The 144,179-nt window shown below is 38.6% G+C and overlaps 3 long non-coding RNA genes across 3 annotated transcripts; all 3 read right to left on the reverse strand.

The window, feature by feature from the left end:
* Positions 1-21,895: 21,895 nt before the first annotated feature.
* On the reverse strand, positions 21,896-25,300 carry LOC134757464 (uncharacterized). Its single transcript, XR_010131455.1, has 3 exons — positions 25,229-25,300; positions 24,858-24,916; positions 21,896-23,004 (listed from the first exon to the last, which is right to left on the reverse strand). It is a non-coding gene; the product is annotated as an uncharacterized lncRNA (long non-coding RNA).
* A 7,419-nt stretch (positions 25,301-32,719) lies between these two features.
* Positions 32,720-76,374, reverse strand: LINC02911 (long intergenic non-protein coding RNA 2911). Its single transcript, XR_010131456.1, has 4 exons — positions 76,271-76,374; positions 72,768-72,886; positions 56,229-56,289; positions 32,720-32,765 (listed from the first exon to the last, which is right to left on the reverse strand). It is a non-coding gene; the product is annotated as a long intergenic non-protein coding RNA 2911 (long non-coding RNA).
* Positions 76,375-80,967: 4,593 nt separating this feature from the next.
* On the reverse strand, positions 80,968-83,054 carry LOC101134680 (uncharacterized). Its single transcript, XR_176522.5, has 2 exons — positions 82,961-83,054; positions 80,968-82,462 (listed from the first exon to the last, which is right to left on the reverse strand). It is a non-coding gene; the product is annotated as an uncharacterized lncRNA (long non-coding RNA).
* Between the last annotated feature and the right edge of the window lie 61,125 nt (positions 83,055-144,179).

A 144,179-nucleotide genomic window follows, 5' to 3' on the forward strand; every position in this document is an offset into this window, starting at 1 on the left:
ACTTATTAAGATAAGAGGCCGGATGAGGCGAACAGGAGGTGGCTTGCTTACTTAAACACACTTGACTCAACTGCAGAGGAATCAAGCTATCTAGAGAGTCACAAGACGGAACGGCTTCTAGGGCCCTTCCCCTCTTTATTGGACAGATGGAGAAACTGAGGCCTAGAGAGGGGAAGGGCTTGCCCAAGGCCATACAGAAATTTTATGGCAGAGATGGAAACAGAACCCAGGTAACTTAAGCTCTCAGTCCAGACCCTCCACCACCATTATTACTACATTCTCCTGTGTGCACACATTTTAAAAAGAGGAACAACTTTCCAGCTATTATGTCTTTGAACATCAGGGTCAACCAAAATAGCAATTAAGACAGTGTTTTTTTCAATACTTGAAAAAAAATTTATTTTCAATACTTGAAAATTAGTTTTTCAAGTATATATTTCAACCCCTAATGATATTTAAGATGATTTAAGATGTCAGACACATAAACTTTTAAAATCAAATATTTTTATTTTATTGCATCACAAAACATACATCAAAGTTATGATTGAGGGGGATGTGCATCAAACCCATGAATTTGTAAGTATTATTGCTGAAGTCAAAGCCAAGGCATAAATAGGGATTTAATTTAAAATCAATTTCAATATCATTATTACACAACACATATTTTCAGTAACATACATATGCATCTTTTTAAAATTACTTTATATCATCAACTTCAGTATTTTAAAGATAGGTGGGCTGGGCGCAGTGGTTCACACCTGTAATCCCAGCACTTTGGGGAGGCCGAGGCGGGTGGATTGCCTGAGGTCAGGATTTTGAGACCAGTCTGGCCAACATGGTGAAACCCTGTCTCTACTAAAAATACAAAAAATAATTAGTCAGATGTGGTGGTGTGTGCCTGTAATCCCAGCTACTCAGGAGGCTGAGGCAGGGGAATTGCTTGAACCAGGGAGGTGAAGGTTGCAGTCAGCCGAGATGGTGCCACACTGCACTCCAGCACGGGTGACAGAGTGAGACTCTGTCTCAGAAAAGAAAAAAAAAAGTGTTAGCATTCAGGAACTAAAATTAAAACACTCGCACAACTCATGATAGCACAGGTGTTTACAGACAGCAAGAGTAATAAAGGTGATATTGGAAGAACCAATGTTTAAGGAAACCTTAAGTTATAATATTTAATTAAAATTATTAACATAAACTTCAGCAATACTTAAAAATTTATAATGTAAAAGGGTGTAGTTATAAGTTATAACTGTAAGTTAAAATATAATACCTAAGCATACTATCACACATGAAAAAGAGAAAGTCCTAGAATATAAACTATTAAAATGGTCCGTGTTTAGGCCCAATGCCTCAGCCTTTGCTTTAACTCCCCATTTCTGAGGTTCCAGTGTTCACATTCTCACCGATTCCCTGTGACATAGCTTACTCTTAGAGAATTCAAACTAAGGTGTTCAGACTGTCTTGTATCAATATACTCACCATTCCTGAAACAACTGCTTTCATATTGGAGGCCCATGGGCCTTCTCCACTCAAGCCAATGAAATGAAGCATTAATGGTGGAAATTCCAGGCCTCATCTAGAAATGGGAAGAGCTACTGGAAGGTTCAGCAGGCCTGCAATATCTGCCTAGATTCCTTTTTGTCAAACCAGTCAACACAAGGCCAACCAATAGAATCTCAGTGTATTATATTTTGGTCAGAAGAGTGATATCTGATAGAGGCCACTTCAGAATCCTAATGTTTTCTTTATAGAAACCTCAAGACCAAGAAAAAGAGTAAGGACTAGTTCTTTGCAGATACAGCAATAATGGATGGTTTGAGGTTACATGGAAACAAGATCATTGGAGACTTCCTTACCACAGCCACAGTTTTGCTCAATTTAAGCCTACACAGAGCCTACTTGTGCAGGATGTGCTGCAATTCTTGTATGCTCTGTGAGGAAAACAACATCATCTATCTTATTCCCCATTGTATGCCCAGCCTAAGAGCACAAAGAGGGCATGCAACAAAAATGTGTTCAATGAATAAATGAATGTTGAATGCTTGCTAATGCATTTTTTAATTAATTAACTCCTTAGTTAATTTGTTAATTGAACAAACCTATTCTCAAAGTGTGGGTCAAGTTCGCTCACTCCATCCACAGCTATTACATGCCTGCTCAAGCCAAGCTAGGGGTGTGTTGAAATAATAAAGGCCTCCAGGCTCTTCCTTTGGGGCTCATTGAATATTTCCCGGCACTTGACAGTTTATCAAGCGCTTTCCTGTGGATCATCTCATGGGGCTCATGTCTACAAAGCAAGCATGACTGCCATTTGACATTGGTGACAGTGAATGTCTGATAAATCAGGGATCTTGTTTCAGGTCACTCAGCTAGCAAGTGATATGGGCAAAATGAGGACTTAAGTCTTTGTACTCTAAATCCTGTTCTTTCTTCAGAAACCAGTGCCGCTCACCTTTAACTTCCTTATGAAACACTCGTAGATCTTGTTAACCTGAAGACACTGCTCCAGCAGGTCTGGGGGAAGGGGCCTGAGAATCAGAATTTCTAACAAGCTCCAAGCACTGCTGCTGCAGCTGATCTGTGGACCACACTTTAAGCATCAGGGCTCTTAACTAGACCATTGCTGTCTCACCTGACTCCAGTCATCCCATATCTTACAGCTACTGGGGCCCAGAGGAAATAAGTATGTTAGGTTTGGCCCTTAATCTTGTTAGAGATAAAATTCAAAATAAATGCACAAAAACCTAGCTGAGCTCAGCCATACACACTGGATCACCTAGGGTCCTGACCTTTAAGATTTCTACCTCTAGAAACCGAGACCATTGTAACTAAAATAGTATGGCATTAGATCATCGGGTTCAAAGTGCAGCATTGCCAATTCCAGCCATGCAACTTTGATAAAGTTATTTACCCTCTCTGAGGCTGGGAAAGGTTCATTTGGAAAATGGAGGATGTGTTAATACCACTAGAAGAGATGGTAGAAAAGTTTAATGAGGTGAGATCTGCTTATTCCTAAAATGGGTCTTTTCGAGGCAGTTAATGCGATCTGCTCTCACTTAAGCTAAAACAGGGTCACCCCTAAGGGGTGCACAGCACCAGATAAATATTTCCTGCAGGGTCTCTGCCTATACAATGAACTTCTTTTTTAAAAAATGTTTTACAAAATTCATAGGCTCATGTGAAATATAGTTACTTATTAATGAAGATTGAGAATAATAGGTGGAAAAGAGGTATTTACGTAGTTGTTTTTTAATCAAATCAATGCAGAAGATTCTTCCTAGTGTCCAGGCACGATCTCCTCCTATTCAGATTCAAGAACCATCTCTCCATGTTCCTTTTCATCAGGTGAACAATTCCTTGTTAATTTCACATTTCTGCTGCAAGAAAAAAAAAATAGCAACAATTATTCCTTACACTGCCATGGCTCCTTCTTAACCTGTTTGCTTTGAAACAATATAGATCTTCACCCAGCTGCTATCTCCTAACTCTTATCTATTAATGCTGATTACAGCATTACTTACACAGCTGCATCATCCTTGTGCCCTCTGCAAATACCAGCTTCCAATGACTCCAAGAGGTTGCCACTGAGCTTTGTTAATAATGACCACAAATCCAAGTCTTACCCAATGTATGCAGAACAAGACTATGATGATTAATGTTCTCTGTGTGTTAAATTTACTGTTCCAAATTGAATGGGTTAAAAAGTAGAACAACACATCTTCCCACCGTGTCTTCTTTTGAACTCTATAGATTGCAATTGCTGCATTTATAGAATGTGATTGCTTTTAGTGTTGATTGGCCTCTGCCTTCCACGTAACTACCACAGGGAGCATAGGTGAGTTTCTATGGCCAGAGGAAGACAAATGAGATGTCCCTTTAGTGCAAGCCATGTTCATCCCTTGCCTCGTGTGCCATAGGACTGACCTGGGAGGGCAAGACTATCACATCTCCTGAGGCAGGAGAGGACATGTGAGTCCCTGTGGTGATATAGAGCCGTGGTCTAGGGAGCCCGTGAAGAAGACATGTGTGACCGCTCCTGACACCTGATGTGGAACCTATGGAGGGGATGGGGTAGCCAACCCAGGAGTCGGAGTTGGGGGCCCACCATTCTTAGGAACTGATTGTCTACATGAATTGTAGAGAATACTTGCATGGCTTACATGTGTCGCTAAGCCCAGGGTCTGCAGGGGACTCTCTGTAGCCAGAGCTACACTGTCCTATGTCTGCTGTGAGAATTACCCCAAATCAAGGTGTCAGCACCATTCTGGCTGCAGAACCTCATACAGTTATACCAATAGTGGGAGCAGTCAACTTCTTGGCCACTTTCCTGGAAGCTAGGTGGCAGATTGACCCCACATGTGAATATTTGCAATTAGACATTCAGAAAGTGCCCTGAACAGGAGGAACCTGGACCGGGTCCATGGGAATTCCCACTTGGCTCAAACACCCCACCAGACTCATCCCAGGCACAGATGAAGGTACTTAAAATTTTTCTAGCATGTTGTTCCAAAGCAATGGGGCTTCTGAAGGCAAGGCCAGGGCAGGGATTCCCTTCTCCGACTCTAATGATTTTAGGGCTGTGTAATGGCAGGAATGGGTTAGAGAGGACAGAGGCTTAGCTCTAGACTTCTCCTAGCATCCTAGGGCAGACTTGGCACCACCTGGGGGTGGTGGGAAGCCCCTCTCCTCTGAATGTCTGTTCTCTGCAAATAGCAAAGTGGACACTTAGAGACCAAAGGGACATGGGCCCCCTTTTAACAGCCTGCTGGGGTCAGGAGTGAGGCAGGCTCTGGGCAGTGATGGATTGATTAGGAAGGGACTTTAGCCTCTGCACAGCCCAGGTGATGGGTGATTCCCTGCACAGGATAGGCTGATGGGAAACCCTTAGCTAGGCCTGCCACACCCAGAAACCACCCCTGGGAGGTGAGCGAGGGCCCACAGACTGCAGGGAAGTAGAATTTCTCCTTAAGCAGAATAAACTTCCTGTCCATTTAGAAACCATCTGATGAACAAGAAGACAGCTTCCATTCTTGAGGAGCTTCAAATTAGATGGGAGTGGCGGAGGGGAGGGAGGGAAAATTTTTAACAACAACGACAATAATAAACCAATGGAATAGAGAGGGAGGGGAGAACTAAGCAAATATTATTTGGCCGCCACTATTGCCAAGCTTTATGCGACCTCAGTCCTTCATTTAATTCTCCCAATAACCCTGGAGGTGCTTTCACTAGTCCCATTTTGCAGATGAGAAAATTGAGCTCAGCAAAATTTCAGCAACTTCCCCAAAGCCACACAGCTAATAAACGATACAGTCAAAATGAGAACGCAGCTTTGTTTCTTAATCCCTGTCTGTTTACATCTCTTTTTTTTTTTTTATTATTATCGTACTTTAAGTTTTAGGGTACATGTGCACAACGTGCAGATTTGTTACATATGTATACCTATGCCATGTTGGTGTGCTGCACCCATTAACTTGTCATTTAACATTCGGTATATCTCCTAATGCTATCCGTCCCCGCTCCCCCCACCCAACAACAGGCCCCGGTGTGTGATATTCCCCTTCCTGTGTCCATGTGTTCTCATTGTTCAATTCCCACCTATGAGTAAGAACATGCGGTGTTTGGTTTTTCGTCCTTGCAATAGTTTGCTGAGAATGATGGTTTCTAGCTTCATCCATGTCCCTACAAAGGACATGAACTCATCACTTTTATGGCTGCACAGTATTCCATGGTGTATATGTGCCACATTTTCTTAATCCAGTCTATCATTGTTGGACATTTGGGTTGGTTCCAAGTCTTTGCTATTGTGAATAGTGCCACCATAAACATACGTGTGCATGTGTCTTTATAGCAGCATGATTTATAATCCTTTGGGCATATACCCAGTAATGGGATGGCTGGGTCAAATGGTATTTCTAGTTCCAGATCCCTGAGGAATCGCCACACTGACTTCCATAATGGTTGAACTAGTTTACAGACCCAACAACAGTGTAAAAGTGTTCCTATTTCTCCACATCCTCTCCAGCACCAGTTGTTTCCTGACTTTTTAATGAGCACCATTCTAACTGGTGTGAGATGGTATCTCATTGTGGTTTTGATTTGCATTTCTCTGATGGCCAGTGATGATGAACATTTTTTCATGTGTCTTTTGGCTGCATAAATGTCTTCTTTTGAGAAGTGTCTGTTCATATCCTTTGCCCACTTTTTGATGGGGTTGTTTGTTTTTTTCTTGTAAATTTGTTGGAGTTCATTGTAGATGCTGGTTATTAGCCCTTTGTCAGATGAGTAGATTGCAAAAATTTTCTCCCATTCTGTAGGTTGCCTTTTCACTCTGATGGTGGTTTCTTCTGCTGTGCAGAAGCTCTTTAGTTTAATTAGATCCCATTTGTCAATTTTGGCTTTTGTTGCCATTGCTTTTGGTGTTTTAGACATGAAGTCCTTGCCCATGCCTATGTCCTGAATGGTATTGCCTAGGTTTTCTTCTAGGGTTTTTATGGTTTTAGGTCTAACATTCAAGTCTTTAATCCATATTAAATTAATTTTTGTATAAGGTAAAAGGAAGGGATCCAGTTTCAGCTTTCTATATATGGCTAGCCAGTTTTCCCAGCACTATTTATTAAATAGGGAATCCTTTCCCCATTGCTTGTTTTTGTCAGGTTTGTCAAAGATCTGATAGTTGTAGATATGCAGCATTATTTCTGAGGGCTCTGTTCTGTTCCATTGGTCTATATCTCTGTTTTGGTACAAGCACCATGCTGTTTTGGTTACTGTAGCCTTGTAGTATAGTGTGAAGTCAGGTAGCATGATGCCTCCAGCTTTGTTCTTTTGGCTTAGGATTGACTTTGCAATGTGGGCTCTTTTTTGGTTCCATATGAACTTTAAAGTAGTTTTTTCCAATTCTGTGAAGAAAGTCATTAGTAGCTTGATGGGGATGGTATTGAATCTATAAATTACCTTGGGCAGTATGGCCATTTTCACGATATTGATTCTTCCTACCCATGAGCATGGAATGTTCTTCCGTTTGTTTGTATCCTCTTTTATTTCATTGAGCAGTGGTTTGTAGTTCTCCTTGAAGAGGTCCTTCAAGTCCCTTATAAGTTGGATTCCTAGGTATTTTATTCTCTTTGAAGCAATTGTGAGTGGGAGTTCACTCATGATTTGGCTCTCTGTTTGTCTGTTATTGGTGTATAGGAATGCTTGTGATTTTTGCACATTGATTTTGTATCCTGAGACTTTGCTGAAGTTGCCTATCAGCTTAAGGAGATTTTAGGTTGAGACAATGGGGTTTTCTAGATATACAATCATGTCAGCTGCAAACAGGGACACTTTGACTTCCTCTTTTCCTAATTGAATACCCTTTATTTCCTTCTTTTGCCTGATTGCCCTGGCCAGAACTTCCAACACTATGTTGAATAGTTGTGGTGAGAGAGGGCATCCCTGTCTTGTGCCAGTTTTCAAAGGGAATGCATCCAGTTTTTGTCCATTCAGTATGATATTGGCTGTGGGTTTGTCATAGATAGCTCTTATTATTTTGAGATATGTCCCATCAATATCTAATTTATTGAGAGCTTTTATCATGAAGAGTTGTTGAATTTTGTCAAAGGCCTTTTCTGCATCTATTGAGATAATCATGTGGTTTTTGTCATTAGTTCTGTCTATATGCTGGATTAGGTTTATTGATTTTCATATGTTGAACCAGCCTTGCATCCCAGAGATGAAGCCCACTTTATCATGGTGGATAAGCTTTTTGATGTGCTGCTGGATTCAGTTTGCCAGTATTTTATTGAGGATTTTTGCATCAATGTTCATCAGGTATATTGGTCTAAAATTCTCTTTTTTTGTTGTGTCTCTGCCAGGCTTTGGTATCAGGATGATGCCGGCCTCATAAAATGAGTTAGGGAGGATTCCCTCTTTTTCTATTGATTGGAATAGTTTCAGAAGGAATAGTACCAGCTCCTCCTTGTACCTCTGGTAGAATTCGGCTGTGAATCCATCTGGTCCTGGACTTTTTTTGGTTGGTAAACTATTAATTATTGCCTCAATTTCAGAGCCTGTTATTGGTCTATTCAGAGATTCAACTTCTTCCTGGTTTACTCTCGGGAGAGTGTATGTGTCAAGGAATTTATCCATTTCTTCTAGATTTTCTAGTTTATTTGCATAGACGTGTTTATAGTATTCTCTGATGGTAGTTTGTATTTCTGTGGGATCGGTGGTGATATCCCCTTTATCATTTTTTATTGCGTCTATTTGATTCTTCTCTCTTTTCTTCTTTATTAGTCTTGCTTGCTAGTGGTCTATCAATTTTGTTGATCTTTTCAAAAAACCAGCTTCTGGATTCATTGATTTTTTGAAGGGTTTTTTGTGTCTCTATTTCCTTCAGTTCTGCTCTGATCTTAGTTATTTCTTGCCTTCTGCTAGCTTTTGAATGTGTTTGCTCTTGCTTCTCCAGTTGTTTTAATTGTGATGTTAGGGTGTCAATTTTAGATCTTTCCTGCTTTCTCTTGTGGGCATTTAGTGCTATAAATTTCCCTCTACACACTGCTTTGAATGTGTCCCAGAGATTTTGGTATGTTGTGTCTTTGTTCTCTTTGGTTTCAAAGAACATCTTTATTTCTGCCTTCATTTCATTATGTACCCAGTAGTCATTCAGGAGCAGGTTGTTCAGTTTCCATGTAGTTGAGTGATTTTGAGTGAGTTTCTTAATCCTGTGGTCTAGTTTGATTGCACTGTGGTCTGACAGACAGTTTGTTATAATTTCTGTTCTTTTACATTTGCTAAGGAGTGCTTTACTTCCAACTATGTGGCCAAGTGGCCAATTTTGGAATAGGTGTGGTGTGGTGCTGAGAAGAATGTATATTCTGTTGATTTGGGGTGGAGAGTTCTGTAGATGTCTATTAGGTCCACTTGGTGCAGAGCTGAGTTCAATTCCTGCATATCCTTGTTAACTTTCTGTCTCGTTGATCTGTCTAATGTTGACAGTGGGGTGTTAAAGTCTCCCATTATTATAGTGCGGGAGTCTAAGTCTATTTGTGGGCCTCTAAGGACTTGCTTTATGAATCTGGGTGCTTCTGTATTGGGTGCATATATATTTAGGATAGTTAGCTCTTCTTGTTGAATTGATCCCTTTACCATTATGTAATGGCCTTCTTTTTCTCTTTTGATCTTTGTTGCTTTAAAGTCTGTTTTATCAGAGACTAGAATTGCAACCCCTGCCTTTTCTTGTTTTCCATTTGCTTGGTAGATCTTCCTCCATCCCTTTATTTTGAGCCTATGTGTGTCTCTGCACGTGAGATGGGTTTCCTGAATACAACACTGTGATGGGTCTTGACTCTTTATCCAATTTGCCAGTCTGTGTCTTTTAATTGGAGCATTTAGCCCATTTACATTTAAGGTTAATATTGTTATGTGTCAATTTGATCCTGTCATTTTGATGTTAGCTGGTTATTTTGCTCGTTAGTTGATGCAGTTTCTTCCTAACCTCTATGGTCTTTACAACTCGGCATGTTTTTCCAGTGGCTGGTACTGGTTTTTCCTTTCCATGTTTAGTGCTTCCTTCAGGAGCTCTTTTAGGGCAGGCCTGGTGGTGACAAAATCTCTCAGCATTTGCTTGTCTGTAAACAATTTTATTTCTCCTTCACTTATGAAGCTTAGTTTGGCTGGATATGAAATTCTGGGTTGAAAATTCTTTTCTTTAAGAATGTTGAATATTGGCCCCCACTCTCTTCTGGCTTGTAGAGTTTCTGCCAAGAGATCCGCTGTTAGTCTAATGGGCTTCCCTTTGTGGGTAACCCGACCTTTCTCTCTGGCTGCCCTTAACATTTTTTCCTTCATTTCAACTCTGGTGAATCTGACAATTACGTGTCTTGGATTTGCTCTTCTCAAGGAGTATCTTTGTGGCATTCTCTGTATTTCCTGAATTTCAATGTTGGCCTGCCTTGCTAGATTGGGGACATTCTCCTGGATAATATGCTGCAGAGTGTTTTCCATCTTGGTTCCATTCTCCCCATCACTTTCAGGTACACCAATCAGATGTAGATTTGGTCTTTTCCCATAGTCTGGTCTTTTCACATAGTCCCATATTTCTTGGAGGCTTTGTTTCTTTTTATTCTTTTTCTCTAAACTTCTCTTCTCACTTCACTTCATTCATTTGTTCTTCCATCACTGATACCCTTTCTTCCAAATGATTGAGTCAGCTACTGAGGCTTGTGCATTGGTCATGTAGTTCTCATTCCATGGTTTTCAGCTCCATCAGGTCCTTTAAGGACTTCTCTGCATTGGTTATTCTAGTTAGCCATTCATCTAATTTTTTTTCAAGATTTTTAACTTCTTTGCCATGGGTGCAAACTTCCTCCTTTAGCTCAGAGTAGTTTGATCATCTGAAACCTTCTCTCAACTTGTCAAAGTCATTCTCCAACCAGCTTTCTTCCATTGCTGGTGAGGAGCTGCATTCTTTTGGAGGAGGAGAGGTGCTCTGATTTTTAGAGTTTCCAGTTTTTCTGCTCTGTTTTTTCCCCATGTTTGTGGTTTTATCTACCTTTGATCTTTGATGATGGTGACGTACAGACGGGGTTTTGGTGTGGATGTCCTTTCTGTTTGTTAGTTTTCCTTCTAACTGTCAGGACCCTCATCTGCAGGTCTGTTGGAGTTTGCTGGAGGTCCACTCCAGACCTGTTTGCCTGGGTATCAGCAGCAGAGGCTGCAGAACAGTGGATATTGGTGAACAGCAAATGTTGCTGCCTGATCGTTCCTCTGGAAGTTTTGTCTCAGAGGAGTACCCAGCCGTGTGAGGTGTCAGTCTACCCCTACTAGGGAGGGCCTCCCAGTTAGGCTACTCAGGGTTCAGGGACCCACTTGAGGAGACAGTCTGTCCATTCTCAGATCTCAAGCTGCGTGCTGGGAGAACCACTGCTCTCTTCAAAACTGTCAGACAGGGACATTTAAGTCTGCAGAGGTTTCTGCTGCCTTTTGTTTGGCTATGCCCTGCCCCCAGAGTTGGAGTCTACAGAGACAGGCAGGCCTCCTTTAGCTGCGGTGCGCTCCACGCAGTTCGAGCTTCCCAGCTGCTTTGTTTACCTATTCAAGCCTTGGCAATGGCACGCGCCCCTCCCCCAGCCTCGCTGCTGTCTTGCAGTTTGATCTCAGACTGCTGTGCTAGCAATGAGTGAGGCTCCGTGGGTGTAGGACCCTCCGAGCCATGCGTGTGATATAATCTCCTGGTGTGCAGTTTGCTAAGACTGTTGGAAAAGGGCAGTATTAGGGTGGGAGTGACCCAATTTTCCAGGTGCCATCTGTCACCCCTTTCTTTGACTAGGAAAGGGAATTCCCTGACCCCTTGCACTTCCTGGGTGAGGCGATGCCTCACCCTGCTTTGGCTCATGCTCACTGCGCTGCACCCACTGTCCTGCACCCATTGTCTGACACTCCCCAGTGAGATGAACCCAGTACCTCAGTTGGAAATGAAGAAATCACCCAACTTCTGCGTCACTAACATTGGGAGCTGTAGACTGGAGCTGTTCCTATTCGGCCATCTTGGCTCCACCCCCCTGTTTACATTTCTTATTTGGTTTTGTTTTGTTTTGTTTTTTCCATGCTCCATTGCCTCCCTTACTATACCTGGCCCACCAGAAACATATATTTGGAATGCAATGTTAGTAGAGATTGTATGTATAAGGTAGGAAGAAAAAAGAGGAAGAAAAATAGAAACACATCCAGAAGACAGGGAAGTTGAGCTGTGAGAGAAGGTTGGGGTTTTGGCAAGAAAATATTGGGGAATATTTATAAGAACAAAAATAAGATGTTTGTCAACCTGTTTGTTTTTTAATGGGTAGTTTCTTTTGCAAAGAAAAAAAGACTTTGCATTGCTTCATCAGTTTAGATTATTAGAGGTCTATAAAACATGGACCACATGTGGCAAAATACAAAAGAATAGTGGACATAAAGTCAGAAAGCCAAGCCCAGCCCTCCTTACCTTGGGGAAGTCACTTTACCTCCATTCATTTATAAAATGAGAATAAAAATTATCTGTGTAACTTACATAAAGTTAAGTTGCCTCATGGGGCATAACATCACGTTATTTAAGTGTCAATCTGGCCAGGTGTTGTGGCTCACACCTGTAATCCCAGCACTTTAGGAGATGGAGGTGGGTGGGTCACGAGGTCAGGAGTTAGAGAACAGCCTGGCCAACATGGTGAAACCCCATCTCCACTAAAAATACAAAATTAGCCGGGTGTGGTGGCACACACCTGTAGTCTTAGCTACTTGGGAGGCTGAGGCAGGATAATTGCTTGTGCCCAGGAGGCAGAGGTTGCAGTGAGATGAGATTGTGGCACTGCACTCCAGCCTGGGTGACAGAGTGCAACTCTGTCTCAAAAAAAAAAAAAAAAGTCAATCTAACAGCCTAAATATGCTGAAAGGCAACTTTGTTCTTTACTGAAGTTTCATTAAAAGATAAAGAATCCCACTCATACCTTATAAAACTTATAAACTTCTTTCCCAATTTATCTGTTATTATCCCCACCAAAGAGTAGCTGCCTTCAATCTCTAGTCTTTCCTCCTTCAAAATTCCAACGCTCTCTCAAAACAACCTCCTCTCCTCTCCTCTCCTCTCCTCCCCTCTGCTTCTCTTCTCTCCTCTTCTTTCCTCTCCTGTCCCCTTCTCTGGTTATTCTTCTTTCCTTCCTCCTTCCTTCCCTCCCTCCTACACTTCTCTCCTCCCATCTTACACACATTGTCTGCTAAAACAACCTAGGCTGCCAGATTTCTCCAGTTCTCTGCCTCACCTATAATCACAGACATCATAAGAAAAGGGTCAGGCACTGGGCAAGCTAATGGAGACCTCTTTTCAAAAGACCAAGCATAGAGAAGATAGTGAATATATACATGTCACTGTGTTTTATCCCTGTCACATGGTTATCATGCTAGGCTGTTATGAAGGTCAGATGACATTATGCTACCAAATGCTCCCACCAGGAAAGGATATTGATTATTCTTTTCTCCTATGTGATGACCCCTCAGCACACTTTTCTCCATTGTGCTTTAAGAGTTCCATACTTCAATTTGTATTTGGAAAGATGCCTATAACTACTATATCCGAGAGGAAAAATATCTTTTCCTCTATCTTCCTATATTCAGTATCTGCAGGTCAGTGAATTAAACTGAAAACAGGCAGATTAGCAGGATAAAAATTTATTGATGTAGCTATATTCATACACATGAGGTGCTCAGGGATTAGTAAGTCAAAGGGGTGGTTAAAATTTGGGGGGGATACACCTAACTTAGTAGGGAAAAGGAAGGAGGGGGAAAGGCTCCAATGGGAAGGATATGAGGGTTTCTTTAGGAAAGACAAATGGGTTTTTAAAAGAACAAATGAGAGATAAGAAAGTTTGTGATAATGTTTGCCTATGCAGATACCATTGGTCTTTCTATCCACTTTAGGGCCATAACACTGCTCCAGGAAGAGAACTGGGGTAAGTTTTATTTGCATTTTTCATTCTGAGAGTGGATTCAGTCTGAAGTGGCAATTTATACAAGCTTCATTTTCCAAAAGTTGCTGCTTTTAGTCAAAGAAGGGAAACTCCAAGAAGGCTTCTTTCTGCATCTGTCTTCAAATCTCAGATGTCTTCAGCTTAAAATAATCATTATATTAATGATATCAAGAGACAGAGTAAAAAGATATTTCTCAACTTATCCTTTTTTTAAAAAAGTTTGAGTAAGTGATAGTACAAGAATATAAAGATGTCAAAATCATGATGATGGTTCGTGAGTTACCAAGTGAGAAATGTCATCCCCAGCCTGTTATGAAACAATGCATTGATAGAACAATCTGAATTAACATCTCGACTCCTGACTGGGGCTGCACCTGAGACAGATGGTGAAGCCTGAGCTGTCGCTCCTTTGCTCTTAAAGAAGAAAAGGCAATCACGAGTCTTCTCTCTAGCAAGCACAACACCCAAGACTACCCTTTTTAGATCCTATGAAACTTTCAAGTCTTGCAGCCTCCAGCGTCCCTTCCTCTGAATTAACACAATAACATTTTGGCCTTTATTAGCTTTTCTGACACATTAACTCCCACATCTGAATTACTGGATAGGTAGAATCTGCCATACGTAAGCCAACCATACTGGGTGATTATAAAGCTGTGGGAGATTAGAATTCACCCTGGGATTCTTTGAAGAGGTCTCAATGTTGATGAGCCATAAACATCCTCCTTTTCTTTCCAGCTAATTACTGAAGTGCTATCACCTCTCTGATAAGATACTAACAGTGATCGTGGCTGTGGACCTAATTAGGAAGCTCCTCAAATATTTCATGTTGTCCAGGGATGCCATAGTATTCTTCTAGACTGTGTCAACACAGCTGGGTATAAAAAGCAATGCTACTACTTCCAAACTCCCTGTTGATGGGGACATCTTGGTTTCATCATCAATAAGAATACAGAAATTGTTCAGTCCTCAATTCTTAAGACCATAACTGTCTTTTAAATGAAACTATCACATCACCTCTTAGGATTTCTAGGTTTCTTGTTTTCTTTTTTCTTTTGCTGCCTCTGGAAATTTTGCTGAGAGGTTTGTAATTTCTTAAACACAGAGGCCGCAGCAATAAGGACTTTAAGCTCATGATAAAAAAATACATTTAAAATACACACATACTGCCAGATTGTTTTTATTTGTTTGTTTGTTTTGAGACAGTGCCTCACTCTGTCACCCAGGCTGGAGTGCAGTGTCATAATCATGACTCACTGCAGCCTTGGACTTCTGGGCTGAAGCCATCCTGCCTCCTCAGGCTCCTGAGTAACTGGGGGTTACAGTCATGTGCCACCATGCCTGGCTATTTTTAAAAAAAAATTGTAGAGATGGGGTTCCACTATGTTGCCCAGGCTAGTCTCAAACTCCTGGGGTCAATCAATCTTCCCTCCTCAGCTTTCCAAAGTGCTGGGATTACAGGTGAGAGCTGTGCTGTGCCTGCCTTTTTTCTTTTTTCTAATCTTACTTTGGTTTATTTAGAAAACTGATTGTTTTCCAGGCAACAGAAAATATTTTTTTTTCATCATCTTTGACTTAGGGCATTGTCTTTACTTACCTGTACATTTTTTAGAAAAGTTGCAAGGTTTTATGGTTGACCTAGTTCTTCATAAATACCTTTCAGGAAAAATTCAGAAGTATTAATGAAATACCAAACACTCCATTATCTGAAATTTGGGAAAAAGGATAAAATACATACATTTCTGGGCAACATTTTTGGAAAAGTTTCTCTTGGTGACTGAATTTTAATCACCTGTTTGGAGATTTCAGTTTTCCCATCCCAGTCCTGAAGACCCAGAAAGTATTCCTAGCAAGCTGCACTGCCTCACATTTTTCTGAGTCTTTGTATTTTCTAAAGGACTTCCACATGTATTATAATGTTTAGGTGTCACATAGGCTGACCAAGGTACCAGTTTGTCCAGGACTGTCCTGGTTTTAGCACTGAAAGTCTTGTGATCCAGGAAACCCTTCAGTCCTGGGCAAATTGGGATGGTTTTTACTGTAGCACAGCCACCTCATGAGTTAGAGAGGGAAGAGTTAATGACCATTTTAGACTGCTAGCAAGACTAATAAAGAAGAAAAGAGAGAAGAATCAAATAGACGCAATAAAAAATGACAAAGGGGATATCACCACCAATCCCACAGAAATACAAACTACCATCAGAGAATACTATAAACACCTCTACGCAAATAAACTAGAAAATCTAGAAGAAATGGGTAAATTTCTCAACACCTACACTCTCCCAAGAGTAAACCAGGAAGAAGTTGAATCTCTGAATAGACCAATAACAGGCTCTGAAATTGAGGCAATAATTAATAGCTTACTAACCAAACAAAAGTCCAGGATCAGATGGATTCACAGCCGAATTCTACCAGAGGTACAAAGAGGAGCTGGTACTATTCCTTCTGAAACTATTCCAATCAATAGAAAAAGAGGGAATCCTCACTAACTCATTTTATGAGGCCAGCATCATCCTGATACCAAAGCCTTGCAGAGACACAATAAAAAAAGAGAATTTTATACCAATATACCTGATGTACATCGATGCAAAAATCCTCAATAAAATACTGGCAAACCAAATCCAGCAACACATCAAAAAGCTTATCCACCATGATAAAGTGGGCTTCAACCCTGGGATGCAAGGCTGGTTCAACATATGAAAATCAATAAACATAATCCAGCATATAAACAGAACCAAAGACAAAAACCACATGATTATCTCAATAGATGCAGAAAAGGCCTTTGACAAAATTCAACAACTCTTCATGATAAAAGCTCTCAATAAATTAGTTATTGATGGGACGTATCTCAAAATAATAAGAGCTATCTATGACAAACCCACAGCCAATATCATACTGAATGGACAAAAACTGGAAGCATTCCCTTTGAAAACTGGCACAAGACAGGGATGCCCTCTCTCACCACAACTATTCAACATAGTGTTGGAAGTTCTGGCCAGGGCAATCAGGCAAAAGAAGGAAATAAAGGGTATTCAATTAGGAAAAGAGGAAGTCAAATTGTCTCTGTTTGCAGATGACATGATTGTATATTTAGAAAATCCCATTGTCTCTGCCCAAAATCTCCTTAAGCTGATAAGCAACTTCAGCAAAGTCTCAGGATACAAAATCAATGTGCAAAAATCACAAGCATTCTTATACACCGATAACAGACAAACAGAGAGCCAAATCATGAGTGAACTCCCACTCACAATTGCTTCAAAGAGAATAAAATACCTAGGAATCCAACTTACAAGGGACTTGAAGGACCTCTTCAAGGAGAACTACAAACCACTGCTCAATGAAATAAAAGAGGATACAAACAAACGGAAGAACATCCCATGCTCATGGGTAGGAAGAATCAATATCGTGAAAATGGCCATACTGCCCAAGGTAATTTATAGATTCAATGCCATCCCCATCAAGCTACCAATGACTTTCTTCACAGAATTGGAAAAAACTACTTTAAAGTTCATATGCAACCAAAAAAGAGCCCACATTGCAAAGTCAATCCTAAGCCAAAAGAACAAAACTGGAGGCATCAAGCTACCTGACTTCACACTATACTACAAGGCTACAGTAACCAAAACAGCATGGTGCTTGTACCAAAACAGAGATATAGACCAATGGAACAGAACAGAGCCCTCAGAAATAATGCTGCATATCTACAACTATCTGATCTTTGACAAACCTGACAAAAACAAGCAATGGGGAAAGGATTCCCTATTTAATAAATGGTGCTGGGAAAACTGGCTAGCCATATATAGAAAGCTGAAACTGGATCCCTTCCTTACACCTTATACAAAAATTAATTTAATATGGATTAAAGACTTACATGTTAGACCAAAAACCATAGAAACCCTAGAAGAAAACCTAGGCAATACCATTCAGGACATAGGCATGGGCAAGGACTTCATGTCTAAAACACCAAAAGCAATGGCAACAAAAGCCAAAATTGACAAATGGGATCTAATTAAACTAAAGAGCTTCTGCACAGCAGAAGAAACCACCATCAGAGTGAAAAGGCAACCTACAGAATGGGAGAAAATTTTTGCAATCTACTCATCTGACAAACGGCTAATATCCAGAATCTACAATGAACTCCAACAAATTTACAAGAAAAAAACAAACAACCCCATCAAAAAGTGGGCAAAGGATATGAACAGACACTTCTCAAAAGAAGACATTTATGCAGCCAAAAGATACATGAAAAAATGCTCATCATCACTGGCCATCAGAGAAATGCAAATCAAAACCACAATGAGATACCATCTCACACCAGTTACAATGGCGATCATTAAAAGTCAGGAAACAACAGGTGCTGGAGGGGATGTGGAGAAATAGTAACACTTTTCCACTGTTGGTGGGACTGTAAACTAGTTCAACCATTGTAGAAGTCAGTGTGGTGATTCCTCAGGGATCTAGAACTAGAAATACCATTTGACCCTGTCATCCCATTACTGGGTATATACCCAAAGGAATATAAATCAAGCTGCTATAAAGACACATGCACACGTATGTTTATGGCGGCACTATTCACAATAGCAAAGACTTGGAACCAACCCAAATGTCCAACAATGATAGACTGGATTAAGAAAATTTGGCACATATACACCATGGAATTCTATGCAGCCATAAAAAATGACAAGTTCATGTCCTTTGTAGGGACATGGATGAAGCTGGAAACCATTATTCTCAGCAAACTATTGCAAGGACAAAAAACCAAACACTCATAGGTGGGAATTGAACAATGAGAACACATGGACACAGGAAGGGGAACATCACACACCAGGGCCTGTTGTGGGGTGGGGGGAGGGGGGAGGGGGGAGGGATAGCATTAGGATATATACCTAATGCTAAATGAGGAGTTAATGGGTGCAGCACACCAACATGGCACATATATACATATGTAACAAACCTGCACGTTGTGCACATGTACCCTAAAACTTGAAGTATAACAATAATAATAATAATTAAAAAGAAAAAAAATGAAGTAAAGTAGTATTATATCACTTCCCCAAAGTCACAGAATATGTCTTTTTACTATGGTCCAGTTCTTTCTCTACTGAAATCTACACTATTAATCTTTCTTTGGGGCTCTGGGTTCTTCATGGGCAGTAATTTTATTATTTATCTCTGTATTCCTGCCTGGGACAGCTCCAGGGTCTGAGGAGGCTCTCCACAAATGTGTCCACATGTTTGTTGAAAGAAACACACTGTTAAAATATTGGGGATGATGGTTTTTCTTTTTAAGGGCTACAGTATAATTAATGGAGATCAAAGTGAAACACTACAAAAAAACTGAAATGAAGGGAAAAGCTGTCATCCAGTTTGGTCTTCATCTCGCCTCTCCTACCAGAGTGCTCCACCATCTGGCTGCTACATTTCTTACAAGAGTTATCATCAACCTCTTCTAGATGTTGTTTTTATAATTATCCATGTTAAATATATCAAATCCAGTCACCTGTATCTGGAGAACTTCTCTCATTTCACATCCACATCTCCATTCTTACTGCTGAATTCTTATATGAGACCTTACTTCCCACCCTCCCTCCATTTCTGCCTTCATTTCCTCTCCTTTCCAGACTCATCTTCCTAAAATCTTCCTCTGCTATGTCACTCTCCTACTCATGAACTCACAATGGCTCCCTATTGCTTACCAACCAGTTGACATTGTCTTCTTATCACCCAAACTCCCTAGAAATCTCTTCCTGACCTACTTGATCTTATTTCTCACTCCTCTTGAAGTAAGCCTTCTATCTAAATCAAGAATCTTCCTCTCAATACTCTTATCCTGCCTCTGAGCTTGAAATATTTATGAAGCATCTGACAGATAGTTGGAAAAATAGATATAAGACCAGAGAGAGTAGGAGCTGGCTCTATTCTGAGTGGTGAGTACTTGGGGTCATTGGAGTAGATGAGGTCACCCAGGTCACGTATCTAAACCACAGCTCACAAAGAGGTGGCCTTCGTTCTGAGTTCAATTTTTATTAGGCCCCCCAGATAATTTTAAAAAGAAACATTGAAGTAGTTGGTAATATTTTCAAACATGGCCTTTTATATAAAAAAACACATTTCCAACTTCGTTTGAAAGGGTTTTACATCTGGTCACCTGCGGCCAGTCCCCTCACCTGGCCACAATTAGCTGGACATGGTTTGTATTTGAAGTGAAATCCATGATCATCGAGTTCACACGAAGTCTCCTTTCCCCTTCATCTTCTCTACTTGGAATCTGTGACCCTTTGTGTAAAAGAAGTAGAAGAGAGAAGAAAGGTGGAAAGAGAAGTCAAAGAAAAAGGGGAAGGAAGAGAGAGAAAAGGAGAAAATGGGAATGGAGAAGCACAGAAAGAAGTGAAGAAACCCAAGAAAAGTGGGGTGTACAGGCTTTACTGCAAAGCTCAGAGTCTGAAGGAAGGAATCAGATGCTTAAGCTGGGCCAGGAGTAAAATTCCACCAAAAAAGAAAGAATGATCACATCCAAGATGACATTGAAACACATGGTCAAAGACTGAGAGGCTATGAAATCAGAGCCCATCTGAAATACACACTTCCCATTACCTTTGTCTGTCTCCACCTGTGAAGGCTTCAGGCATGTCAGGCATCAATTTGCATGTAAGTGCCTGCCATTAGCAGTATGCTTTGTCTTTCATTTCTGTACATAACGCTCACTCACTGTCAAAACTAACACCTTCACACCAGGCGTTTCCCTTTGTCCACATGCTGGCCTGCTGTGACCACAGCCAGAAAATCAGATCTGCTTAGATGAGGGTAAAAATCACATCTGCAATGGAAATATTGTCCCCTCCACTATCCACTCAGGTGGCTCATCCAATTATGTCGGTATCTTTCCTTCCCAGGAGGTGACCTTCAGAGCATCATGGCTGCCATAGCCATGTCCACACATACAATGCAATATTTCAAGATGCTCACAGCCTCCAAATCTAGGTTTTCTGTAACACTGCAGGCTGTTTGGAAGTTTCAGAAAAGTGTCAAGAAGGCGAGTGATTTGGACTATAGAATGTACAGGTGCAACAAGGCGATGCTATCAGACAAGCCAAGAGTTAAGACATAAAATAAATCCTGCTTCAAGATAAAGTGGAAGAGTGGCTGGGCTCTCTAACTCGTGTTTCTCAGCACAAGGCCTTCATTAAATAAATCCCGATGAAGTGATGGATTGGATGAGTAGAATTGCAAAGTGGATACGCTGCCTACTGTTGAAGAGATAAACAGAGTTTTCATCACCTATTTTATCCTCTAAATGTTATAGTTCGCCATTTCCGACAACCTCTGACAAGCTCTCTTATTAGCCTAACAGGAAAAATCTTGATAAACAAGTAAATATGGTTAGATCCTTTTGGGCTGTTTGCCTAAAATCTGGATTCTTTGATCCATGCTCACGCTTAGATGGGAGGCACTGACTGTTGTAATCTACATGTAATAGGCATTATGAGATTTAAGAAAAATAGCTCAGCTGCAGTTGAGTCAGTTTAGGACACATCATTATAAAATTCCATTATCGCTGCTACAAGTTGGACTATTTGTCATCACAGAAGAGATGACAAGCTCAGAAATACTACATTTGTTATTATCAGATGATAAATGATATTCCATTAAAGCTGCAATACATCATCAGCAAAACTGCAAAGAAGATATCAAACCTATCAGGACTTGACTTATCATTTAATTTTCAAAAGCTGTCAACTAAAATTCCAAAGGCTAAGCATTTTCATTTTTAAAGTTCATCTTATTTATTTTCCTCATCTGTTAGTCTAATTTCTGTGATATGGCAAAAATAACTGATTATGTGCAATGTATAATTCTCTTCTTTTGATTAGGTAATATATCAGGTGTCACTTAGGTATTAAAAATTAAATGACAGATAATAAAACAAGAGAGTTCCATAAAACACATCTTATTTTGATTTACTCACGTTTTGAAATATAACAGCAAAGGACAGGTCAATATTTGTTAAAGGCACACACATGCGGCAAAAAAGCATATTTACCCATTATTAAGCACTCTTTCATGCCATCTATAGGCGAGCTGAACATGCTTTTCTATTTGGTGTTTATAAAATCTTTTCCCAGATGGACAACTATTCTTTAGTTCAATTCTATAAATCATAATCACATATTTCTTCTATATGTGCAAGTGCTCATATTTTTTCTCTTATTTTCATCACTACCAACATTAAGCACTCAAATGCTGACTGGGACAGGAACAATTCTTATCAATTTTTACTGGCATGAACATAAAGACACAACCTTTCAATTTATGTGTGTCTTGCTCACACCCACAGCCTTGTAGACATATTAGAAAATATTTCTGGACCACCTGAGACTAGCTATAAGAATAGAATCAGCACATTTGGGAGCTGGAGGGCAACTTTGAGATCACCTGAAAGGCTGAGAGAAGGGAAGGAACTTGCCCGAAGTCACACAGTGAGTAAATAAAAATGATTGAAGAAGCCATGATCTTGGAAGCCTATTCTAAATTATTTGCTATAACACCATGCTGATTTTCAGAGTCCTATAAAAAATGTGATGCTTATTACTCAGTTTTTGGCTAAAAGTCTGGCTTATAGTTGGTACTCCTTAAAGATTTTTTAATAAAGTGTTCATACAAATGGATGGATGGACGGATGGATGGATAAGTAGATGGACGGGAATGGATGGATAGATAGATGGATGGATGGGTGGGTGGATGGATGGATGAATGAATAATTGCCTACTTCTCTAATCCACCATATGAAGGTCTCGTTCATGTAAATAAAACCTCCAGAACCTAACCCAATCTCACCTTTTAAAAATATAGAATGTAAGATATTTTCCACAAAGACTGTGCCCATGACCTCTCAGGTCTTGTAGAGCACTCCAAGGTACTCTAAAAAAGAATTTCTTTGCCCAACACTGAGCCAATCACAAGTATATGGCTTCACACCACACAGGGAAGCAAAGGAGCTGGTGCTCAGAGGCACCTTCCACTACTCAGGGATAGTGACACAACCACATGTCCAAATAGGTAAAGCTGCAGTTACATCTCACTGGCCCCGTGAGGCACTGGGGATGCCACACCTCTGTGACACAACAACGTACAGGCAAAAGGAGAAAAAGAAGGGAAATAGAGTGAGTTTCCCAAAAACCAAATGAATTCATCCTCCTCCTCCACTACTTTTTCTTCCTCTTCTTCTTCTTCTTCTTCTTCTTCTTCTTCTTCTTCTTCTTCTTCTTCTTCTTCTTCTTCTTCTTCTTCTTCTTTCTTCTTCTTCTTCTTCTTCTTTCTTCTTCTTCTTCTTCTTTCTTCTTCTTCTTCCTTCTTCTTCTTCTTCTTCTTCTTCTTCTTCTTCTTCTTCTTCTTCTTCTTCTTCTTCTTCTTCTTCCTCTTCTTCCTCTTGTTCTTCTTCTCCTCCTCCTCTTCTTCTTTCTTCTTTCTTTCTTCTTGCTGTTCTTCTCCTTCTTTTCCTCCTCCTCCTGCTCCTTCTCATTCTTTTCTATGGTACAATATACATAATATAAGATTCACTATTTTAACCATTTTTTAAGAATTCAGTAACATTAATTACATTTTCAGTGCTGTGCAACCATTGTCACTATTTTCAAAACATTTCATCATGCCAAGCAGAAATTCTGCACCTATTAAGCATTAACTCCTAATTTCCCCCCTCCCAAGTCCCTGAGAACCTTGAATCTATTTTCTGTCTCTATGAATCTGCCTATTTTATATATTTCATATAGGTGAGATTATATATTCGCTCTTTTGTGAAAAGGACTGTCTTTTTAACTATTAAACTGATATACATTTGTTGCAAATACATGAAGTAATATATTAATTTAGAGTAAGAAATAAATGTCTCAAACTTATCTTTCCAGCCCATCCCTTATCTTCAGATGTAACCTCTGACAAGAGTGGTGTGTGCTCTTCCCTGTGTTTTTCTAGGTTTGGACACCTAAGTTGTATCATGACTTCTAGAACAGGCTCTGGAATCAGACTACCTGAATGTATGATGCTGGGAAAGTTATTTAACCTCTTTAAAACTCAATTTTTGCATTTATAAAATGGCACGGACAACAATACCACTCTCTCAGCATTGTGAGCATGAAAGGAGATAAGGGTTTTATTTTTTTTTTTTAACATTTTTTGTTGTGTTTTTTTTTTGTGAGACGGAGTCTTGCTCTATCATCTAGGTTGGAGTGCTGTGGTGCCATCTCGGGTCACTGCAACCTCCGTCTCCCAGGTTCAAGCGATTCTCCTGCCTCAGCCTCCTGAGCAGCTGGAACTACAGGCACATGCCACTACACCGGCTAATTTTTTGTATTTTTATTTTTAGTAGAGACAAGGTTTCACCATGTTGGCCAGGCTGGTCTCAAACTCCTGACTTCAGGTGATCCATCTGCCTCAGACTCCCAAAGTACTGGGATTACAGGCATGAGCCATCATACCCAGCCAAGATAAGGGGTTTAAAAGCACTTTGCACAGTGCCAGGTAAACACTAATAACTTATCAAATGGTAGCTGTGTATAACATGGAACTTTGGTTTTTAAAAGCAAAAATGTGATCACATTATTCATGTTGTTCTCCATCCTGCTTTTTAAACTCCTCCTTACTGGCACATGTACGCCCACCTCATACTTTCTTAACTGCTGTATAATCTTAAAGCTCTATAGTTTGTTTGCAAATACATCCTTCTGGTATTTTAATTTTATTTTATACAATTACTGGAGCTTGGCATTCTGGAACCAGCAGTGTTCCCAGGTGGGTCAACACAATTTGAGGATTCTAAAAATAATGATAAAAAGGAGATGATGAATCATTTAATGAATTTCAACTGTGTTCCAAGTATTGTGTTGGTGACTTTATAAGTCTTGTTCCTGGCCCTCACCACACTGTTCTGCCTCCGTGGAAATGATCTCAAAGGTGAAGGGCCCTGTCTCCTGCCTGCAAGCTGGTGGATGCTTCTGGCACTTGGAGAATTCCACCATCCAACAGCCTTTCACTGGGCCGTGAACCAGTCCTCAGTGGAACTCATCAGTCTTAGTTTGCTTTGTGTGTGTGTGTGTGTGTGTGTGTGTGTGTGTGTGTGTGTGTGTGTGTGTGTGTGTGTGAAGTTTTGGTCCTGGTCCAAGGAGTGGAGAGGAGAGGGTGGTGGAAGATGGCCAGTGAACAGGAATTTGAGAAATGTGAGTGAAGAGATACTCAGTGGGGAAACGGTGGGGTCAGGACCTCCTGAAGATGTGTTTCAGAGAAAGATAGGAGATCACTTTTTTCTTTCACTAGTTTACCTTCTAGTTTCAACGGGGAAGCTGAGAAGCAGGGTCTTTTCTTATTAAATGAGTGAGATCTTACCCAGAAGGGTAGGCGAAAGACAGGCAAGCTTTAAAGCCTACTGCTGTATTCCCAAGCTCCTGTGTGGAAAAAATAAAGGGTCCCTGTTAAGAGGAAAGTTCAGGCTATAGTTCCCCAGTACTCTTGCCAGGAAGCTGCTCATGTTGAATGCAAAGAAGTTGGAGCAATCGCCATCCAATAGCCCACAGGGTCCCAAGGCGGCCCTGTCTAGCAAGGGAGAGAAAAAGCGCATCTACCATACCATACCATGAAGGTGCGGCAGCGAGGATGGAGTTCCTACCCCATTGTCCTACCGCCCCCAAAGAGCAGGTTGTTAGGCTCTTAGGTCAGCTGAGTATGAGGGTCCTTACTATAGTTAAGAATGGTTTTACCTTCTGGGACTGGGCTGTCCACACAGAAATAACTTGCTGGTCCTTATAAAAAATAGACATAGACAAAAAACAATTACCCTCTTACTTTTTAAATATTAGATATTGAATTTAGATATTATATTATTTATATGAATATCAGTTTTGAATTTTTATGTTGAAACATAGTATTATTATTTAGTATTATACTTAGTACTATTATGATCACTATATATTAATTAATAATTAATATATAGTAATATTAGTACTATATTACACAGCATATATTATTATATACTACTATTTATTATAATATAAGATATAAAAATATCATTATAAATAGTTATAGTAATTATTTATAATACCAATTTATTATATACTAATCCTAGTATTATATAGTATAATTAATTAATACATATTAAAACACAGTAACTATATATTAATTAATATATAGTAATTATAATAATTAATATCTTAATATCAAATACCTATTAATATCTAAATTCAAACTCCTGACATATAGTTTAGTTGCATCAGTCAGCTTTATATTTAAAGTTTCCAAGCTTCTTCTACTTCTGATGAAAGTCTGGTGAACAAAGATACTCTTCATATACAGGAACATTTTCCGGGAATAGCTCAGGCCCAGGAAAAAAAAATTTCCCAGAGGCCGCTTGTCAAGAGTTAGTTTTTTAATTGCCTGGGGCTCCATTTATCCTCTTATCTTCTAAAAATTCTTCCCAATTTTCCCAGCCATATTTAAGTCCCACTAACTCCATGAAATCTTCCCACATCTTCTCCAATCCACGGATTTCTTCTTTTGATTAATTCTCACAAATGCCATATTCTAGGCAACATTGTTGGAGCATTTACCGTTTCTCTATTAATATTAGTTTTGCTGGACTGTAAGTGCAGCAAAAACAGTGACGGTTTATGATTTTCTGTCGACATCCATTACACGACCTAGAATCATCTCGAGTGTATACACAGGACTCAGTAAATATTTGTGGGTTCTAATCTCAAGTCAATAAGAACAACAAAAATCCCTACTTGTAAAAAAAAATGCCCATTTTTTTCTTTATCTTTCTTAACCCAATAATGAAATCCTTGGGAAAATATTTTTACATAGGAATCTTAATCTTGCCTTGTCAGTTTGAGAAAAGGATATTCTTTATTTGGTGTGTCACTGGATTTGTGACAGTTCTTATGACCCATGACGAAATGAGATAGGTTAGTAAACATTTACGAGTTTTTCTATGGTCTCTAAACAGAGCCCTTTGAAAAGAGCAAACTCAGATTCTGGCAAACTTTAGATAACTTCAGACAGAGAGAGAAAAGCTCTGTCCAAAGCAGTATTTACCAAATTTAGTTGGAGTTATTTGTAAAAGAAAAGGTTTTGATGGACACAGAAGGCTTGAGAAATCATGATTAAACAAAGTTATTTGTGTTTCTTCATCACAAAATTTCTCAGTACTTTTAATATGCTAATAACTTCTAAGAAGGAAAGCATTTCCAAAACTTAATGAAATCCTCTTCACCTGAGCCCTCTCCATGGAGTGTCTATGGGTCGATTATTTTGCGAGTCATTTGTTTTTACCTCTGCTCACTCATCTGTCACTCACTTGGTACACAGCCCTCCATAGAGGCCTTTTGACTAAGCACAAGGGTGCCCTGATTTCCATCAAGACACAAGTCATGCTAGTTCCCATCCACTCCATCCCCATCCCCTATTTTTGTAGAATCCTCTTTTGTAATAATGACAGTGTGTTTAGGAGACCTTTGTTTAGCTAGAGTATTTTTTTTTACTAAGCTTATTTTGCAAATTAATATTTTTCTTTCTTCTTTTTTTTTTTTTTAAACAGACGTGGTCTTACTCTGTCACCCAGGCTGCAGTGCAGTAGCATGATCATAGCTCACTGCAGCTTCAAACACCTGGGCTTGAGCGATCCTCCCACCTCAGCGTCCCAAGTAGCTGGGACTACAGGCATGTGCCACCGTGGGTGGCTCTGTAGGTTGATTTTTTGATGGCATAGCAAATCCTATTTCTCAATTGTCATGATGGTATTTATGTGTAGTAAATATGTCAATATGAAGTTATTATACAATAATCCATCCAGTTGGCATATAAGACATGTGTTCAGGCCTGCCAAAAATGTAACTGCTGCTCTCAGAACCAGCTGCCCAAGTACAGAATGGGGAAAAGGGGTGATTAGGAGTTGACAACAAAACAGTAAAAGCCTACAGTTCTCCACTGAGTTTAAGGTAAATTTGTGCCACTATGATATTACTAAAAACAAATACAAATGATGATTCGAGGCTAAATTAACATGTTTGTATGTAGAAATTAAAGTACTTTTGCAGATCACTCAGGTACCAAGCAAGAGGAGGGACTGCCCACTCTATGCTGGTCAGACCACTGATGCAGAGTTCTGTAATCAATTATGAGTCCTATATTCTAAGAAGCCAAGTGACAATTGTCAAAGTATAAAGAGGAAAATGAGGGCAATCAAAAGGCAGTTGCACAAGGAGCATTAGATCTGGTACAATGTGGACATTTGTAAGGCTGTCAAGGGAGCTGCCTTCGGATCTCAGTGCTAAGTACAAAGTCAGAGGGTAGATGTTACAGACAGACAGCTTCTGACTGCACACAGGAAGATATGGTCAGAGGCATAAAAAAAAGAAGGTATGGCCTCTCACATTCCTAAACATCTCATCATGAAGGATATTTAAACAACTCCTTGGCCTCTACATTTGAAAGTAGATTTAATCATAAGGTAAAGATGGAACCAAGGCCACTAGCAATGTATTTAATGTAAAACTCTTTGCAGCTCCTCTAGCAAAGGCAGATGTGCCAAAAATGTTCGCCCAGGCCCTGTTCTGGCAGGGTGGGAAATGTGTACTTGGTTCCCCCACCTCCTGTGTGCCCTGGATCAAAGGAACTTGCTCCAAGGTTCTGTCCCAGCTCTGAGGTCTTTTAACAAATATATGATAGACTCCTACCAGCTTGTCATGAGGTCACCTAGTCATGACCTCGAGGAAGTCCCATCTTGTCTCTGAGCCCTGATTTACAACTCTGTGAACCGAAGACATTGAATTAGATGAGCCTAAGATTCCCTCCTGTTCTGACATTTTGTGATTTTATAGACATGCATGAAGCAGAGCAGGAGAAGACCTTAGAAACCCACTTACTTTAGCTAAAACAATTTAGCTTTAAGAATCCTCCACTGAAAAATATACCATTTTCATCCATTCTCAGTTCAAAGCAACAGAGTACAGATTAGGGTTTTTTTGTAGTAAACAGGGATTCAAGGAAATAAAACATATTCGGGAAGTTTTATTTTACTTTATTTTTATTTTTTTGGTTTGTTTTTTGAGACAGGGTCTCACTCTCTTGCCCAGGCTGGAGTGCAGTGGTGCCATCACAGCTTACTGCAGCCTCAACTTTCTGGGCTCAAGTGATCCTCCCACCTCAGCCTCCAAAGTAACTGTGACTACAGGCTTGGCCCTCCATGCCTGGCTAATTTTTGTAATTTTTTTTCTTTTTGGAGATAGGGTTTCGTCATATTGCCCAGGCTGGTGGTTGAGCTCCAAAGCGCAAGTGTTCTGCCCACCTCAGCCTCCAAAAGTGCTGTGATTACAGGCATGAGCCACCACACTCTGCCTCAGAAAAGTTTTACAAAGCAAGATGGGAAAGATGGGTCAGGGGCCTGGAGAGCAGGATATGAGCTCTTTGAGGAACAAAGGATTTGGGAATGGGAGGGGGGCTTGGAGGGAGAACATTTCCCAGTCAGTCCCAGCAAGGATCGGAGTCCACCAAACATAACCCAAAGGAAGTGAATAGAAGAAGCGGCATTCCAAAGCCATTTCTGGGCTGCCTCTTAACCACAGCAGGAAGCCTTCTCTGATAACCATTCCTCCTCTGGCTGAGTGCCATTGTGTGATGTCTCTGTTGCTGACACTGTTTCAATTTCCCTAGCTGGACTAGACTGTCACTTGTGACCAGTTCCTACTCTCTACAACTCTTGGATGTGATGGGGAAGGCAAACCTGGAGTTTGGAGTTCCAAAAGATACATGGTGAGCTGGATTTTCTCTACCATCCACCTCAACAAACAAACCCTAGTCTTCACACCCACCCCCTGTAGCTGAGCTGAATGGGTCCTGCCCATTCTCAGGGACTTACCCAGGAGCTAACATGTCCATAACTCCCACCTGTAGATCCTGATGGGTCTACCCAGGCCTGAGCTCAGGGCTAGCTGGAAATGGGAGCCAGTATCCTTCCATGAGCAGCACTCTACCAATTTAGGAAAAGAGTTGCTGGAAGATGGATCAAGGTTTGCTGGCCCCTTAGGTCCCCTTGCAGTGGTTTCTTAAAGGGTTCCAAGTGGGTTTGGGCCTACCTATCCACAGCAATACCTCATGTGTGACACTCTTCATTGGCCCTTTTCCTTTCCTATCATGTGAGACTCCCTAACAGTGTTCCCTGGAATCAGCTTCCAAATAAATTACCTGTTCGCAAGTCCCCATCAAGGGGGCTACTTTTAGGACCACAGGCTAGATGCCCGTTAAACTCCACAAAGGCCATTTTGGATCCTGCTGGATGCAGCTATATTGCTAAGTCCCGTTTCATGGGACTTACAAGGGAAAACAATGGCAGGGCCCCAGTGGAAGTTGCTGTGAAAACTATAGCCCTGGGCACCATGTTCATCCCCCCACCCCCATCCCATGCATTCATCTCTGTCTTCTTTTTCAAATTTGATTTTAAATATTTACAGCATCATACATCTTCCCCCACCAGATATTACTAACGAACTGTTATTGTCTGCAAAATCTCCCAGATGAGTGATGGCCAACTTAAAAAGAGCATCAATGTTTTATTCGTAAAATAGAAGCTGGAAACAGAAAATGCTTATGCGCTTTTAGGCCTTTGATCATTATTATTATTGATACTTCAGTACAAAGAAGGCACTTGGGCAATTAGCAAAATCAAACAGAACTGAAGATTCTATATAGCAGCAATAAAAATTATATAAATATGTAAATGCTTACAAATGTTTAAATCAATAAGTAGGGCACATTTCAAGAAAATGTAAATGTTCAACCTGTACATTTCAAGAAAAATGTGGAATGCGAAATGCCTTTTCTGAGGGTGAATATCTCAATGGCAAAGAAGAAACTCCAGATACTGCACTATCCTGCCAGAGAGAGGGCTGTGCCACTGTGAATTTGTATTTCTGGATTGCAATGAAATTTCAGAGACCCTCATGGCCATTAACATCAGCCTTCTGGAGTTGACTTGCATTCTGTCCCCATCTGCCCTGCCTTTCTTCTCTTACTGCTTGTTCACAATGTGAACCCCAGATGGAGGTTCCTCTTCTGATTCTGACAGGCAGCCTGGTTTAGCAGACAGCAGAGGGTGCTGGATTCTGGGAGCCACAGAAATTAGAGTGCAAATCTTAGCTGGCCTTTCCAGCTGTGTGACTTGGAGCACACTAGTTAGTCTCTCTGAATCTCAGTTTCTTTATCTTTTAGGTAGAGATAGGAATACCAACCTAATGCAGACCACATGCTTAGTGTGGTGACTGGTGCCTCGTAAGTGCTCAGTATGAGTGGCTATTCCCTGCCCAGCATACAGTAAATGAGCACAATTTCTACAGACTCTGCAGGCTCTGCTTATGGGAGGACCTGCATTTTTAAATGGTTTGTCTTTGCCCAGTGAATCTGTGATCCCAGGTATCCCAGCCTAGATGAGATCACGGCATTCAAGTAAGCTAGAAAATTCTCATCACCACAGATTTAAGGCTTTTACTGGGAATAGTTTCCTTCTAGGTTGATAGGCAGTGGCTGAGAGCCCATGCCCACCACTCAGCCTCCTTGAAGTGGCAGCCAGCACAACTTCTCCAGATGTCATTTTGCTAAGTAGGAATTCAGGAGGATGAAGACCGTACTGGGAAAATGAAGCAATGGAGAAATACTAGAGGGTGGGAATCAAACACTTGGGTTCCCCTCCCAGACCCACCACTCATGGCTATGTGACCTTAGGATATAATAAGATAGCCAGGGTCTCTAAAGAGTGAACCTGGCGTCTAAAAGTCCTGGTCTAGAAATTCGGCTTTACTACATCGTTATCTGTGTGTCTTAGGGAAAAAGGCCTATCCTTTCTTGGCCTCAGTTTCCTCATCTGTAAAAGTTCAAAATGCCTGGTATATGGAGAGCGCCCCGGGCAGCAGCAGACTCATAGAAGTGTTCATAGCCATTATTGCTCGAGTCTTGTTTCCTCATCTGTATGATAGGATGGTCATCTCTTGCCCTGCCTACCTCAGAGGCCTCCAGAGAAACTCTTCATAGGCTAGCTCTTCACAGGATGAAATCATCTGCAGCCTCAAATGATGATTGATGTTCTTACTGTTTCTGCAGCAGATTCTGGATTACCACTTGAAAGATCATGCTTCAAATTAGCACTCACCAATAACAATAATGAAAGAACACACATATGTGATTTCATTTAACTGTGTCCTAGTTGAGGTCATTGACCAAGTTATGGAAACCAATCATCTTCTGCCCTCATGACAAGTTCATACCTCTCTATTCTTCCATTTTGCTGCAATTTTCTGAAACAAGAGGCCCAGTCCTCTCCAGAGGGAAGAATCTTCAGCTAGACCTTGGGAACAGTAAAGCAGAAATACAGGCATCCTGGGAAATGGTCAGCTTTCTGCTGGGATGGGGTAGGAAAGGAAGGTGGTGATATTCCCAGTGCTACTGTGCCCTTCCTTCCGGGTTAGGCTGATTATAAAGCAGCTAGATTCAGTCACCAAGCTTAACAGTGTGGGTGACAGAATAATTTAATATCTTCTCCAGGAGGGCTAAGTAAGCCCCAGCATAGACTTTTCACAATCACTGTGCAGACAGAGCCTGAATGCCCCTAGCTGTTGAGCATGTCATGGGACACAAGAGGTTGGCTATTTGCTAGATGCTCTCAGCAACTAAGAAATTTCCACCCTTCTCTGATTTTTTCTAGGTCTACCTTGAGACTGAGTCACTTGTCTCTGTGTCCCCTAAAACAGAGCACAGTATGTGGCACATATGCATAAAACAAGTGTTTGTTGGTTGAAGAAATAAATTCATGTACTGGTGGGGGATGAGTATGGCAGAAAGGATGAATGGATTGATGACTCCTAGGCAGAAAGCAACAAAAATAAAAAAAGAATATACTGAAATGTCTTGGAATGTAGTCTAGAGGCAGTGCTCCTGGATTGCAGATCATGTACTAAGCTAACTGCAAGGAACCCTGCAGTATTTGGCTTCACAAGAGGACCAATTCTATCGAAGCTCCAGCAACCAGGATATAAATGCTGCCATGCCCCCTCTGGTCCATCTATGTGCCAAGAATCTGAGGCAGAATGAGACGTTGGGAGTAGGATGAGGGGCACAGGATGCATTGCTGACTATCACTTTCCAGCCCCAAGCACCAGGCTCCTTCTCTTCTGCCCTCCTGTCCTTACTGCTGCACAAGTGACTCACCTGTATTGGACCTCCAGGGCAAGGCAGAAGTCATAGAAGCCCACTCTGTCACAAAGATAGAAAATTGAAATAATAAATGGGGGCTTTGAAGGGAGAACATAAAGAGGATGAGAAGAATTGTAGCCTCCACATGACTTCCCTGTTCCAGCTGTACCTCCAAGGAGCCCCAGGACCCACTTCCTCTTTCCACTATTCTCACCAGGCTTTGGCTCAGTCAATTCCCATTTGCAGCAAAGGATGCTTGAGTACCACAAGGCACAGTGTTCCCCTTTTAATCTGTGTAATTCTCAGGGTTCAAAGCAATCTTTAACAAGCTAGCTATTGGTGCTCTTTTCTCCTTGGAGAGAAAATAAGTAAATCTCATAAAGATATTTGCCTTCTAAACACCTGATCTACTCCTTTCTCTGGAAGTATTTAACCAAAACCTATTATATGTCTTCTCCTTTCTCAGCGAGCTGGATAAATGGACTTTGCTAAGGACCTGGATGCCAGGAGAGAGAATTATGGAGGTGACGATTAGCATGCTTCCTCATCCATGAGGCACTCTGTGCCTCCAAGTGATGGGTAACAGACATCTAGATCTCCACAGTGGGTTGGGAAATCAAAGGTTCTCAACCATCACCACCACATACCCCAGTGAACCAGCTACCCTGGTAACTAGATACAAATTCTGTCACAGTCCCTTTGGGGTTTAATTTTCATGGGTCTCTGGTTACAAATCATCAAAATTTGAAGCAGTGGCAGTGCACATACAGTTAATTGAGTCATTTTTTCCCAGGATGTCAGCTTTTGTTACTATTTCTATTCTGAAACACTGACTCACACTGTTAATTTAAACTGTGTGTATAACCGTGGAGATTTCATTACCTTTGGCATTCTTTTTTTTTCTGTCCTAGAAAATCTAATTTCAGAAAAGAGAGAAGGTAAAAGTCACTTCCATACCCTGCACTCAAATCTTTCATATACACAAAAGTTTCCATTGGTCTACTGGAAGAAATCCCCACTGGTGCCATTTTCTACTTTATTGCCTAATGAAATAAGAAAGGTGTGGCTCTGAGAGATGCCAGCCGATGTGCCATTCCTGCCAAACGAGATAGAAGAGCCAACTCTGCAGCAACCTTAACTCTGAGCTGTGGCTTACCAGTCCATAAGAGAAGAAAGTTGAACCAGGTGATCTCTAAGGAAATTTCCTGCTTGGACATTCCAGAAAAATCACCCCATGGTAGCCTTTTCCTGAGTGTGCGTCACAGAATACTGGTCTAGTCCTTCATTGGGCCATTCAAAAGGTATTTACTGAACACCTCTTTTGGCACCATGGGGTGTCTAGACGCTTGTAAACTGCAATGGTCAAGAGCATGATTCTGGTGTCAGAGGTTTATGTCTGAGCCCTGGCTTCACATCACTTACTAGCTGCATGAACCTGGACAAGTTCTGTGCCTCAATTTTCTTATCTACAAAATACAGTAATCATCATATCTGCCTCATAGGGTTATTGCAAATATGAATGAGTTAGCTCATTTATTATAAATATGAAAGAGTCACGTGTCAAACTACTTAGAACTATGCCTGGCCTGTAATAGGTGTTGTTTTTTGTTGTTGTTATAACACTGGTGAGCAAAAGCCAATGCAGTCACTCTCTTCATAGAGCTTACAGTCTTATATGGGAGACAGATATTTATCACACATTCATTCAAACAAAGATAAAATTGCAATTATGGCAAGTTTTATACATGTATATTTTGCTATAAGAGCTTATACTATGGATATTTTGACCCAGGGAGGGAAGGTTTCCCTAAGCTTGAGCTTAGATGCAGAGAATAATACAGGAGTTACTTCAAGGAATGGAGGGTGTATTTTAAATATGGGCAATATTGAAAAAAAATAAAAGAATAAAAGGAAAGGCATTTCAGGCAGAAGAATCAGCTTGTTTAAAGGCCTGTGGAAGAAGGAAGCAGGTGCAATGTCCTGATGTGGATTCTCTGTCCTCCTGGGTACCTAGGTACCTGCTGGTATTGCATGTCCCTGACTCTGTGAATGTGGATGTGGACATGTGACTTTTTCTGCCCAATGCAGTGGGAACATACATGTGTGTGTATGCACACCATGCCTGCATGGAAGCCTCAAGAGCTAGCGTGCAATTGGCTGTGCTTTCTTCTAGTGCACACACACTCCTGCAGGGTGCCACTGCTAATACATACTGGATACGTACTGTGAGCAATAAATGAGCCTTAGTGCTTTTAAGATGCTGTAATTTGGGGGTTGCTTGTTGCTGCAGCTTAACCTATCATACCCTGATTCATAGAGAAGGTAAATAAAACTGGCAATAAGAAAGTAAAGAGGATGAAGACGTAAGGTAAGATAGGACAGTGTTTAGGGTCAATAGTCAAGAACTTTGTTTGTCAAGTTAAGGAGAGGTGATGCCATCCTAAGAGCAAAGGCAAGTTACTGAAGGATCTGAAATGTGGAGAAATGATGGGAAAAAGGGCAAAGAGTAAGGAAGCAGGAATAAATAGACCTGGGGAGTCAACTGCATGGCCCAGGCAAGAGACCATGATAGTTTTGCTATAGCGGTGGTAGCAGACAGGAAGTAGTGGATATCTTTGAGATCTATTTGGGAGGTTGGAATTGATGGGACTTTGGTGATGGACTGACTAAGAGCAGTGAAACAGGAGGAGGCTTCCATATTGCTGGCTTGTCCAACTGGACAAATGATGGGGCCACTTACTGAAATGGCTTATAATAAAAGAGGAGCCAAAAGCAGGGTTTCAATTAGAAAACTTTCTTGTGTCCAAGAACAGTTTCTAGCAGAAGGCTTATACCAACATTAATTCATCAGCAAGAAAAAAGTTAACTCTAACTGACAGTGCAGGTATTTCTAAAAATAATTCCAAGTACTCTATCATGCAAGCAAAGAATGTGCTTCATAAAAAATATTTCTCCCCCAACGACCCAAAGGAAAACATCCAGAAAAAATATTATTCCTGTCATTTTTGTAGAGGGGGGGATTTTTCCTCATGATATATTATGATAAATATATCATGCCTATTAAGAGTCCAAAAAGGGAAGTAAAATTTGTTTGTTCTATTTGACTTTATTGAAAGTAGTAGAATCAACACGAAACTTTCAGTCAGAGGAGCCTGTGTTTGAACCCAAGATTTTCCACGTATTAGCTGGGTGAACTTGGGTCAATTATGACATTTCTATACATCCCAATTCACTCATCTGTACTACTAATACAGAGAATTAATGTCCATATCTCAGCTGATTTTATCAGATAGGATAGTATATATGACTCGCTGAGTACCTATGTCCTTAGGATACAGAGGCACTCATTAAATGTTAACCTCTTACTGGAGGGATTATGTGATAGAGTTATTAACAGGGGGTTTGTAATAGAGGTGTGAGACCTGGATAAGACCATTCACTTCTCTTTCCCTATGAAGATCTTGTTCAAAGAATTCTAAATAGAAGATACAGTAGCTAATTGGGATTATGACTTCTGCTTCAATTCCTTCATATAGAGGTTAAAGCTGGGTTGAACCACATTGCTTAAGCCAAAAAACTAAAGTAGGGCTCTGGCTTTCTGCTTTTGCTTTGAATCTGAGGTGGCTAGTAGTCACAGACAGCAGAGAGGAATAGGAAGAGAGAGAGGGTGGCCAGTCCTGATTGGGAGGCTGGCTCTTTCCAGATGTTCCTGCTTTGTGCAGACAGAGCATGCAAGAGGAAAGTTGTATTTCCCTTTGATCCCTTGCCTAAGTGAGTCTGTTACCAGTAACACACAGGCCACTAACATTAATAAGATCTACTGGTTAATCTAATAGCTACTATGATTGTGAAATGCCATTGAGCATAAATAATTTTTCTCAAATCCCTGAGGTAACTGTAATATAAAATGAAAATATCAGGGATTTCTACTGGTGAACACAATCACATGTACCATTAGTACCATTGCAGTTTGTTATGTACATTCATAATAGAAGATTACAATTCTAATAGGTAGAAGTTAGCAGAGGTATTTTTTTCCTCATCCAAGTTTATTCCCGTACCCTACTGGGATTCTACCCAGGTACTTACCCGCTTCCCCACCCCACCACAGTGTTCAGTGCCTGCAGAAGACTTTTTTTTTCTTTTTTTCTTTTTTTTTTTGAGACGGAGTCTCACTCTGTCACCCAGGCTGGAGTGCAGTGGTACCATCTTGGCTCACTGCAGCCTCTGCCTCCCGGGTTCAAGGGATTCTCCTGACTCAGCCTCCCGAGTAGCTGGGATTACAGGCACCCACCACTATAACCAGCTAATTTTTTGTATTTTTAGTTGAGACGGGGTTTCACCATGTTGGCCAGGCTGGTCTTGAACTCCTGACCTCGTGATTCACCCGCCTCAGCCTCCCAAAGTGCTGGTATTACAGGTGTGAGCCACTGCGCCCGGCCCATTTTTTTAATGTAATAGTTTTATTCAGGTGTAATTAACATACCACACAATTCATCCATTTAAAGTATATAACTCAGAGGTTTTAGTGCCTTTCAGAGAGGTGTGCAACTGTCACCACGATTTTAGAACAGCTTTATCATCCCCAAATGAAACCCCATACCTGTAGTAGTCACTTCCTCCCCACTTTCACCCAGACCTAGGCAACAACTAATCTACTCTACAATTTTGCTATTCTGGACATTTTATATAAATAAAATCATACAGGCTGGGCACGGTGGCTCACACCTGTAATCCCAGCACTTTGGGAGGCTGAGGTGGGCAAATCGCTGGAGGTCATGAGTTTGAGACCAGCCTGGCCAACATGGTGAAACCCTGTCTCTACTAAAATACAAAAATTAGCCAGGCATGGTGGCAGGCACCTGTAATCCCAGCTACTCAGGAGGCTGAGGCAGGAGAATCACTTGAACCTGCGAGGTGGAGCTAAGATGGCGCCATTGCACTCCAGCCTGGGTGACAGTGAGACACCATCTCAAAAAAAAAAAAAAAAATTGTACAATATGTGGTCTTCTATAACTGGCTTTTTACACATAGCGTGTTTTCAGGCTTCATTCATGTTGTAGCATATATGAGTACTTCATTTCTCTTTTTTTGCTGAATAATATTCTGTTATATAAATACAACAATGTGGTTTATTCATTCGTCAGTTGCTAGACATCTGAGATGTTTCTGGTTTTGGCTATTATGAATAATGCTGTTATAAATATTTGTGTACAAGTTTTTGTGTGGACATAAGTTTCTCTTGGGTCTGTATCTAAGAGTGGGATTTCTGGATCATGTGGTAACTCCATGTTTAACTTTTGAACAGTCATTCAAATATTTAAAGTGACTGTACCATTAGTTATTCAAATATTCAAATAAAGTGACTGCGCCATTTTACATTTCCACCAGCAGTATATGAGAGCTTCAATTCTCCACAACTAATCTAAGATTTGTTTTACCTATCTTTTTATTATAGCCGTCTTAGTGGGTGTGAAGTGATATCTTATTATGGTTTTGAAGAGCATTTCTCTGATAACTAATGATCCTGCACATCTTTTTATGCACTTATTGGCCATTTGTTTGTCTTCTTTGGAGAAGTATACATTCAAGTTCTTTGCCCATTCTTAAATTGGACTGTCTTTTTATTATGGACTTGTGTATGTTCTGTATATATTCTAACATAATTTTTTTATCAGATATTTGATTTTCAACTATTCTCCCATTCTGTGGATGTCTTTTCATTTTTGATAGTGTGCTTCAAAGAGCAGGATTTAATTTTGATGAGGTCTAATGTATCTATTTTCTCTTTTGTTCCTTGTGCTTTTAATACCATAGCTAAGAAAGCTTTGCCTAATCACAGATCATGAAGATTTACTGCTATATTTTCTTCTAGTAGTTTTATAATTTTCACTCTTATGTTTAGATATTGAGTTACTTTGGGTATATAGTATGAGTAAGGGTCGAACTTTATTCTTTTATCTGTGAATATCCAGTTTTCCCAGCACCTTTCCCTGAAAATACTGTTTTTCCCCATTAAGTTATCTTGGTACCCTGATCAAAAATCAATTGACTATAAATGTAAAGGTTTACTTCTTTATTTAAGACTTTGTTTTTTTCTAGCTTTATTGAAGTTTGATTGACAAATAAAATTGTATGTATTTAAGGTATCCAATACAATATTTTGATATATGTATACATTATGTAATGAATATAAAAATCAAGCTAATTAGGATACCCACCATCCCACAATCTCACATATTTTTATAGTAATCTCATTATTTTTATAGTAAGAACACTTAAGATCTACTCTCTTATCAAATGTCCAGTGTACAATAGGTATATATTAATTATAGTCATCATGGTGTGCATTAGGTATCTAGAACTTTTTCATCTTGTAACTGAAAATTTGTACCCTTTGAACAGCATTTCCTCATTTCTCCCACTCCTTTGCCCTTGATAACTATCATTCTACTCCCTTCCTATGGGCTCATTTAAAAAAAAATTCAACATATAAGTGAGATCATGCAGTGTCTTTCTGTGTCTGGCTTATTTCATTTACCATAACGTCCTCCAGCTTCATCATGTTGCAAATGGCAAGGTTTCCTTCGTTTTCAAGACTGAGTAATATACCACATTTTCTTTATCTGTTTTTGCAATGAGAGATACCTAGGTTGCTTCCATATTGTAGTTATTGTGAATAAAACTGTAATGAACATGGAAGTGCAAATGCCTCTTTGACATACTGATTTCCGTTCCTTTGGGTATATACCCAGACACAAATAAATTATTGCTGGATCATACGGTATTCTATTTTTAGTTTTCTGAGAATCCTCCATCCTGTTTTCCATGATGGCTGTACTAATTTACATTTCCACCAACAGTACGTAAGGGCTCCTTTTTCTTTTCATCGTAACCAACACATTACCTTTTGACTTTCTGATAATAGTCATCCTAACAGATATGAGATGATGTCTCAGTGAGATTTTACTTTGCATTTCCCTGATGATTAGTGATGTTGAGCACCTTTTCATATACCTACTAGTCATTTGCATGTCTGCTTAGGAAAAATGTCTCTCCATGTTCTTTCTCATTTTTAAATTGAGTTATCTGGAATTTTGCTGTTTAATTGCTTGAATCTCTTATATATTTTGGATATTAACTCTTATTGGATATACAGTTTGTAATCCATTTTCATCCATTACACAGGTTACCTTTTCATTTTGTTTATTGTTTTCTTGGCTGTGCAGAAACTTTTTAATTTCATGTAGTCTCTCTTGTTTTTGTTTCCTGTGATTTTTGTGTCATATCCAAAAAATATCATTGCCAAGACCAATATCAAGGAGATTTGCCCCGTGTTTTCTTCTAAGAGTCTTACATTTAAGTCTTTAATTTATTTTGAGTTGAATTTTGTTTATGATGTCAGATAATGGTCCAATTTCATTCTTCTGCATGTGGATGTCTAGTTTTCCCAACAACATTCATTGAACAGACTATCCCTTTCCCACTGTGTGTTCTCGGTGCTTTCTCAAAGATTAATTGACTATATATGCCTGGGTTTATTTTTAGGTTCTCTATTTTGTTCTATTGATCTATGTGTCCATTTTTATGCCAGTATCATACTGTTTTGATTACCATAGGTTTGTAATATAATTTGAAATCATTATGTGTGATGACTCCAGCTTTGTTCTTTATGCACAAGATTGCTTTAGCTATTCAGGGTCTTTGTGGTTCGATACAAATTTTAGAATCTTTTGTATTTTTTCTATTTCTGTAAACAGGGATTGCATTGAATCCATAGACCACTTCAGGTAGCATGGACATTTTGACAATATCAATTCTTCAAATCCATGAACACAGAATATCTTTCCATTTATTTGTGTCTTCTTCAACTTCCTGCATCAATGTTTTATAGTTTCCAGTGCATAGATTTTTCACTTGTTAAATTTATTATTTTATTCTTTTTGATGCTATCATAAATGGGATTGTTTTCTTAGTTTCTTTTTCAGATCTTTGTCTTGTTCCTGATCTTAGAGAAGTTTTCAGGTTTTCACTGTTGACTATGATGTTGGCTGTGGCCTTGTCACATATAGCCTTTATTATGTTGGTGTTCACTCCTTCTATACCTAAATTATTGGGAGTTTTTACATATGTAGGTTGAACCATCCTTGTATCCCAGGAATAGATCCCACTTGATCATGGAATGTGATCCTTTTAATATGCTGTTGAATACGGTTTGCTACTATTTTGATTAGGATGTTTTGCATCTATGCTCATCAGGGATATTGGCCTATAATTTTTTTTGCAGTGCCCCCGTTTAGATTTGTTGTTAGGGAAATGCTAGCCTGATAACATAAATTTGAAAATATTCCCTCCTCTTCAATTTTTTTGGAAGAATTTGAGAAGAATTGGTAGTAGTTCTTGTTCAAATGTTTGGTTGAATTTATCAGGAAGACATCTGGTCCTGAGATTTTCTTTGTTGGGAGATTTTTGATTATTGATTCAATTTTCTTACTCATTATTGATCTGTTCAAATATTCTGTTTCTTCATGCTTCTGTCTCTGTAGGTTGTATGTTTCTAGAAATTTATTCATTTCTTCTAGCTTATTCGATTTGATGGCATATAACTGTTCATAGTAATCTCTTATTATCCATTGCATTTCTGTGGTATCAGTTGTAATATCTCCTCTTTTCTTTATAATTTTATTTATTTGAGTCTTTCTTTTTTCTTGGTAAGTTAAATAAAATCTTGTTGGTTTTGTTCATATTTTCAAAAACACAACTCTTAGTTTCATTGATCTTTTCTATTGTTTTTCTATTTTCTATTCCATTTATTTCTGCTCTGATCTTGTTATTTACTTCATTCTTATCTAGTTCTTTGGGGTTTAAAGTTAGATTTTAAAAAAATATTCCTTTATTCTTAATGTATGCATTTGTTGCTACAAACTTCTTTTTTGAACTGCTTTTTCTGCCTCTTATGTTTTGGTAAGTTGTGTTTCCATTTTTGTTTCTCTCAAGATAGTTTTAAATTCCCTTTTGGTTTCTTCTTTGACCCATTGGTTGTTTGAGAGCATGTTGTTTGATATCCACATATTTGTTAATTTTTCAGTTTTCCTCCTGTTATTGATTTATAGCTTCTTACTACTTTGGTCAGAAAAGATACTTGATATGATTTCAATATTCTTAATTTTTTGAGACTTATCTTGTGGCTTACATGTGATAGATCCTGGAGAATGTTCCCAGTATACTTGAGAAGAATGTATATTCTGTTTCTGGTGGTTGTCATGTGTGTATGTCTGCTAGGGCCATTTGGCCTAAAGTGCCATTCAAATCTAATACTTCCTTATTGATTTGCTGTCTGGATGATCCACCCATCATTGAAACTGGGATATTGAAGTCTCCTACTGTTATTGTATTGCTATTTATTTATCCCTTTATATCCGTTAATATTTGCTTTATGTAGTTATATGTTCCCATGTTTGGTACACATACATGCATAATTATTATATCATCCTGATAAATTGACCTCTTTATTATTGTTATATAATGACCTTCTTTTGTCTCCTTTTACAGTTTTTACTTAAATACTATTTTGTCTGATATAGGTATCCCACTCTCTGTTTCCATTGGCATAGATATAATTTTCCATCCCTTCACTTTCAGCCTATTGTGTCCTTAAAGCTGCAGTAAGTTGCTGAGACAGCTTATATTTGGGCCTTGTTTTTCTTATCTACTTAGCCTTTTTATATCTTTTGATTAGAGAATTTAATCCATTTATATTTAAAGTAGTTGTTGATAGTTAAAGACTTACTATTCTAATTTTGTTCATTGTTTTCTGGCTATTTTGTAGTTTCTTCATTTCTTTCTTCTTCTTTTACTATATTCTTTTGTAATTTGATGATTTTCATGTCACAGTATGCTTTTTTTCCATTATGTTTTATGTATCTACTATAGGTTTATGATTTATGGCTATCATAAGGCTTACATAAAACATCTAACAGTTATAACAGTCTATTTTATGCTTAAAACAAGCTAACTTTGATCATATACAAAACTCTATACTTTTACTTCCCTTTCCACATTTTATGCTTTTGATGTCATAAATTTCACATTTCTAAATTGTGTATTCATTAACAAATTATTGTAACTATAGGTTTTTTAAAATAATATTGTCCTTTCACTTTTTATTTTTTGATACAAGGTCTCAGTCTGTCTCCTGGGCTGGAGTGCAGTGGCACAATCATAGCTCACTGCAGCCTCAAACTCCTGTGCTCAGCCACCCATCCTTTAACTTTTATACTAGTTTAAAAGCAATTTACATACTGGTATTACAGTATTAGAGTATTCTGATTTTGACTACATACATACCTTTACCAGTGAGTTTTATATTTTCTTATGTATTCATATTACTAATTGGTATACTTTCAGTTCAGCTTGAAGAACTCCCTTTTAGTGTTTCGGGTCTAGTGGTGATAAACCCTCTGAGATATTGTCTGTGAAAGTTTTAATTTCTCCTTCATTTCTGACATCTTTTCTGGGTAAAGCATTCATCCTTGACAGGTTTTTTTTTTCTCTTTCAGCACTTTGAATATATCATCCAACTCCCTCTTGGCCTGCAAGGTTTGTACTGACAAATCTGACGCTAGCCTGTTGGAGAGTTCCTTGCATGTGACAAGCCTCTTTGCTCTTACTGTTTTCAAAATTAATTGTTTTTTGTTTTTTGATAGTGTGATTATAATGTGTTCTCTTTACAGTTAACCTGTTTAGAAATCTTTAAGCTTCATATAACTAAATGTATATATTTCATCCCCAAATTAGAAAAGTTTTGTCATCATTTTTTCAAATAAATGTCTGCTTCTTTCTCTTTCTCTTTTCCATCTAGAACTCACATAATATATATTAGTTCTTTTTATGGTATTCCATTATCCTATAGACTATTTTTTTATTCTTCTTTGTTCTTTTTAATTTTTTTTCCCCTCTGACTGGATAATTTTAAGTGAACTGTCTTCAACTTCACAGATTCCTTTTTTGTAGCTTGATCAAGCCTGCTCTTTATGCTATTTATTGCATTTTTTATTTTATTCATTGTATTCTTCTGCTCCAGTATTTCTGTTAAGTCCTTTTTGCTTTATAACTTCTATCTCTTTGTTGAACTTATAATTTTGTTCATGTAGTTTCTTTATTTCCTTCAGTTTTTTATAAAAACTATTATTTTTAAGTCTTTATTAGGCTATTTGCAGATCTCCCTTTCTTTGGGGTCAGCCACTGATTATTGCATTCCTTTTGTGATGCCATGGTTCCTTGATTTTTTTCATGTTTCTATTTTTTTTTTTTTTTTGATGGAGTCTCACTCTTGTCACCCAGGCTGGGGTGCAGTGTCATGATCTTGGCTCACTGCAACCTCCTCTTCCCAGGTTCAAGAGCTTCTCCTACCTCAGCCTCCCAAGTAGCTGGGATTACAGGAGCCCACCACCATGCCCAGCTAATTTTTGTATTTTTAGTAGAGACGGGGTTTCACCATGTCGGGCAGGCTGGTCTTGAACTCCTGACCTCAGGTGATCCACCCACGTCAGTCTCCCAAAGTGCTGGGATTACAGGTGTGAGCCACTGCACCCGGCCACTTTTTTTCATAATTCTTAAAGTCTTGTATTGCTGTATGCTCATTTAAAGAAGCAGTCATCTCCTCCAGTCTCTATTGACTAGGTTTTAGAAGAGAAACAACTTCCTCAGCCAATCTGGCTAGGAATTCTTAGGTTCTCTAAGATATTTTCTATGGATGCACATGCTTCACACTTCTCCTCTTTTGGATGGTAGTTCTTAAGATTGTATTCCTTTTCTTGATGCTAAAAGATCATGCCAGGGTCTAAGAGTCTCCTGTTTGTTTTTCCTAAAGAAGTGTCCTGAAATGCTCAATTTTGTATGCATTCTCCAAATCCCACAGAGTCAATCTGGCTGCCTGTATGTGTCCACAAGATATCTGAAAAAGCTCACACTTGGCATCTGCAGGAGTGCATGCAGGGGGCTGGCCACAGGGGGAAGGCGTGTGTGAGACACATAGAGCATTGGGAATCTTTGTGGGTCAGTTGGTGGGGTTGGCCGACTAGACATTCCAAGAGACTGGTGAGCAAGCTCCCTGATGGAGTCTGGGATCCACTGCCGTTTGTTGACTTCTGAGCCCTGGTTGCATTGAGAACCTGCCTCTCTTCCCTATTGCTAACCTCTCTCAATCACTCAGCCATGCCAATCCCCTCAGTATTCTGAGTGGGGCAAGAAATAAATGGGCCTTTGGGCACAGTGTCCTGCGGAACTGAGGAAGCTAGATGCTTACTCACTGCACTCTAACTTTCCTCCCCAGGAAAAACTGCAGGCCAAGGGGGTGTCTCTTAACACTGATCTGTGCAGCCTTGGGAGAGGTGATACAGATAAAGTAAAACTGTTTTTCTTATGCTCTTTAATATATCTATTCTTGGAGTTTTTTGCTTCAATAGTGTGCTAAACTTCTCCACTGGACTCCTATACTCCCACAAATGTGCTCTTTTTCATGAATGGGGTTGTCAAAAATCTTTCTATACGAAGATAACAGAGAAAACTTATATTTCACCATTTTGCTGACGTTCTTCCACTTAAAGAAGCCAATTTTATCCTCACAACAGTCTTATGAGGTAAGCACCATTATTTTTCTCATTTTCCAGAGAAGAAACCTGGTTCAGACATGGTAAGTTATTTGTTAAATATCAAATACCCAGAAAGAGGTGAAGCTGGAATTAGAACCTATGCATGTGTCGCTACAAGCCCTGTGCAGCTTGAGATTCAGCAATAGCCTTGATTCTGGCCATTCAGCCAATCAATAGACTTAGGCTTGATTTCTTTCAGAACCGAGTTCTTCCATATGATATACAGGTAGAGGAGTTCGGCCTATCAATATTTCAAGGTACTTAATATCCTAGAAATATTCAAATGTTGTTGACAACTTGAAACGTGTTTAAGCATGTTTCAGTGGGGAACTAAAACCTCATAAGAGCATTACTTTCTCATTGCCAACCTCAGTGTTAGCCCTTAACTGCATTTAGCTGTCCAGTGCCAATAGACATAAAAGCTCAAAAAAATTTCAGCAGCAGAAACCTCCCTCTTCCCCAGGTGCCTACCCTCAGGTTAATGGAAAACAAATTTTTAAACTGGCACTTTCAAGGACTTCTCTGCTTGATTTGCTATTTGAAAAATCAAAATATTGTAAACTTTCAAAGGTTGCTTTTCTGATGACAAGCACAGAGATTAATGGATTTTTTTTTTTACTTTTTTTGTTGTTGTTTGAGATCTAAAGGGTATTTTACATCCCTGAGAAATTCCAAGTTGCCCTCCAAGCTCTTATCTGACATCTAACCAATCTTTGAGTTTGACTAGGCTTATCCAGGATCTAACTATAGATTGTTCATTGTCAGAGGAAATATTTTTGCCCCCAGAAGTATATATGTATGTCTCTCAGAGGATGCTAGAGCATAAATGATCAATCAGAGAGAACTGTGTGCTCATTCACAAATGCCAGTGCGTACTTTTTCTCTGGCTGACTGCCAGGTTTCTCTCAAAGTTAAAGAAGAAAGGAAAGTTATAAGTTCTTACCTTACGTGGAGCGTGGCTAAACAGGGGTCATAAAAATATACTGATAAATTAATACCAAATTTCCAAATATCTGTGATATTCTTGTTTACGTTCTTGAATTATTATTAATGGTATGCATGCCTTAATTTCCTATGGAGTATAAAAGCATAATTGTTTTTATCATAGGGTCATAATTATCCATTGTCAGATTGCCTTAGTTTATCAGATTAGCTCTTATCACACCTAGGAGATAATAAAGTGAGAAATGTTAACAAGACTAGGAAAATTGTGTTTGCTTATTCTAAGATGAAAGGAAGAAAAGAAATGTTCATTACCTTGAGTATTTTCCAAGTGAACTCTTGCAGATGGTGCTCATAATTGGGAGACACTGGAAAGTTAGATATATTGAAGAGACTAAGGGATATAATACAGGTAAATCCTGTAGCACAGTGCTTAACTGTGGTAGGTCTTGGTAATTAATTGTTTTCTTTTTGGCTATACATAGAAAATATTTGCCAGAGCTGAGCCGGTTTGATCTGGCTTGTCCCAGGGAAGATAATTGTCAGGAGAGTTCTAAAGATGCCCTTACATTGATGCCATGTTGCTTCCCTCCCAGGAGGTGTGCAGAACCACTTAGGGCCATATAGTTTTCTCCTAGACTATGTAACCTACAAGGAGATTCCATTGAGGGGTAGTTCTTGGACCTTCTAAGCTCCAAAAGGTCAAGGACAAAGTCTCTTTTTGCTCACCATTGCATCTTCTACAGCACCTGGCCCAAAATAGGTGCTCAAAAATATTTTTTCAATATAAGAATGCTGAGTATGGACAAATCATATTGAACTGAACTGCTGGATCAGATGTCACAAGATAAACTATCTGCTTCATTGTCATGTGCAGGGTAAATTTATGTTTGTGTTCTGGGACAGTCTCATTCTTCTTCAATTAAATGGCAAGAAAGCATACCACTCATTTCTAGTTCTTAAGAGACCAAGAGTTCCCTTCAAAAAGGAGCTCTCCTTAGTGGTGTTTACCGAGAATTCCACTGATATCATGCTTGATAAGACTCTCTGACAGCAGAGCTTCAAGAGATCTGACCATAAAATCCTCCAAAATATGCAGATATTAAGCCCCTGACTCACTCAGGCAGTGGAAACGTAATTTCCACCATCTTGACTCTTCCTCTCCTCCCTAACCTAGGGAAGGTTTGAGGAGTTGACTGGGAGTAAGTAATTTGAAGCTATTGATAGCATGGAAGGGAGAGGGAAGAGAGGCATCTGGTTCTATTATTTTCTGTCCACGCAGGAATCCTCTTAGACACAAGCCACCTTCCGCTTTTTGGCCATTGTTCCACATAGGTCTCGATTTTCCCTTTGGCTCATGCCTCCTTCAGGTTGGGTGGCTCTCAGGCTACTTGAGACATGCTTAACATTGTGAGATTTATTTTGCTTCTTCCATGACACTGGGGCATGGTTATCTCTGCTAGCCTGTTTCAGGCCCTTCTTTGAGTTATCCAAATCCTCCCCTCTGTGTCCTCCTTAACCCTCACTTCCATTCCCAGCCCAAGGAAATTTTACCTAATCTAAGAAGAAGCTGACTCAATGCACTTTTTTTTTTTATAACATTTTGTCTTCGCCGTGTTTCTCCGACATCCTAAAGGCTTAGTCCCTTAAGACAAAAACCTGGAAGACATTCACTTTTCTTCTCTGCTTTCCACTCTTTCATTTCCTCTCTTCTATGGCTCCTTTTGGAGCAGAGAAAACCTAGCTTCTCGAATGAGGTGGGGTGATGTGTTTAGGGTGGGTAGGGGGAAAATAGAGGGAAATTGTGGTAGATACTTTTTTGAGAAGATGGCCACAATAAACCTTTCCATCCCTTTGCCCTGTCCCTCTGCAATGTGACTGCTGCTCCCCCAACAAGAGGTAGAATCTATTTCCCAACCCCTCTTGGATCTGGGCTAACCCTTTGTTTTACTTTGACCAACAAAATGTAGAGGAATTGATATTGTGTGATTCTCAAGGCTAGACCTCAAAAGTCCTTTCAGCTTTCACTGTCATTCTCTTGGCATGCAGTGGCATGATGTGAAAAAAGCCAAGCTAGTCTCCCTGAAGAAGAGAGAATGAGTGAAGAGAGAAACTCAGCTGATGGCCAGCACCAACCGCCTGACACGGGGTGAGGTCATCTTGGACTTCAGCCCAATTAAGCCACAAAATCACTGAAGATGCATGAGCTCACCTCAGGCAAGACCAGCAGAAAAACCCATTGCTGAGCCCAGCCTATAAGGCTTACCCACAGGATTATGAGGACACAAAATTACAGTTATTTAGGCCGCTAAGTTGTTGTACAATTTTTTATGAGGCAAGATACTTGATAGAGACATAAACACCAGGAAGAAAAACATTGGGTAATGTCTCAATGTATTATTACAGTACAGCTATGCCTTAAGTTTTACTTCCAGAGATTTTAGCATTTTCTAATGTCATGCTTATGGACTATATGTTAGGAAAGTTTACAACATTTAGAACTGGGGTTTCCCCAAGGACAGTGGGGAAAAACGCAGAGGGTGGAAATGGCAGGGATGACATAGAAGTAGCAATAGTTTCTGAGAAGTGTAGGGAATAATGGTCAACTCAGCAAGAATATAACTGATATGCCTATTATATGCCCATGTCCATGGTACTGGGATGCCAAAATAATCCCATTCATCAAAAATTTATAATCTACTTGCTGGTAGGGTGACAAATATTAAAACCAGTTTTCCTTCAAAACCAGAGTTACATCTTCTCAACTAATTGTGTATGTATGTTTCATGTTGAGAACATGTCCCTAGGGGTCTGTCTGACAGGGCACACACTGCCTCTTCTATCACTTTTGGTATATTACTGTAGCTCCCAGAGAAAGAGCTATCATCAGGAAGCATTTATAATACGTTCGTTGAAATATACCCAATAATTTACTTTCTGTGTAACTTCTATTGATCATGAAAACTCTTATGTGATCTGTTTGTTAGGTCTGGGCTTCCTTGATGATATTGATCAAGTAGATTCCTTTGTGAAAACCTACATTGATTAGTTTCCTGACAAGCTGTTAAGGCCACTTGCAAAGCTGTCACTGGTGATACTTGCAGTCGGAAGAGTGGGGCTCACCCATAATGTCTTTCTGAAGGGAGATTGAATGGAAGATAGATGAATGCAGACAACATTCTCTGTGCTGGGTAACCACTCAGTGATTCATCTCCCAGCTCCTTTTTCTATGGGGAGAAAATTAATATCCAGGCAGTGAACAATTTCTACAACAACCGTGATTTGCATGTTTGCTGAAAAATCCACATGAAACACAGAAGGCTAAGGGGAGACAGGTCTGGTCATTTTTAGCTGCCTTGTTCAAGCATACCTTTGGCAAAGCCATGCTCCTCTGCTCCTCCTCAGAATGGCAACTGCCCAAAACCCCACAAACAGCACTTAAAATCTGGATGGAAGACAATAAATATGCTTTGTCATCAGAAATTCAATGTGAACATGGGAAGGGTTAGAACAATAGGCCTCAGTGCTTTTTGACAAAAGAACACCAGATCACAAGCACAATGGACAGTTGGCAATGCTCATTTCTTTACAACTGAAATTAATTAATAACTTGTGCACCCAAAAGAGAACAAGAAGCTATATTTAAGTGCTGCATGTTACAAGAGCTAAGCAAAGGTCTCTAGTGTTGAAGGACAGAGGGAGGAAGAGGGTAGCTGGTAAAAGAGTCTGACTCTAGCTGGAGCAGCTGTTCCCAAAGCATGTGCTTTAGAACTTATTCCCCTGAAATGGTCTTCAACAGGGTTCCATGATTGACTAGGCTCAACAAACATTGGAATTCCTATTAGTTTATCTGAGAAATCCCAGATAAAAGAAGTCTTCTTGGCTTACATGGGGTAGATGTTGGTTAAGGTAGTTGTCCCTTGGGTCTAGTTGATAGAATTATTAATTCAGTCAGTGATCATTTCATTAACTCTGTGTTAACATAGTTTAGGTTGCTCACCTAAAAAGAATGACTGAGGCCCTAATTCTGTCACTCACTAACAATGTGACCTCGGGCAAGTTAGGTACTCGCTCTGAGCCTCTGTTTTGAGGATTAAATAAGAGAATATGTGTATAAGTGATTATTCACCTGAAGATAATAGATTAACATTGATTATTAATTCTAAAAATGAACTTGTGCTTTCAAAGATGCTATTTTAGTATGTAGAATATTCCTGTTATTAAGGCAATGCCTCTATCTTTAAGGACGGAGCAATTGTATAAGCTAGGATGCTTAACCAAAGATGGGACAAAGAAACAAAAAACAGATTGCACATCTAAGTAAAAACTGAAAATATTACAGAAAGGGATTATTTTCTTGTTGTTACCCAGTGGACAATAGATACAGCAAAAATGAAGTCAGAGCTGTTGAGTTAGTGGTTTTGTTTTTATCATGGGCTTGTTGACTGCTATAATAGAGGAGACCATGGGAACACTTAATCTTCACCTAATAGGCAAGAGGCCTGAAATTTTCTTCTATAGGTCTGTAGAGTTTTGTCTGACAGCAACCATTCTGAACTTTGCCTTCTGTTACACAAACACCAGAGGCAGAAAGACAAAAAAGCAAACATTATTTCCCAATGGGACCCTCATCTGGGAAAGCAGTAACTTTTTCTTTTTTTTTTCAGAAAGAAGGTAATCATACAAATCAATAATTTCTATGATAAATTATCATAGAGAATTGAGACTAGTAGTTAAATTCCAAATTTGTAAAAACTATAAAATAATTTTACAACCCCTATGCATTACATAAACCTCCTACTACTGTCCTGGGTGGGATCCGATAAAAAGGCATCTGTGTGTCCACTCCATAGCTGACAAATCTGTGATTAGTAGCTATTTATCCAAGGTCACATAGATGGTACCAGAACACTCAACTCAAACCTGTGTCATGGACCCACCAAGGCTAGTCCTTTTATTAATCTCTAAAAAGTATAGCAATAATACAAATTCAGAAGGCAGCAGAAGGAAGAGAGGTTAAAAATTTGCTCTGAAACTGTTGGGTTAGAGCCATCTTAACCCTCAGTGGGTTAAGTGATAGATGAATCACCAGGGAAATGGGTGCAAGGGAGAATCTATCTCAGGAGAAATAAAGGTAAAGTCACCACAATCCAAGACTAATAGCTCTAGGATTCTCCTCTTCCAATTTGGACCTAACAGCCTCTCCCTTTCCTGAATTGTCCCAGCTCTCGCCCAAATTGACTATGAGCAGAACACTGCAACAGACTGTTCTCTGTACATGTGTGCAGCTCCCAAAATATCTGACACCACAGTTTTCAAATAGAGAAATAACAGTTTTACTTGTCTACTTGTTTTATTTTTAAAAATCTTTTTGTCAGATGAAATCTTTTGTCAAGTTACAAAATTGACATGTGTCTACCACAATCCTTAAAACCAGTGAAATAATATAAAACTATGTAAAGAAAATGTTAATCATACTTCCACCCCCAACAAGAGTAAATAACATAGCAGTCTGGTGTCTTTCTACTTAAACTTTTTGTTTTTTGTTTTGTTTTGTTTTATTGAGGCAGAGTTTCACTCTGTCTCCCAGGCTGGACTGCAGTGGCGGGATCTCGGCTCACTGCAACTTCCGCCCCCTGGGTTCAAGCAATTCTCCTGCCTCAGCCTCCCGAGTAGCTGGGATTACAGACGCCCACCACTGCACCCAGATAATTTTTGTGTTTTTAGCGGAGACAGGGTTTCACCATGATGGCCAGGCTGATCTCGAACTCCTGACCTCAAGTAAATCCCAAAGTGCTGGGATTACAGGCGTGAGCCACCACTCCCAGACACATCTTTTCACATTAAAAAAAAATTGATATCAGGGATTTGGAGCTGTTATTGCCATTTGATGCCTTTCTCACATGCCAATGCGTTATCAACAGTCCTCCGGGTCAATAGAGAGAGGCTTATCCATTTCAGGAAACATTTAATGTTCCATAAGAGGATTATACCAGACTTTATTCAGTATCTCCCTCATTAACGTACATCCATGTGTGTGTGTGTTTTTGTACTTGCCTTGACAAATAATGTGATAAACATCCTTGTTTATTAAAGTCCAGCTGTTGTTTCATTAGGATAGATTCCTATAGGAGAGATTTCTGCGACAAAAGCTATGGATATATCTTAAATTTAAGATATAATGCCACATTACCAAAATAAAACCAGGAGGATTAAAGATTTAAATTTTATACATAAAGTAATAAAATCTTAGCTACACAGAAGGGCTACCACCAGCTACTTGAAGCCTCTGATTATAAATCCTAAGTAAATGTGAATCCATATGAAAACAAAGATGAAATTCTATCCTTGAACTAAAATTAGACTTTCAGATGAGTTAGGGAGATTGGGGGAGGGAGAGAGAGCAAAAGGAGCCCACAAAACCTCAGGCATTCTACTTTAATTATGACCCAGTAGAACACCAAGATGCAACGAAGTACCATCATTTTGGGTTTCTGGGATGAAGTACCAAAAAACTTAGATTTATTCTCATTCAAATTTTGCTATATTCCTATAAATCAGCAGATCTAGTGTGGTTATCTGGTCTGGTGGTCCCAAAAAGTGTGTCTGAGGAACAGTCAATGGCCTTGTTCGGTTATCTACAAGGACTTTGTTATTTAGAGTAAGATTTCCAAAGTGAGGGAGAATCTGAGTCATTCTAACTTATAGAGAAAAGTCTAAAAGCCTGTATGGGGAAAACAGAAAGGAGAAAAAGGTGACCAAGCAGATGAGAAACCAGAAAAGAATTGAAAAAGCAAAAAAAATTGCTGTTTTTGCTGGAGAGTGATCAACATGACTTGCTGAGTTTTCTACAAAACCTTCAGAATACTCTACTTTATTTGCTATTCTTTAGAGTCTGACCTGTATTGGAAGAAGGGCAGGAGATGGTGGGAGAAATAGGAAGAAGTACCCACTCTGGTCTCAGGGTGGGCAGGAGCTTCCCAAGGGAGACTATCACATTTGGCCAGAGTTTGAAGTGTGGCTCACAAGTTGGATTAAAACTGAAACCACATTCCAATCTTAAACCCCTAAACCTCTCAATTAATCATAGTTTACAAAGAATCTAAAGAAAGGAAATTTTTGACCAACTGATCAAAGCAGCACTCAGAATGGAACCACTGATTGAATATTGACCTCAGCAGGCACTGTAATTGCATCTTATTGGCAAATCATTACTAGTTTATCTTAGTGATAGAAAGCACAGATTGAAAGTAGAGAAGCACTTACTTCTCTGGGTCAAGTGAATAATTAGCAGGGAAAAATCTCTCTGGTCTTTTAAAACATGGCAGAAGTGTTAGGTAAGGGGGTGAGGACTTCCTTGCTGGGAAGATTAGAGGTCAGTTTAGCCAGCCTCCCTGTAACTGTGATAACAGTATCTCCACTACCATCTGAGTCCTCACCCTCTCTTCAAAAATACAATTCTAGTCACATCCTCCACAACAAAACTTCCTTGACATCCCTGACCCTCATCCACCCCCATCTCCCTCTATATTGTTCCAGCACAGTACAGTGTAGTGGTCAGGTTCACGCTATGCAAAATATTCACTTTTAATCTTCACAACCACTCAGTGAAGTGAGTATTAATAATATCACCACTCTATCACTGTTTCTGTGCTTTTTGGCTAAGATCAAGTGGCGTAATATCACTACCCTAGAGATGAAGAAATTAGTGCATAGAGTTGGCTAAAATTAAAAATAAATGTAATAAAAATAAATATATACAGAAGTTCAAATACACCTTATAACCCCAGTAAGTAAAGATGCACTTTCTGAGAAGTATGCAGTAAACTTTGCCATCTACTTCTTATAAAAATTGGCAAACTTTTTCTATAAAGGGTCAGATAGTAAATATTTTAGGCTTTGCAGATCAAAGAGTCTCTGTCATAACTAATCAACTCTGTTACTGTAGGGCAAAAGGAACCCTAGACAATAACGAAATGAATGGGCATGGCTGCATTCTAATAAAACTTCATTTGCAAAATCAGGCGAGAGGCCAGATGGGACCCATAGCCATAGTTTGCTGACGGTGTTCTAGATAATAGACTCCTTCCAGGCTCAGCATTATTTCCAACAGGTATAATTGCAATCTCTAGTAAATGCAGTCTGATTCCAGAATGTAAGTTGGTCATGACCTTCAATAGGAAACAAGACCATCTTCTGCTCCTACCCCAAACATTAACTAGCTCTGCTAGACGATTGTTCAGCCACAGCTCAAACATCTCTAGTAACAGAAAGCTCATGCCTGCACAGTTTACTCATTTTCATTAAGGGACAGATGAAGATTTGGAGCACTTTTGTATTAAGATTTCTGTTTGTTTGACTCATATAACACTAAATTTATAACTTTCCAAATATTGAAATCTTAATAAAGTGAACACCTTCTGTCCAAGAAGGCACTTGAAAATTTTTTCTACTGAGCAGGCTTGTGTGGGGTATCCTAAAAATATTCATACCTGTGAACATATGAATGTTCAGACTTTAAAAAAAAACTCTCACCCAGCTGGAAGGATTAGTAACACTGATTTTATTTGCATTGCTCCAGTGAAAAAGCATGTATGAAATACATATGCATGCATATGGCAGGTATGCCTACTCAGACTATTTTTTCTATTGTTTCCTTAGAATAAGAATAATAACCAGAGAAATTAAGTTTACCTTGAATTTCCACAGATGGTAAAGTTTCCTACAACAACACCTACCCATCTTTCTTTTTATCCAAATAGTCCCTCAACACATATTTATAAGCATCTACATTGTGCTTGATTCTGAGAAAGAAACAAATACACATACATATTATAGTGTAACCTTAACATCTAGTTGGAGAGACAAAGCATAAAGTTGCAAAAATTTTCAAACCTGCATATGGCCTCTTGGTCCCATGCCAGTCAGAGCACTTCTGAGAACCTTTGCTGAAACTCAAGTGCTAATCAGCTCTTAGAAATGTTACTAGTGTAAAAGGCTGTATGATGAATATATTTTTATTTTGGCCAAATATAATAATGATGATTTGCACTTATATATTGCTTTGTGAACTTTTAAGTCACTTTAATTTGTATTATTTTCATATATCCTCCTTGTAGAAAAGAGATATGGTAAGCAATATTATCCCCACTTTATAGATCAGGAAACAGAGATCCAAAAGGGTGTTTTTGCCCAAGGACGCAAGGTAAGTAAATGGTAGTACTGTAACTAAAACACATCACCTGATCTCTAACTATTAGCCATTCCCATTAGACAAAGCTATCTCTCTCCTGACAATATAGATTAAACATTTATGAATGCTGCTGGAGTTCCAATAATACAGGCTTGGGTTCTAATCAAGGCTGGAAAGAACAGAAAGTCTCTCAAGCTAGCTCAAATGAAAGATGGAATGTATGTAAAAGAACCATTTGGAGCACAAAAGCCATAGGGGCATGCAGGTTTTATAGACATGAAAATTCTCAGTAATAGAAGAATCTCCCTTCATCTCTCAGGGTGGCCTCTCCCATTTCTGCTTCTTGGTCTCCTCTATCTCTCACCCACCAGCTACTTCTTAAAAATGGCCTGACCTGGCCACGAGCCACTGACCTGAATCTAGAGGCTCTGCTGCCCAGGCTCTCCTTCTATGACAATTGCCTCTAATTATCCTAGTTCAATTACTGGGACAGATAACCTGGACCTTCGCCGAGTCTTTCATGGTGAAGGGTTGAGCGTGAGGTTTATCCTGCATGTCCTTACAGAGGCTGCAGGCAGGTTCAGCAAATTGACCTTCTTCATGGGTTTATTGAAAAAAGTAAATGAAATGTTCTAACTAAGGCACTTACAACAAGAGTAACAATAGCCTGAGACATAGCAAAAGGCCAATAAATAATTACTCCAGTCAAGTTGCACCAATATTTATTTTACTTACATGAATTCAACCATGAGAATCTTGCACTGGAATGGAGTTGTCCAGGGAACACAGACGCAGACTATAACAAAGATGGAAGAGACTCGTTAATCACTCCAAGAAAACAGCTGGTAATAGCCAAACCCCTTTTAAAATTCACCCCTCCCACCCCCTCCCCTGACCTCAACAGGAATAACTGAAAGTAATTAAGAGTGGATGGTAAAATGGAAAGGAGATTCAGGGTATGTGTGGCTGTAAAAGTTGGGTTAATGGCCACCAGATGTGAAGCTCTCTGCTTCTTCCACCTCCTCTTGATTTCTCCATGCCTGTGTTGACCCATCCTTATTGGATATCAAGGAAAGAGCTCTAACTTTTAACCACTTCCTAGTGCCTGGCACACATTTAAAATAAGTGTATAGTCAATGAAAAACAATGAAATGAATGAATGGACAAACAAAAGAGAAGTCCAGGGCTGTCTGCCATCATTGTATAGGATGCCTGCAGGAAACTTTCAGAGTCATTCTGACTTTAGAAAACTTGAAAGTATGAGGGAGTTGACACCCCGCAAGGCCACCCTTATCCAGTGAGGGACAGAAGCTGGTGGGAAGATAAACCTCCCCTCTGAGGTGCATTCCTCATGGCTTCTCTGTGAATCTCTAAGGGATCCACTCCAGTTGTTCACAACAGTGAAGAGCTTGATAATCACCTTTACTTAGCTTTTCATCCTTTCCTTCCACTCCAAAAATGCCCCACTCTTGTTCTTTGAGAACACTTCCCAAAATAAACCAACTGCATGGAAACAACTGTGCCAGGCTCGGTTTTTGTTTGTTTGATTGAGGCTTTTTTTTTGTGGGGGGCACTATAGGGGGGAAGGGGATGGGATGCATATCACACTTATGAAATTATTTGCTTGAATTTTCTCCTCTCTGTATATACTCTCCCTGGGTATTTCATTCTCTCCTGTGGATTTACCACCAACTACATTCCGTTGATTTCCAAATCTATAGCTGTAGCCAAGACCTCCTTGCTGAGTCTTAGACAAGTCAACTAGGTTTTACATAAGAAATTTGACTTCAATGTGTGTAAACGTGAATGTTCCAACTCACCACCTACCATCTTCCTTCTGCTATATTACACATCTTTATCCAAGGTATCATCATAAAGCTTATTATTTGGATTAAAAAATGCATACATGCTTGTATTTTCATTCTCCCCTGTATTGACTATATGTTCCAACAGTGAGCTCAGGCTAGAGGGAGGAAATGAGCTGCTATTGCAATAGACAAGTCTAAGGTTCCAGTACTTGGAAAAGAGAGTGCAGGCATATTTGAGATAGATTTGGGGAATAAATGTTCCTGCAAATGGGCAGAACAAAGAAGACTTAGAGTACTTACACAGTTTTTTCCTACTCACATAGCAAGATCATGGTTGAGAAAGTTTGGAATCCTGGATTGCTGACTACTCTCTGGTCCAATATTCTTTTCACTATACAATTCTCTTTTGTCCTGAATTTTTAAAAGTTTTTTCCTGGAAATTTTAGAAGAAGCTCAAGGTAGCTAGGAAGCTACCCTTTTGGAGTAGCAATTATATCAAAGTACAATCCAGTTAAAACCCATTAGATTGAAAAAAAGCTGGTCAAGGAAGCAGAGAGCAGGACCCATCAAATCTGCAGAATGGAGCTATGAACTAAACTGTTTACAGACCCTCGTGAAAACCAACTGTAATTCTTGCCCTTGAGCTCCAAAAGATGCCCTCATATCCTACCAGTACTGTTTATGTCCTTTCTTTGGAATCAGAGCTGAAATCAAAGAGGCCTCTTAAATCCTGACCTAGTATATTCCAAAATGCCATAGTTTCTTTTTATGATATTCAAATTAAATCCCTTAATTGAAAGTTTTGTAAGGCGCTAATTAAAGCTAGACAATTATTATTTTGTTTGTATGAATTTATCTAACTTGTGGCCCATAAAATTATCCTGTATATGGATACCAAAGGGCAAATATTAATCTTTGAGTACATATAACAATAATGAATATATAATAGACATCTCCTACATAATAAATATGTTGAAATGTATAAGGTGTACTGCTCATATGAATTCTAACAACTTTTCAATTATTTCATGGAAATCTTAATAACGAGAGAGTTAAATTATTTGAGTTGAGATTTTTTTCCAGTTGGTCTATTTATCTTTTTCAGAATAGGGTACACATCTTCCAACCCCTCTAATGTTTATAAAAATCATCCAGTAGCATATTGGATTGCATTCTTTCTTATAACACCTTTGGACAACTTTCAACTTGGGCTGTTTTAGCTAAAATGCAGCTTAAGTTATTTTAATAGGGAAGGGTAACTTGCCATTGGAGCAGTTAACTGTTACTCAATTTGTCATAATTTGGATAATTGGGAAAGTGTTTAACATATTTTAAAGGAAAAGAACATTTTAAACAAATTAGTAGCAAAACTAACATAAATATGCTAACAGCAAAGAACTCCTACCTGCTTATTAGGTGAGTTATTAAAATATTATTGCATGTGCTATCCCCAAGTTAGCACTTACAGAATTTGATAACATTAATATTCTACCTTAAAGTGCTATGCTTAGCACTTTGCAATTTATAACATGATGTAATCTAATAGTAATATTAATAGAAGTTAAAATTTGTTTAATGCTAAGTGCTTTACATGAAACATCATTAGATCCTCAACAGCACTTCATGAAGTATGTTTATCATTATCCCTAAATTATAAATGAGGAAACTACAGCTAAGAGAAGATGAGAAACTTACTCACGTCTGCCAATTACAAATGTATAAACTCTTTAATTCAATAATCCCACTTCTGGGATATTTTCCTACTGATACTTGCAAATATGTAAAATTACTTATGTATAAGACCATTTACCTCCACGCTGTTTGTAATAGAAGAGACTGGGAACAGTATTGTGTTCATAAATAGGTTAAACAAATTATAATATATCCATATAGATATATCTCACAAGTGGAAAAAATAAAAACAATAAAGGAGCCTTCTATGTGCACATAGAGAATGGGCTTCAGGATACATTTTTAAGCAAAAAAAGAAAAGTGCAATATGATGTATATAAAATGCCATCTTTTATGTAAAATATGAATTTCTATGTTTTGTCTTCAATTTCATGAGTCTGGAATATACATAAGAAACTAAGAACAGTGGGTACCTATGGGTGCATGTCACGGAGGGGATGGCAGGGGGAACTAGGCAGATATATGATAAAGTTAAGACAAAGACGTGTCACTGTTTGAAATTTTTTAATACATTATTGGGTTTTAACACATATGAGTGTATTCCCTGGCAAAATTTGCATGAAAAAGGAAAGGAAATAAGAAATGGAGTGGGGAAAGATAGGCAGGGTAAGCAGGAGAGAAATTCCCCAAAATGACACAGCCAGCAAGGACCACAGCCAGGTTTCTAACCCTGCAGGTCACCCTAAAGCCCTGCTTTCAAGTACTGTCGAATAGTGACTCTGAGTTCTCACAATAACTACATGAGATAGCATAAAAGAACAAACAGAATCTGAAAAAAAGCTGTTCTCAAGATTACACAAACATTAAAACTGCAAATATTGTTTTCTTCCTACTACACCACAGCCACAATAATGAACATGACAATTATACTGTAAAAATATTATAAAATTTTGACTTGGTACTAATTCCAACTCACTTTCCCTCCAGTATGTTTATTTCACAGGTAATTGTAGAAGACCAAAAATAAGCAAGGGGTTTTTTAAAGGAAGTATTAAAGCAGACAGTCTGTGTGTTAGTTTCCTGTTGCTGCTGTAACAAATACCCCAACCTCAGTGGCTAAAGCAACACCAATCTATTATCTTACACTTCTGAAGTCCAACATAGATCTCAACAGGCTGAAATCAAGGTGTCAGCAGGGATGCATTTCTTTCTGGAGTCTTTAGAAGAGACTCTAAAGGGCTCTCAAGAAATCCCTTTCTTGTCTTTTTCATCTTCCAGAGTCTGCTCACATTGCTTGGTTCATGGTCCCTTCTTCCATCTGCATTGCCAGCAAGGGCAGGTCAAGTTATTCTCACATCATTCTGACCTGTTTCTATTTCCATATCCCTTTCTCTGATTCTCTCTTCGGCCTCCCTTTTCCATTTTTAAAGCCTTGTAATGGCATTGAACCCTTCTAGTTAATTCAGGATAATTGCCTTGTCTGAAGTCAGTGGATTAAAAACCTTAATTCCCCTTTGCCATGTAAGATAACATATTCATAGGTTGCAGGGATTAGCACATGGGCATCTTGGGACCATCAGTCAGGCTGCTACAGCCCCTTATGCAACTTGAAGGAGAGAAGCATGCCTGCATTGAGCCGTGTATTTTATGGGATGTTAGTGGATAATACCTAAAAGTAACAGTGTGTTCCCTTGTCAAGTATGTTTGGGGAAACTGGTTTAAACCAAAACCAGGTTGCTTTACTATAGGACTGCAAAATTGTTAATATGTTAATGTGCGTGGTGAATCGCCAAGAGTATATTTTCTGAAAATATTTGATGTGGAATTCCCCTTAATAAATTTCTAAATACTGGCCCTTTCTAAAAATTTTAGAATAAAATGTTAAACATATATATTTTTTTCTTTTAATACTTGGCTGTATTTTCTTTGCTAAAGTTGTATTAGATGTTTGCATTTTCATTTTTAAGTAAGGTTAGGTTATGGCTTTCTTTTAGGGTGTAATTTCTATTCGGTTTTGGTATTTTTTTTCAAAGGAATTTGGAAGATTTGGCTTCTTGAAAATATTCTTGCATTATCTGGATAATTTAGGTGTTAGCTGCCCTTAAACGTTCAAAAAGAGTGCCCTATAAAACCATTCAGCCATGGTATCATTTTTAAATTTTTATTCATTAATTATATATATATATATTTTACAACATATAATTTATACATATTAAAATTATTAGACTTCATTTTAGAGCAATTTTAGGTTTAGGGAAAAATTGAGGAGAAAGTACATTGAGTTCCCATAGGCCCCTTCACTCCCCAATACAATTTTCTCTATTATTAACATCTTGCATTACTGTGGTATATTTGTTTCAACTCAAGAGCCAATATTGATATATTATCATTAACTAAAGTTTGTGGTTCATATTAGGATTCATTCTTGGTGTTGTACATTCTACTGGTTTTGTCAAATGTATTAATGATATGTACCCACCATTATAGTATCATACAGAATAGTTTCACTGCCCTAAAAATTCAGGGCTCCACCTCTTCATTCTCCCCTCCCCTCCCTCTGCACAAGCCCCTGGCAAATGCTGATCTTTTGACTGTCCTCATAGTTGTGCCTTTTCCAGGTTGTCACATAGTTGTAATCATACAGTACATAGCCTTTTCAGATTGGCTTATTTCACTTAACAATATGCATTAATGTTCCTGCACATTTTTTTGTAGCTTGGTAGCTTATTTCGTTTTATTGCAAGGTAATATTGCGTTGTATGGACTTCCCTTCATTTGTTTATTCATTCATTTATTGAAGAACATCTTGATCATTTCTGTGTTTTGACAGTTACAAATAAAGCTATATAGACACTAATGTACAGGTTTTTGTGTGGACATAAATTATCTATTCATTTGGCTAAATATCCAAAACAGCAGTTGCTGATTGTATTGTAAGAACATGTTGAGTTTTGAAAAAACTGCCAAACTGTCTTCTAAAGTGGCTGCAGCATTTTGCATTCCCACCAGGAATGAATGAGAGCTTTTGTTGCTCCACATCCTCCTTATCATTTGTCAGTATTTTAGATTCTAGCCATTCTAATTTATAGATGAGCAGTGGTATCTCACTATTGTTTTAATTTGCAGGTTCGTAGTAAACTATAATGGTAAGCATCTGTTTGTATGCTCATTTGCTACCTGCATATCTTTTTTGGTGAGACATCTGTTCAGGTCTTTTGCTCATTTTTAGATTTGGCTGTTTTCTTATTGTTGAATCTTAAGAGTTCTTTATATTTTGGATACCAGTCCTTTATTAGATATGTTTTTTGCAACTATTTCCTCCCATTCTGTAGTTTGTCTTTTCATTCCCTTGATGTGTGTTTGTAGAGCAATTTTTAATTTTAATGAAGTAAGTCCAACTTACCAATTTTTTTGATGGATCACAACTGATGGATCACAATGTTGTTTTATGGATCACTAAGAAATCAGTGCCAAACCCAAGGTCACCTAGATTTTTTGTTGTCTTCTAGGAGTTTTTTAGTACTGTAGTTCACATTTAGGTCTATAATTTATTTGAAACTGATTTCTGCAAAAACTGTAAGATCTGAATCTAGATTCATTTTTTTGCATGTGATGTTCAGTTGTTCCAACATAATTTGTTGAAAAGACTATTATTTTTTCATTGAATTGCCTTTGCTCTTTTGTCAAAGATCAGTTGACTACCTTTGTGTAGATCTATTTCTGGGTACTCTATTTTGTTATATTAACATATTTGTCTCTGTTTTCACCAATACCACAGTGTCTTGACTACTCTAGCTTTATAGCATGCCTTGAAGTTGGGTAGTTTCAGACCTCAAATTTTGTTCTTCTTCAATATTGTTTGGCTATTCTCGGTCTTTTTTTAATAATCTGCTTGTTGACAACCATAAAATGATTTGCTGGTACTTTGGTTGGTACTGTATTGAATATATTGATTAATTTGGGAAGAACTTACATCTTGATGATATTAAGTCTTCCTATTCATGTACATGCAATATATGTTCATTTATTTAAATATTCATTAATTTTTTCATCAAAGTTTTGTCATTTTCTTCATATAGATCTTGTATATAATTTATTGGATTTATACCTAAGTGTTTCATTTTCTTTTATAGTGTTAATGTAAATAGTACTGTGTTTTTAATTCAAATACCAACTATTCTTTACTGGTATGTAGGAAATCAGTTGACTTTTGTATAGCCTTGTATCCTGCAACATTTCTATAATTGCTTAATAGCTCCAGGAGTTATTTATTTATCTATTTACTTATTTATTTATTCTTTGAAATTTTCTACATAGACAATTATGTCATCTGTGAACAAAGAAGGCTTTATTTCTTTCTCCAAACATTTATATATTTTATTTCCTTTTCTTGTCTTATTGCATTAGCTAGGGGGTTCCAATATGATGCTGAATAAGAGTGGTGAAAGCAGACATTGTTACCTTGTTCCTGATCTTAGAAGGATACCATTTATTTTCTCACCATTATGATGTTAGCTATTGATTTTTTTGTAGAACTCTTTATGAAGTTGAGGAAGTTCCCCTTTATTCCTAGTTTACTGTGAGTTTTCATGATGAATGAGTGTTGGATTTTGTTAAATGATTTTTTTTCCACAACTACTTATTTGATTTAACTGATTATATAATTTTTCTTCTTTAGCCTATTGATGTGATAGATTATATTCATTGACTTTTCAATGTTGAACTAGACTTTTATACCTAGAATAAATCCCACTTGGCTATGTGTATAATTCTTTATATTGTTAAATATGATTGGCTAATATCTTGTTGAAGATTTTTGCATCGATGTTTATGAGAGATATTGGTCTTTAGTTTCCTCTTTTCATAATGTTTTTGTCTAGTTTTGGTATCATGTTAATGCTGGTGTCATAGAATGAGTTAGGAAATATTCCTTCTATTTCCTGGAAGAAACTGTAAAAACATAGTAGCATTTCTTCCTTAACTGTTTCAATTCACTAGTGAATACATGCAGGTCTGGTGCTATCTGTTTCAGAAGGTTATTAATTATTGATTCAATTTGGTTATAGATATGGGCCTATTTAGATAGTCTATTTGTCTTTGTGTGAGTTTTGGTTACATCATTCAAAAAGTTGGTTCATTTTCTCTAGGTTATCAAATTTACATACATAGTTATTCATAATCCTGGTATCTTTTTAAATAGTAGATCTTTGACAAATATTTACATTTATTTCCTGGTCATTGAAATAGTATAGATGCTTCCTCGATTTATCTTTGTTGAGCCAATTTTAACAATTTATCTCCTTAGGAAGTTATTATTTTGATCTACATTTTTAAATGTATTGGCATAATGTTGCACAAAATATTTCTTCTAGCGCATCTAATCTCTTAACATTTATATTTCCAGCTTCTGTTTTATTTTAAAAGTTGTAGTTCTCTTTCTTCTCATCTCTTCTTTTAAAGACTTTCAAGGAAGAGGGGGTAATTTTAATGCTCTGAAGAAGTTTTTGGTTATTAATTGCATTTTGTTTTCTAATTTATTAAATTCACCTGTTACTATCATTAGTTATCTAATAATTTTACTTGGATTGTTTTGGTGTTATCTTTAGTTTCATAAGTTAAATATTTAATTTATTTCAATTTTTTATATCTTTCTTGTTTAATAACCAAAATATCCACAATGAGGCTACATACTTTTGTAAATGATTTGTAACCTTGGGTTTGAGTTGCTCTAAGGTTTGTATGTTATAGGATTTCTTAAGATTTTCTTTATGGTAATATGATAAATATTGACAAATGTTTCCATAATAAAAAAGAATACGTATTTGCTATAGATTTTTCAGTTTTGCATATATTTATTACATGTGCTGGTTAATAGTTTCCAATTCTTACTTTGCTTTCTCTTCACTTTCACTACATTTAAAGATCTAATTCTCTTCACTTTCTAGAAACACCTTTTAGAGATTTTTTACTTCAGAATTCTAAACCCAGAGGATCCAGACATATGACCAATCATATTAGATTTTCAAAGTTTGTCCTAGCTGCCTTTCTCAGATGGAAGAATGTGTGATTGTTCTGATGGCCACTGGCAGTTTCCTGCCAAGGGAACACAGACTGATTGTTTACTGTATAAATGAGTTGCTGGGACACACTGAATTTTCTGGGGTAGAATTTGATCTCCACACAATATAAACGGCAAAGCAGAAAAAAGGGGAAAAAATTATTTTCTTCTGTGTTTCCAAGGAATGAGATCTCAAAGGCGACAATGTAGCCATCCCGTGAAACAACCAATAAACACTCAACAGCCAACATCTCATCTAGATTCGTTCTCTGTAATATCCTCATCAAGCTACTACTCTGCATCCCACCATCATCTCTGGTCTGTCTCAAGGCCTAATTAATTCAGACCAGGGTGCGTGTAAGAACTTCCTAACTGATGGTTCTGCTTTCTGTCTCTGTTCCTTCCTGTTATTTAACCCCAATAACCTATATTCCTAAAGCACTACTCTGAGAACAGCTTTCCCTTAAAATCTCCCTACACAATGAAGCCAAAACTTCTTAGACACCAGATTTCCTTGAGAATAAGACCAGCCCTCCTTTCCAGCCTTTTCAACCTACCCCTTTCCATTAACCCTCATGACATCCCAGTCATAAACTCATGAACTGCATACCCATTTTTTACTTTGTCATCATGAAACATTGTCAAGCTGAAAATCTTTTGTTTCCTACATTAAAAATTGGGATACCTAAAGTCATGGTTCCATAAGTACTTTGTGATGTACTAGGCATTGTAGTGAATGTTCTACATGTATTATCTTCACTTAATCTTCGCAACATTTCGATGCGATAGGCATTGTTATTATCACTGGCCATTTTACACACAAGGGCATGGACACTTAGAGCAGTAAAGTCTGAATCCAATGCATACTTGGTTAAGTGTTACGCTGTACTCTTCCTTAATTACCCTGCCAGGACCAAGAGAATCCTTGCAGCCTAGACTAATGACTCACATAAAGTAGGCACTCATTATATAGTGAATAAATGGTTGAATGACTGAGGAAATGTGAAAAGACATCTTAAAATGCTTTAGAAATGGTAAATTACTATGCAAATATTATATGTCAGACACAAAATCACCATTATTAAGCTGCTTTTATGATGAAAGTTGATACCTTTTTTCATTTATTTCTATGCCTTGTATTAATATTTGCTAAGTGAAAACATTGATCTAGGTTTTTGTCAATTGTTTTTCCTCTAAAGCCAAGCAGAAACTTCATCTTCCATCATGTGAACACCTTGTCCAATTGGCAAATATTGACAGTAAGAAAACATCATGTTGAAATTAGCCTTCTATTCTTGTATGTTATTGAAAAATCAGAAGTACAAGACCAAAGGCTGTAGAGGAGCTGTGTGCACCCACCTCTGTGTGTGTGTGTGTGTGTGTGTGTACATTTGCCCAACATTTTCAAACATTTAGTTTTACTACATTTACTCTTTCTGACCTGGTACAATCTCAAACTGCATACAAGCAGCAGATGTCAGTGTTGTGCAACTTTCAGGCTGACTGCTTGCTGAGGCAAGCTGTTCTTTGTCGCTTAGAGACAGAATCAACAGTCATTTGTACCCACAAACAAACACCCTTAGGTGCTAGGTAAATCGTAGAGGTCCCCCACAAAGAAACTGTAATTTGAGAAATTACACAGCAACTTATAAAGATGTAGTTGTGATTCAAAGGTTGCAATGGATGGGCACAGCATAAATAGTGGAACCTATCGTGTTTTGCTGGCCGAGAAGGAGATAGGGACACCCAGAAAGCACTGGTTTGGCTCCTTTGTCACAACTGCTGTGAGCCAGAGCAAAGGAAGGTCAGACTAAATCGGCCTTGTTTGATGAAAGAGCAGTGCTTTCTATTTGCAACCCATGTGGTCAGATGGCCAAACTCCTAATATGTCCTCAAAGCCCAACATAATCTGGTTTCTGACTGCTTCTATAGCTTTCTTGGGAGCCACTCTTTCTCCTTTTTCTCTGCTGCAGCCACTGCATTCTTCCCAGCTCACAGGCTCTGCTTGTAATGCTCTTGCCACATGCCCCTGTCTCTCCTTTAGTGTCTACTCTTCAGATCTCAGCTCAAATGTCCCTTTATCCTGAAAGGTCAGGCTCCATACATCAGGTCTTTCTTTTATGGTCTCATAGTACCCTTTAATGCCCCTCCATAGACTTATCACAATTTTCCATTATATATGTGTCTGATTCTTTAATTAGTATCTGTGTACCCAGCTCCAATAAAAGTGCCAATTCCATAAAGGTAGATTATGTGGCTGTTTTGCCCATTACTGTTTCCCTAGTACCTAGCATGGTACACGGCATATGGAAGATTCTCAACCTATAAATGTTAAATAAAAAAAATGTTAAAAGGGTGAATGAATGGATAAATAAGTAAATTGGTGAATGAACAAACACATGAATTGATTCCATCTACTCTTCCACTGAATAGACATCCATGTACCAGTGAGCGAAATACAAGGTAGGCTGGCTTAAGAAGAGGAGAGTATCTCAAATACCTGGAAATAGAGTGATCACTGTTGTTCCAGGATTCTGAGAATAACTCAGCAGTTTGAGAGACTGACCTGCACAAATGGATTCTGACTTGGGCCTACATTCTGGTGGCAGAGCTTGAGTTCTCCCCTGCAGCAACGAATTTCTGTCTAGCACTTCTGAATGCAACCATCACATACTGGTCTCCTATCAGTAAAGAAAGGGAATCAGGTTGCAAATATGTGAGGAATACAGGCCTTTCTTCAGAATCATGTATTTGGGATGTATCATGTGACAGAGAAGAGCTTATAGACAAAGATAAAGAGAGAGAAATGGGTTGATTTTTTTCCTCTAGGGTATACACCCAAAGGGGAGAATAATCTGGCTATTTTTCCTTCTCCCACAAGATGGGGCAATCGGAATGAATTTAACTACAAAGGCGGACTCACCAGTAAATGTCTTTTCCATGTTAAACAGCCCTATTCGGTCAGACCAGAAAAATGCAGCTGGTTTTGAACTTGTTTACACAACTGTGTAGCATTTCCTGAAAACGGTAGACCTGGGGTAGACAACAGTTAGGCTGGAGGGGAAAGCCTAGGGCACTTGCCCACTCTATAGTGGAATCAAAGGGTGCTGCCCAGCTTCCAGAACCTCCAGCATTCCAGCCCCAGGGAGTTGCAAGGGTCTCTGGCTCAGAAACAGCTGCTGCAAAATTGAGCAAATTTACCATTCAGAAACATTTTCTCACATTAGAAGGAAATTCTAGATGAGATATAATGATGTCTACTTTGAACTAAATTATTGTAATATGATCAATCACAGTGTACAAATTCTAGTTCTTAATATCTTAGTCTGCTGCTTACAGTCTGCAAGATGATTTCATTCAGTGGAACATTCCACAATGCATTAAATCAGGCCATACATAAAATAATTATGACACTAGAGTTTTATTATTCTACCTATGACCTATGTGCACATAACCCTTCTTGCTTCTTCCTGGTTATAGGTCTATTACTAGATCATTATAAATTTTTCTCCGGAAAGAAATTAGGGGAAATTGGCTTGACAACAATTTCTAGATTAAATTAGCACTGTTCAGAAAGTTAATTAATATTGGTATGGTACTTTTTTGATCATTGTCTCATTTGATTTTCCCAACAATCTGTAGGCTAAATATTACTTTCATCATCACTCTTTCACAAATATACGACATGGGATATTTACTTATTCAAGTGTCAATATAGGATATTTATTTACTTAAGTAGGCACAGCAGGTAAAACCTGGAGATAGCCAAGAACATGGCCTTCAGGTTCCAGTTCTGACAGGTCATGGAAGAGAGTAGGGAAAAGAGAGAAATTAGAGAAGGGAACTAGCACATGCTTTTATGAGGGCTAAATACACATTGTATAAGGTAGGAAACCCAGCCAAAGTGGCTTAAACCTCAAAAATAATGGATTGGCTCCCATAATGGAAAAATCCAGAAGTTCTAGTTCCAAAAGATGTCATCATGGATCTAGTCCTTGAGGACAGCTAGTTTCACCTGATATTTTCAGTTCATCCAGGTTATTTCCTTGTGGTAACAAAATAATCTAAGCAGGTTCGTGTCTCATAGGGTCCCACTGAACCACATTGTTCTGGGGAAAAGAGTGCCTCTTCCTGAAGTCCTCTCACCTGTGACTCACCCTGTCGTTGGCTCAAACGGGGTTAAAGGTCCATTCCTGAACCAATCTCAGCTGGGAAGATAGGCATGACTTATTGTCTTAACCCAATCAGAATTCCTACACTGAAGCCCATTGCACTCAAACCTTCCTTGCTAACAGTGGGAGAGCTGTACATTATACAAAAAGAAAGCCAGGAGAAGGAGAAAATGGGGAAATCATAAAATATACCTACATTTTTTGGAGTTTAACAAATTAGAAAACATTGTCTCTTTTAATATATAAAAATTTATAAGAGTACTAGAACAATCCTGGTTGATACACAATTATTTTTAAAAAGCAATAAACCATTGTAAAATGTTCTGAAGAAGGCCTTAAGCATTAGCTTTAGAAAACTTAAAAACTAAATTTATAGATATTACACGAGCAACACCTGATGCCTAAAAAGCAGAGGATTGCTCAATAACCCTGGAGAATTCAGACATTTAGAGCAGGCAAGTGTTAAGAGGTGGGAAAAAATACCGAAAACAAAAACATCCACTTAGGTTGAAAACTTGCTAGGTCCTTTACATAAACATCTTCAAGAAGTACTATCCAATGAAACCTCCAAGGGCACTCTGTCTCCTCAACCACTAATTTTTTCAAGCACCTCTGTCCTCATTACTACAAGCGTTTGGAGTGATAGGACCTCCCTATCTCACAGGGTTTTGTGACAAATAAAGGCAAGAATGTGCATAAAAGTGTTTGTTAATGTAAATGCTCACAAATGTAAGAATTATATTGCTGAGAATTTTATGTATAGTTTTTAAGATGCTGTAGAAAAAAAAAAGACATACCTACCAAAAAACAGGTTCTACATTGACCTTAACAAAATAAATGGATGTCAGTTACATATAGCTCGCTTGCACCAACCTCCCATTTTCCCACTTCATCAGTCTCAACTCTCTCAGATCTTCGCCTAATGCACTCCATATAGTACACTCTGAACTTTTTGCACAACCCAGATGGTATACATGGATCCATATGCCTGTTTTCAAGATTGGCTAATTGGCCTCATTTGCACAATAAACTATTAAGAACTCTCTAATAAAAGTCGACAATGTTGCCACACTTTGTTAAAGATCTAAAGGTTCTGAAATGCAATGCCTATCATCACTTTATAAAAGAGCTGAATTTGAGAGAAAAAACTCTTACAAACCCTTATTGAAGGATAATTTTCCCAATGGACACAGTCTTAAGAATAGTTGGGACCAGGGACTCCAATGCCACCAGGATTCTCTCTTTTTCCCAACTCTGCTTCTCTGTTTGCTGGCTTCATTCTTTCCATGCAAACCAGCTTTCACAACATAGTGAAAAACATGGCTGTCTAAGCTTCCATGGCTATAAACTTCTATCTCCTATTTCCAATTTGAAAAATTCCAGGAAGAGATTGGCCTACATTGGGTTGGATGTCCAACCCTTTATCAATCAATCATGTCCAGGGTATAAGATCTGATAAATGCATTGTAACTGTAAACAAATATTTGTAGTTGGGAATGTAAGAGCTCCCCACCATAAAGAGGGCCTATTTTTACAAAATAAATGAATAGTTTGTCCTGGTAGTGGTTGTCCTGGGTAGGCAAAAGATTAGTGTCCACATAAAAAGGCAGAGTTAGTAAAGACATGAGTCTGCCCCTGTAAAACAGTACCAGTCAAACATTTCCCCAGGTCCGAGATTTGTTTACTCTATAATAAGAAGAATAAACCTGCCTATTCCACCAAACTGTGGCAACAATCGCCTGAAACGTGAGTGCATAGTAACTTCAAAAATATTACAAAATTTCAAGGTATGACTGTTGCTATTACTATCTATATAGGTAACTAAATTTCCCATTTTTCACACTGATGCCTGGAGTCAGACTGACACAGCAAGTAGTTTGAACAAATTGAAGCTCATCTAACATCACAGGCTGTGAGTACCCTCCTTCTCAAGCCATATTGCCGTCCAGCTGTGTGTGGTTATTATGCCAAGTTCATCAAGAGATATTTGAGCTTCTCAGGGAGCAGGAGTAGGGGAAGACAGAATGAGACTCAGATGGAAGGAAATAACTCAACCAAAAAACCTCTGGTTAGTCTACTTCCTAGAGAACTTCCTTCTACTTTCCAAACTCTTAGTCACTGTTCTATCTTCCAGACAATTATCAGCTAATTAATTTCCACGCGGACAAAGATCGCTGTTTAATAGGTCATCAGTGTATCACCTTAAAGTGAAAATCAGCAAAGGACAGAAGGGTAAATGATAAAAGACATCAATAGTATGATGTCTGTCCTAAGTCAACACTGGGAATAGGGATTCAGTCACTGGGCACCAACTTCACTGCTAATGAATGATGAGTGACTGACTATAATACTAAGGCTTGTTATTTCTGTGCTACCCTTCCCTTTACATAATATCAAAGGGAAAGTCCCCAAATAATGACAAAACACACCACTTATATTGCACACTATAATTTCCTAGGCATGTTCCCATATGCCATTTATTGAAAATGGTGTACTTACAGTCTATTAGAAACATTGCTGAACTTGGGAGCCTTAACTACTTGCCACTTAACCAGTTTGGTGGCCTTGGGAAAAGTCTTGACTTCCATTTCTTCATTTGTAAATTGGGGATAAGAGTATGTTTTTCAACATGTTAGCATGAGGCTTGAATGCAAGGATTTATAAGTTATCTGTAAAGTGTGACATAAATATGAAGAGTTTTTCATAAGGCCTAGTGAAAATCTCAGCAAAGGACGCAATGAAAATAAAGAAAACCTATGTTTGAACTTAATAAAACTTGGATTCAAACGATGCCAAGGAGTTGACCCGAAGTCACCCACAGGTAGCTGAAAGGTACAAGTCTTCCAGTTCCAAGCCCTCTTTCCTATACTGCCTCACCGATGATCCACCAGGGGTGGACGTCAATATCTTTCCTCTGAAAATATATGTTTTATTCTATTATGTAAGCTAGGAAAAGAAAATGTAACTGAAGTTATAGAATGAGTCATCCAGCAATTAGTTACCCTACATAATGCCACTGATAATACATAGAACAATGGCTGTATTTCTTCAGCACACAATCTGTCTCAAGCACCAGACTAAGGAATTTACATGCATTAAATCATTTAATCCTCAGAATTAGCCTATAAGGTAGGTATGATTAGTGTCCCCATCTTGCAGATGAGGAAGGTGAGGCATACGGGAATTAAGTATCCTGCCCCAAGTCACTTAGTGAGTGGCAGAGTGAGTATTCAACACAGACAAATTAGCTTCTGTGTCTGTAATCCTACCATTATGCTAGGCCATCTCCCAAGGACACCAAGCCTAGTGCACCATCTGATTCTACCTTTTAAAAACTCAAACAAGAGAAAGATGGATTTTATCCAGAGTTTTGAGCTGTATCTCATGTATTTCCAGAGGTTTTCCCACCAGTTTCTGGCTTCATACTGTCCAGCATTGATCTCAAATATCCATCTTATCAGCATTGATCTCAGGGGTTTAAAATCATTTTGAAGGTGACAAAGTGAAGCACTTGTCCTTCTGGACAGCCCACCTCCTGTCTTGCTTTGTTAGTTTTAGCAAATATGTGTTCAGGCAAAGTCAAAGGCCCGGAACAGAGACTCACCAGGCTCAGCACCATCCTTGCCTTTCCCATGTGGGAAGAATGCTTCTCCAGAAACAAGGTTGGTCTCGGAAGTTGGCTGTTGCCCAAATGGCAGGAGAGAGCGGCATAAGGGAGTCACACTGAAAGTGATTTTAAATTACACAAATTCAGCAAATACAGAAAGAGAAAGAAAACTTAAATCAATGATACTAGACCGTGCTATACATTAGAATCACCTGACAAAGCTTAAAAAACAACTATCAAAACTTGGCCCACTCTGGAACAGCTAAACTAGAATGCTTGAGGACAGCACCTTGCTTTAAATCCTGCAGGCATTTTCTACACTTGGCTGGTGAACTTGAGATGGGAACAACGCTCCCTTTGGTCTCAGTTCCCAGGGGCCTTTCACAGTATGACCATCTCGCTGCACTGAATGTAATTCATAATACAGTGTAAAATTGTATTTAGCATATGAAATTATTATATGCTAAACATTACTGAATATATTATACATTTATAAATATATTTAGGTATATTTAGTTTTTTGATTTGTTTTTTTGCACCGGGACATCAGTGAGTACAGGCTTAAACTCAGAAGATGCAATAGGCTTTGCTACTGTTATCAATTTAGCTGAAGGACAAATAGAGGAAATGTACCTAGCACACCATCTTAAACTAAGTGGGAGGCTAGGCAACCACCTAAATACACATCTTTTTTTGTCCCCTCATCTATTCAGGACAAGTATAGCTACTGCACATGAGTACCAATGTGAGTTCACCATCTTTATATGGAGAACCTGCAGCCTCAGTTTGCTGCCAGTATTTAGCCTTTCTGGTCTCATGAGTCATCCCCAAACTCACTGTTGTCCCTTTCCAGGAATAGTGTCACAGATGGGAGTTAAACAGCACACAGGTAGACATACCAACTCTGTAGTTTCAAAGAGCTGGTACTGTAAGAAGACCTGGTAGCTCTTGACTCAGTTCTATCTCTATCTCTATTTTTATCTATCTCTATTTATCTCTAAATCTATCTATCATCTATCTATCATCTATCTATCTATCTATCTATCTATCTATCTATCTATATATCATCTCTATCATTTATCTATCTATGAAGAGAGATACTACCAAGCAAGTAGGCTGTGAATACCTCTGTATTTGCAATATTTTGAAGAGTACTAGCTGCTGTGAAACCTAATCTCTAAGGGAGTTGCAATTTTGCAATTAAAATTAAAAATTTAATTCTGCCAGTTAGTTCTACTGAGATTCTATCAGTAAATTTAGCCTTCAGCCTGGCCGACGAGAGGTTCTGATTTAATTGGGCAATAGCAAGATAATTTAGAGATGCATGAAGCACTATAATGCTTCTCTGGGGAGCACATGCGATTGCTTACTTCTTTGTGCCCATTACACAGAGGCATTCGGAAAAGACCGGTCAGAGTTTAAGAGAAAGGTGGTGCTGCAGCAGATTAAGCACTACCAGCACCGACCTGACTAGGGGCTTTGCTGACCCTGTCATTAAGGAGCAAGACCTACACCTGGGCTCCTGAGGCTTCCTGGCCAGGAAGATTCCTAAGACTCCTGCCCTGGGTTTTGAAGGCCCCAGCCAGCCCTAGGTTCTTACTTGTCAAAGGGCACACATAAGGATCTCAGTCCTCCACACTTGGCAGTTAGTGTGGCTGTGTGTCTCGAAGATGGTCCCTGCTCGCTGCTGGGCAAGAGGCCCTTCCTAAACGTCAGTTGTCAACATGAAACCAGTTTTGTTATGGGCAAAATGGTGTTTCCTTCTCCCAGTACCAGCACTTTGCTAAACCATGTGTCCACAGGCCACACAAGTCTTATTTATTTATTTGTTTATCTTTCCAGAAATGAACTCAATGGTTCTGCTGAGACTCAAAGGCCAAAAAAAAAAAAAAAAAAAAAGAAAAAAAATTATAAAAGCTATAGAGTACAAATAGTCCTGTTTTAAAAGCAGGGGGGTGGGGCCCCGCCTGGAGAACAAAGCCCTACTTTGAAGACTTAGCGATTCTAATTTGGAGCCATTTCCCACTCCCATTTCCAAATCTGCATCATTAAACCATGAAAGAGTGAAGAGTAATAATTGTGAGCACGCTGAGTATTTCTTAATGATTTTCTGTCTTATACCCAAAGCAAATAAGCCAAATGCTTACTCAAAGCCTAGTGGGGGAGTAGGGTGGGACTTGGTTTTGCAATTTCTTTTTTTTTTCCTATAGTCTTTCTTCTTCCACTGAAAGTGTCTATAAAATTTTTAAAGGAAAGTAGGTTGCTAAAATGTACTTAATTTGCCATGATAGATTGAGTCCATGCTTCAGTGACTGTAATTGAATCTGTGACCTATTTCTTTAGTAAAGTAGAAATAGTCTCTGGGGTTTTTGTCACTACCATCTTTTAATGAAATTCAAAAAGACTGTCAAAATGTCTACACTTTTTCTACTGGTTGTTAATGTTATTACTTTACAATTTGTTACTTTTTAATTAATCTTAATAAATGTGTACACACTCTACCTGGTCATTGGAAATGCTAGACATTGATTCTTCACTCTTTTAAAGCCAAGCAAAATTAACAGGACAGAAAAGGCACAGCAGCCAGGAAAGGTCTTCATATATATTTGGTTGCGCTTTTAAAAATATTTCGAGGCATCAGTTTAAGGGTCTGCCTCCAAGAAGAGGGGGTTGTGGAGAGTCAACAGCAAAAGGCTGAGGGGCTCTGCCCATGGCTGTCCTCTTGATGCCACCACTAACTGCTCCCACTTTGCTTAAGGGCTGCATATGTGGCAAGCCGACAGCCTGGGGGAGCAATATTTTATTGACAAAATGTAAGAAAATATGTTCGGCTGCTTTTAAGCAGTGGTGTAGGAGGGTGTTACAGAACCAGATGGTCTAAGTTAGTCTTTCATTTGCCAGGATGATGGGAAAGCACTGCCTTGCTCTGCAACTGAAATGGTGGTGGCCGCTTTGCCAATGGACGGTTGGCTGTGATTTCCAAGGACAGTTGTTCCTCCAGAAGCAAAGTGCCCAAGGCTCTGGGTGAGCTCTGAAATTCATCTCCTACAGTGTCTGGGGTGGGAGTGGGGAGAATGCCTTCAGGTCTTTGCCGTGATGGTGTTAAAAGGGAAGTTTTGCAGCAGTTCTCAAACGCGGCCCCAGATCACAGCATCACTTAAACTATTAAATCTGAAATCTGGGGATGGGGCCCAGCAATCGGTGGCCCAGCAATAGTTTTGTTGATGACTCTTTTGTGAATCATTAGATTAGAGAAGGGAATTAAGGTGGCTGGAGCCTGGAAGTGGGGGTAATGGATGGAAGATGAGTCACATTAGGGTCAGATTGTGAACTATCAGGAGCGCTCATGTTACCTAACTATACTCAGGACTTTTCTATGTCTTTGCCTGTGATATTCCTTTGGCTAGAAAGCATCATCTCCCACTTCCTGTTTACCTCTTCCCTATCTGTATTTTTCAAAATGTTAGCCATTTTCCGATGGCATTTGGAGTGTCTCTTACCCTATAGACTTTTCTGACTACTTCAAGAGCATTTGGGCTGTCTCTTCACTGAAACCCCAAGGCTGTGACTTTTCTTGCAGCACCTAGATTTAGCTTTGTTTCTCTAGAAAACAAATCTTTTGAGGGCAGGTGGTCTGCCTGGTCATTAGTGGTTGCTCATAATGCCTATTATGATGCAAGCAACACAGGAGATGTTAAAATGACTTTTGAAACATAGAGATTTTTATTCAGTTGAATATGTAAACAACCACCAGCTAATCTCTATTGGCTTGGTAAGTACTCCAGTTCTCCCCTTTGTCTGGTAATCAAAGTAGACTTCCACTCATGAACCAATGAATGGATCACATGGTCAGAAGGTTCTAGAAACACAATGGTTCAGTTTGACACACACTTACTGAGTAGGCTGCCAAGTCTAGTGCTAAGTGCTTGGAGATAAACAAAATACAGTCCTTGTCTTTGTAAAGCACACATTTCTAATGGAAAAAGAACACACAATCAGATCATTTCAATGTCCTATGATAAGCAGAGAGCTATGCACAAAGACTGATGTGAGCACAAAACATGACCTCCCTCAGATACCACTCTGGAATTACAAACAAAGGTTTATTGTTAAAAAAAAAAAAAGTATGAGTTAAATCTTGAAGAATGAGGAAGAATAGCAAGGAAAAGAGACTATAGAAGGAAGTTCTAATAAAGAGAACAGCACAAAGGCGTGGAGGTGTAAACAGTGTCTTTGTAAGAGGGGGAGGGCCTTATGAATGGTGTGTACTCTGGCATTGGCAGACCATAAATTTCTAGTTGGAGACTAGCAGAAGGCTATGTTGCAGAGCAGGGAACCAGTCATAGAGGGTGTTGTAGTCCATGCTAGGAAATTTGGAATTTATTCTGGAAGACTTAGAGAATAACAGGAGTAGTGGTTAGATTTGCATTTTAAATAGATCATTCTGGCTCCAGTGGGAGGAAGGGTTCAAGGGGATGAAGCTGGATGGTGACGAGAGAGGACAAGATGAGCCCTGGGCATTTGCAGATTTCCCCAGGGACACAAAGTAGCATTCACTCTCAAATCAATGACAACAATGAGTTCTTTCTCATTAGGAGGAAAACCTAAACAGAGTACAAGTCTGAGTGAGACACGGCAGGCCTTGCTCCTGGTAAATAGAAGGATAGCCAGGCTGGTTTGGATAAGAATAAGCTCATCTTGTATGAGTGGCCACTCTGCCCCACCTCATTTGATTAATAAGAATTTCCAGCCTGTGGACTTGAACCTAACAGACCATGATGGCTTGAACAGGCATTTATCAATCACTATATCTCCCCAAACCTCCAGACAGACTGACTTGGAGTGATAACTATTCCCTCTCTCATTCTTGCCATCTACACATTTATAATTTCCTAGTACATTTCACTTGATCAGCCAAATAGCCATTTTTTTTACATACTTTCCTATAGCAAATGCTGGAAAGAAAAAGAGATGTTTTCACCTGCCTGTTCTTCATAACTACATACAATAATAATCACAGCACTGGTATTGCTGCTGAGTAATTTAAAGTCCCAAAGGCAGTTTGTTCCCATAATCAGGCCCCTGAGGTCCTAGGTGTGTGGAGAGAGAAAAGAAAAATCCTGAAGAATCTCATCACTCAATGGAAAACTAACATTTAAAATGTTTCTTATAGGATTTTGTGGTTTAGAAAATACTCATCACCTGCATTGTCCTAATGATTTATGATGAGTGGGATCACAATTTGTGAGTGCTGGTGTCCTCTGCAGGAACACAGGCTTAACATCTTGTTCAAGGGTACCAGTTGGTAAGCTCCAGAATTTAAACCTAGGACATGGATTCTACTGCCTTACTCTTCTCTTCACGTCACACTGGAGCAGAATAACTTGACTCAGGATGGTTGGAGGAAGAGAGGTGGAAGAAGGCTGAGAAAAATAGTGAAGATGGAAGACTTTGTTTTGGGCTCTTTCAGAATCTCTACTCTCAAGTGGTCCATTTTCTTGGACTACTATCCAGAGATAAAATGAGAATAAAGAGACAAAAAAAATTGACTTCCTATTTAATCAGTGTGAAACCCCACTACCTATTCAAATTCTAGTTTAGCTTCAAGACCTAGCACAGACTCGTAAACCTTCTTTCACTATTAGAGCTTTCAGTCACTTACTTTTCCTTAGAACCTATGGAAAGAGATGGCAGACAATCCATCATTTAATGACATCCTGCCACTTGCTGTTTACTGTTAGCTGTGCTTCATCAACAATGCTAAAACCTCTGCTATACAGAAAAATAAATCCACCAGAGTGGTTGAGTCTTCCAGATAACTGATGGTTTTCTTTCTCAGGCCCGAGCATTTTTAAAAGTGCAAATATTTTGGCAAGAAGCATATGTATGGTATATCTTATACGTCTCTGTTTTTTTAAACATGTTATGCTAAGCATGTTTTTGCCATCCATTATTGCACTGTCCCTTGTTACTGGGTATCCCTGTACTTAATGCCCTGATAGTCTGAAGTGTATTGTCTTTTATCTATTTGTTTTTCAAATCTCCTCTTATTGGGGAGGCTTTCAGCCATTACTGTGCCTCCAATGGGAATCCTTTTTTTTCCTTCACTCTGACACGATCTCAGATCACTGCAAACTCTGCCTCCTGTATTCAAGTGACTCTCCTGCCTCAGCCTCCTGAATAGATGGGATTACAGGAGCATGCCACCATGCCGGGCTAATTTTGTATTTTTAGTAGAAATGGGGTTTCACCATGTTGGCCAGGCTGGTCTCAAACGCCTAAGCCCAAGTGATCCACCTTCCTAGGCCTTCCAAAGTTTTGGGATTACAAGTGTGAGCCTTCGTGCCCAGCCTCTAATGGGAACCTTCTCTCACCTTCCAACTCACTGCTCCTAAAGCATCATGAACTGGGAAATCGGAAAGTCATGATTGTTAAACACATGGGCAAAGTATGAGTAAACAGGTCTCCAGTCAGGGCCAGAGGAACAATTTCCATTATTTCGGATGATCAAAGGTTTGATCAAAGATTCATATCTCTTGACTATTTTTAGTTGGAGAAATTTCCTGAATAGCTGAGCTCTGAATAGGGGAAATGTTTCCGGAGGTAAAATTCATCAGGTAATGTTTTTACAGTATCCAACTCAGTGCCGAGGGCACAGCAGACACTGAACAAGGGCACAGCAGACACTGAACAAGTTACTTGGTGACTACAGTGTCCTCAACTGCAAAAAGTGTCCAATAATGACCAATAGAGTATTTGCATCACCTGCTATTTTGATTGCCCTCAAGATTTCAGGTAGTGGTAAAAAATGAACACAACATCATTTTGATATGGTATCTTTGTAAGCAAACTTAAATTCTCTTTGGAACATGAGTACATGTAAGCAAAATGATGTGGTCCAACTAACTTTGAATAAATAGTGCTGCAACATCCAAAGACACAATGGGTTGAGTAACCTCTAAATCAACTGCCCTTATAAATGAAGATGGTCATTGTTAAACTTAAAAAAAATCTGAATGAATATGCATATTATACTTAAGATTGTTCTGGTTAATGTAAAGAACAACTGAGGAAAAGAATGAAACTGAAAAAAGAAAATGGCATCCAAACCTTTCTTCAGACAAACAACCTCTGTGTCAGTTTTCAGGGTTCGTCATACTGTTTAATTTCAAATCTTTACGGAGAGGATATGGGGGGAATATCAATAAATGGCTCAAGAATAATTTTTCTTGTTCTGTTTTACTTTATTACATCATTGTATCAAGCGTAGGGTATCAGTGAGTTTTGGAAATTATGCCACCCAGACAAACCAGTGCAGTGATGACGATGGAGATTTCTGGCTCCTGTAGTCTTTGCCCACCCTCCTCTGAACCTGCTTTTTAGCATTTTAGAAGAATTGAGAGGAACTCTAGAAACTACAGCTTTGGCCATTCAAAGGCTATCATCTGGGAAGTTTTAATGACTACATGGCTAGACTATCATATTTTTGCCCCAAGCTACTAATTGAGTCTCAAAGGTAGCATTCAGCATCCTTTCCTACCGAGATCTCATTATGCACGTGTAATGTGAGTAAACAATGAGATTCTATTAAATTACATTCCTCCCTTTAAATTAGCCTTAATACAGAAAGGGAGGAGACAGGGTGCTTATTCTTACAGAGATCAAGTAATTAATTTTGTAGTTTCTATGAAATATTGAAGGAAATCATGCAAATGAATTTGCAAACAATTAGAGCAGGAACTACTCAAATATGTGTATTTATGGAAAAAAAGATATAAAGTGAATACAGATCAGTTCATTAGTCTCATGGAGTTTCTTCATCATGGTAAGAGTGTTGTACATGTGACTAAAGTGCTAAATAAAATTTTAGATAGATGTTTATTAATTGCTAGATGTTGACTTTTACTTTTAAAATCACTTTCAGAAATTCTAACATCGTGTTCGGTTACCATTTTAGTACAATCTCATACCTAGAAGAAATTGTGTTCATAACTGTAATACGCTCCCCTCCTTTATTTATATAGAATTTCAGGGTTTTCAACTTACTTCATAATCCAGGGACATTACAAGCACCTCAGTTAGAAATGCTATATTTTTGCAAAGCAAAGCTTGAAACAAAAATATTTTGTGGTTAAACATTCATTAACTAGAAAATGTAACCCACACAAAAAGCACAAACCCAGAGCATATCAGATAATCAAGGTTTAATCAAGGTTTATTGTAGTATCTATTATTTAAAACTAGAAGCTAAATACATAAGAGCATCTCTCTGGTTTTGTGCTTCAAATATTTATACACATGTTTCCAAATGCTCCAGCATTAGCATTAGGGAAATATAATTTACAGAAGAAAATATCTACATATTGCTTCTGTCAACTTCTGGGTATTTTCCCCACAATCGTTTGAAATCACTTGAAATTAGTCTTGTCAGCATCCAACCTTGACCCTAGGACAGGGTTTCTCCTCCTTAGCACTATGGACATTGTGGACTGCATAATTCTTTGTTGTGGCAGTGGCTGTCCTGGGCATTGTAGGATATTTAGCAGCATCTTTAGCCTCTACCCATAATAAGTCACTAGCATTTCTATAGGTGCCAGTAGCATGTCTCTAGACATTGCCAGATGTCCCCGGAAGAACAAAAATTTCTGACACAAAATAATGACTAAAGACATGACATCAGAGATCTATGGCACAATAAAGAGAGCTCCAACATGTATAGTGACTGGTAGCTTATGGCATGGGGAGGGATGACAGAAAAAGAAATTAAAATATATGATTAGAAGATTCCTGAATTAAAGGAAAGAAACACTTAATTGAGAATAGAAAGGTCTGTTCGCATCCTGAAGAAACACCAAGATGTAGTTTGGTAATAAACTTCAAGGATTAAAACCAAACAAAACAAAGATACAAAGGAGAAAAATATTCTGCCTCAGACTTAACCAAATAAATGTGATAAGATTATCAAAAAAAAAGTTCTGTTATTTGGGTGAGTTACCAAAATGAGGCATTCTTCTTTGCTTAAGAAGTGGGGCCCATGACACAGGGGGAGACTCTACTTTGTTAGATCGCTGCTCAAATTCTGGACCACAAACTTGGGCGTTGGTGGTCGTTTTCTATTCCTAGTGGATACCCCCAGTGGATTCACTCATTATAGGTTGTCTGAATGCGTATTATTTCCCAGGAGCATGTCAATTACCCCACTCTCTTACCAACAATGCTTTTATATATGGCCAGAAGTGTCCATTTTTATCTTCAATAAATTTTAATATTTACTAAGCTTTTATCTTCACTCGTTAGGAAAAAGCAGGCTTTTGTTGGTTAATTGCGCATTCCTTCTTCTTATATATTGCCTCAGTGCATGTTGCCCATTTTCCTACCATTTTCTTTATTTTTTAAGTTGGACTGCAGTTGCTCTTTGTGAACTGTCAGATGCGTTGAGAGAATGGGCTTCTCCGGAGTGTATTTTATCTTTTGAATTTGTTTCTGGTGTTTTGCTGAACCAAAGGTTTTCATTTGAACGCGGTCAAATCCTTCAGACTTCTCCTTCACAGCCTCCAGGTATCTCATCTTCCTTGGAAAGGTCTTTATATCACTCTGGGATTATGATATTCTTATACTTTTAGTATTAACATGGCTGAACCACAACCGATGACAGGAAATCGGATGCTTCTGACCCAGTGAGCAGAAGAACCCTGGGAAAAGGATGACATTTTTTTCAAAGGGCTAAAAAATATAAAACATACAGACCAAACAGCAGAAAACTGAAAATCCAAGGTCTAAGGCAGCGCTTCTTGCCTACTTGTAATTTGTGAACCGATAGAAAGGACACAGAAACATACCTTAAGGTCCACTATCAGCTATGCTGCCTTATGGTATATTATGCATGCATGTCTGCACATGTATATACACAAAGCTGGCAAGTTAATGATGTAAATAGGCTCTTCTACATGCCTAGAAAGAGAAGAAACTCTGACAAAGCCCATAATTCTTTCCAATTTGGCATTCTTCTAAGTACCCAATACCAATATCCCATGGTATTCATCATCAACCGGGACTCTCAGATTAAACTTTCTTGATTCTGAAATTTTATAACCATCTACTCTATTCCCTTCTTTCCCCAATAGTCTAGTAAAAGCCCAAAATAGAGACTTTTCTAAACTACTGCTCCTGATCTCAACCCCCTACCCTACCTCCCTGGATTAAGTTCCTCTTGATTGATGGAGTTTGGTTGTCTGGATTCTGCAAGCTTAGCTGTTCCAATTTATAGTCTGGCTACAAGCCCCACCCACTGCTCAATGACCAGGGGCAGTGTGATGTTGAACCTAAAGGTCTCTATTGTGACATATGTAGCTGGTACAAAAGAATGTTTGCTTGCCCTCTTGAAGGTCTTGAACACTGCTGGAAGCCTACTAGATATTTAACGTAATCACCATGATAATGGCTAAGATTTATTAAGCATCTGTTATGTGCTTTATGGTGCTAAGAACTTCTCAGGTATTTACTCATTGAATCTTCACAAAAACCTTATGAAGTAGGTAAAATTATTATATTATCATTCCCCGATTTAGAGTATAAGTTAATGAAAGTCCCAAATAAAAATAACTCAAAAAGTCTTTTCCAAAAAAAGGGAGAGGATCCATTTGATCCATTGTAAGAAATTCTGTGATAGTTATTTATGTTAAACTTGGCTACCCCAAGCAATGAATGGCACAGTGATAAAACAGACTCTTGTCAGGAGCTTTTCAAACTGTAAATGATTAATAATGTTCATTTCTTACTAAATGCCTTGAAGAAAGCAGTGCCCCTTCATGAGGGAGATAAGGTATACATAGAAAGTAGCAGAGAGTGGAATAAAAGGCAGGGTAAATCACTTTAACACTTGCAAATAAGAGAATTCACCAAGGAGGGCTTGGAGGCTGTTAAGATTTCCTCTAGGACAAGTCTCACCTTACATCACCACTTGGTATTTCCTAAGGCAGGGATTTCACCCATTCCATCTTTGGACTAGCAGTGTCTGTCTCAGGGGAATGAAGAAGAGTGGGAGGGATGATCCCATCTCTAGTCTTCACATGGACTAGAAATAACTGTTGTGACATAAGAGCTTGTGAAATTTCTTTAATTCCCCCAATATTATCACTGTTTGGTTCATGTTCTTATACTATGCTAATTTTCCTATAGGAAAAAACAGTAAGACACTCAAAAGAAACCATTTGCTGGTTTTGAGAGGCAATAGAAAGGGTCAAGTAGATAATTCTGTATCTAGTGCCTTCATTTTCTGTTACTACATAATGAATGACTACAAACTTAGTGGTTTAACACCATAAATTCATTATCTCACAGGTTTTGTGGGTCAGGAGCCTGACATGTTTTAGCTGGGTACCCACAAAGCTGAAAACAAGATGTTGGTCGTTTACATAATCATCTGGAGACCAACCAGATAAATGTCCACCACCAAGCTCCCCCAGATGGTTGGAAGAATTTATTTTCTTGTGACTGTATGACTGAGGTTTCCATTTTCTTGCTAGTTGTTGGCCAGGGACTTCTCTCAGCAGCTAGACGTTGCTCTCAGGCTCTTGTCACTTGGCCCTTTGCACAGGTAGTTTAGCATGTGACTGTTTAATCCTTCAAGACAAACAGAATTTCTGTTTCTTTCTTTATAAATGTACTGGCTTTTGAAGAACTCATTTGATTAGATGAGACCCATCCATGATAATCTTTCTTGTGATTAACTCAAAATCAACTTCTCTGGGACCTTAATTACGTCCACAGAATCCCTTCACCTTTATCATAGTATGCAACCTAATCATGAGATTAAACAGCGTGAACACTAGGGGGGCAAGAATTGTGAGAGGTATCTCAAAATTCTGCCTACCATGGCTGTGGACCCAGAACTTTATTAGGGATTAGAGGATGCACCATGAGAAAGAGACTCAAATCCTTGAGGAATGCAGAGAGAAGGCATAAGGACATAAGGGAGGTGGTGGCCTGGAATGAGACAGACGAAACTGGGTTTGCCTGCCAAAGGTGTCCCTGCTGTATCTGGAATGCTTCACTAGAAGCAGAAGGAGGAGGGAGCTGCAGGAAAAGTTGAATATTTATAACTTTCAGACTAAGGTTTTCTTCTATATCTGGCCACTCACCCTAAGAAGAGGAACCACATCACTGGCTGAGCCCAGACCTAGGAGGGCAGGTTATCTTATCTTGCATTGCAACTCTGATCAACTGATAGAGTCTGCATGCAGTGTCACCTTGAGAAATATTCTGAGACTGTGTTGTAGTTCAGCAGGAAAGAGTGTTGTGCTTGATTAGCTATGTCTTTCATGAACTCTGGATGGTGAATGGAAGTATGTTGAACAAGTACTGGCTATTCATGACTTAGACTGTACACATTACCCAAAGACATCTCAACAAATATTAAAACAAAATACAAATGCTTAGGAATATACACTGTATAGAAAAGAGATGACCTTTATAAGATTGTTTTGAGGACTAAGCTCTGATTTTTTTTTATCTTGCCCAAATTCCTATCTAAGGGGTCCGGGGAGTCATGTCCTACAAACCATGAATTCTCATCAGATGGGTTTTATTTAACCCTGTATATTGTAATTTACTTTCCAATCTGACTCTGGCTTAACAAGGAAGAAAATCAAAATGTTTTACCCCAAAATATATTTCCTTGCCATACCTTGAAATTGTCCTGCAAAGTCTCTCGTAGGAAAAATCCACATTCTCTAGAGAATCCCCTTCCCCCTTTGTTTTTTTTTCCCCTTCCTTTCCAGATCCAGGAGACAATCAACTAAGAGCCAGGCACCCTTTTAGGTCCGATAAGAAACATTTTACAACCTGCCCTGTCTGAATTCTGCTATCTGAGAGCTTCCTCCGCACAATAAAACTTGGTTTCCACAGTCCTTTATCTTAACCTGAACATTTCGTTTGATTCCAGATCTTCAGATAAACTCAACCAATTGTCAACCAGAAAATGTTTAAATTTACCTATAGCCTAGAAGCCTCCACATTTTTTCCCACCTTTCTGAACAAAACCAATGTATTTCTTAGATGTATTTGATGTCTCATGCCTCCCTAAAATATACAAAACCAAGCTTTACAACGACCACCTTGGGCACATGTTCTCAGGACCTCCTGAGGACTGTGTCACGGGCCATGAGCATATTTGGCTCATATTTGGCTCAGAATAAATCTCTAAAAATATTTGACAGAGTTTGACTCTTTTCATTAACAGTTTCTTTGCTTCTCATCCCCCAAACGGTCATTTTTTCTACTTAAAGTCTCCCATTGGGAGGTTGTTTACTTATAGACCCAACCCATACACGATTTCTTGGGAAATACCAGGTAAATGTAAAAATATACAGACCTCAAAGAGTGATGAAGTCATAAAACAGAAACCCTTCAATGTTTGAAAATAGTTTTATAAGAGTGAACAGTCTATCGACTCACCATTATGCCACCAAAGCAATATGTAAATGTGTGTCTTATTTCCCAGTGCTGCTTAGAAGCCACAGAAAGAAGGAGGTGCCCATATTAAAGAAAGGATTGATTGAATGACTTCCTGAAGAGTCAGAAGAACCACATCCCATTTAGCAGATAGAGAAATTCAGGGTCATGTCTGAGTCTGTAGGCCTCCACTAGATCTTCTCATTTGATCAGATCAAGTCTCCTGAGCATTTTAATATTGAGAACATTTGCAGTCCTCGTTGGAGCAATTTCTGCTTTCCCATTCTTTGGGGCTTGGCAAGAAGAAGTCACCTGATTTTTACAACTTCGTGGCATTTTCCCAATCATGAAAATGCCCTCATGTTTCTCACTTATACAACAAACAAAGGCAAGAAAGCAAATCCATCTGCAGAATAGTGCCATATGAAGCTAGATTAAAATGCTAACGGGTGAGCATGCACAGAGAAAACAGCACACTGCCGAGGGTTAAAGAAACATGGATTTCATCCAGAAAGGCCCTTTGCACCACAGTCTCTACTACCCAGCTCTGTCTGAGGGGCTGGAGACAATGAAAGTAAGACAGAAGTGGATGCCAAACTTTTATGCCTCCTAGTCCCAGTTATTGCTCCTTTCAACACTTTGGTTTGTTTTTTCTTGGAATGAGGGTATGTAAACCCTGAAGAAACAGCCCCTGTCGATGCTTTCTCACAGAAATTTCCCCCCTTATATTTCTTCCCCCTCCAACCCTTTATGTAATGGAACTACTTTGGTATAGACAATAGGTTGCAATTATCCTTCGGGACCGAGCAAGGAAAGAATGCACCAAGATGGGCACGTGAGCAAAACTAAACACATACCCTTAAAATACTAAGCAGAATGCATGCCTCTGATATTCTCATCACTCCTGAGGCAAATTATTTAGTTTATAGCTATTAGATGCATCAGGACAGTTCTTCTGATCCCTGTGCTATTCCTTGGATATCGAATTTAGCAACAACATATTGGTGAATTAATTTCAAAGATCTTTGGGAGAAAACAGAATTGAATCCAGTGAACTCAGGGATGAATAATATCCCTGAATTTGGAAATGAAATGTGTTTCCATTAAGAAATTGCTTCAGAAATGAAGTAGAACAAGATACATAAATTCCAAGTATCTCTCTTAACAGAAAGACTTGAGAAATGTGTTTAAAGAAACATATTAATTATCTATGGCTATTCTAAATGCTTCTAAAAACAAACAAACAAAATCTCTATGCATTGTGCCATTGTGTGTTTATTGAGTAAGCCCAAGCTCTTAGTGTGCATTGATTCTTTGGTTGCCATGGCAGAGGGAATGGTTTCTGTGATATGACAGCAGTTGCCATATGTTCAGCTTCAAGCCAACTGATTCCATCACAAAAAGAAAAGAGAAAAGAAGGAGCTGTGCAGCCTCACCTATTCCAAGGGTCCTATTAGGACCAAGTTGTCATATAAGCTTGTTCTGGGCCTGACAGTGAATACATGCCATAGCCTTGTCCTTTATGCAACATATTTGCAAAAGATTTTTACATGGAAGTCACTACTTCAGTATCCCAATCAGCATCTAACTCAGATACAGTCTTCTATAAGTTAAAACATGGCCTATGAAGCGATTTTTTAAAAGATTTGTAGTCAAGAAGAGACACATTCTTTGGGGGAGGATGAGGCAACTGGAGTCGCCAATGACCTTAGAGAGCTGGAACTTGAGACACACAGAGGGAATGTGTGAATTCTAGGATCACCAATAGAATCAATAAGCTTTTACCTGTAGGGGATAAATCCTGGAAGAATTCTAGAGTTTGAAACTGTCTGGACCGTTTGAAGCAGCATCTCAGAGGGTGAGTTGGGCATATTCTTGCCCAACTCTCTCTCTCCATAAATAATTCCGGACTGAGTGTTTCATGGTCTGACTCATTGTGACTATCATGTATGTGGTTATGTTGCCAGTTAGGATGCCAATATTCCCACTGTCAGAGCACTAATGAGTGTTTTTAGTATTCAAGAGATTACTTTTTGGTATTCTTCCAAGGTCCTGTGAGTAAGTTGGCTATTCACTGATAGAGAAATTTATTTTTTTCTGGGACTTTATGGTATGCATTATTAAATCCTTGCTACAACAATCTAAATGATCCTTCAGGGAGTCAGAGCCCTTCCAACTGCAAGCAAAGGACTTTTGATGTTGAGATATGGCCCCAATGGTGCTCTTCAGTAATTCCTATTTTCTTTACTATGGAAACCTGTAAGAATATCCAAACTAGCAGACTTAAGCTAGGCAATCTACACTAATAATGGTTTTGTCTTTACCATGGTTAAAGTGTGTAAAAGTTGCAGATGGCAACGCTGAGCACTTTGTACATATACACAATAACAGGGCTGTCATTCTTTTATCAGGTCAGCAAATCAACCAGACAGCCCACTCCACATATGGGCAAATGGCTTGAAGAGACACATTACCAAAGAATTCCCAACAGCCAAAACGTGTTTCATCTTATCCACATACATATCTCAACATATCTTAATATCCATATCCATATCTCAATAAATCAAAAATGTGTTTAATCTTATCCATATCCAGAGAAATGCAAATTAAAACTATAGAAGGATACCACTATGCACCCACCAGTTTGGCTCAAATTTAAAAGTTCAGCAACATCAAGTATTACTAAAGATGTGGGGCATTCAGAGCTCTCATATGCTGCTGGTAGGAATAAAAGTTGCTGCCGACACTTTGGAAAACAGTTGCACATTATCCAATAAAATTAAAGAAATGCAAAAATTCTTACCTAACAATTATACCCTAAGGTGTGTGTACAACTGTCTATTTACACCAATGAGGATGCTCCCAGCACCATAGCTTGTAATAGCCTCAAACAGAAATTTCCCAAATGCCTATCAGTATTATTGATAATTGGCCCAAAAATCCATTTATCATCATTGAAAATGAACAAACTCCAGTTACACTTAAGGACATAGTAAACTTGATAGGGTAGGGAGAGAGTTGCTATCAAGAAGAGTAGGCAGTTGGTGGCCACATAGATTTTTATTTGTTATGTGTATGTATAAATTTATATCTGGATTTCATTTTGTTTGGCCTGGCGACAGTATTTGTATTGTCTGCCATAGTGAATGAAGTATTGGACATCTAACTGTTCTTATCAACCAGATCGTAAGCTCTTGAAGAAGAAATATATATATGTGTGTGTGTGTGTGTGTGTGTGTGTGTGTATGTATATATATATACACACATACATATTTCAGTTTACTCTCCAGTAAGTTGTATTTTCCAGTTTAAAAAAAAAAAGTTGAAAGAAAAATCAGTATCCAACAGGGACCATATGTTCAGCTTCAAGTCAACTGATTCCATAGCAAAAAGAGAAGAGAGCAGAAGTTGCTGTGCAGCCCTACCTATTCCAAGGGTCGTATTAGCACCAAATTGTCATATGGGCCTCTGTTATGGACCTCATAGTGAATACTTCTTGTGATAGTTTTCACTTCTTGTGAAAACTTTACTAAAAATTTGGAATGTAATTCAAATAAATCTCAGTAGACACATAGGAATGTAGTTTTCATTTATCTATTCCAACCCTTATTGGATCTGCTTGTTTCTGTACCTAACAATTCTTTGGGGTAATGAGTGTCACAGAGACACATGTAAAGAAAAATTGACCAAAAGACAGTTCTGAGAGCTAGGGTTCTTTAGAGAGGTAAAGAAGAAGAGAAATGTTATTGCATCCTTCTTCTGTGAGGTGGCAGTAACTCGAGAGTAGAGGATCCTCATTAAACCATGTGTTTCCTCTGATGAACTCTTGTTATGATAATTATTATCACTCCAGAGATGTTGATAATTATATTTAGACAGTTTTTAAAGCAATATTGTATAATATTTTTCCCCATTTAACACCAGCATCAGAGCTGATGAATACTCAGTCAGAAGAAATGCAGGCATGCAGGTTTGTCCACAAAGTGTTCCCATCAACCGTGTAAGTGAGTTTGATAATTTATACATTATATTAGGGGGGAAATACACTCTTTTGGAAAGGACTGGTTCTTGGTGCATAATCAGTTCCCATTGAATTTAAATGACTTTTGGTCCTACACCAATGCTGATAAAATACTTTCAAATGTACAGAATATTAACCAAATGTTTATATTAAACAACTCCTTTCAGGTGAAAATGCGCTCAGCGAAGCATAGCTCCCTGGAGCAAGTTAGTGAATATTAATGTTTAGCACATTATAAGGCTCTACAAGTACTCTGATGTTGGAGGCCAAGGGGGAGATAAACGAACAAGGTTGGTGGGTGGGCCCTGCCAGGGGAAGGTACAATCACATTGGACTTAACCTCACCGAGATGGAAATGGAGGTTGAAATACATGCAATCAGGGCTGCTAGGAACTAGGAGGCAGATATGGACTGAGAAGGAGAGTACCAGGCTCTCCTGCGTGTTCCCAACTCAATCCCCCCGAAGACCTAGTCTGGTTTCAGACCTGCCCAGGGTCCCATCAGCAGAGAGATTTATGGGGCATGCCTCATAATTAATACCAGCCAATTTCCAGTTAATCATGGCCCTTGATTTCACGTAAGTGAAGGCTGCTTATCATGAGAAGCATTCGGACTTAGTTAAGTGCTACAGTATTTCAAATCTGCCAAAGCACACCGGCCATTTCCAATGATCATTGTTTATCTGCAGGTTTCAGGAAATCATATAAATATGCAACTCACAGTGCATATACACATATTTCAGGGGGGAAGACAGCTGTTATCAACCAGGCTGAAGGTCAGAATGAAAATTCTTTTGCATATCTCTTGGTGGGTAAAAGGCCAGACTGGGGAGCATGAGACCCAGGGACAATGCCCAGCTCTGAATAGGACATCGGTGGTATTTCAGTGAGCTAGCTCACGTCTTCACTTCTGTTCCTCCATCCATAAAATGAGGATATTAATATTTCAGGTAACCAAGATGAAGTGCTTTGAACAGCTTGGAAGACCAATGCTAAATAAGCATATGGTATTATTTTTTAGTCTTGTGTTAATAATACTTTAGAATTCAATACATGTTCAACATTTTGTTGTTGTGGTTATAGTTTAATTTTATATTTTAGTAGCTACGTTTAAAATTAGTAAGGCTAAATCTTCTCAGATTTATTGAAGTTCCAAATGAATAATGATAAAGGGAAACCAAAGTTATTATTCCCATTTTACAGATAAAATAATGTCAGGCCTGAAAAATCTCTCTCTAGAAGATGTTGTATGCATCTTATAGCCTCTGGAATGGCTCTCATATAAATCATCCTAAAATATTGGTTCTAATTTTCAAACACTATTTTCAGAAAAGCAGAGTACAGAATTTTCCATAAAATTCAATTCTAACGTCTCTACCTGTATCCATATCTTTTTTTTTTTTTTTTTTTTTTTTTGAGACTGAGTCTCACTCTGTTGCCCAGGCTGGAGTGCAATGGTACGATCTCGGCTCACTGCAACCTCCATCTCCCAGATTCAAGTGATTCTCCCTGCCTCAGCCTTCTGAGTAGCTGAGATTACAAGCACCCACCACCACACCCAGCTAATTTTTGTATTTTTACTAGAGACGCAATTTCGCCATGTTGACCAGGCTGGTCTCGAACTCCTGACCTTGGGTGATCCGCACAGGCGTGAGCCACCGCACCTGGCCTCACATCTATTGAAGACTTGTAAACTTGCGGATCCTGACACCGTAGAACATGGTCACGCAGTAGCCATGCTTGGCACATGAAATAAACGTTAGGGCCTAGAGAGGGTAAGTGACCAGCTCAAAATCAACACAGCTAGGACCTGAGCCAGGATTACAACCCCCATTCGAGTGTCTTCCTTACTATGTTAAACCCCGTAGAGTTTGTTCTCAATCAAGAATCCACCATGGCTTCATGCTTTGCTTGATTGCAAGGCAGACACAGGACAACCTTCAGCAAATTCTGATTGAGTAGCAATGTGAAAGCTGGAGTAGAAAAGCAAATAAGTATAAGATATTCTCCCTTCTTCTTAAAGAGCTTACAACTTGGTTGAGAAAAATGTTAGGTGTTCAATACTTCATTCACTATGGGAGACATTACAAATACTGTCACCAGGCCAAACAAAATGAAATCCAAACATGTGGGAGTAGACTAGTGATTTCCAATGTATGTTTTGAAAAACAGTCCCACAAGATTGGCCATGCATAAGTAAGTAAATAAAAGTATAAATACTTTTTATGATTAAATAAGTTTGAGGCATCACATACATTGTGGAGTCACAAGACACAAATGCATTCAAGTGCTCTGAGATGTCCCACAGTAAAGGAACCTATTGAATAATTTCCAGTTTTGTGTTTCTCAGACTCATAAAGCCTTTTCAAGGCTTTCAATTGACTTGGCCTTTTCTTACTTCATCTATGGAATTCTAACCTCTAACTGAAAGTGTAACTATAATTTTACGTGCTTCATGTCCTGGTCATCTTTTAATCATTGGCTCTTAATACAATGTCTAGCATGTGGTCCCTTGCATCTATTTGTTGAATGAATACACAGCCTGTTTGGTGCTGTGATGGAGAACAGGATCACTAAGCCATGTTCTTTGTCCTCTAGGATGGCTCTCTCAAATGTTACTGTCTATATGAATCCACCTTGGGATATTAGTAAAATGAGTTTCTGATACAGAAGATCTAGAAAGCGCCTGAAATGCTGATATTCTGTCTCCCAGGTAAAACCAATATTCCCAGCCCCAGGGTCACTCTTTAAGGCCAAAGTAGATATGAGCTCTCACTCTAGCAAGAGATGTATGCCATGAAAAGGTGTGACACTTGTCACCATAGTTCAAGAGCAGTTCTGGCCAGGCACGGTGGCTCACGCCTGCAATCCCAGCACTTTGGGAGGCTGAGATGGGCGGATCACGAGGTCAGGAGATCGAGACCATCCTGGCCCTCATAGTGAAACCCCATCTCTACTAAAATACAAAAAAAAAGAAAGAAAATGAGCCAGGCATGGTGGCACGTGCCTGTAGTCCCAGCTACTCGGGAGGCTGAGGCAGGGGAATTTCTTGAACCCAGGAGGCGGAGGTTGCAGTGAGCCAAGATAGCGCCTCTGCACTCCAGCCTGGCAACAGAGTGAGATTCCATCCCAAAAAAAAAAAAAAAAAAGAAAAGAAAAAAAAATACAGTTCTATGGGAAGACCAGGGCAGACATGATTTATTCTGCCTGGGCAGGTAGGGAGACAGTGGAGGAAGATCTTGTGAATGTCATGGGAGGGGTGCTTTGAGATGAGCTTTAAAGAGTGACTGGCATTTTGCCAGGCAGAGGAAGGAAGGACATACAGGTTAGTCAACAGGATGAACTAAGTGGCAGAGCAAAGTACCGTGTACTACACGTTCAGGAAGCAGTGAGGTAGGAGCATGTAGTACTTAGGGAGTCAAGAGATAAATTGTAGAAGGGACATTGAACTGAATTGTGTTATGGTTTGGATATTTGTCCCCTCCAAATATCACATTGAAATTTGATCCCCAGTGTTAGAGATGGGACATAATGGGAGGTGTTTGGGCCATGGGGGTGGATCCCTCATTAATGACTTGGTGTGGTCCCTGTGGTAATGAGGGAATCCTTACTTCTTTAGTTCATGAGAGAGCTGAGTGTTTATAAGAGCATGGCATCTCTTTCCTCTCTCTCTTGCTCCCTCTCTCACCATGCTACACACCGGCTCCTCTTCCCCCTCTACCATGATTGGAAGCTTCCCAAGGTCCTCACCAGAAGCAGATGCTGGTGCCTTGCTTCTAATACAGCCATACAGAACCATTTTTCTTTATAAATTACCCAGCCTCAGGTATTCCTTGATAGCAACACAAAATGAACTAAGACAGCATTGCATTTTAAAAGTCCAAATGTTGAATAGTAGAATTCCAGAAATAATAAACTGGCAGGAAAGAAACTTTGATAAGTGGGTAGAAATCTTCTTGCTGCCCTTTCATGAAGCCATGTGGCCTGCATGGACACTATCTGCTCCTGGATTTAGCCCTGCTTTCAAATTTTAATGGATGTCAGTGAGGTTTTCAAAATGATTGATAAGGCATAATCAACCCCTTTCACTGGTTGAAGATTATGCTGTTTTTAAAAAGCACTTAGCATTTCAAGGGTTGTTTTATAGGCATCTGCACAAACCTATGAAGCAACAAACTTTATTTAGCAGTTATCGACAGACTACTACTGCTTACAGGGTTGTATTCTTCCATTCTGTTTCAGATTTTAGCCCAGCTGTTCTGGGATCTTTTATTTCAAAAACTGGAAAACCAGGGCTATTAATAGAGTCAGGCAGCTAATTTAAATTTGATAATGTGCTGACACTTGGCTGCATACTTCAGCACAGATGCCCATGTGTGCAATGTGTATTTATTTCTGTACAAATGTGTACATGCATATGTATAAATAACAGCAAATACTATGAAGTCAACACTTATTATTTAACAGGGCCACCTGGGAGTTATCCTGTGCCTCATAAATAGAACACTATTTGACATGTAAAAATCTTCTACAAGGTGATTGAAGCCTGCAGGTTTAAGGGTCAGAGTTATTATAAGTGGGAACATTACAGACACACACAGTACTTCTTCTGGATGGAAGAGAGACCCATAGAAGACCAGAACATTTTAGCTAAACTTTACTTTCCTCATATGCCTTATACTGTAACCAAATTAGTTACTATTGTCCATACATAGTATATAGTTTTCTTCATCTTGCTTATGTTATTTTCTCTGTGAATTAGATAAGAATCTGGGCTTTAAAATTAGCTTTGGGTTCAAGTTTCAGCTTTGCCAAATTCTAGCTATGCGATTTGGAGCAAATTACTTACTAAATCAAGCCTGGCCTCTCATCTGTACAATGGAGCCATTCATTTTATTTACATTGAAGGGCTTTTATGAGGATCAAATGAGATAATGCAAGTAAACACTCAGCACAATGTACAAATCTGATTTATGGTGACAGAAATCAGAGTGTTTTTCTGGAGTGAAGGGTCATGAGGTTTCACTTGGATAGGGACATAAGGAAACTAAAGCAATAAATATCTTGTATCTTAATGGGAGTGGTGGTTACACAGGTATATTTTCCCCATCTAATATATAGGTGTGATGATGATGATGGTGGTTATTATTATTATTCTCCCATCTCCATATCTAAATGCTATTTATTTTTCAAAGTTTAGCTCAGGAACCATTTTTTTTTCATGTAGCTTTCACAGTCTCCGTAATTGGAAGAGATCTCTTTTACTTTGAACTTATTCTTTGCATTTCTAAGATACAGTCTTCCTGGTGTTAAGATTTAGCTCTTTGTATGTGTCTCTTACCTCCACTAGCTTGCCAGTCCTTGATAAGTTGTCTCTGGGTGGTCTTGGAAGCCTGCACAGTATCTAGCAGAGATCTATTTACTCTTTATCCTCCCGTTAAATCATTGTGCAAAGGGTGAATTCAGTGTAACCCTACATAGAACTGCCTTGAACTTCATTCTAGTACCTCAATACATCCAAAGTCTTCTCCAGGGTTTCCACAAGCACAGTTTCCTCCTGGCTTTGGCTATAATTTCCATGTATGTTGGCTCTGTTACCTTCAACCAGTCATAAAATTCTATGCTACTTTTTATAATTTACACAAGCACATATATTCACCTTAGACACGTATGTGCGAAATAAACTTTACTGAAGAGGTGGGGAGTAGGGTTGCAAAGATGTGGGACTCATGCCACAGCAATGCCAAGAGCAATGAGCAAAGCCAGCCTGTTCTTACACATCTCCCAGCCTCTCTGCCACCAGAGGCTTTATCTAGCTCTTTAGCCTCGTGCTGCACCCAGATTTCCACCATCACCCTGTCTCTTCTCTGTTCCTCTTTGTCTTTTCTCCTTCCTCTCAGGAAGAGAAACAAATTCCTTTCTTTGTTGCAGGTGGAGGAGTTCAGCCATTACCTTGACTTTGCCGAAGTCCTAGGCACTCCCATGCCCTCAGAGTCTCATTTTGAATCCAGGCACTTAGGGATGCTATTTTTCCACATCAAACAGCTTCCTCCTGGCAAAAGAATTCTGGTGACAGTAGTGAAGATAATTTTCACTCCTGCTTACAGAATGACAAAGCAAAAGCAAAGAGGAGAAGAATGAAGTAAAGACAACCAAAGGAAAAGACTGATGGCTCCTTAAGAATGATCTTGATAAAGGAATGGTGGCTGAGGGGTCCATCTCCTAAACCACCCACCTTACTGACTCCCTAGAGCAACACCATACAGAAAGCTGCACGTTGAGGGGAAGACACAAGAATCCTGGAGTGGAAAAAATTGGGTAATGATGACAGCCTTCGAGATCTTGAGAGTAAAACAGAAGCAAAAAAAAAGTGTTAGTTTTATCTTTTGAAGATGGTTCCCTCTTAAGACTTTTGCGAATGATTAAGATTTCAATTATGTTCCAGGAAAAAAAATAAGATTTTTGCTTGACAAAAAAAAAATTTTGTCTAGAACAGGTGGGAAGGAAGAGATAGTTTAGCCACATCCAAGAGACCTGTAAATTGGGTACAGTGGTGTGAATGGTGTACCAGTCATAAAAGAATGTTAACTGGAGAAGTCTCTGCTGTCTTCCTGTAACTGAGGAGGGTGTAACCATCCTTGTGGAAGCGTCCACTTTTATTGAAGATTGGCTAAATAAATCTGTGCCTACTGAAACTCAAGCCATTTCAAATTGGTCTGTACTCATTTAATTTATTAAATCTTTAATACATAATATTGAGCACATATTATGTTATTGACACTGAGTACAATAGAGAATGCAGTCAGGAAACGAGGCAACCTTAAAGACCAGAGGCTGTCAACCTTGACAGCATATTAGAATCACCTGGAGAAATTTTATGACCTTGATTCCTAAATCACACTTAAGGTCAATTAGTCAGAAGCTAGGGGTGGTACCTAGCCATAAGTAGTTTTTTTGTACGTGTTTTTTGTTGCTGTTGTTTTTAATTGCAACTCAGTATTGAGAAAAAAAAACATGGAGATAAGAGATGACTACATAGCCATTCACTGTCATGGTGGAAGATTGTCTAACAAGCCTACCCAAAGACTATCTAATTCTTTAGGGGAATGTACCTTCACTTATTTTACTATTTAGTAGGATATTTACTTAGGATATTACACAACTCTGTAAAAGCAGATGTTGCCTTGCAGAACAAACAGGCCCAAGCTTATTCAAATAGAATAGATCTTGTGTTTCTGTAATTCTAACAAGTTCTCGGGTGATGCTGACACGTGCTGAAGTTTGACAACTATTTGAAAAGTCTGATAGCAATGCAATAGATTCTGGTACAATAACAATGCAAATATTTTTTTCACTAGTAGAGCTGCAAATAATTTCTGTCTAATTCCAAGATTACAGGGTTTTTGCTCCATAGAACATTACCCAGTTTTGTATCTCACCTAGCAATCTTATATCAGCGTTCTTTCAGGACCTATGTCTACTTGGTCTTTCTAGTTCTCTTTGAACCAGTTGAAACTTATCCTGCTGGCTCCCTCCTTAAATGAATTAAATAACTTTTTGGCAAGTAGTCATTGTACATTTGTATGAGATTCAAGCTTTCAACTTTTGAAAATTATACTTTGACACCAGGTGATACCAATGTGCATCCAAGATTGAGATTCACTGCTCTAGAGAGAAGCCAAAATCCTGGAAGGCATCCAAAGAGAAACCACTGTTTTCTCTATCCCAAGCAGAATCACATAATTATTCTTGAAAACTTTTATGAGTCCCACCTGATAACAATAAAAATTAATATTTACTGAGTGCTTACTAGTGCCAAGCACGCTATTCTAAGACCTTTACACCCATGATTAAGTCCTTTAATCATTACACAAGCCTATAAGAGAGGTTCTCTCATCTGCATACCAATTTCATAGATGAGAGAACTGAGGCACAAAAGTTTAAGCCACTTGTCTATATTGACACTGTTGCTAAGTGACAGAACTTGAGTTCATACCTAGGAAGTACTGCCTGTGCCCTTCGGGGCTAAGACATACCGTACTTCAGGGATTGAGGAGATCTACCTTTAGAGTTATTTATCCAGATTCATAGACACCCACAACTGGATACCTGAATTACTGAAACAATCAAAGCCAGCCAAAAATGCATACTCTTTTTTTGTCTTTTTTTAACTTAGATTTTTAAATTATTCATTTTTATGGATACATAGTAGATGTATATATTTATGGAGTACATGACATATTTTGATACAGGCATACAATATGTAATGATCATATCAGGGTAAATGGCATATCCATCACCTCAACCATTTATCATTTGTTTGGGTTAAAATTTTTCAAGTTATAATCTTTCTGTTATGTTAAAATATACAATACATTATTGTTGACTGTAGTCACCCTGTTGTGCTATCAAATGCTAGGTCTTACTGATTCTATCCATGTTTCTGCACCCACTAGCCATTCCTTTTTCCTCCTCTCCCTGCTCCCCTTCCCAGCCTCTGGTAACCATCATTCTACCCTCTGTCTCCATGGGTTCAATTAACACTTGTTTTAACAAAAATTTACACTCAAAGTTGGTTTATTTGGCAGGGCTATCACGTATCCACTTATTCTTTATCAAACCCTCATATAGGAATCATCTTCATTAGGGCAGGTGACTAACATCTCCATATGAGAGTATATAAGTAAATTAGGATGTAGATTCAATAGAAACCCTGATTTGGTATCCAAGAAGAGACATTCAACACGGTTAGAAATTTGAAACTCTTGTCATGTAGTTCTCTGGATTCCCAAAGTGCAAAAACAAAAACAGATAAATAAAAGGGAGAAATATTTTAAATTTCTTCCTAATTTAAACTCGTACTCAAATCGACATTTGGGCAGGTCCATTAAAAAGCACTTGGGGAGAAATCATCTGTGCACTAAGTGCTTTTTATACCATGAGCAAAAGTCTGAATTGTAAGTAATATTGGCAAGAACAAGCTATAAGTTAAGATGCAAATCCAAATCGAGTGTGCGGTGTTCTGGCTTCAAGCCTGGTAATTGAATTTCCAGTTTATTATCCTTAATGTTTTTTAATGTGAGTTTGCAATTCAAGGCAAAATGGAAAGCTGCTCCTCCAAAGCTTTCCCCTGAAGCACTTCCAGGAACAATTTCTTTTCAGAGTCAAGAAATGGTTTTGGGTCAGGAGTGCACTTTAACTTTTTCAAACTCTAGAAAACTCTATTCCGGGGAGACACTAAACCATGGGTCCACTGAAGGATACTCATCTGGAGACTAGGGATTCTGGAGTCCGAACCTGGCACTGGAGCTTATTATAAAAATGGAAAAGCTGGGCTGGGCGAGGTGGCTCATGCCTGTAATCCCAGCACTTTGGGAGGCCGAGGCCGCCGGATCACGAGGTCAGGAGATAGAGACCATCCTGGCTAACACGGTGAAACCCCGTCTCTACTAAAAATACAAAAAATTATCTGGGCGTGGTGGCGGGCTCCTGTAGTCCCAGCTACTCGGGAGGCTGAGGCAGGAGAATGGCGTGAACCCAGGAGGCAGAACTTGCAGTGAGCCGAGATCACGCCACTGCACTCCAGCCTGGGCGACATAGTGAGACTACGCCTCAAAAAAAAAAAAAAAAAAAAAAAATTTGAAAAGCTAAATGCTGTGAGCTGCTTAAGAAGCCCTGTCTCAGCTGAGAGTTCCACACAACATGGGCTGACACTCGGTGCCATAGAAAGTAGATGGGGAATGTTTCACACGAAATCTGCTGCTTCAGTATGTGTACTTGGTTATTCTTCAACCGCCTGAGCCTTTTGGCTATAACAGCTAAGCCATACTTGGCGCACACTCTCACATTTTTTTTTCCCTAAAACTAGCCCCGAACAAGGCTGAGGGACTCAATCCCCTTGAAATAGCCTTCTTAATGAAGAAAGAGCTTTAAAGGTGTTAGCTAGCTTATTGTAATAATAATGATGATAATAATAACAAAAACAATAACTATAAACATAATGAAGGTCTGCCATTTTGCAAGCTGTATGCAGCTTTATGCATTATTTATTACGCATTATTGTTATTCATTATTTATTACATAATTTATCTCTCATAATAGGCTTAAAAGGTAGGTTATTGCTCTCAATTTTATATAGGGAAACTGAAGTTCGGAGAATTCAAGTAATTTTCCCCAGGTGATAGAACCAGAATGGCGGCGTGGCCAGGATGCAAACCCAAATTTGTCTGCTCTGAAGCTTGAACCCTTTATGACTAGGCTAAGGGCACAAGCTCCTCCAGCATCTTCTATTGGACCATATACTTCTGTCTTTCTTTAAACATTATTTAAGTATTTGTGTGTATGTGTGTGTGTGTGTTGAATGTGTGTGTAGAGAAGAATATAAAGAAAATGGGCAAACGTACCATTAGCCCATTGCCCATCCATGTACATGGCATGAAAATCCAACAGTAGATTAGTATAAGTTGAAAATTAAAAACTTTCCCCAAGCTCTGTCACCAGAGGTAACCGCTTGTATATTTCTTACATATGCTACCAAGAAAAAGTATTCTGTTTCTCATATATACATCTATATATCTGATTTTTAACAATCATTTAATATTTCATTAATTTATTTAACTAGTTCTCACATATGTTCATTTAAATTACGTCTTTTTGGCATTTAAAATCTCGAGTACAATAAACACTCATATATATATAGTTTGGTGAAGGAACATACATTATTTTTAAACTTCTGTAGATATTCCCTCTAAAGGCATTGTGTTAATTCACTCTCCCACTTTCAGACCATGAGTAGTCCTCTTTACTGTATCCATTTACTTTCATCCCCATGACACTTGATTCTCCCACCAAGTTTATAAAGTAAGTAGAGTAGGGATGTTGATATGGTTTGGATTTGTGTCCTCGCCCAGATCTCATGCCAAATTGTAATCCCCAATAATAGAGGAGGGGCCCGGTGGGAGGTGATTGGATCACGAGGGTGGATTTCCCCCTTGCCATTTTTGTGACAATGAGTGAGTTCTCATGAGATCTGGTTGCTTAAAAGTGAGTAGCACCTCCCCCTTCTCTCTCTTCCTTTTGCTCTGGCCATGAGAAAACATGCTTCCTTCCTCTTCGCATTCTGCCATGATTGTAAGTTTCCTAAGGCCTCCCCAGGCATGCTTCCTGTACAGCCTGTGGAACCATAAGCTAATTAAACCTCTTTTCTTTATAAATTATCCAGTCTCAGGCAGTTCTTTATAACAGTGTATGAACAGACTAATACAGATATAATCCTTGTTTCTAGCATAAGTCAAGGCTAGAACCAAGATGTTCTAAGTACAGAACCCTTTCCTTGAACATATTATACTTTAAAGCTTCAAAGATAAATAAAAGGTCAATACCCTCTGTTTTTACCTCTGACAGATGAAGAGAACAAATATAACTGGGCTTTGTGGTTTAGAGCTCTGGGATAAGAACTTTAACCATGTTTAAAACCCACAAAAATACCACTTATTTAGAGTTGGGATAGATCCATGACCTTCTATTGTTCAAAGGCATTTTCCTTTGTAATAACTCCATGGAAAGAAAAATGACTTGAAAGCCGCATTTATTAAAAAGCCCAAAGGCATTTGAACATCAATTTACATTTTTCTTTTTTATAGGAAAAAAAGTAGTTAAGTGTAAATGAATGTCAAACATGTGGTTTACATTTTCTTTAAGATGCATGTGGGCTTTAAAACCTAATGAAAATACTTTAGAAAGAACATATTCCACAATATGGTAAGTGTAAGATATGTAGGAAATTTGGAGCAGGTCAACATTCAGGTTGGGTCTTGCATAAGTCCTGCAGATAAAACAGGAGGAGATCTTTGGCCCTCTCACATGAGATTTCAAAGAGGGGGGTGTCAGGTCTCTGGACCTAGGTTTCACCCCAGTGTAGGCCTATGATTTGAGGGGCTGGGAGACATTTCATAGTTAAGGAAGCTTTTACAATTATTCCTCACCCATTTAACGAACACCTATTCTGTGCTGAAAATTAGAGATGTGAAGACAAATGAAAGACAAACTTGTTTTCAAGACCTTGAATTCCTAGTAAGGAAACCAGATATGGAAAGACACAAACAACAATAAATATGATTAGTGAAGTATAACATAGTGTCAGGGCAGTACAAACAGGGGCATTCACACTTGCGGGGGTCATGAGGGAAGATGTCCTGAAGAAGGAGACCTGGAGGATGAGTAGGAGTAGCTGAGCAGAGTTTGTCAAGGACATTGCAGCATAGAGACTAGCATGCACAGAGCAGAGGCATGGGAAGCTTGGCACTGCAGGGAATGCTGGTACAGCCGTGCTCCTCATCTATGAGTTTACCCTCAGTGATCTCAGTTACCTGGGGTCAACTGTGGTCTAAAAATGCTAAATGGAAAAATCCAGAAATAAGCAATTCATAAATTTTAAATTTTGCACCATTCTGGGTAGCATGATGAAATCTCACACCATCCCATTTTGTTCCCATTCCGAACATGAATCATTCCTTTGTTCAGCATATCCACTTTATATACTCTAACTGTCCATTATTGTATAAGGGAAAATGTAGTGCTCTAGATAGGATTCTGGACTATTGGTGGTTTCAGGCATCCACTGGGGGTCTTGGAACATATCCTCTCTGGGTAAGGGGGAACTTCTGTAGTTCCATTTGATTACAACGGAAGATGGACTGTGGAGGGAAGAATAGTTAGCAAGAAGGCTAAAGAGGCAAGCCAGGTCAGGTTAAAGTGTTTGAACTCCATTGGGAAGAGACATTAAATGGTTTTAAAAATAACTTTTTTGAGTTTTATTTATTTATTTATTATTTTTGAGATGGAGTCTTGCTCTATTGCCCAGGTTGGAGTGCAATGGCGTGATCTCGGCTCACTGCAACCTCCACCTCCCAGGTTCAAGTGATTCTCATGCCTCAGCCTCTCAAGTAGCTGGGATGACAGGCACATGTCACCACACGCAGCTAATTTTTGTATGTTTAGTAGAGACTGGATTTCACCATGTTGTCCAGGCTGGTCTCAAACTCCTGACCTCAAGTAATCCACCTGCCTCAGCCTCTCAAAGTGCTGGGAATACAGGCGTGAGCCACTATGCCCAGACCTTTTTTGTGTTTTAGAAAGACTAATCTGTACTAGGGGTGGAAAACAGATGAGAGACAGGTAGTACTGAGGACAAGAAAATCAGTTAGCATGTTGTTGCTAAAATTCCATGAGAAATTATGTACTTAAACCAAGGGTTTAGCAGTGGAGGTAAAGAGAAGTGGATGGAACCAAAAGGTTAATGCTGTGGTGTCTAAGTGTGGCCAAAGGCAGAAGAAGAGTTATGGTGACCTCTGAATTTTTGACATGAGCTTGAAAGTTCAACCTCAGGAATGAACACTTAGATGGCAGTTAGATTAAGAGGCAATACAGTTTGTTGAAAAAGGCACTGACTTTAATTCATTTAATTTTCTTCTAAACATGAATAGAAGGCAATAGAAATGAGACATATTAATGACTGTCCACATAACGTTTTAAAGGAATCTGATAATCTTTTAAGATTAAGCGTTAAGGACTCCCAGAAGACTCCGCAATATAAAAGAAGGAATTTTTCACAACAATTACATTTGGCAATATCATGCTCTGGAGAAGATGTAAGGTTATACAAACTCATATTCACTGTTGGTAATGTATGTTGGTATAACCCAGAGATTTGACTTTTCTCTGTAAGCCCTAGAGAAAGTCCAGTGTATACACACATGTACAAGAATGTTTGTTGAATCACTATAGTAAAGAAAAAACCAGATATGATTTAAATGTTTATCAAAAAGTGAGTGGATAAATAAATTGTGGTGTATTTATATAATAAATATTCTTCTGATATTTAAACAAGTAAACTAGGCTTAAATTTATAAAAATGGATATTTTTAAAACAAATGTTTTTAAAACATAACTCTTAAAAACCTAATTTTCATAAAAAATGAGTCAGGGAACGATATGTACAGATGATATTAAAACGATCCATTGTATTATTTATAGGTATTTATGTTAATAGTAAATACATTAGTAGTATACACATAAAGCATGCCCATGGCTGCCTGCTTTAGGGAGAAGAGAAAAATCAAGGATGAATATAAAAGGCCTTTAAAAATGTCTGGTTTGCTAAACTCTTTATTTAGTTTCTCAACCTCTGTACCACTGACATTTTGGACCGAATAATTTTTGTCATGGAGGAAAGCCTTTTGCATGGCAGGATACTTAGCAACATCCCCGGCCTCTACCCACTGGATGCCAAGCAGCACCTCCCCATGTCATGACCATTGAAACTATCTCTATACATTGCCAAAATGTCCTCTGGAGGAGGAGGTGGACAGAATCACCTTGGTTAAGAACCACTGATTTTGTAGATTGGCATTTCTCATGTTTTTTTTTCCCATATACTTGTCTCTTTTTTGAAATACTTTATAATATAAGGGCAGAGGGTTGAAGAGAAGAACATTCCTTTTGCTACTATTTTAATCAACTATAGAATGTCTTGGTGTTCAGACATCAAGACACAAAATAGGCCCTTGTCCCCAAGAACTCCATGTTTGGTAAGGCAATGTAGGATGGAGGCAAGGAGGCCTTGGAGTGGGACAGATCTAAGGACAGATTTAAGGCAGATTTAAGAACAGATGTAAGACAAATCCAGTACTGATCTAAGGATAGATCCTGACTCTGCCATGCATTAACTATGAGATCCTCAGTCTCCTCATGCTTAAAATAAAGATTTTTCTTCAAGTAAGGTATGAAAGATTTTACCTTCTGGAAGTCTTTCTGAAACACAGTAAACATGCAACAAGGAGCAGTTATTATACCATTTGTTTTCATTATATGCACACACTTAATAAATCATATAAGATAGTATTGACAATATCCTCCCTATTCCCCCACTCCCTGGGTCTGCCTTCTCATTGGTGACTCCAAGGAACAGGAGAGCAGTTTGTCTCTGTCTACAATCTCTGTTCAGCTCATAAGCACTTGCATTTTGCATTCTCAGAAATATCTCTCACAGAGATGCAGAGGGGGAGAGAGGGAGAGGGCCAAGCAACATGAAACAGCTCACAGGCTCATGAAGAAGATGGTATCCGAGACATTTTCAAACACTTACTGAAACCTTCATAGTCCTTATGAAGCCAAACTCTCTCTCTTCTGTTTTCCATTTTTAAGTTTTAAGTTACCTAGATTTTCCTTGGCCTATTTGTAGGCCCCATAGGGTGATATTTCACCACACTATTCCTGTGGGTTCCATAAGGAAGCCCAGTGAGCCCAGTTTGCTGGAGTGGAAATGTAGCAACATGGAGCCACGTCCTCATATTATGGAACATGTTTTGGCCTCTTGGACAACCTTGTTTAACATTTGAGCAGGCTTCCTTGGTGATAGTCCTATACCAACTGATTTTCTTCAAAATTTATGCTAGCTGTATTGTATTTTTGTTATAGAATCTTTGCAAGAACCAGAAATTTCATTTCCATTATATCCTGTTTGCTATCCTTAACAAGCTCGTTTTGGTTCAGATTGCTAAATTCAGTAATGAAAATACTGATTATTGTCAGCTATGTGCCACGTCATTACACATGCCAAATTGCTGCAAAGGATTTCAAGAGAGTTGAGGAAAAAGAGAGGTATTACCCCTGAACCAACTAAAACACCTAGAACAGAAGGAAGCCTCTGAAATGAACCAAAATGAGTGAACGAACTACAATGAATGACTATGTCTTAGTTAAGCAGAAACAAAATATGTTTGTAAAAGAACAAGCATGAATTAAGACAAAGTACTGGGGCCGGGCGCGGTGGCTCACGCCTGTAATCCCAGCACTTTGGGAGGCCGAGGCCGGCGGATCACGAGGTCAGGAGATCGAGACCATCCTGGCTAACACGGTGAAAACCCGTCTCTACTAAAAATACAAAAAATTAGCCGGGCGTGGTAGTGGGCGCCTGTAGTCCCAGCTACTCGGGAGGCTGAGGCAGGAGAATGGCGTGAACCCGGGAGGTGGAGCTTGCAGTGAGCAGAGATCGCGCCACTGCACTCCAGCCTGGGCGACAAAGCAAGACTCCGTCTCAAAAAAAAAAAAAAAAAAAAAAAAAAGACAAAGTACTGGGAAATAGGGCAATAGAGTGAAGACCTGTGATTTTGGTTTGATTTAAAATATCAGATTCAGAGCACCACATAATTACTTAATGCTTATTCACTCAATTCATACAACAATTAATTGCACCTAAAATGTATCCAGCACCTGGCTAACTATCATGATGTATATACAACCTGCACCTTTCCATACACCAAAAAACAAATCACTAATTATGGGCGTGCCATGATCAGTTATTGGTGATAGGGAGAATGTTTACATTCTAGAAATGGAGTAAAATCTATCTCTATAATGTCACATAGTGTTAGTAGTAATGTATATTGATATATCATTGAAAATATTATCTCATATTCAGCTCTGTCCTCTCACATATGAAGTTACACATCATCCTTGCTTTCTATCACTTTGGGAAGAATGCAACCCAAGATGTACCTTCACCAATCTCCCTTTCCACCATAATTCATGGTTCCCAAGGTCTGTCTCTGTCCTAATGGATGAATTCTATTCATAGAAATTCATTGTTTCCAGAGTTCTTTTCATCTCTTGAAATACAGAGTATCACAATGGACTGAGGGAGATGGCTATGAGAACAATCTTCATGGCTGCTAAATAGTCACATTCACTAGGCTTTATCTGGGGTCCACATGCCTTTAATCTGCTTTGTGGAACATCAAAACTCTTTTAACATACTTCTAAAACTGAATAAGGCAATAGAAAAGGAACACATTAATGACTATTCACATAAACTGTTACAATTTTAACCTGATTTATTATTTAGTGTACTGTAAATCAAAATTAATTACAAATATTGATGCTGACCACATGTGCATAGTTTTTAATCTTTACTGCATTAACACAGTTGAGGCACAAAGAAAGATCTCTAAGTGCTATCTGAATATATTAATAGACTGTTTAGAGGTAAACTACTGTAATTCATATGATTTTGTTCACACATAACTCTCTGATGGCTCTCTTATGATACGTAATAATCCAATATCAAGAGAGACTGAAATGGCTTAATAAGTATTTTCCAGAAATAAAAATTACTATCTACCCAGTGATGTCATTTTAAAGAAACAAAACTTTCCAACTTACTGTATTCTAGCAAATGGTTTTTTAAGGTTAAATTTACTCAAGTATACAAAATCAGTGTTCTACATGTATTGGGTTCATGATGGCTTGAATTCTGGAACCTGGAAACCTCAGTAACTGCTCTGTCAGGTAATAATTGAGGCACTCCAAACCACGGTACTTGGCTGCTGGAGAACATTTTGAAACTGAGATGAACCCCTTCATTTTGAAGATGAGAAAATAGGAGACTTCCAGAGAAGTTGTGTCTTGTTCAGGTCACACTCATAGTAAAGTTTGTAAATTCTAGTTCAGGAATTGATCCTGAATTGATGCTGAGGCTGTCCATCTGAGGCTGTCTACGGTGCTACTGTGAGACCAGAAAGGCATGGGGTAGCAATTAACAGGCAAAGAACGGCTGCTTTTTCTAGCTTGTGCTTGGAATTTCATTGATATTAATTATTCTCTGAGGTTCTTATAGGGATTTATATTTTTATATATTTTTTTTCTAAAGTTTACTGTTCGTGGATAATAGGCCTTGTAGAAATAAGAGCTTAAACCATCAGTTGGCATCTTGGTAGAAATCCTGCCAAAGTACAAAGAGAATACTCATGAAACCAGTGAACAGAGAAGTAGGATGTTTAAACCCATGAGGAAGGAAAATGGTTTCAGCCAAACGTACGGAAGAACAGTCCTCCAATTAGAGCAAAGTCAAATGGATGGAGGCAGTAGACTCTCCATCCCTGGGTCTATTTAGGTAGCTAATGGCTCTCACTTTTCGAGGATGCTGTATATATCATTGGAGAATCAGCTAAGTGTTGAATTCTAAGAATTCTAAGTTTCTCTCTAACTCTGAGATTCCATGACTCATTGAAAACAAATTGGACAAAGCTGATGTTAGAGAGGTAAGGGGGCATTGAGTAGAAAAGTAGAACAACCCCAAAGACAAATTCTACCTACTTTGTATTTTTTGTGTAAAGTAAAATAGCTTTCGGAATAACTGAATAAAAAGAGAGGAGACCAGAGTCCTTTATCACATCATATCAAGTGGCATCTGGAAATGAAGCCCTGTGATAGGTCCAGATTCCTATGATATCAAAGACACTACTAGGCTTGGAAGATCTAACAGAGGCATCATAGATTGGAAGCCTGCATTCAATTGCTATCATCTCTGTAAGGAGGAGTTTATTGCACTAACTCTTGGTAGAATGTAGTAAGAACACTTGTAAGAAGAGATTGAAAACTAATGACTGTTGCCATTTCTCAAATCCTTGCTCCAAAGGGTATGATTTTAGTGTTTCAGAAAGCTGCAGATATTGTTAGTGCTCAGTGCAGCACACACATATTAATGAATTAAGGTATTTATTTGTTTATTTTAAACAGCCAAGCATTAAACTTTCATGTGTAGAGAAGCTCAGCCACCTTATATTCTAGATGCCCCTCATGGCTATTGAATGAGTTGCTAGTATAGGGCCCAGCATAAACACACCACATGTGAGAACTTCCCAGCAAGTATACCACACATGAGTTTTAAGCAGAGGTGGAAACCAGTAATGTGGCATCGGAAGCGTATGCAATTTGAGGAATTTTTTGTTTTGTTTTGTTTTTTTGTTGAGCTGGAGTCTCACTCTGTCACCCAGGCTGGAGTGCAGTGGCACGATCTTGGATCACTGCAACTTCCACCTCCCAGGTTCAAGCAATTCTCCTGCCTCAGCCTCCTGAGTAGCTGGGATTACAGGTGCGCACCACCACGCCTAATTTTTGTATTTTTAGTAGAGACGGCATTTCACCACGTTGGTCAGGCTGGTCTCAAACTCCTGACCTCATGATCTGCCTGCCTCGGCCTCCCAAAGCGCTGGGATTACAGGCATCAGTCACCACGCCTGGCCTGGGGAATCTTTTAAAAGAAAATGAATAAAAAAATATAGATGCAAAATTAAATGCAGGACCTTAGAGGGAGCCCATGAGAGTAAGTCCTCCTGCAGTATGAACTTCATCAGCACCTCAGTCAAGCCAACTCTGTGTGACAGGCATACCAAGAAGCTGATCCCTCAAGGAGACCTGGCTGACTTGAGGTGAGCAGAGCCCCTGGACTTGTTGCTTCATTCATTCATGGGTCTATTTACACCATTTAGCTCCATGTGTTACTTTTGTTGAGTGGAATACTGAGAAAAAGTTTGAGAAACATTGTTCCTATTAACTTGAAGTCCATTCCATTTTCTGTTACTACAAACACATTACCTATGTTATTTTAAGTTAGAACTGAAGGGAATATCAGAACCTACTTCTGGCTGGGCACAGTGGCTCCTGCCTGTAATTCCAACCATTTGGGAGGCCAAGATGGGAGTATCACTTGAAGCCAAGAGTTTGAGACCAGCCTGGGCAGCAAAGGGAGAACCCTGTCTCTACAAAACATTAAAATAAATTACCTGGGCATGGTTGCACACACCTGTAGTCCCAGCTACTTGTGGGGCTGAGGCAGGAGGATTGAGGATGCAAGTGAGCTATGTTTGTTCCACCGCACTCCAGCCTCCAGCACGGGTAACAAGACTCCATCAAAAAAAAAAAAAAATTACTTCTTACTCTTCAATGAACTTTAAATCTCTTCCTCAATTTTTACCTGGTCTTATTATCTCTATTTCATAGGAAGTATATATTGAAAAATATTAGCTTTTGTCATTTTAAATGAATGTACTTTTTTCTGTCTCCCTTTCTTAATCTCCTATTCCTTATCTCCAACTCCACCAGAAAAAAATCCCATGACATTTTGATTTCACAGAATTCTTTTTATTTTTTTGAAGAAATGGAGTCTCGCTATGTTGCCCAGGATTGAGTACAGTGGTTATTCTTAGGCGTGATTATAGTTCACTACAGCTTGGAACTCCTGGGCTCCGGCAATCCTCCTGCTTCATTCTCCCAAGTAGTTGGGGCTACAGGCATGCAACACTGTGCCTGGCTTCACAGGATCACTTTAAATGTGACTGCCATGCTTATGTCATGAGGGCTAACCACATGAGCATACTTACCTTTGCAAAAAATGTTCCAATGCCATTTTGAGTCTGTAGTCAAGATTGTATAAGCACTTAGCATCTAAACCAGAAAGTACTTATGATGCTTCATATACACTATTGTTCTGCATGTGTCATTTCCAAAATATTCATTTATCAGGAAACCTGCCTAATTACCAGGTGCCAAGGGGATGCTACAGAGAGATATTTCAATGACAATTCTTGTCCCCCATGAAGGCTACAATGGCTTAAAAAAAGATGTTGATTTTTCTGTGTCGAAAAGTCACATATACCTCATCTGAGCACCAAAGGCATGCACGATGGTGTTTCCTGCCTTTTTTTTTTTCTAGGAAGATTTGTGAGACAGTTGAGTTTAGGACTGTAACAAACTGGCTTGGCAGGGAGAGCTTTTTCTTTATTTATTGAAATTAAATGCTAATTGATCCAAAGATGCAAACAACTCCAAGATATAAAATAGCATGTATCATGAACATTTCTCCTCCTACTGGCTTGAATCTTCCTCCAGAAGCACAGATATTGATCTATAGTAGATGTGTTCTTTGTTGAATTCTCAAATTAATGAATTAATTCATGGGTAAATTAACAACTAAAGAGGATATTGCACATCTTTGGTGGGATTTCGGTTTTAAAGCTAACTTTTGAGCTACCAGAAGCTGTTACTGATCACAATATTATTCACAAGTTCTCTCATGTGTAGAAGTCTCATCCAGCCACCTGGAGAGGAACACTCACTACTGTTGTCTGGCCCCATCAGCACCACAGGACTTTCATCTGCATTATTTCACTAACTTCTTTGAGGTCAGGTATTTTGCAAGTAAATCAATACACTCATCTAGTAAGGTTGAGTTACCTGTTTACCTGAGGACAAGAGAGCATACAAGCTTTACTGAGAATGCCATCTTCAGTTCATTGCTAGTGTTTTCCTAGCGTCTGATGCAGAGAAGAGAAGTCACATCCAAGGTCAGAGGAAAGGACCGGCCTGAGCAATTAGCAATGTCTACCATGAACACCAAACAAGGAAGTGGCAAGTAGGTGTGCCACACTTTGCTGACATTAATTGAGAATTAAACTTTTTTCACTCTATTCTTCTAACTCCCCAGTAACTTCTGGAAAGAAACTGACATTTTTCTTCAATCCACGGGAGTCAAACTTAAGCACACCTTAGGTGCTCGATAGCAGGTCATTCATAAAATTGACCTAGCAAAATGGCCTTCCCTTTAGCTAAATGGCAGAGATCATGATGCTATAATGGTAACAACAGAAGCCATAACAACAAAAAACACAATATGTTTGGCATCTATCGACAATGGTTGAATCTAAGACACGTCACTTCTCTATCATGATGTATAACCTTACCTCCCCAGTAAGACCAAAGGAATTTAATGAAATAGCATTCTTCCCCATGGATGATATTATCTGTCTCTCTGTCTCTCTCTCTCTTTCTGCCCTTAATCGAAAATCACATTTGAATGCTGTGTCTTCTCATGCATCTTCAAGATGTATTCATGAGTCACAGCTGAATGCTCTATGAGTTGTATTTATGTGAACAAACACACATAAAAAAAAGAAAGAATCAGTTCCATTATCTAGATAGATGTGTGTTTGTCAGCATCTGAGAGAATATCCATCCTGGATGGTATAAGTATTCAGCCACTCTTTTAAAAACATCAGTCAGGCATTGTAAGACATATAACTACAGCATAAGCAATGACCTTTAGACATGTCTCCCTCCTATTATCTGCACACGGTGAAATAGAAACAAGTTGATATTGGAAATCTCTGTAATATCAGTTTAGAAGCTATTTATTTCAAATGTATTCTGCTTGGTGCACCAACCATAATTTTATTAACAATAGCAATATATTGAGACATAATTCAAAGGAATTCTAACAGGTATTCATTCACTCCACCCACTCCCCCTATCCCCAACACATGTGCACATGCACAAAGACACACACACTTTTGACAAGAATCACAGGGCTCATTATTTTTCCCTACCAGCAAAAAGCCTCATGTCATTTAAAATATGTATAACTTTTTAAATTAAATTTATAAAACCTTCTAGTGTATAGTATCTTCAAGGGGCATCGCTTTCACAGCAACATATTCTGCAAGCCTTGTAATCTTTCAAAGGACTCGGCCTTAGTGATTAATTGACTCTTCCCTTCTCTAAAGGACAAATAGCACTTAGAACAGAAAAGGAGCTTTATTTTGGGCAGTTTCTCCAGGATTTTTTTTTAGATGTAGGTCACATTACATTGGCACTCCAGCCAAACTTACTTCCTGCTGCCGCTCCCATCAATATTGAATGACTCTCACTAGAAAAACTGGTGGCAGGAATGTTGTTAATGACACTTCATGAAAAAAAAAAACCCATAAGACAATTTGAGGTGTGAATTCTGACAATTAATCAAGCTTATGCCAATTGGCGCTTTCCTATCGTTTACCTTAAAAAAAAAATCCATTGACCATAAAATAAAAGTGCTCTGCCTTCTTTACAACAGAAATCATGACACAATTTTCCCAGTAACTGTCTGAACATCTTACAAAGCATGTGTGTGAGTTGTCATCAATCCTTCCTAGGCTAAAAACATAATAGAGTCAAAATATGCTCAGTTTTCTATACCAGGCATAAGTCTACAAAATGATGATCTCGTTCCATCACAATTAGCTTTCTGTTGCCACTGTAACAAATTACTACAAGCCTAGTGGCTTTATAAAACATGAATTTATTCTCTTATAGTTCTGGAGATCATGTGTCTGACAGGAATAAAACCAAATTATTAACAGGGCTGGTTCTTCCTGGAGGCTCTGAGGGGAGAATCCAAGTCCTTGCCTTTTTCAGCTTCTGGTGGCCTCCTATATTTATTAGTCTGTGATTCTTTCCTCTGTTTTCACAGCATACAATTCGAATCCCTATTTCTGTCATCGCATTGCTCGCTTTTCTTCTGAAGTCAAATCTCCCTCTGCCTCTTTTTTATATAGATAGTTTAGTTACATTTAGGGCCCACCTAAGTAATCCAGAATAGATATTGCCACCTCAAGATCCATAACTTAATCATGCTTGTGAAGTCCCTTTTGCCATATAAATTAACATTCATGGGTTCCAGGGATTAGGTCCTAGATATCTTAACAGACCATTATTTGCCCATCCACATCAACTAATTAAGTTGTTTGCCAAAATAAGAGGGAAATAAGATTGACTTCCTTTTTAAAATTAAGCCTTAATTCAGAAAGAGGATATCTAGAAGTCATAACTTGAAAAAAAGAATAAAAATCTAACCTGTAATATCAAGTTTAGTACTTAGTATTATATTTGAAGCATAAAAATCTAACCTGTAATATTAAGTTTAGTACTTAGTATTATATTTGAAGCAGTTTATTGGAAATGAATAAGAATTAATATTATATCATTAAGAAACTGGAAGCAGAGGCTATGTACCAATCAGGGTTTTTGGTTGCAAGTAATAGAATCAAGCTGGAGCTAATTTAAGGAAAACAAGAAATTTGTTAATTTCTTGTTAATTAGTTAATCAATTTAATTAATCAGTGGGAGACTAGAGGGTTCAGCTATAACTTTGGGCAGCAATCAAGAAAGGCTGACCGTAAGGAGGCATGACTTAGTTTACACAATAGGAACAGTTTGGTCTGTATGATTGTTCTGGACTTTTGATGGGGAAGCCCAAGGTGCAAAGCATGGCAATAAAGCCAAGATGCCTGGGGTTTCATCCAGGAACAAGTTTTACTAATAAATTTGAACAAATTGCTTAAAATCTCACTAGTTTCCTCATATGTAAAGTAGATAACATAAGAGTACTCAATGCATAAAGCTATGAGGATTAAGAGAGGTAATATTTATAAAAGTACTTACAACAAACACGTAGTGTTGAAAATAAATTGGAGAAATCAGGAAACTTTATTATTCTTGCAAACCAACTCATGAATGATTTATCAACTGTCCCTGAGTCTGCCTTGCTGTCTTAAGATTCAAACTATGAACAAGATCATTTGAATCCATCCTTCCCTAGTTCTCAGAGGATGGAAACAAGGAAACTCTTTTATCTTTGTTTTCATAGGGAAAGCAAAGCTGTATCTCACCCATTGAGCAGTGTCCCTCTAATAGGAAGACTATTTGGGCACCGAATTGAAGATAAAGAAAAGACAAATATCTCTATAGCCCATGTTGACAGGTACAAGGCAAAATTGGCTTTAGAATAGGAGAAGTCAATTAAAAGTAATCCACAGCCAACAGAAAAATACAATGGCCACTTGACCATTTCCCCACTGTTTCCCTTTCCTTCACTGGCCTTTGTTCATTTCCTTAATCCTTGTTTATCTAATTTTTCTGATAGAAGTTTAATTTTCAATTGTATTTCTTGGTATGCATTATGAAAAGTTTAAAACATCAAAAAAATACGAATCTAATTTGTGTGTCTATTTATTGTACATGTATATTGGATGTCTGTAATTTGGATAGATTTCTTAAATGGATGCATTTCACATTTGAAGATAAAGCACATGGTAGGGGGTTTGGAGAACAGGCTTTTTATATTGATAATAATCAAATAAAATTCTACATTCATCTGAAATGATTTTATTAAAATGTTTAAATTCAATCAGAAGCAAATCTAAAATAAAAATGGCATCTAATTCTGGATGGTGAAAGCACAGGTATTAATTATATTTTTCTAGTTTATTAATCTTTTGATTTCTCAAAAATATTTATACCATATTAAGGCATAACAAAATAGAAAGAAAAAAGGTCACTGAATGTATTTTAAAAGCTTGAACATTTAGTAACATGTTCAAACTCACAACGTGGGGAGAAGGAAAAAGTCTTTCTAGTTGTAAGAAACAAAATTTAATAAAAAGTGCATTAAATTCATTGTATTCGGTCCAATGAAAACAGAAAAGTCATATGAATGTGAAAAAGACCACACAGCATGGAAGAGGGAAAAGGTTTGAATAATAATTACTCCAGTCTGACTTGAAACAGCTCTTTGTTTCACTCTAAGACAAAGGCCAAAGGCTTAAAAGAGAAGTAGACTTTTCCTAACATGTTGAGGTAAAAAAAAAAAACTCCTGTTTGTGAATACAGTGAGAATTGACCTGGTCAATCTCTGACAAAAGCAGACCAGGAACAGGAACAAGACAAAAAAGAATCACAACTTATTAAAAATTCTTACACAAAGATCATAGACAGCTTAAAACTTGACAACATCTCAAAGGGGTTAATCCTACCTGGTTAGAAATGAGAAAACTAAGGCCCAAAGAAAGTGGTGACAAGAATTACATAACCAGCGCTTGGCAGCCTAAAAGTGGAAACTAGATCTTCTGACCCCCTGACAAATGAATATCCATCCTCTTAACATGTCATACAAAGGGCTTTGACATCCAGCTCCTGCCTGCCTTCCAGTGCTGACCTCCCACAATGCATCCCATGCTCAAGTTTGGATCCTCTGGTACTGCAGCAACTCTCATTTCTCTATACCTTTGCACAGAATTTCCCTGTGCTTTGTAAAGAAGGTCAATGAGCTCTTTTTATCATTCAAGTCTGACCCTTTCCTTTGATCTTCCCAACTTCCAGCCCAAGCTGAATACCCCACTTTGTGTTCTCATAATAACCAGTACCTCCCTTTGTCATAGCCTTTATCATTTGTTTTGTCCTCTCTTCCACTAGATTGTGACCACCTAGAAAAAAGAATACATTTCTGTACACCTGTTAAATTAAGAGATTTGTTGCCAAAGTCCTTTGCATTGTGGGTCTAGGTACCCTCCCAGGCCCTCCTAGAGAGGGAAGAGGGGAAAAGGCATAATCAGGAAAATGATTCCCCAGGAGTTCTCAGCTTTGACATTATGTCATTATTAATCCCATCCTTGAGAAGACTGAAGTTCAGCAGAGAAGTGACTGAGAACCTAGATGTACAGAAACTTGAAATAACAGCATAGAAAGAGAAGTGAAGAAGCGAGCCAGTTTTGGCTCAAAGGCAGTAAGGACTCCCCTTTGCAAACAAAAGGTGAGATATCCCTAAAAGGTCATATTCCTACTATAGACACCTGCATTCCTAGCAACAAGAGAGCCCCTCAACCTCCAAAGGCCCTGAGACTCTGAGGCCCCCAGTACAGGAAGCTGCCTGGTGTCCACACAACTACTTTGCCCCTTAGAGGAAGTTCGCACTGGGTTCCCCTCACTCCCTGGGGTCCATGCTGCTGCAGCATGACATCATTTTGAGAGAAGAGCCAACACCAGACTACATCCTGCCCTGGGGCCCAATAATCCCTGTATCACCAAATCACTGGGGCCTCATCAACATCTCCCCAGGTGACACCAGCTGAACCCGGGGAAGCAGCTACATCCCTGACACTTGAGCCCACACAGCACCCTCCACCCACGGAACAGGCAGTTCTGCACATTAAAGAGGCTGCTCCCAGGATAAATGGAGCCAAAGTGGGCACTCCCTGAAGCCTGAAAGAAGTTTACCAGTGATGTTGCCACTGACAGTGACCCTCTCCTCTCCAATTGTGGGGCCACCATGCACTCAGGTGTGCTGCCCAAGACCCAAAACCTAGCTTGCTTCAGCCACTATGGCTACCACAGTCTGAGTGTGCCTTCTGGAGGCCTGAGAACTGGCTCTTAAAGGGCTGCTGCTACCACCACTGAGCCCTGTGCATGCCACCCAAGGGTCTGAGAAGCTGCCCACCCAGGGAAGACTACCACCACAGCTGGTGCCCTCATGTACCACCTAGGGGTTAGAGGACCAGCCCACCTGGGGCCCCAGTCCCCAGCAGAGTCTCACCATAGCCTCCACAAATGACCACAGCCTAAGCTATTGAGGAATTTATAGACATCGCCAACACTGATTACAGCCAAAGAAATTATATGGAGACTGCACTACAATGCTCATCCAGAACTAAAGCCAAAGTACCCTACCCAACAGATACTATGATATATCTATAGTAAAATGTCTTTCCCAACAAAAGCTACTCCATAAAATTGGAAGAAATAACCTTTACACCAAAGACGTAGATATTAATGCAAGACCAAAAGTAATATGAAAAAGCAATGAAACATAATATCTCTCCAGTAAAAGACTTCAAAGAAGAGAAAAATCTATTAAATGCCTGAAAAGAAATTCAAAATGATGATCTTAAAGAAACTCAGTGAGATATAAGAGAACACAGTAGACAATACAAAGAAATAAGAAAACGATTCATAATGTGAATGAGAAATTCAACAAAGAGATAGATATAAAAAAATAAAATAGAAATACTGACGATAAAGAATTCAGTCAATAAAGTAAATAATAAAATCAAGAGCTTAAACAATAGACTAGAGCAAGAAGAAGAAAGAATTTCTAAACTTAGAGATGATCTTTTGAAATAACCTAGTCAGATAAAAAAGAGGAAAGAAAAAGAAAGAATGAAAAAGAATGAAGAAAGCCTACATAACATATGGGCCACCATCAAGAAAACATATGTTGAAATGTTGAGAATTTCAGAAGGGAAAAGATTGGAAAAGGCCTAGAAAAATTATTTAATAAAATGATAGCTAAAAACTTCCCATGTCTTGGAAGAGAAGTAAACATTTAGACACAGGAAGCTCAACTATTCCAAATACATTTCACTGAAAAAGGTCCTCTCTGAGGCACATTGTAGTCAAACTGCCAAAAGTCAAAAAAAAAAAAAAAAAAAAAAGAATTCTAAAAACAGCAAGAGAAAAGCATCAGGTCATATATAAGAAAATTCCCATCAGACTAATAGCAGATTTCTCAGCAGAAACTTGAGAGGCCAGGAGAGAATGAAATGATATATTCAAAGTGCTGAAGAAAAAAAAAAGGCAGCCAAGAGTACTATACCCAGCAAAACTATCCTTCAAAAGTGAAGGAGAAAGAAAATATTTCCCAGACAAGCAAAAACTGAAGGATTTGTCACCACTAGACCAGTCCTACAAGAACTGCTTAACAGAGTCTTAGATCTGGAAGTAAAAAGATAATATTTAACATCATAAAAACACATGAACATGTAAAGCTCACTGGCAGAGTAGAAACACAAATAACAAAGAGAGAGGAATGAAATATTATCACTACAGAAATCCAAATCAAGAAGATAAACAGTAAGAGAGGAAGAAAAGAACAAAGGACATATGAAACAATCAGAAATCAACAAGATAATAGGAGTACATCTTCACCTATCAAAAGCAACCTTGAATGTAAACAGTTTAAATTCTCCAATTAAAAAATACTGATTGGTTTAGTCAATTTTACAAAAAAAAAAAATACCCAAATATAAGCTGCCTAGAAAAAAAATCACTTCACCTGTAAAGACAAATATAGACTGAAAAGTGAAGAGATAGAAAAAGGTATTTCATGCAAAGGAAAATAAAAAGTGTACAGGAATAGCTATACTTTTATCTGACAAAATAGACTTTAAGACAAAAAACATAAAAAGAGGCAAAGAAGGCCATCATCTAATGATAAAGAGTTCAGTTCAGCAAGAGAACATAACAATTATACATTTATGTGCACTCAACACTGGAGCACCTAGATATATAAAACAAATATTGTTAGAGCTAAAGAGAAAAATTAATTCCAAGACAATAATAGTAGGGGACTTCAACATATCGCTTTCAGCACTGGAAAGATCATCCAAACAGAAATAACAAAGAAATATCAGATTTAAACTGCACTATAGACCAAATGAACTTAACTTTATAGAACATTTCATCCAAAGCTATAGAATACACATTATTCCCCTCAACAAATGGAATATTCTCCAGGATAGACCATATGTTAAGCCAGAAAACAAACCTCAAAAAATATTAAAAGTATTAAAAAATTAAAATTACATCAAGTATCTTCTCAGACCACTATAGAAAAAAACTAGAAATCAATAATGAGAGAAACTCTGGAAGCTGTACAAATTAAAGCTGTAGAAATTAAGTAGCATACTTCTGAACACTTGAGTCAATGAAGAAATTAAGGCAAAGTTTAAAAAATGACTTGAAATAAATGAAAATGGCAACACAATACACCAAAACCCACCGGATATAAAAAAGCAGTAATAAAAGAGAAGTTAATAGCAATAAATGCCTATGTCAGAAAAGTAGTAAGATTTCAAATAAAAAACCTAACAATGCACCTTGAGAAACTAGGAAATCAGGAACAAATCAAACCCCAAATTAGCAGAAGAAAAAAAAAATAGAGATCAGAGCAGAACTAAACAAAACTATAAAATATAAAAGAGCAAGAAAACAAAAAATTGTTTTTTTGAAAAGATAAACATAATTAACAAATCATTAGCTGGACTAAGAAAATAAAAAGATGACTCAAATAAATAAAATCAGAAACCAAAAAGGAGACATTGAGCCTGATGCCAAAGAACTACAAAGGATCTTAGATATTGTTATGAACAACTATACACAAACAAATTAGAAATTCTAAAGGAAATTGATGATTTTCTTGACACATACAACCTAGCAATACTGAGCCAGTAAGAAATAGAAAACCTTAACATACCAATAATGAATAACCAGATTGAATTCGTAATAAAATGTCTCCCAACAAAGAAAAAACCAGAACTGGATAGCTTCACTGCAAAATGGGATGATATATTCAATGTGCTATATAGAATTTAGCAATTCTTCTCAACTGTTTCTAAAAATTGAAGAGGAGGAAATTTTTCCTAATTCTATGAGGGCAGGAACCACATTTGCCCTTACCTGTGCCTTTCAAGCCTTTTATACGAAAGTATGTAATAAATGCTTGTAGATGATAATCCTGTTACTAAAACAACATTTCATAGCAAGACTGCTATTGTTAGTAACAGGTTAAAAGATGATAAGGAATCAAAAGTCTGTGTGTATATGTTGTATGTGTGTGTGTGTGTGTGTGTGCATATATGTGTAATCAAAGAAAGGTAACTCCTTGCTGGAAATCTAATGTGGCACCAGGCTAGCTAGCATTGTAGATGGGCCTCGAAGAGATACTGGTCAAGAAGGTTGGTAGAATAGAGGAATGGAACGAAGCCAGAAACGTTGTCTTGTGTTTTATGAATTTGTAAATCTCATATGGTAGAGACCTTCTCTTGTACCCATTACCTTTCCTGCCATCTCTGTCTGGGTCATTGTTGATCATAAATCATGTAGCTTTATGTCCACATTGCCTTGATTCTTTGACTGGTATCCATGCTGAACAGAAGACACGGGCTGGCAGAAAATAGACTTTTGCTCTCCTGGGGCCCTGTGTAAACTGCCTTTGCATCAGGGCCACTGAGGCTGCCAGCTGCCTGTCTTTTTCAGTGCTCAGTAGTGTTACTTTTCTAGACAGGGAGAAGGGAAAAGACAGGCGCAGATGACATAAAATTGTTCTATGATCAAGTTAAAAAGAATCTGGGACAGTAAAATTTCTGTATTGCAGGACCTCTCAGAGTCTTTACTATGAAAATAATGACTCCAAGAAGGGCACATAATTTGTAGGGTGTCCCACAATTAACTGATCCCACAACAATATTTTAATTGGGCTATCTTGTAGCAGTAGCATTCTATGACACACACTTTGAAGAATGCTGTATTAGTTAAATAAAAACCTACCAATGTAAAACAAGCTTATTGGGTTAAGTTAACAGAATATGGAACGACAGGAAAGAGGTTCTCTTCTACCATTAAAGTTTATGTTTTTTTAAACACACTTGTATTGCATGATATACCAGCTGGAAAATACTGTAGTAGACTACAGCTATCCCCCATGGAATCATTTTATCTGATAACATCTCTGTTGATTTCTGCTCCAGTGTTTCTCCCTTTGAGAAGATCCACATACTCTGGTCTAATTGAGAATTTGATTGCTAGCCAATTTAGGATTCTCAGGCTCTGCTAGAAACAGCACTGACGGCTCAGTTCCTGGAACAAACTAAGCCCTCAATATGTCTTATTATCAGTGACTAAATGATTGGTGGATTGTGCAATAGCTTTCCACATGCATATCCTGATCAGACTTTTTAGGTAACAATCCTGTTTATTGAGTTTAACTGGTCCCTCACTCTTCCCCGTTTTTAAAAGAAAAATCACTGATGTTTTCTTACACAAATAGTGCATTAAGGATTCTATTGAGAAGAAAACAAAAAGACTCAGAAAACTCAACTTTGATCCTTGATTTTGCTCCTGGAAACTAAACTGCAACTGACCAGCTAAACTGAATGCTCAGATCATCAGCCCAAATTCCCCAGAGATCACTGGCACCTTTACATGGCACCCAGAGCCACACTGCTCTACAGTGCTGCCCAGTGGAGGTGTAGTATTAAGCAGTCTGTGGTGGCAGGTGCTTGGAAACCACACAGTTCCCCATAAACATCAGCAACGCGAGGCAGAAAAAAAAATTGACTGTTGCAAAATCAATCACAAAGTGTTTATTAAGTAACGTAGCCTGAAAAAATGTAAATCTTACATAGTCTTTGAGCTTGGAATTTTATGTGAAATTGTGCCATCCATTACTTGCTTATAGTGTGTGTTTTCTATGGACAATTGTGTTCACACCTATTGAGGTTTAGTCACCTTTATAGTGTTATTTGAATTTATTTAAAACTATTTTTACTATGGAAATTTCTAGATAAAGTTTAGAGTGATTTTCTTATCTGATAAAGAAAGAATATACAAATATGATAGAGTGTTTGGCTGCAAATCTTGCATAATGGCAAAAACAAATACCGCTCTGAAGGAACAGAGATAAAGAAAAATGGAAAACAAACTTCAAAATGTGTCACAAGGAAAAAATTCCTACCAAGAAATATGCTCTTTTCTAAACTTCATATTTATAACTTGGGAAACACATTTTATTTCAAGCAGAAGCAATATAACAAATGCATTTTACAAGGAAACACATAAACTTATACACACCAACTTTTAAACTTTATGGGAGCAGTTCCAGAAGCCTGGTGTAAAGATGATATCTGGCAAAGTAAAGGCTTGGGGAGGTATTAATTGGCCCCTATGGGTCCTTCTTCTGGGGAAAATAGAAACTGGGAACTAAGACAAGAGTCTTCCCCAGGCTCATGCATGGTTTCTGATTCTGAGTATTAGTGGCCAGTCTCATTCTTACATCTTTATAAAAGGTTTAGTAAATTTTTCCTATCATCAAGCAATGGCATCGATGCCTATCCACATATACCCGCATCAGTCTAGCATTCAAAACCCTTCAGAATTTAGTCTCACCCTGATTAACCAATCTCAGCTTCTTATCATTCCTTCTTTCCACAGTTTCAAACCTCCCTTCCAAAGAATCTACTCATTACCTCCAATCACAGGCCAGCATACTTCGAACAACTCTCTTTGTTAATATTTTTTAATGCTGGGAACAGAAAACCCAACAAAGAAAGGCCTTAGTTGTGTCATATAAGTGACAAGTTCAAATATGGCTTGATCCAGTGATCTCTGAAACTATTTTCTCTGAATCTCTTGACTATATCCTACTCTATGCTTTGGCCCAGTATAAATATGGCTTTTCTAATGCAGCAGTTTCTTGGCTCCACATCTGCACATGAAACTGATCAGAGAAAGACTTTTCTCCTACCATTTAAGTAAAAGCCCTATCCCAAATTAATCACCAAGACCTGGGGGATGGAATGACTTAGCCTAGACCAAAGGATCTACTTCCAGAACTAGGGGTGGAATCAGGTTTTCCAGAGCCATGTGGGTCCCCAAACAAATGCTGGGGTGTGTTGGGAAGGCATAAGGTGAAATGTTGTGGAGGGAAAATGGCATAAGCCTGTCATAACAGCATTCTCCTCCACTTTGCACTTTCCCTCCACTCCTCTTGACAGTCAAATTTCTATTCATCCATCCTTTGAGGCTCAACTCATATACCACCTCTTCACAAAGCCCTTCCCCACACTTCTGGCTCTTTTCCTCCATACACCCTTATCATACTTATGGTCCATGCTGTACCATCCAGAGGACTAGTTTATACACATACTTAACTGAGTTTCTGTTATTTATGGATACAATATTTTATTCCCCTACGTTTTTGAGGCACTTTGAAGACATAGGTCTTATATTTTACTTTCTGTAACCACCATAAATCCTAGTAAATTATTGAGAACAAGAAGACTCACAAAAAATATGAGTTGACAAACAAAGCCTTCCAAACAGACATATCAGTTATCAAGGTCAACTTTGATCATGTTGCCACATTGCTCAAAATTCTACGGCTTCTCATTGTCTATTGGATAAACTCTATGATCCACAGCATAGGAAATTTGGCAAGACAGTATTTTTGAAAGCGTAACTCTATTTGTTTTGCTGGTTTTTCATGTTCCCCTCCCCATCATCTATCCCCACTCTCATTAAGGCAGCTAAGACACTTCCATACATTGTGCTAGGAAAGGGAAGTGACACTAGGAAGAGAACAGAGGCAAGAAAGGCAGTATTCCTTGTTTTGTCTTCCAAAGGCATAATCCTTACAAAGTTTTAGAACATACTAAAAGGCATTTAAAAATATTTGGAAGAAACATTATGAAGGATAGCAAGGATTTTTTTTTCCACCTTCAATAGTCAAAGATTTCCCTGGGTGAAAGACAGAGCTTAGACAGAAAGGGGAAAGATGAGAGAAGAGAGATCAGCAGGGTCTGGAAGAAGAAGGTCAACATATAGGGCCATAGAAACATGGAACATTTCAGCAGCAGACCCTGCCAGGAACATCCACTGTGGGAGTTAAGTGTGCAGCTCAGATGATCCCCAATGTCAGCCCAGTCATCACTGCTCAGTCCAGAACTTCTGCCTCCGAAGCTCTTCCTGTCTTGCTCACCCCAACTTCTGGGGAGGACTTGCCCTTGCCAGTCGCCAGTTGTTTCTGCCCGAGGGACTTCTCAGATCTAAGATTTTGTTGAGTCTCTTTCCCCATGTACACAACTCCATGAGGACAGCCCTCCTTATAGTGTCAAAGGGTGAAATCTGGGCATCTGAGGGGTGATTTTTTTTTTTTTTTTTTTTTTTTTTTTTTTTGAGACGGAGTCTGGCTCTGTCGCCCAGGCTGGAGTGCAGTGGCGCAGTCTCAGCTCACTGCAAGCTCCGCCTCCCAGGTTCACGCCATTCTCCTGCCTCAGCCTCCCGTGAGGGGTGATATTGATGGCAAAGGTAAAGCCCCCTGGCCCCATAACATTTACCTTGGAAAATAATGGGGTAAATGAGGGGGGATGGCAGTTTTTCCCAGTACCATGGTTCAACCAAAACAAACCAACAAAATCTAATGTGTTGTCATCATACTTGCTGCTGTTGTTTGCAAGTTCCCTTATGCATTGGACCCTGTCTGTTTCATTAAACTTCCTCTCTCACTATCCCCTCCCCAGTGGCAAAACTGGGCCAAACAGTTGATATAAGATTGGGTATTTTTCCTCCCAATATCCTTTCTCTATTTAGCCCAAATTTTTCCTATGGTGGAGATATGAAAGTGTGAATAAGAAGATATTCCATACCTTCTTTTTTTTTTTTGGAGACAGGGTCTTCCTCTGTCCCCCAAGCTGAAGTGCAGTGGCATGATCATGGCTCACTGCAGCCTTGACCTCCCAAGCTCAAGCTATCCTCCCACCTCAGACTCCCAAGTAGCTAGGATTACAGGTGTCCACCACCACACCCAGCTAATTTTTGTATTTTTTGGTAAAGACAGGGTTTCACCATGTTCCCCAGGCTGGTCTCGAACTCCTGAGCTCATGCGATCTGCCTGCCTCACTCTCCAGAGGTGCTGGGATTACAGGCATGAGCCACCACACCTCACCGTATTCCATACCTTTGCCTGCATTGAGCACCACATTTATTCATTCTATTCCATTTAACACTGTATTGGACTCGCCCCCTAATATGTACTTGCCATATTGCTAAGTATCAGGAATAAAAAGATTGGTGAGACCTCATCTTTCTCTTCAGGAATGTCACAGGCAAGAGATACATCAACAGATGTATAAATAATTACACTGAAATGTATTAAGTGCTGAAATGAGGCTCTTTATTTGGTGTTAAGGAATTCCAATAGAGGAAGTAAGTAACTGCAGTGGAGATGGTCTTTCTCCATGGTAACAGGCATCATAAGAAACCCACAGAGACAAGAGATATGAACCTCACCAGCCACATAGTGAAGCCTGTGGAGCTTCACTGAGCCATAGGCCTAGGAGACACTCTCAGAGATCACTGAGTTCAACCTTCCAGGGATCTGGAAGATCTAATTTCAGCACCCAGCATGGGAGAGAGGATAAGAAATTCACCATTCTAATTTCTTCTCAATATCCTGAAAAGAAAGAGAAAGAGCTAGAGCAAATTTAGCCCCAGTGTACCTGGGAAAATAAGACAAAGATGGTTTGGCTTTGTAATGAAGTTTTATATTTAAGAAAAAGACAATAAATTATTTAACTTTGACTTCAAACTTCAACTCTACCTCTCTATCTCCTTAGTGCTGAGCTGACAGCTTTCCTTTTGAAATCCAAATTGTATTGAAGGCAGCCTGAACTAACTGCAGAATGGCCAGGTACCGGACTGTTTTGACACCAAGCAAGGTGTCACATATACCATACATAGCATACCCACTTTATATTTAAGACAAACTCAACCAAACACAACTTGTTTTTTCTTTCATGTTTCAAAAGATTCCCCAGGACATATCCCAGATTGAAGATAATCATGATTCCATACATTAATTTCCCCTCTTTTCAGTTAATAAAATTCTGGGGGAAAATTACATTTCTCTTTTCCTTATTTCAAGAGCAAGTTTCCTCTAGAATGATTAAAATAATAGTATCAACTGAGCTTAACAAGTAAATCAAAGCTCTTTGGAAGGTACAGTCTTCCTACTGCTCACTGAGTCAAAATTAAATATAGGAACCCTGGACAAGGGAAGTTGCAAAGATGAAGGAGAGGGGATGGGCATATGGAGATGGCCAGGGAAGTTCCATGCTTTGCTCTATTGCATCCAAGCCAACTCTGTGAAATAGGATATAAGGAGACCGAGGTTAAGCATGAAGTCATGCCAGAACAAGTGGCCAGCAAATGGAGGTGGTAAATGTAGAACCATAATCGCTCTGCCTCACTCCCCTGAAACAGCCTTCCTCATCTGAGCCTTGTAATGCGTCTGTGTATCTCGACAGAAGCCATTTATTTCCCTAGAAGTCTTATAAACAAAAGGCACTTTTTGAAGCAGAAGAAAAAGTCACAGCTGCGAGCCTCATTTTCTGATTCCTTTTAACACCATCCTGTTTTTAGCATCCTTGTATTTTGCCCTCTGGTAAGTTGGGGGCTGATAAAGAGATCTGTGAGTGAAGACGGCGATTTACAAACCATCCTACTGGGTGCCTAATAAAATGCAAATAGAGATGTGGGGAGAAGAGACATTCTCTGTCCTCCTCTTCACAAATAAAGTGTTACAGTGCCACTTGCAGGGATCAGGAGCCTCATGCTGGGGCTGCATCTGCTCTTTCTGACGGCTCCCCAAAGATATCGGCTTCTTCTTTTTTGCAAGCCAGCAAGCTGTTCTTGGAGAGTACAAAGAGAAACCTGCTGCAGGAAAAAAAAAAGTTTCTCTAACAAGTGAGAAGAGATTCAAAAGCTTCTGCAAAAATCCAAAGTGAAAATCTGTGATAGCAAAACCCAAGCTCATGTTTTCAATAAAGGTCTTTTCAATTAGGAAGGGGAAGGATTTCAGATTCATTTGACACCTGGGCCGAGTGTGCAGATGTCAGTGAAATGATTAGCCTGAAGATGGTGGAGAAGGGAAGACTACACACCCCAGAGAAAATGGGCAGCCATTGCTCAGCTCCAGCCAATTGACGCCCTAAGGAAATGTTTTTAAAGAGATACTAGAATTCTGGATTTTATGTGAAATCTCAACTTTCAAAATAGTTATGATTATTTCTTCGCCAGCCAAGCTAAATGGGGTTCCTCAGTTATCCATTTCAACTTTCAGGTTGGAAAAAGACTGTAACCACCTTAAGCATCTGAGCTTAGTTTACAAAGAAGGAAGTACTTGAAAAGAAGCAGAAGACCCCAAAGAATGATCAAGAAGATACCTGGAACTGTAGCATTGTGGAATCCTGGGCCATGAAGCCCTTGAGGATAGGAGGGAGATAATAGCAAAGCTCATTTGCAGTCATGGAATCATCATTATATCCCATCCTAACTACCACCTAATGGAGTAGGTACAGAATCATTACAGTGTTACAGATGAGGAAATTGAGGAGCAGAATGATAGCTAGTAAGTGATGAGGAAAGGGCCTAGGCATCACTTCCAATGGGGTCTAACTGAAACATATCAGAGTTCCAAAAATGTCATTTCATAAACAATGAATAAATACTGAGCAGATACCAGTACTTCAGGAAGGGAAGGAGAGAAAGGAAGGAAAGGAGAAAGAGAGAGACCTACTATCTTTAAAAGTTTGCATAAGCAATCTCTTGCCTATCATTTCACTAATATTAATTTTTAGATAATGTTAACCATTTTCATGAATTCTAACAGCAGGTCTTACTTTGCAATATCAAAGCTAAATTTTATTATAAATGTTTACCCCTCTTTGGTTTTCAACCTTATTACTCAGCAGATAAAAACCCAAATTAAAATTTTAAACTTATTTGTGGTGACACAAATAACCAAATAATAGAATACTTATTCATTCTTTTAAGCAAAACTGATTCATCTCCTTCCAGATCCCTCCAGCATGTCTTGTTTGTGTCAGATTTTGACGCTTGAATTTGTTTCTTGTCTTCAGATCACTTCCCCCAGCTTGAATATAAACTTTTGGAAAAATAACTAGAGGCTTTGGAAGAGAGGACCAGGATAAAGAAGACATGAGCCATTCCTTATGTGGTCTCCAGGTCAAGGAACTGGGGCTGCTTACCAAGGAGACTTGGTAAGGAATGCTTGAGTGCAAGGTAAAGACACACATAGATATTTTCAAATACTCAAGGATAGGTTCAACTGAAAGAGAGGTTAGAAATGACACATGACCTATTGGGTAGCACTACTACCAGTGGGCAAAGTTGCCAAGAGACAGTTTTCAATTCAACATATAAAGGACTCGAGAAAGGGCAGGCTTATAAGAAATGCTACTGGCTCCATGAAGCTGGGGCTAGATACCATTTCTAGTGCTAGAAGTTTCCAGCCAAGACTTGGAAGGTCTATGAAATAAAAGACTCTAGCTCAGTATGTTAGACAATGAGGCAATAGGCAATTCAAAATATTTATTATCTATTTCAGAAAATTGTTAAATTTTTATTATAAAATAAGTAAATATATATATGGTTTAAAGACAGATAATAAAAGAACCATCATGTACCAACTACCCTGCTGAAGAAATAAAATGTTGCTGGTGCCTTAGAGGCTTTTTATATGCTCCTTTTAATCATACCTCCTTTCTCTCTCCCAAAGGCAATGGATATCCTGAATTTTGGATTTATCCATTGCTCTTCTTAAAGTTTTTCCATATATGTTTTTCATCCTAAAAATATATAGTTTAATTGTGTCTCACTTTGAACCTCCTATAAATGAACTTCATAAAAATAGCACGTATTCTTCTGTCTTGCTTTTTTTTTACACCAAACATGATATTTTAGATATTCACCATGCTGACATGTATGTATACGGTTTAGTTAATTTCATTTTCATTGAACAACTGCAGCACAATTTATTCATCCTTTCTACTGATGATGAGCATATGTTTCATTTCTGGATTTTTAATACTATGGATTATACTGCTCTGAACATTCTTGCACATGTGCACGTGTGCAAAAGTTTTTCTAGGAGTCATACTTAGAAGAATATAAATGGCTGGTGTGATGGTTAATTTTACGTGTCAACTTGACCCAGACTGAAACATCAGCTCTTCTTGTGTCTCAAGCCTGCCAGCTTTTGGACTGAAAATTACAGCATTGACTCTTCTGGTTCATGATGTTTTGGTAAACATCTGCTAAGGTCAGGGGTCATGTTAGGTGCTGTGGAACACAACAGAGGCAAGGAGGTCCCAACACTGGTGGGGACCACTTTGATGTCACTCACCTTCAATTTCCCATCCTTTCTATGGCACTTTTCCTGACTGTTCTATCCTATATGAGCTTTTCCTTCTCATGTTTCTAAAACAATCATGCTGTTGCCCACTGCCTTTAGCTCAAAATGACAGATTATCTGATGTTAGTCTCTGGACAAACATCATTTTTCAGATGCCTAACTCTCCCCTAGCAACCAGCAAAGTGTGAGAAGTATGAGGTAGAAGTTTGAATAGGAATTTTGGAAATCATTGAATTTCATATTTTCACTTTAAGGAATGGGGACAGCTCTGACTCATATTGCACTCTGAGAAGAAAAAAATCAATGTTTTGTGCAAGTAAAATAAGGCAATTGCCATTCTAACTATAAGAGCACAGGAGGCATCAATAGGCTTTCTGCCTGTTTGCTGACCAGTTTGCAAATTTTTTGTAGCCACACTGATATCCTCAGTTAGTTGCCCTCTCCCTGGCCTGTGGCCTTCTGCTTGGCTGCTACATGGGTGGTTTCCAGAAAATGCCAAATAATTTAAACATCAGCTTGGGGCAAAATATAAGTAGGAAGATAAGTCTGTTGCAAAACTACCACATAAAATCTACTCAAATCAAATAACAATAACACTATCATCTATTGTTTTAGGTCATCCATGACTCTGTTCACCTCAAAAATAATAAATAGACATAATTTTTTTAAGAAATAACATTTTTATAAGAATAAGTAATTTCCCATGTATATTTTAAAATACCATAACCTAAACATACCATATGTATTAGTTCATTTTCGTGCTGCTAATAAAGACATACCCAAGACTGGGTAATGTATAAAGAGAAAGAGGTTTAATGGACTCACAGTTTCACATAGCTGGGGAGGCCTCACAATCATGGTGGAAGGCGAAAGGCACATCTTACATCACAGCAAGCAAGAGAGAGAATGAGAGCCAAGCAAAAGGAGTTTCCTCTTGAAAAACCATCAGATCTCATGATACTTATTCACTACCACAAGAACAGTATGGGGGAAACCGCCCCCATGATTCAATTATCTATCGCCCATGGGTTTTCTCCCACAACATGTGGGAATTCTGGGAGCTACAATTCAAGATGAGATTTGGGTGGGGACACAGCCAAAGCATATCACCATATGACCCAACAATCTCATTCCTGGGTATTCACCTAAGTGAAATGAAAACTCAACATTCACACAAAGACCTGTACACAAATGTTTATAGTGGCATTATTCACAATAACCCCAAACTGAAAATAAATGTCCTTCAACTGATTAATGGAAACAAACTGTGGTATACCCCTACAATGGAATTGCCACGCAGCAATAAAAAGGAATAAACTCATAATTCCTGTTTCAACATAGATAAAATTCAAATGCACTATACCAAGTGAAAGAAGCCAGACACACAAAGCTATACACTTTATGTTCTCATCTGTATGACACTCAGGAAAAGGCAAAATTACAGGGACAGAAAACGTATCAATGGGTACCCAGGGCTGGGGTTTGGAGAGGGGTTAATTATAAAGAAACAAGAGGAGGCATTTGGGGGTGATGAGACCATTCTATTTCTTAATTTTGGTGGTATGAAGCTGTAAGTGTTTTTCAAAGCTAATAGAAATGGACCTTGAAACAGATGGCTCCTACCATATGTAAATTATACCCCAGTAAACTCAACTAAAAACGAGTTTAGCACTCCCTCGATCTCAGTTGTTCCTTCCTGCCACAGAGTCCCTGTATAAGAGCCCAGAGCAAGGAGCCATCCTTGCAGTTGTATTGATAAATGCTCTTTAGAGTCACGATGGTGCAAACTCTGCTACCTCCAATTTGCAGTTATGTCACTAGAGGTTTTCAAGTTACTTGCAAAGGTTCATCATCAAGACTTTAGGAGAAATAATCTAGATAGAGCTTCATTTTCAATGTACTTTCATTTTAGTAACTTGAAAAAAATTGAATTCAGGGTTTTTCATTTGCATCAGGCATTGAGATTGATACAGTAGTTTAAATTAGCAGAAGAATTGCACACCTGTGCCAAATTTTCATATCAACCACCTCAAAGAGTGAGTCAGGCAAGAATTACATCCAAAAATGATCTTTCGTTTCATCATGCACATTGGTACGAAGGAAACATACCACACTAAAGAAAACAGAAAATAAAAATAAAAATAAAATCAAAGAGGCTGCATTTATGGTTCTCTGCTTACATTTGATTATGCAGCAACTCCCAGAACACAAATGTATGTCAAATTAGTGATGAATATATATCAAAACGAATCCTAATTTTCCTCTTTTGTCTAGCCAATGAAATGATAGGCCATTTCAGGCATTCAGCTGTGTCTTCCATCTTCTGTATATCAGAACTTTGTAGATGAAACTTTACCCAACAAACAGTCATGAGCATCTAGGAGGGGCCAGGACCTGTGCTAGGAACAACACAACACATAAAGGTGAAGAAAGCTGTGGGCTGTACCCTGAATGAAATTGAAATTTGGCAGAAAAAACAGGTATGGGCACAACTATATGTAACACAAGCAAGATTCAATTGATGTTCTAATAATATGAGGTCCCAAAGGATGGATAGACTAACTTTAACAGACGAACTGGGAAGGCATCACGAAGGTGGAAGGCATCACGAAGGTGGTGGCATTTGATTTGGGTAGGGTTTCAACAAACAAGGATGGAGAAGCAGTCTTCTTCTGTGAGTGGGAGACACTGAACAGCAAGGGGTGGCAAATAACTGGAGAATGAATGAGGTAAGTGGATGGATAGAAGATAAGACAGAATCCTGTAAAGATTGTGAAGACATGAATTCCAGAACAAGGGTGTGGAGTGAAGGATCAGAGACTAGGTTTATGAACTAAGAAGCAGCAGTCATTTTTGGAGGCAAAACCAGGGAGTAATTAAAAGTCACTGCTAAAGAGCCAGGCAATCCTTGAGCTGAGTCCCATGCCTGCTGTCTCAGAACTCAGACTGTCTTGCATGCAGTAGATGTCTATAAAACATATATTCTTCTCCTTTCCTTGCTAATAGAATGTGATTTGGTTTGGGCAGCTGTTTGTCCAACTTTAGGATATGAATTACTAATGGTCTAAGACAACAGTTTTCGAAGTGTGATCCACGGACCCTTGGGGGTCCCTGAGATCCTTTCAGGAAGTCTGCAAGAAATAAACTATTTTCATAAGAATGCTAATGCATTATTTATTCTTTTCACTGTGATGCAAAAGCAGTGATGGGCAAAACTGCTTGGGCCTTAAGAATAAATCAAGGCAGGGCCACCAAACTGCATCAATAGCCATGTTGTGATGTTCACCACCATTGCCAAAAAAAAAAAAAAAAAAAAAAAAAAAAAAGGCTGCTTTGGTGAAAAAGCAAGAAAAAGTATTAATAAATTATTTCTATTAAATCCGGACCCTTAAACACACATCTTTTAAATGTTTTATGTGTGATGAAATGAGAAGTACACATGAAGCACTTCTAGGCATGAAAAAAAATCTATGGTTGTTTTAAGAAAAGGCAACTTGTGCAATTGTTTGAATTATGAGCTGAACTAGTCACTTTTATCACGGAATATCATTTTTACTTAAAAGAGCAACTGACAAATCATGGTAATTCAGACTTAGGTATTTGACAGACAGGAAAACAACTGATAGTATTTGTTGTCAACAATAAGATACAGGCTTTCAAATGAAAATTAAAATTTTAGAGAATTTGTACCCATCATTGACAGCTTAACAACTTCTCGACATGTAAAGACTTTTGTGATGACATCTGTGGGGATAAAGATGAACATGATTTTTGTATCACATAATAAAATATAAAAATATTTAGAAGATATGCATAACTCAAAAAACCAATAGCTTCCAAATTACTAATACATGATGTTACAAAATTATATATGGATAAAAGACCCCTTCAAATGGAAAAGAGACCAGTGGAATCTAATGAAACAAAGTACTAAAACATTTATAGGTATGGTTTCAAATTCCACATTGCAGTTAACCTTTAACAAACTACCACTTGGTGAGTTTGGGTATAGTATCAAAGAAGAATATCTACAATTACCTGAAAAAGCTATTAAGATATCCTGAGGCTGAATTTTCTTCATATACTTCAACCAAACCAAAATATCACAACAAATTAAATACAGAAGCAGATATGAGAATCCAGGTGTCTTCTATTAAGCCAGACATTAAAGACATGTAGAAAACATAAAGCAATACCACTCTTTTTGCTATTTTTTTGAAAAATAGTTATTTTTCAGCAAAAATATTTTAATGTTAACAGGCATTATGTTATTTTAATAAATTCATGAATGTTTAAAAAATTTATGTTTTAATTTCAATATCAATAAAGATCACACAAATAAACAAAGCTCTCTGGAGTCCTCAACAATTTTTAAGGGTGAAAACGGCTCCTTAGACAAAATAGTCTAAGAACCACTCTGTTAAGCCAATCAAGGCAACCCAACTTTCCTCTTTCAGGTACTCAGTTTCCTAACTTCTCTGAAAGGTGAGGATGATGGTATGATCTAGTTCTAACTTATTAGTTGAGAAAGGAAGCTTGCTGGAAACGTCTAGAAACGGTTTTCCTACCTACTGCTTCTAGTCCTTTTGGATGAGATCAAGTGTAAAAAGGATTTTACTTCCTGAAAATGAAAGAAGAGTATACAGAAAAGGCTCTTTGCTACATCTGCTTTTATTTCTTGCTTGGGTGCTGTTGTATGAAAACGTGATGCTGGGGAGAGCCTGTCGAAGCCATCCTTCAGTGCATTGATGACCCACTGAAGGTGGCAGAAAGAAAGCATCAAAGGAGGCTGAATCTTTTAGGATATCATTGAGCTCCAGCAAAACCTGCGGCATGGTTTGACTCCATGTCCCCATCCAAATGTCATCTCCACCTGTAATCCCTATGTGTCAAGGGAAGGACCTGGTAGGAGGTGACTAGATCATGAGGTGTTCTCCCCCATGCTGTTCTCATGACAGTGAGTGAGTTCTGAGATCTGATGGTTTTATAAGTAGCAGTTTCCCCTGTGATCTCTCTTTCCTGCCACCTTGTGAAGAAGGTACTTCTTTCTCCCTCACCTTCCACCATAATTGTAAGTTTCCTGAGGCCTCCCCAGCCATGTGGAACTGTGAGTCAATTAACCACTTTCCTTTAAAAATTACCCAGTCTTGAGTATTTCTTCATAGCAGTGGACTAATACAATCTGCCTCAGGATTTCCTATAAATCAATAAGTACTTTTGCCAGTTTAAGCCACCTTAGCCAGGTTTAGAAAGTATTCCTAATATTCCTCCTAGAGATATAGTGATAATTCAATGAGCTAATACAGATAAGGTACTTAAAATAGTGCCTGACTCATGGCAAACACATAATAAATGTTAATGATTATTATAGGTTTGTTATGAAGACCAAATGAGGTAATGTATGTAAGGTGATTAGCTTGTTCTCATTTGCATAAGAAACTACCAGTGAGAAACCTTTTTCAATAACACTCGCACATGAGACTGCCTCATCACATACCCAAGCTCATATTGTTTCCTTATTATTTTCCCAGTTAAAATAGTTGTATTTCTGGATGGTTTAACTGCTATTATTGTACCAAGAAGGAAATCAATGGTTTTTGATAGCAAAACAGAACTTCTAAGGCATTCATATTAAATTTTTTTTGCACTTGCCATATTCCAATAAAAAAGAAGCTTGCAAACCATGTAAATTATCTCTAATTTCAGTGAATATGCAACTACTCATAACACTATTATTTTGAGGTGTCACTTTATTTATTAGACGTGGCCTACATGCATAGATACAATGATAACCACAAGACAGTCTAGAATACAAACACTCGGAAAATCAAAATAATTATTAAAGTATTTTCAGACATCCAGAAATAATAGAGGGGTGGAAAAATACAAATGGCAGATACCCAGATTAATATCAGTTCAAATGAAAGAAAAAAGAGCACTAACTGATCTCAGACCCTAGAGTCAAGAATAATGTGGCAGGCCCCACAAAAGCTGTGACTATGTCCTAAAGCTATATGGATAAAGATACAATATATAGAAGAACAGATTTAGAAGTCTTAGCTTATACTGGTCGAACTATGCCTGAAATGCTACATTCTGAGAATCTCTTTTCACAAGAAAATTTTACTAACTCAACGGTATTTAGGTCCATTATACTTGCTATTTCCTAGGACATGTTTTTTTTTCTTTTTCAATAATCTGTTGATGCCTTGCCCTAGGAGAGATTTTTCCAGAGCCGTCATGGAAAGGACACGGTATGTCTAGCTTGGACTTAGCCTGACATGTGTTTGAAACCTGGTTCTGCCATTTACTAGCAGTCTGACTGCTACCTGTCTCTAGTCAACATACAATTTGTGTTCAATTTTAGGAGGTTCATTTATAATCTTCTCATTCACCAAGCCTATCTAAAATTTGTCCATTTACCTTCCCAGTTCAGGTGACCAACTGTCCTGGTTGCCCAGGAGTGAGGAGACTCCAGGACACAGGTATTTTCAGTGCTAAAACAGGAAAAGTCCCAGGCAAACTGGATGAATTGGTCACCATACTCCCATATGAAAGTCATAAAAGACTGGCCAGAGCCAGAGGCTACTATTTTGAGATATTTTTACATCATCTTGATTTTCTATTGGTATCCCAGTAGGAAACACTCAAAATGATAAAGAAAAGAAGTAGAAGCTGGGAGACTGGACCCCATTCTGCAGCTAGTTTGATAGAGGCACCCACAAAAGAAAGAGTGAGTAGGGATAGTTTTCTATGCGAGAAGGGACCATAGAAACCAACAGACCAAGACTGTTGGTTCCAGTCTTGGGACCAACAGTCTAGGAGGAAAAGGAGTGCATGAGACAGCTACCTGGGCCTGACCCTGACAATGGGTTCTGGGGCTCAACTCCAGAAAGGCCTAATGAGAGTTGCCACCAAGGAAATCCCACAGGAGCAAAAGCTTTGGAGTTAGACAGTTTCGGGTTTGCAATTCAACTCTGCCATCTATAAGCAATGTGGCCTGAGCATGTCACCCAACTGATTTGGGCCTCAGTTGCCCCATCTGTAAAGTGGAAACAAGATTAGAGGGTTTACAAGAGGACTCAGTGAATTTGTATTTATGTAAGTCCTTGGCATATTGCTCTGGAATTATTATGCATTCCATTTATTATTGTTATTATTTTTTACAGAAGACACTTGTAGGGACTGATAGTGCTCATCCCAGAAAAGTGGTAGGTTGGGATAAAGGATCATGATCATTGTCTTTATTTTTTTTCTTATTGTGATTTTTCCGTTTAGAAAATTTATTGCGCATAACAGATTACATAGTTCCGGGTATATGCAACAATTTAATACACTTACATAATTTATAAAGATAAAATCTGTGTACTTGGGACATCCATCACCATAAACATTTGCCTTTTCTTTATGCTAGAAGCATTCGAATTCTTCTCTTGTAGGTATTTTTAAATGTACAATATATTATTGTTGACTACAGTCACCCTACTAATCTGCTGAAGAATAGGTCTTATTTCTTCTATCAAATAATGTATTTGTACCCATTAATACAGGCAGGTCTACCACATAAGAACAAGGTTCACCTTTCATAGAATAATGTTTTTTTAAAAAATAATATCCACATTGGGCTGTGTAGTTCTTAATATGCTTTCATATACCTAGATCTAGATACAAAACCAAAAGCAGTGGATAAAAGCTACAAGAAGAGAGATTTTAGATAACAAAGGAAAATGATTTTCTATAACAAAGGACTATCTTGAGACCCAGAGAGTTTCCTATTCTGGTGTTGAAGCCAAAACCAGCCCACATCTGGAATATTAATAATAAACTGGCTTAGACTACAGAGCAATTTATATTATTTGGCAGTCAGTTTAGAGTAATAGATGAAAACACAGGCAACTTGCATTGGTTCAAATCTGGCCCTATCACTGAATATCTGTGTGACCTTGGGCTAAATTACTTAACCTCTCTGAGCCTCAGCTGTCAACTCAAGAAACCAAAGCCCGTACTGTCACCTACCTCAGAGAAAAGTGGAGAACAACGAATGAAAAAAAAATGCACATAAAACAGCTAATATGATGTTTAGCACACACTGAGAACTCAGCCAATATTAAGTATTTTTAGCTAATAAAATGAGTAGTGAAAATTTTGAATATTTTAAAAGCATGGATATTTCATTGTCCTTTAATCTTTGAAAATTACTAAAACATTAGCAAATATATTAATACATATCAGTTGGCCAAATATTTAACTGCATTATACATATTTGTACCTGACCATTCTTGGTTAAAAAAAAGAAGAGGAGGAGAGGAGGTAAGTAAAGTGTACCGAATGGCTTTCACCCACAAAGTATTGTCAGTCTTATGTACTATGTCATTGCTTCCCCAAAGATAGTCACCTATGATGTATAGTAACTCACAGTACTTAATGGATCAAGAGATTTGATATGGGCTTTTAGTAATAAATCCATAGTCCAAGAAGGGGGAATTTTCTTACAACCTATTCTCCCCAAAGAGCTATTAATAAAAAATAACTCAGAGGATATATTTCTACTAAACCAAGATTCCTGGAATATAAACCCTTACTCGAGTCACACTGAACCCTTTATCCCCACTGAAAAAGGTCTGCAATGATTGATGAATCCTGCCAAGAGACTGTCACACATTTTGCCTTGCATCATTATGTACATTTCATCCGTAGTAAACTTTAATGTGGATATCTTTCAAGCTCTACCTGGAAATGGGCAAGTTTAAAGAAGTCCTTCCAGTTTAATAGCCCTGCAATTAGAGTCCCTATTCTGTATCAACCCGTGAGGTCACTTAGTGGGGATGCTGAGAGACCTCTACCTCTCATCTTCTCTGATCCACCCAACCAAACCCAAGCCCAAAAAGACCTGTAAACTTGGGCTCCAGAGTAGAAAGTCGAGAAAGCGGGTGTCAACAGGAATTTCTCCTGATTGATGGTTAATTTGGAAACTCTATGAAAAGAAGAAATTCAAAGGAAATGTTGAACTCACCTGAACCAAAGTTATAGCTAGTAATTATTTCACAGCTTGGATAGAACGGAATTGAACAAGTGAGGTTTAATATATCAAAATGTGGCTAGCAATTTTAATAGTAATGGAATGTCACTTTGTAGCTACAGAGGATTTTTTGAATTTATGTCAAAGGACTGATACAGATGGAAGAACTTATTTGGAAAAATAAGTAAAAACAGTTTCTCTACCCCCGCCACATTCATGGTTTTGCTTTCCACAGTTTCAGTTACCAACACTCCAAAAATATTAAATGGAAAATCCCAGAAAAAAATTCATAAATTTAAATTGTGTACCCTTTTGAGTAGTGTAATGAAATGTCCACCATCCAGCTCTGTGGTGCCCAAGAAGTGAGGCATCCTTTTGCCCAGCTTATTCACACTGTATATATTTACTACCCAGCTGTTAGTCACATAGTAGCTGCCTCAGTTATCAAACCAGAAAAACGTAGTATATATAGGGTTCATTCAGCAAGGGCAGTTTCAGGCATGCACTGAGGGTTTCCCAGGAATATTCCCTGCAGATTAAGTGTGGACTACTGTACTGTAATTAGGGTGAACTTGGAGCTCCCAAAACTCAACCAACCCACATCAATGGCTTTCCGTTTATCGTTTGTTTGTTTTTTAAGACAGGGTGTCACTCTGTCATCCAAGCAGTGATGCGATCATGACTCACTGCACTCTCAACCTCCCAAGCTCAAGGAATCCTCCCACCTCAGCCTCCCGAGTAGCTGGAGTTACAGGCACACAACACCATGCCCAACAATTTTTATTTTTCATAAAGGCAGGGTCTCACTGTGTTGCCCAGGCTGGTCTCTAACTCTTGGACTCAAGTGATCCTCCTCTTGCCTCAGCCTCCCAAAGTGCTGGGATTACATAAGCCACCACACCTGGCCCCTTCTGGCATTTCAAATAATTTATCTCTAATGAAACAAGCAAGCAAACAAATTCTTTTCTTTTTTTCCTGGGAGATTCAGTCTTGAGAGCGACACATGCACACACATTTAAAGATTTTTCAAGATATCTATGAAACTAAAAACATGCTTGTGACAGTTACTGACAAGTCAATCAGATATCTTAATAGAAACAAAAAATAAAGCTTCCGTGTTCCCTGTTGCCTGTTCCTAGTTCACCTTGCACATTTTTAAGAAGTAGCTAAAATACTGCTGCTCTTACTGTTTAAATTGCACGTCTTGTTTAGGATACTGTGACGGGTAGAGGTATTATTAACTAAGTTCACCTTGAATAATTCACTTGCTGCCTTGGGGTTGTGGGGTGGGGGGACATTGTGTTTCCTCTGGTGATGCCATTGAGATGCAGCTCCAGACACAGAAAAAGGACACTAATAATCTATGTCTCCAGAAGCAAGAGGCAGCTGCCAGAGATGGACTCTCTTTTCCCTGGACTTAAATGTATAATTTTCCCTTAGGCCAAAAGAAATTGCTCCCTAGCCACACAGGACACACTGGAGGGTCGTTGGGAAATGATTTTTGCTCTTTCGATATCTATGTATGACGAAGAGAAAGACTTTCTTCACAGGCCCTAGACCTAGAGTGATTAAAAAAAGGGTTTGTTTTATATTTTACCACTCTTTAAAAATAAATAAATAAATAAAAGTTTTATTAAAAATAAAAATCTTAAATAAATAAATATTCTTAAAATTCCATAAACCAGTTCAATAACATGCCCAGGGTTAAAGTTCTCTGCATGTCTACATCTATTACTTAACCAAGAACAACTCACGTATTCTGCCTTCCATGGGAAATTATTCTTAAAAACAATATAAAGCCCACCCTCTGTGAATTCAGGAGAGGTTGGGGTCCTTGGGGAGGAGGGAAGTTGACGAGCAAGTCAGAAATGTCACTTGGAGAGCATGCCATTCATTCCGCCAAGCTCAGTAATCTCTACAGTTAAAGGTGCAAGGCATGCTCTGCCCCATGATAAAACGTGAAATGAATTTATACCTTTATAAATAAATAATCTGACTCTAATTGGCATTTCTAAGCTCTCTCTGGGTAGTAGCTTTCTTGTTAACAAGCTACCACATTTGACACCGACGATATAGGAGCCTCAAAAGAGAAATTGCAAGTCTGTTTCTAAACTCTTTATTTAGTAATAGAACCTGAAAACTGTCTTCTAATACTTGCACCTCTGGACCGACATATAAAGAAGTTAACAATAAAAGTTTTCGAGTACAGCTAAAACTGCAAATAGGAACCAAAACATTCTCAAAAAAGAAATAGTAGATTTTTAACGATACATGTCTTTGGAAAAGTGACTGATTTCTAGGACTGGAGCAGGAAACATTCAAAATGAAACTGGAAGCATCTTACAGTAGCAAAAAGTAAGGAAGTGCAAAAAAAAAAAAAAAAAAAAAAACCAGATTGATGAGGGCATGTCAAAGGATCACAGCAGACAACTGAAAGGGCTACCAAAAGCCAATGCTGGAGTAATTTGGGCAATAAAATTAAGTAGCATTTGGTTATAACCAAAAGCATAAAATAAATATCCATGTGTCTATACTGATATAAATAAATGATTGAGCACACAAATAAGTGGGGGAGAAGACAGAAGTCTCCTCTTTAGAAGAATTCCAAATGATTTATGTAGGCACTCTGCCTTCAAAAAGATAGAGCATAACTCCCCTCTTGTTAACTGTGGGTGGTGCATAATAACTTTCTTCCAAGAGTGCAGTAAGGAAGGGAAAAAAGGAATAACTACACAGTGATGAAATCTGACCAATACTACCTTAACCTGCTGATTAAGGACAACATCAATAATGATAAGTCATGTTCATAGTGTGTACCCTTGCTACTATATGGTGAAGATGTGGTCTTCCTTCACAAAACCCATAACCCCACCCTAATGAGAAAAACATCAGACAAATTCCAGTAGAGGCACATCCTGTAAAATGCTCAAACAATACTCATCAAAATTGTCCAGGTCATCTAACATCAAAAAAATCTGAGAAAGTATCACAGCCTAAAGAAACAAGACAACTAAATATCACATGATATTCTATAGGAAATGCTGGAATAGAGAAAGGACATAAGGTAAAACTAAGAAAATCTAAATACAGTATGAATTTTACTTAATAATAATGTGTCAACATTGGTTCATTAATTATAACAAATGTATGATACTGATAAAATGTTAATAATAAGGAAAATGGGCCAGGTGTGGTGGCTTATGCCTGTAATCCCAGCACTTTGGGAGGCCAAGGCAGGCAGATCACAAGGTCAAGAGATGGAGGCCATCCTGGCCAACATGGTGAAACCCCGTCTCTACTAAACATACAAAAATAAATAAATAATTAGCTCGGCGTGGTGGCACATGCCTGTAGTCCCAGTTACTTGGGAGGCTAAGGCAGGAGACTAGCTTGAACCTCGGAGGTGGAGGTTGCAGTGAGCTGAGATGGCACCACTGCACTCCAGCCTGGCAACAGAGCGAGACTCTGTCTCAAAAATAAAATAAAATAAAATAAAATAACGAAAATGGGTTTGGCTATATGGAAACTCTCTGTACTATCATCTCAATTTTTCTGTGTATCTAAAACTGTCCTAAAAAATGAAGTCAGTTAAAAAAATGTGCCTAAATGGGGAAAGGATTCACTATTCAATAAATGGTGCTAGGATAAATGGCTAGCCATATCCAGAAAATGGAACCTGGACCCCTTCCCTTACATCGTATAAAAATTAACTCAAGATGGATTAAAGACTTAAAAATAAAACCCACAACTATAAAAACCCTGGAAGACAACTTAGGCGATACCATTCAGGACATACCATGAGCAAAGATTTCATGATGAAGACGCCAGAAGCAACTGCACCACAAGCAAAAATTGACAAATTATATCTAATTAAAGAGCTTTTGCACAGCAAAATAAACTATCAACAGAGTAAACAGACAACCTACAGAATGGGAGATAATTTTTGCAAACTATACATCTAGTTTGTGATGGTCTAATATCCAGCATCTATAAGGAACTTAAACAAATTTATAAGAAAAAAACAAACAACCCCATTAGAAAGTGGGCAAAGCACATTAACAGACATTTTTCTAAAGAAGACATGCATGCATCCAACAATCATATGAAAAAAAGCTCAATATCACTGATCGTTAGAGAAATGCAAATCAAAACCACAATAAGATACCATCTTACATCAGTCAGAATGGCTATTAATAAAAAGCCAAAAAATGCTGCTGAGGTTGTAGAGAAAAATTAATGCTTATACACTGTTGGTGGGAGTGCAAATTAGTTCAACCATTGTGGAAGACAGTGTGGCGATTCCTCAAAAATCTAAAGATAAAAATACCATTTGACCCAGCAATCCCATTACTAGGTATATACCCAAAGGAATCAGTCTATTATAAAGACACATGCACACGTATGTTCACTGAACCATTATTCACAAGAGCAAAGACATGGAATCAAACTAAATGCCCATCAACAATAGACTGGATAAAGAAAATGTGGTATATATACACCAAGGAATACTATGCAGCCATAAAAAGAATGAGATCATGTTCTGTTTAGGGACATGGATGCAGCTGGAGGCTATCATCCTTAGCAAACTAACAGCAGGAACAGAAAACCAAATAGCATATGCTCTCACTTATTAAAAGGGAGCTAAATGATGAGAACACATGGACACATAGAGGGGAACAACATACACTGGCTTCCATCAGAGAGTGGAGGGTGGGAGGAGGGAGAGGATCAGCAAAAATAACTAATGGGTACTAGGCTTAATACCTGAGTGATGAACTAATCGTACAACAAACCCCCATGACACGAGTTTACCTACACTGCAAACCAGCATATGCACCCCTGAACTTAAAATGAGTGGTTTTTTTTAATGGTACATAGATAGATGTGTGAGTAATAAGATTTAGTACTTATTTAGGTGAACACTCTCAAAATGTAGAGTAGAAACAAATCTAGTCTTCCCAGTCTTTTTAGTGCCTGCATGGCATCTTTGAAAGTCAATCCAATGGCCATGCAATCAATAAAGAAAATGGCTCTAGTTAATAATAGCCCATTCTGTAGACCCAATCCCATCCCAGTTCCTGAGCATGAAAGCAATTTAAAAAGGTGAGGGTACTTTGCCAAGAATGCCTTGCCTCATGGTGTACAGCAAGTGGATGAACAATGGACCTGGATCTCACACTGCAAATTTCTACTACTGAGCAAACCTATTTATTTATTATTGATTTCTCCAATAGGTGCATTTCCTACACAAATAATTACGACATCTTTGTGTTGCAGGAACAATTCTAGACACTGAGGATATAGCTGGGAACAAGACGGAGAATGTCTCATGAATATATCATTCTGGGGGTGGGGCGGGAAGTAGGCAACAAGCAAATCAATTAATTTTCAGCCACTCCTACCAGTCACTGACCACCAACCCTTCACCGTCCACCAACTTTCAAACTTCTTTGATTTCTGATTCCTCCGTATCTGTAGGCAATTTTGTATGTTCTGTGATCCCATTTCTTGGATGTCATGTATGAGATCTTTCGCTGGCTCTGTAGGCAACTTGAGGAGATAGAATATCTTCTCAAAGAAAACTGAAGAAAGGAGGGGCTGTTGAATTCATAATTCAGCTTCCTTATTTTTAGAGATGAAGAAACTGAAGTCTGGTAGAGTTAAA

The sequence above is a fragment of the Gorilla gorilla genome, chromosome 18 (genome assembly GCF_029281585.2).
Source record: "Gorilla gorilla gorilla isolate KB3781 chromosome 18, NHGRI_mGorGor1-v2.1_pri, whole genome shotgun sequence".
Taxonomy (NCBI): Eukaryota; Metazoa; Chordata; class Mammalia; order Primates; family Hominidae; genus Gorilla; species Gorilla gorilla.